Source organism: Cydia amplana, chromosome 10 (assembly GCF_948474715.1).
Source record: "Cydia amplana chromosome 10, ilCydAmpl1.1, whole genome shotgun sequence".
Lineage (NCBI taxonomy): Eukaryota > Metazoa > Arthropoda > Insecta > Lepidoptera > Tortricidae > Cydia > Cydia amplana.
Genome location: NC_086078.1, coordinates 6,396,477 through 6,540,655, shown reverse-complemented (window position 1 = coordinate 6,540,655; position 144,179 = coordinate 6,396,477). Strand labels below are relative to the sequence as shown.

Sequence of the window (144,179 nt, the reverse complement as noted above, 5' to 3'; positions counted from 1 at the left end):
TAACCTATATTTTATGTCAAATGATAAAATATTCACCCTTGCTGTAAAATGCTGTACAAATTAAACCGGTAATACGAAGAAGTAAAAATGGGAGGTTGAAAAGTAACTACATGATGCATAAATTACGTAATTGATTACATATTTTTGACTTGCTGTATTAAAACTTTTAGAGGTCGGCAAGGACTGTGAGGTGTATTTGTATAAATCCAAGGCGAGGCAAGGTGAGGTTTATCGTTAATGCAACATTTTTATGAGTTAAATATCGTATCGTATAATGGCTTTTGTTCAAATTTGATAAACTTTTACCTTCATTTTTATTAAGGCGACCCGCACCTGCAACTTCTAATAAGTCAAAATGTATTAGGCTAACATTGTCGGCAGGCGAGGATGTCTCGCGTCAAGCCTACTCACTTTACACCTTAATGGAGTTCGATTCCTCGCCAAAAGACAAGTTTCCGCGTCACTTAACTTCCGTCGTTATCGATATTTATTAGGGTTCCATTTTTTACATACGACTATTTCATTATGCGGCCGTTGCCGCGAGACCTCGTGAGAACGCAGAGCCGTTTAAGATAATGATAAGGACAAATTTACCTAATCCCGCTAACCTAAACACAATTAGCCTTATTTGTCCCAAAAATCGTGTATCAGTTCACGATAAGTACGTAAATGCTACCCCACTAAAGCGCACTAGCACCATCCCACTAACCTGGGATTGAGCGGTTAAACCGTTAACCCAATGTCAAATTGTACTGGTAACCATGGTAACTCCAGGTTTAACCGGTTAACCCGGGTTAATAGAATGGTACAAGTGGGCCTAAGCATAACAAAAATCATGATTTGTCCAAAGGCTGTTTGCACACGCACAGTCTGGGAGACTGAATGAACGCGCGCAGTAGCAGCGCTATAATATGGTCGTAGGCCGCTGTGGGAGGGTTTATTTTATTTTTGATTGAATATACTGTATTTTAAATGTGCCTACTGTGTTGCTGTTTGTTACTGTGAGAGTAGAAAAAATAAATTGTGATGAATGTATTAATCAACATTATGTAAAATAATCAACACATTTTTTTAAATAATTTATTTGGCATACCTACTATATGTACCTAGAGAGAAGTATTGAAATTCAATTTGGTAAAGTCTATTCACCGCGCTATGTTATACCGTCAATTTTTATACGCAATGAACCTTCGTAAAATTTTACAGCGCACTCTTGTCAGTTTTTTGCTTCTAAAATCGAGAGTGTCACTCTGTGATATACGAGAAGGGCTGTCAGTCTGTACGAAACCTTATGTAGGTTAGCGGCTATTTACCAATAAAAGCGTTAGGGTGTAATGTTTCGCCATTGACTATACGTTTATCTACTTATTTTATGTGTAGATACGGATATTAGATGCGATTTGAGAGGCTTCAGCACTTCGGCAGCCATTTTGAGTTTTGGTCATAAACGCTGTTGTGACTATAAAGTTACCGCTTAAACGAAACTGTTCTTCGTGGATTTTCGGGTCACCGCTTAAACGAAACTGTTCTTCGTTGGTTTTCGGGGTGATTCTCTAATAGAAGGCAATTTTATCAGTCACAAACACTAGAACCAACCTCATCGCCACAATAACTTGCGACGGACTGTCTCAGTAACGTGTCAGATCTTAATATCGTGTCCTGAATTTTAACTTCCTTAGTTTAAATATAATAAAATATTCTTGTTTATAACCATGTTTTTCTTTTAAATGCTTCCATTGTAAAGGGTGAATAATACTTATTTGTGGCTTCGCACTTGAGGAAGTGTACGCGATATATATGTAAAAAAAATATTGTAGACCTATGATCTGTCTGATCTCAGAATGTCTCAACATCAATAGAAACCAAATTATAACTGCACATGGACGGAAAATTTCAATGGCTGCAGCCTTATACTGTTTTCGGGAATTCCGATTTCTTATAAAATCTGGGGAACTATTTTGTACCCTAAATTATCCAAATATTAATCTATTTTCGACAACCTAGTTAACCGCAAATAGGAGCGTGACTGTCCCACTCGTACTCGTAATTTAAGGTGGAGTCCACACTACCACACCTTTTATATCTATTCTATTACATAAATAATGCAGAAGCGGAACGCAATGCGATGGGAAATGAGATACAAAATTATTCGAATTTTATGCGTTCTATTTTTTTTTTCAAAAGTATTAAAATTTATATGTAAATGGGGGAAATAGTTTGTCTGTAATGTTGAGTTTTTGTGTAACTATTTGTTACTGTGTAGATGTTAAACAGGTGATTCCTTTTTAACCCTTAACACGGCAAGACATGAAATAATGTATCCACCTATCTCATGGAATGTTTTTAGGGATAGTAATGAGTTAAAAAGTACTATAATTTACGAAAAAAAATTTAAAAAATTATGAAAGTAGGGTTTTTAGGACGTCCGTTAAAACGGACATTGCCATGAACCTTATAGATTGAGTGCTCCCAAGGTTGTCCTAAAAAACGGACAACGCTGTCATACAGTTTCAGAAAATTAAAATAAATAAAATATTATAGGGCAAGAAAATTGTAAATTATTTAAATAACACACTAGTAAATGTTTTGAAAAAACGTTTAATTACAATATAAAATAGAAAAAACTTATGTGAAACATAATAATAATATATTTACTTCCAGTGTTAATGTATAGAATGACCCACATACCGAAATATTAAACCAAAACTATAAATTTCAAGGCTACTTATACATGCAAAACAGGCTCATAAAGCTAGTTACACATTACAATTATTTTAAGTGACATTGCTATACTAAAATGACCACACCATTTAACACTATGATCTCACAGTTCTATGTCTTGCTTGTTTCCTTATCACACGAACTATCTGGAACCTAAGCTGGTGGTAGAGAAAAGCTGTCGTTCCTATTAAAGTTTAGATGTTTTTCAGTCTCATTGGCATCTCGAAACATTCTGGGATTAGATCGCTCCTCCTTGGCAAGAATCAGAGGCTTATGCATGTCATTCTCCCAGACTGCAGACTTTGGTTGGCGGTCCTTGACAATATGTTCCTGTACCCAAGTAGAAATACTTTCGTCTCCTTCCCATCCTTTACTACGTCTTCCCCACATATAACTCGATTCAAATTTAGGCATTTACTGTCCTGAATTTTGAAGGGATTCCATTTTACAGGCCTCAGGAATTGTAACATCTTCTTCGTCGACTTGAAATAGGTTTTAACCGTAGCACATTTCAAGACGTGCCAATAATTTGGATACTGAAGCGAATTATGAGTTTGCTGACATGGAATTAAGTTTTGTAGATGGAGCACTAGGGGACAGGTTGTGTTCAGGACGAGTCATTATATTATTAACAACGTTTTTCACACAAGGACCTTTGACTTCGAAACCATCTATAAGTACAGATTCACGTTGTGGTGCACTAAACTTGAATAGCATGGCAATAAGAATAATAGTACGCGTCTTCGTAAATGAACCGATCTATATTTGTTCATCATATCTGACATCTCCGGAGAAAGTGAGTTGGCTGAAAGAGAGTCGGATTGGGGCAAGGTACGTACAAGTTGTCTCTAGTAGTAAAATTTCGTCATCGTCGTTTTTTTATTATCTCACTCCTCTGAGTCAGATGGTGGAACCACCTGAAACTAAAATACAATAAAATGTATCCATATACTTATGTATCACACAATCCCAACGCAACGCCAGTCTATAAAATGACAATAAATGAAAAAAGTATATAACCTATGTATGGCAATGTCCGTTTTCTGTCACAATCGTGTCTGCGCACAAGACGGCACGGTCCGTTTTTTAGGACGTGCATGCATGGTACTTGGTTACCAGTACTATCGACAATGTCACAAAAATGGGACAAGATTTATTTCACAATTTTTGACTTATAATTTATCTATGATATGATGAACTTTATATGTAATAACAATGTTTAACTCACCTAGTAATAATATCAACACAAAGAAAGCACTTTAGCTTGTTACTTTATATTCTATGACGTCAGGAACACACTCCGTCGCAAATTCAGCAAATTTCATATTTCAATTGCCGCTTGCGCATAAACCGAATGTTGCCTGATATTGCCACAAGCTAGAAAAAAAAGTACAATTCTTGCACTTTCTTCAACGTACTTCCTTTTCTAGCCCGCATATAGTGTTTAAACTTGGGGCCGCATTTAGTACCTGTACTAAAAAAGGGACATAAACGTTTTAAGGGTTAATAAGTTTTGAAACTAACTTTATTCCTGCCTATAAAAAAGCGAAAATGCTATGGAATAAATGAAACGAAAATGTTAAAATTTTAAACTCTTCAGTCAGTACCTACTCGGAATCAAATTTTGTTGGTAAGACTATTCAAAATAAATTGCACACAGCAGAAAACCTTACAAAATGTCTGTGACGAAATTTTGACGAAACTTCCATCGTTGTTCCTATCAGTCCTATCATACAATTTTTGTGAAATAAAACCAGGCCTGCAAATAATTGCGTACAATTTTTCAGTATTTAATTGTACTGATACCTATGCCAATCACTTACGTACTTTTTTATTTCCAAGAATAAAACAGCAAATTTAATCCAGAACACTAAGGCAAAAACTGCCTTTAGGACCCTAAGGCAATCTGCAAGGCAGTAGTTACCTACACAATAACGATTATTAGCAGACATTAGCTAACTGCGAGTTTCTCCTCGCCAGCGTGAGGAGGGTTAACTTCTAAGAGCTTTCGTATTTGCAGTGTTTACGAATTTAGTTTTGTTTTAAAAGGAAGTCATGCTACTGTATACACAGCTGAAAAAGTGTATATCCACTTTATGAATAGAATTCATTCATAGAATGGGTAGGTATGCACTTCTGTAGCTCGCTGTCATCTCGCTGTACATTGGTATCAGCGATTTTATTATTGTTTATTTAGAAGTTATTCTATTTTGTTGCATTCCTTTACATTATGTTATGCGGTTCCCATCGTATAGGTACCTACAATTTCTGGGATTATAACTACAGCACTATTATATTCGAATGTCAGTGTGGGAGTAGGTACGTACTATTTACGGTTTAGACATTTCAGCTTTCGTCATTTTTGCAATTAACAGATTAATATTTTAGTCTCCAAAATCACAATGGAATTTTGTTTTTGCGATTATTATTTTTGGGTAAATGCCCTTTATGAAACCCACATGCAAACTTTAAATAGGCATTTAAATAATGAAAATAAATCCAAATATTTGGAGAGAAAACGAGTTATGACATGAGAAAGTATTAAAATCCATTTATACCCGTATATCATATTAAGATCTAAACGTGTTTGAGCTTCCGGAGTTACAAATGAATGTACGTGACAGTTATAAGTGATCGAGTCACACCATACTTTCTACGCGCGTAACAGACTGATCTGGTTGATATGGGACAGCTTCTGGCTATTTCTGGCCGCCTGGTAGCTTGGAGTACTTAATTAGCTGGGTCCCATTTTTATTTATTTAATTAATTAATTAGAGATAAGTTTTAAAACTGCACGCTCCTCCTCTCCGTAGCGCATATTATATCCATATATCTACAATAATGTCAATAATGTTATAGACGTAACGCACACAAACACAGAATGATGAAATATCATTTTACAAAGGACACTGATACTGTTATCATTATGAATACTTATAAGTTTATCTTCCGATCAACATTTATAACCAATTGGATTCAAACTCTTTTTAAATTGAAAAAAATCTGAGTACACATTCTAATAAGTCCAGACACTCAACATGATCAGTTCCACTCAGAACGCGTCTCATTACGTCCACCTCCTTGAGATCATGCTCACGTGACAGATTAACAAAAAACAATATTTACATCTCGCATTATAAACACAACAACTTGCTCCTCTTATAATAAGGTTCACATTTGAAATGTTAATATGTAAATGAATCGTTGTTAAGTTACTGGAATAATTTATGATTATTATAACCAAACACCAGCATTGATGCAGTAACAGTCATTTGTTTTCTTCGTCCACCTCGCTTGTTAAAAGAAAATCTTGACATGTGTGGCGCGTGGGGGTTCTTTGTAAGAAACCCACGTGGCAGTAATTCTTTTGTAATGCTTTCTAGTTTATTTGTTATTGCTTATGAATGAGCCAGCTGTGTTTGTATGCAAAAATCTTATTAGTTTCAAATTTCAATAGGGACTTATTTGAAGCCGTCGTTATTAGAAGTTATTTATTGTTTCATCATTTAAATATGCATACTGTGGCACAAAATCACTAACTTCAATTTATTTAACACTACAGAAATTATCCATCGTTCCAGAAATTCTTTTGAAATTTAAAAACGATATCACACAAATGGAAAAAAGAATTGGTTTTCATTTTCAGGATTCAATTTGATACGAGTGCCTGCATAAAAGCTAAGTAGTAGAAACGAAATGAGTCACCAGTGATTTAAAATGAAATAAGACTGTACGACTTCTACGATAACTTTTGCGGTCCTCGAACCTGAAAGCGTGCCCTAATAGCCTGAGTTAAAGATCAAAATAGAATGACAGTTTGTTTTTGAAGAATAAACGCGATGAGATATCATCGTGAGGGCCGAGCGACCTTTTTTCTTGATCGGTATCGGACGCACTCGATGCTTCCTCGCGACAATACCATCGAAATTCTTATACACATCGATATGGTAATGTCAATGCATTCCAAACCTTTGTGTACTTATGTTGATGAGGTGGGCGAAACTCCATTGATATACATTCGATCTTATTGTTAACGTTATTGGGAGGAACCGTTTTAAAAGGCAATTTATTCTGAGGGACATCCGATAATGCTTCGTAATTTTTTGTGGTCGATGTTTTTGACATGTTTCGTTGTCGTGTCGAGGTATGATATGTGTAATTTATCTGGAGTCATGCCTAATCCTTGTAGAGGCGAGGTCACGTCAGGGCACGATGACGTTAACAAAAGTTGGTTAATATTAATATCAATTTAGTTTCCATAAGCTCACACATGTAGGTGTTTCATATAGGTAGGTATACCAAGATTTTGAAGAAATGGTTTTTATTTCGAGATACCAGCATAAATACAGTATGGCAATTATCACGAAACAAGTGTTTTTAATTTGTGGTAACATGCACATGGAGTTGCAAGCATGCAAGGTATTTACCTAACACTGCGGGATTATAGGTAAAATGGACCTATGTTATGTCTGCGGTTTCAAAAATTTCATGTGCTCAAACATTTTTATATGATGCCTAATAAAGGGACCAAAGCAATAAATACTCATCAAATAATTTAAAAAAGCCGTACTCTCCTTTGTGTACACTATTAAATTAGAAACCTCTTTAGACCCGTTAGCTCCATCGTTGAAACCACAATCGTTCATGCCCATAAAATTGGTATTTACCCAAATTAAGCGTTGGCTGTAATTGATACAAATGGTTGTTTCCAGTTAAATATTAATTGATGAACCAAAGAACCAAGTCTAGCCCACTTGCGCGGCGACCCGATCGTTTCATCAATTTGATGCTTTGAGATGCAATTATTTTTTAAATGTTTAATGGGTTTAATATAAGTTCTAGATTCTAGAAGTCCTAAACTGTAATTTGACTTTTGAATTTTTTCTGCCCTTTTTAGACAGCACTGCAGCATCATGTACCTAAAAATAAATGAAGTTTTGTTATACGTATCAACACTATCAACTCTCGGAATAGCATTAAAAGTGTCTCAAACTAATTATGCATATCAAACTTTATTAAATCCATCAAAGTTGACTTACAATCCGAATATCAATTCAATAAAATGTTGTCAAGAAAAATATAATTTAGTGAGTTATCAGGAATGATACAAACAATAATATTTCTGTTGTCTTATTAGAATCCAATTATAATTAGATGTTATATTTAGTTTGGGAATAGAATACCAATAATCTAACTGTGCCTTATTTATAAAAAAGTATTTACAAAATAGTACAGTAACCCACAACAATGTTAATTAAGTGAACATCCACATATAAATGGCTATCGTTTCCGTCCGATACGTGTTTCTATTGCCATCGAATTGGTATTTGTTATAGTGAAATAAAAATCCAATAAAATCTCACGGCGTTCGGGTATGACCGTTTAACGTAAATGTCATTGTTTTCTATTGCCGGGAATGCTGTAAAATGTTATGAAATGATCGGTTTTAGGGTACTGCTAGTACGTGTAATAAAGTGAAGCATTTTGAGATTGTTCAAGTTCATTTACCCCTAAAAAAGCAAAGAGTAGATAGGCAGCTTTGCTTTACAGGAAAATAAGGATCAACACTGAACATTCCAGTATTGTTTATTGCTGGAAACAAAATTGGCATTAATATAACATGATAGTGAAGCCAATTGGCTTTATAGTTAATTCTCTACTTTCGGGTTCTGTTTCTTCTTAACTTACCTATCTTCAATAATGTATTATTCTAACAGAACCCAAAGAAAAAAGTTTCTTCAGCCAGTATATTATTATATTTCTTCCGATTATTTTAAATCTGTTTAGTACCCTGCTGCGTAATGACACTTAGGAAACCATTTCGAATAGTAATGTAAGCAAATCAACTGCAAGTTTTGTCGCTTTAAATAAAAATAAAGTTAATCTTATGTAACGGCTTACGTTATAAAAATCAATCGAACGTGATTTACTGACATCGTGTAATAAAATAAAATTCTTAAATAATGAAGATAACAAATGGTTAAAACGGACGTAGCTTTTATGTTTATACTCGAATCTATTAGGAAAACTCGTAACAACCCAAATGTTATTATGTAGATATAAATTTAGTTCAGTGATAAACCTCTTTTTCTAGTAACAAATCACAAAATATTCCGTAGCGGAGATTCCATTCACAGCCCAATGTTCATATTTAGTCCTCTACTGGACATGTTGCTGATTTACTGTTGCTCCCAGTTAGAAACTTTCCTAATAAATAAACCTTATTCGTGCCGATGTCAAACTCCATGCTTCCACGAGTATCTGCCGCTTTGGACACGACCGTTGGTTTTTGTGTCCAAGCAACATAAATTTGTCCCTTCCCCACATACAACACATCCCGGGACCTTTATGAGTAGGGTCACCCTATTTTGTGCTAAACCCGCCATTTTATCTGTTTTAATCGCTGCGTAATGAACTTTGTTAGACCACGCAAAACACGCGTACAAATAGTTTGTGACATTATCGTTATGCGGCACAGCTTTGCTAATCTAAACAAGTTATTTCCTTTTTTTGTTGAATTAGCTTAGGATTTATATTTCGGATCTCCATTTCACTATCAAGTAAAGTTTATTAATGCTTTATTAAGAGCATGAGCAGATCTAGATTGCCTTAGTATCTCGCTAACTGTTATTTACATTACATGTCCGTTTTTGGGTCAAAAACTTACACATGTGTACCAAATTTCAACTTAATTGTTCCAGTCTTCGATGCAAATAGTCTATAACAGCCAGACACACGCGTGATATTGATATCGTGGTATGGATCCTATATCCGTTTTTTTTATTCCTTTTGAGTTATGGAACCCTAAAAAAGACCCGAAATTATTTGAGTAACTAACTGAATATTTAATCGTGTAATAAATGTGTCGATAGCAGAGTTTCTAAACGAACTTCGTAGCTCTCTTTGTTTTCTTCGCAACTTTCGATACTTATTTCTATTTGAAGTATTATTAAGAGCAAACTAAGTAGTTCGCCTAGTTCTTGAGTTTCTTATACAATATTCAGGACTATTATTCTTTTCAAGCGAAGAGCTAAATGTTCAGTTCTTGCCAACTGTGTCGGGCATAACTCTTGTGCCAACCAGAACAAAGATGGAAAAAGAAACAGTGCATCTTGTTTCGAAAATTGCAGCCATTGTGGTGAGATTATGCAAATTCTTAATAAAAAAGTATAAATAGCAACAAACAAGCCAATTCGAACGTACACTGATATCCGAATGATATTTGAATTATGTCATTTAGTTACCTTGCCAATACATGTAAAGAAAAGTACGACCGAAATGCATGATAACTGAATGACATCACATCAGTTAGATGCTTTGTATTACGGCATTCGTTTTAATGTTATTCTTAATCTACATCAATATCACTTATTTTAATAAAATTTTAGAAACACATTGCACATAAGAAAAAAATTAAACTTAACATAATTATATTTACTTATCTAAAAGCTTAAATATCGTCTATTTAGTTTGCAATGCAGCGATAGAACATAATTCCAATCAATATTTAAATATGTTTTTATTTAAATTATTAAAACTATTACATATTATTATAATAAAATATTTTGAATAACCTACTGTATCATCTTTGTCTAGTTTAGCTAGCTAGCCTACTTTGGTCATCTGCAGAGACGTTCAATATTGCATTTAAATGGAAATTTTATATTAGTTATTTGCAATTTCAAACATAAGTTTTGCCAATGAAGTGTACTGGATCTGGTTTACGAGTCGTTTTAATATACCATTATTCTACGTGCCGTAGATTTCAGATATTAAAAGGATGTAATATTGTAATAAAATGTGTATCTATTTGTGATAATGCCACTACTCACGCAATATGTCGCCGATAGAAATGGTATTTACATTTACATAGATCTAGTGTAAGTAGCATTAGCGCCACTTGCGGGTTAGCCCCGGGTAATGAACCCGGGGCTAACCCGTTAAACCTGAAGTTATCATGGTTACCAGTACGATTTGACATTGGGTTAATGGTTTAACCAGTTAACCCCGAGTTATGGGATGGTGCAAGTAGCCCTTAGTGAAATAAAAAGACATTAAGATGTTCTACAGAAAACTACTACTACTTTCTAAGAAACGTAGATATAGATTTATAGATACCAATTAAAATCCAACGCGCGAAGCGTATCTACAAAAGAAAGTAAATTAAATATCACTTGAAAACAACAGGAAAACCATCATAGGCACCTTTTTACCTATTCAATAACTTATAATCATGAGAAACTAAAATAACATTATACTTTATAGTGGGTATCATTTGTTCTAAATCTATAATATTTCCTTTTTTCTACTCTCCAAGTCAATATTGCCCCGTTAAAAGTTCGCCCGCCCGTAGTCGATAAACACGAGTCCGCATTTTTTCTGAAAGGTGTGTAAATTTATGCATTACATTACAGAATCACCCTATATTGCAACTTAAAACGAAGCGACGTGTTTCTAAATCCACTTTCGTAGTGCCTGTAGGTGTCGCATCTAAAGCAGGTTACTCGTGAACAGATTATAATACTTCTTCAAAACAATTGTCTTATTCTGTAGATTTTAAAAATCACTATTTAGTTTGAACATCAACAACTAATATTTTGCGCCATTCTGGTCAAGTTTACGGGACGCAGCTATTCGTTTGAGGGATAAAAACGTCCCTAGGCTCGCTGAGGCTCAACATGTAAATCACGGTAGACGCGGTTAACGAAAGTTTTTCATGAATATTTATACATATCGGAAAGCCTGATTAAAATACGATATTGGGATAGTGACAAATAGCAACGTGACTACCAGAATCTTTATCAATACACCTTATTACAGACGCGGAGGTGTATTGTGTGTTTGTATATTCGCGATAAACTCAAAAACTACTGAACGGATTTTCATGCGGTGAGTATTCACCTGTCGATAGAGTGATTCTTGAGGAAGGTTTGTGTATAATTTGTTAACCAGTGCGAAGCCGGGGCCACACGCCTTCTATAATATTCTTAATTAATTTACTGAAAAATAAGTTCATATACATATGATAGACACGTATTTCTTATAAATTTTACGTGATTATGTAACATAGGTACTTGTAGTTAATATGTGGCTTTCCATCAGAAGGTCCTTAGGCGTCATCTGACCCCTTTCTGATAAAAAGCTCCTTATGCACATAACACATAAGGACTCTTCTCTGATAAAAAGCCACATAGGTACTATACAGCTTATAACCATTAATCATCCTTCAAATAATATAGTTTTAAACTTTAAAATTTGAAATCGCAATCGTTTAAGTGTAATCGCACAGTGCATAGTACGCTTCAGCAGAAAAGCCGCGAGCGTTTTCGCAAATCTTGCAAGTCGAAAGTTTGTATCGCGAGTTTTAGGCGAGGCAGTATTCAGTTAGTTAGGCTCACATGTGTGCGATATGCGAGTTGGGTGTCAGTGCTACATTTGGATTCGCAGTTCAACTTGGTGTTGGAACGAGTTAATGTGATTTTTGCTTGACTATTTAAGTTAGTTGCTGGGAAACTAAGTAGGCTAAGTCTTTCTCGAGACATTTCTTATCGAAAAAGTTCGATTTCGCATTTATCCCTGCAATGGAAAGTGTAAGAGATACCTTTACACAAATTACCTATATGTCATTAAACTATTATAATAATTTAGTTAGGGCTCGAATTTATCCTTAAATATTCCTTGTTATATCGCGATAATTATCAGATTTAACTATCGAATGGATATCACTTCCCAACCGATATTCGCTGGGAAAATCCTCATTGAGACTAAAAATAAATTGAATTATCTGAGAATTTGAATCTAAAACTTCCCTTGGCTCTGTAATTTATTTGAAACTTAAATGCCTCTTAATCGCAAGTCAAGCATATTCAAAGTCCCTGTGTAAATGGCCTCAGTAAAGGTTTTAACTCCAAGAGGATTTAATGAAAATCATAAGTTTGTATGGCGGAAAGTTGAGCTTTATATACGAACTTGTATCCACGGCGATACTCCTGACTTAGACAGTAATTTGCTGACGAGCCACTTGAGAACTTCTCTCTCTCTCACGCCATTTTGACAACCTTCCCCCCTTTTTCGCCTTTGAAATTATCACATTTTACTTGAGAAGTTTTCGCTTAAAAGTAAATAAGTTAGAGTTCGTCTCCTTTAGATGTTGAAATAGAATTGTTTTAATTTCGACCTTGACAGAAGTTATGAATATAAGAGAAGTGTCTAAGTAAAGTTACTCTCTGGTAATTAGGTGTCTATTTATTCGGTTTGAGTTGAATTGAACACGTTTGTAAGTAGCTGCTACTTAGTTTGAAGCGTTGTATATCTTATTTTTAAAGCTATTACTACTCTTTCATTTACAATAAGTATAACGTATTCGTTTTCATAACATTATTTTTATTATATTAAATCTAGCGCAAAAACCATTATTTTAAATGTTGGCTTAATAAAAGGGTCTACTGCCGATTTCTTCTAGGTTATAAGGCGATAAGTTTCGATAAAGGCTCCGAAGGCACGAGCTCTGATTTCCTTTCATTTCCTTTAAGGAAACTTAAATAGAACTGAGAGTTCTCTGCCGACGGGGCGGCGAATCAATTATTTGTGTAACGAAACTCTTAGTAGATTTCATCTGTTGACGCATTATGAAGTGTTGGTGTTATCTTCAGGTAGTAATTCGTTCTAGTCACTTAGAGTATTCGAACTAACTGTGTTTATTATCACGTAATAGTACTGTTTAGGGATTTCTAAAGACCGTATCCTGGTTTTAATTAATGTCATACATAATTCGATATTAGATATTAATCCAAAGTCTTGGAACGATATTATTCTTATTCTTATTCTTGTTGTTAGGGGCTATATGAGGCTCCATAGCCTATGTATCACTGCGACCATTACTGATCTGCAGGATCTTTTTGATCTCGAGAGACTTTAACTCCTCCGGGCTCATTATGTGTCCGCCCAGGATCCAGTCACGAGTGCGCATTAGGCAAGGGCACTCTGCGAGGATGTGCAAGGGCGTCTCCTCTGCCTCCATACAGAGTCTGCACCGCCCTATGTCCCGTTTCCCCATAGTGTGCATGTGCATGTGCATGGCAGCAGTGCCCAGTAAGCACCCTTACCAAGTTGCGCAGTTGGTTCCTAGACGTTCTAAGGCGTTCGAGGACGCCTTTTTGCTGATGGCCTTGGAACTGGAACGATATTTCTCAACAACCCTATTTTAGCAAATTTGTAAAATAATCCCATAACGTTCCAATAACAACATGATTGGTACGTGCCCCTCAAATCCAGAACTGAATGGATAACATTGCAATTGTACTTATAATCCCTCCCCATATTAGGTGGCATTCTTTCAACACTGCACGGGGCGCGTCGAGTGTATATGACAGTATAATAAGCTCACACCCTCACTATATCGAAATTGGTATTATCACAGGATCCACTTTCGGATTGTTACCATTTTGTGTTGGTCCATTGTGCTCGTATTATTTTTGTAGTAGAGGCGAACGACACATTGAAACTACCTATACACTTCTATGTTATTAAGATAGACAGAACTTAGACCAAAGATAATAAAAATAACACGACTTTGCAGACTTAAAATAAATGGGTTTTAGTTTTCTTTAAATTGCGGCAAGGTTTCACTTAAACTAGTTCATATCCCTGTAATTACATAATGCGCCTGCTGATACAGTTACAAATGGGTAATGAAGTGCTCCTACCATTAACTAACTATTTAATAGAAGGCTTCACGCACAAGTTATATATAAAAATATGTAAGTATAAAGGCATATATCTATCTTCGTTTTAATCTGAAATAGATGTCCTAATATACTAAAAAAAGTGACCAAGCTCGAATGCCACCTTGCCTTCTTTAATATATGACATATATTTCAGTTGAAAATTATATAAATTAGCATGACTAATACTTATGAATAAAAAATATCTGGGAGACCGAGCTTTGCTCGGAAAATATTTAAAAACTCAAAAATGCGCGTTTTCCTAAATCGATTTTTCGCCCCCGAAAACCCCCATATAGAAAATTTCATCGAAATCGTTAGAGCCGTTTTCGAGATCCCCGAAATATATATATAAATAAATATACATACAAGAATTGCTCGTTTAAAGGTATACAATAAGATAAAAAAAAATACTAAAAGTTATTTGTCTAGTTGTAGGTCTATTCGTTCTAAATATTATCCGACATAATGTTGAGTCTGTAATATTTAATGAGTAATAAGTCGTGTTAAACTAACAACCAGTGGTACTGTGAACTGCTGCAACAATAAAGTTTATCCTGGTTTCTGCAAGCGGAGTAAAATGTTAAAAGCTTTTCCAGCCCCAAATCCTAACCAACTTATTTTGTTCTCGTGGTATTTGTAGTAATGGAACGGATTATTTAATTACAAAGGTTGAATTAAAGTCCATTTATCTCGTGTAAGTAGATTTCGGGAGCACTTACCTAAATATTTGACTGCCCTTTAGGTTCTGTTTACCAGGTTGCTTTCATTTAATATGGCCTAAGTTAGATTACTTCTGCGGTTCTGTGGGTACTGGGAGTTACACAATAATAAACAACACCCTATTTAAGTCTTGAATACTTATATTGAATAATCGCTTATATGGGTTTTAATATAGTTAATGTACACTAGGTATATTAAAGTCACCCCAGTTTTAATGGCCCTGTAAAGTTTATTTAAAGTATCTTTCCTCAAAAAAATATGGGCCAGTGTCTGTGCTTTAACAATAAATCATTGTTATTTTACCTTAATTTCATTAGAAAACCTTTTGCTATATGATATTATAGAACAACTAATGTACAAATTCTGTTGCTCTCTAGTAAAAATAAATATGTGACCAAAAAGGTCTATTGAAAATGTATACCCATTATTAAATTATATTTAGAAAGGTATTCCTGAAAGTCTATTTGCCCCGTAAATTTATTTTATTAGTAGGTAGTCTCTCTTACCAAAAATATTTCACACCAAGCTGAGTGGGGACCTTTTAGCACAATGTTCTTTTATATTTCTGTCCGTCCTAATGAATTTTTGTTATAATATTTTATTAATTTTTATGCTAATTTGTTAATTTCTTGTGCTAATAAATATAACTTACTTACTTACTTATTATGTACCTACGAGTATATTATTTTATTTTATTCGTCTATTTATTGTTAGCGTAATTCAAAAGTAAGTTTGCTTGAATGATATAGGTATTTGTTAAACTAGGAAGCAAAACAAATCATTTTACTAAAATATAATTTTGTTTGTGACAAGATTCCATTGTGTTATAATTTATTGAATCATTACAGATATATTTTTGTAATATATATTATACCAATTATACATATGTATATGCTTATTCAATTTTCGTTCATATCTTGAATTTCTCGTCGCATGAATTCCTGGTTACTCAATTCATCATAAGAAATACCTACGCGAGCAAAAAAGTTTTTAATATTATATATCACGGATCTCTCGCCTGCGGATCCCTCGGGACACACTTGGCTTTTTGTTACCCAACTGATTTCTTGCGAGATTTTGTTTGATGCTTGATTCTGTCAAATGATGCGATATAAGTGTGACCTTAGCGAAACTAACTTTGGCCAACTTGATTAGTTTTCAATTGTTAATCAAATATAGATATTTAATAATTTGTTATAGTAATCAAATAGGTCCCATTGCTCCTGAATAGCAATCCATCATATAAACTTTACTAACTTATATTGAGTCTAATTTCATAACAAATATCTTAAGATACCTAAATAAATCATACCTGGAAAACTTCATTTGATTGATTACCTATCATTTAATCTAATGGGCTGTTTCGTCACAAATTGTATCAGTTAGGCTCTGCCTGCGGCTTGCTTTTATCCCCCATTTCAGCTTCTTAGGGAATTAATTCTGGAAAAAATATAATTTATCCGCCTTCCAACATCGCGAAGAGACCTGCTAGAAACCAGACTATTCAGACCTCTGTCCAACAACGGCCGATAAGAACGAGGAACTCATAGTCCTAAACAAAAATACAAAAGTAATTCAAACTAAATCATTCATCATTTTCATTTTCATAAGACATAACGACAAAATATTTAAATGACACAGGAAATTCATACCAAACAACACGATTACAAAATCGAAACAAGATATCTGCTCTGCGACAGCAAGTGACGTCGTGAAGCTCCACAGGAGACATAATTGCAGGCATCCCTAATTAATTAATCACCAGTCTGCGAAGACAGCACCGTCGACGACATAATTGATATTTGAAAGGACCTCCTGGACCGACTGAGGCGACCCTAATTTGAGAGATGACTGCCAGACGAGAGCCCGAAAAATTATGTTAAAGCGCTCCGGCGCTTGATATTTTGCCGTTTTTCGGGCTATTGTTCTGATTAATGTGTCACGGGATTGGCATAAATAAAGACGTTAAAAGCATTTAATATTCCAGAATACATTTAGGTTCCCAAAAAAGATACTCATTGACAGCGATTCTAAAAGCTTTTAAGAAACCGTTTGTAAGATAAACAGCATAATTGTATTTTGTATATAATTAATATAAATAATGTTCATTTTAGTAGGTATTTATTACAAAATAATCAAGAAAAACAAAGATATAACATTTTCCAACTTTTGATTAGATAAACAAGAAAATTTCGCTGAACTCATTTTTCCCTCATAACTCCATGAACATGTGTGAAGCTTACTTTTCACCTTATCTCCAAAAGTCTATGAATTTATTCATAGACTAATTTATTAATTTACTAATTTGTATATAAGTAATATTAAAAAATAATAAAGAAAAACAAAGATGTAATACTTTCCAACGTTTGATTACATAAACAAGAAGATTTCGCTGAACTCAGTTTTCCCTCGTAACTCCGTGTGTGAAGCTTACTTTTCACCTTATCTCCAAAAGCCTATGAATAAATTTTGGTCATTTCTTTGAACAAACAATGCGCCGCGAATATTGTTTATGGACCATAAAGTTACGTTCGGACTATGAATAAGCGTAAACAATCGAAAGAGACAATGTTTTCCGCAGCTTCATGCATTTTTCATGAGCCAGAAGTGCTTTCCGTTGCAAACGAATGTGTTCATTGCGATCGAAAGTCTGGAGAGCCGGGGTTGCATCTTTGGATTGCATGTTCAAACCTTAGTTCTCGTTAAATTGTTCTGGCCCGTGCCTCGCATAATTAGAAAGTTCCGCTTCACCACTACTTCAGTGTTCTGAGGAAACAAAGCATTCCTCTCGATCGCTATTTGGCAATTAGAAGTGAGGAAGTACTTTGTGATAATCGTCTGGATAACGGATCACGGTACACGGGCTTAGACACAGTAGCCCGGTATGTAAACTTAATGCTAAGATTGAGATAGGAAAAGAGAGAGAAAAGGATGAGTACCACCGATATATCTTCTGATCTTCTATGAACAACATTCTTCGCCATACTTTCATTACAATTTTTAGATTATACTTCTACGAAAGCAGTCTCCATTTAACCAAATCGGGATTAGTCATCCAGTAGGTGATGGATGTTGTCACCCATCGTTACGGCTGCCTCTGCCAGTAGAACAGGTTTTAGCAAATATTTCTTTAGTACGATTTGTCCAACACTATGAAACGTACACAAGGCTCTGCTCACAACCTCTAGCCATAATGACGGCTGGAAATTATCACCAGCCGACGGTCGCTGTTTGCCCAGACGAGCTCTGATTTATTAATTAGCGCTCGCCAATTTCACCCTTTGTCGACGCTTTCAATAACCCGATGGGTAGACTGGGGATATTGTTTTTAATTGTTATTACCCCTTAAAATTGCGGTGTAATGTTGTACGGTGTGCGGAGTGATTTGTGATTGAAATATTATGCGGTGAGCGCTGGGGATGTTTTGAAAATGGTAATAGTTGTTGGAAGTTAGTTTAACCCTTTAACTGCCAAATAATACAAAATAACGTATATTCTACTATAGGATGTTGCCTTGGAATGTTTGTAAATTACCGTATGCCGAATCAGGAGAACCCGAGTTCGAATCGCGGTAAGTGCATTTATTTATGTGTTTGTCACGAGTTTCCGAAGTTCCTAAGTTATGTTTGATATGTATGTATCTAAGTATGTATTTATCTATATGAGTATATTTACATCCTCGTATGTCATCGCCTACTACTCATAGTACAAGCTTTGCTTCGTTTGGAGCTAGGTCGATCTGTGTAAGGTGGACCCCAAATATTTATTATTATTAGGTATAAAATATAATTTAACAAGTTCTGGGAAACGTCATCAACAATATCGATGGAATTTACAACAGTAGGATATTCTACGAATATTTGACTAATTTAACTTAACCGCGTCCTTATGCCAAAAATTAAATAAATATAGCTGTAAAAAATATGAAACAGTTTAGTGCCATTGTACCTAAAGACAATTGATACGAAAATATTGATCGGGAGAGTAAACTGAAGTTATTTTAGTAACTGTATAAAATATAACGCTTTAAATCGGTCTAAATAAATTGGATATGTGCCTCAATGGAGTCGAATGGACGATAAATAGGTATTCGCCCGGTGTGTATGAAAGGCTTCAGCTTTTCATTGATAAAACCATTGCCGTTAATCTACAGAGTTAGTTTAAAAGTGCTATACCGCATCAGGATTTTAGTATGATATATGACATTTTTTAATTTCGCAGTTTGATGTTTCTGTTAAAACAGATCGCTCCATTTGCAAGCTTTTAGGTTTCATCTAAACATTGCTGCAGATGTAAAACTCATAAATGTTTGAAGAGTCATACCTATTACCCAGTTATCATGGTTTTGACAATTCTGTTTAGGTATTTATCTCTGCGGTTCTAGAAGAAAATGTCCTAAAAGTCTTACTTAACAATTTGGTATTAAATAAGTATTTGATTAAAACAATGATCTTTTTTCCTCACTTTATACTTAATTTTCGTGATGGCTGTATTTTATGAAACTGTAAATCACTAAAACAACTAATGTCGCTACCAGTCAACCATCATCGGGCTTTTAAAATTTCTTTATTCCTTGATGAGAGTTTTATATCATGTAAAATACCTATACGGAAGTCTCACAAAATTTTGTAGAAATGGACTTTTAAATGGTTAAAATTAACAGATATTGTAGTTAACCAGAAATAGTTATTTGTTTTTTACAAGGGGGCAAGCGAAAGATTCCAAAATTGAACCACTCGCTACGCTCGTGGTTCGTAAAATGGAATATTGAGCGTTGCGAGGGTTTCAAAGCACGAGGGTTAAACAAAATTTGCCCCCGAGTGAAACACAAAATTTTTCACGGTAAAATATCAAACTAAATCAAACCAAATGAAATCCAAATTAATGTTATTAAATATTTATCATTCAAAATCATCATTTAACAGTCAATTCTACCAGCAAACATAAGAAAGCAACTCAAAATTTGCATTTGATTACTTTGCCTCACATGTGAATAAAATGCAACTTTGCTATCAGTTTTTGAACAACAAAGAGAGCCTTTACCAATTGGTGTGGTGAAAAATATAATATGGCCTTGCTCTCATCAAATCACCGGCACTGGACTGTGGACCTAATGGATTAGCCATTTGTCTGATTAACTATATCAATAAATAACGAACGGGGGGTCAAATCAAATCATTGATTCATTAAACTTTTAGGGTGCAACTTAATTGCATACTGTTTGTAATGCAGCCCGAATGTGCTAATTAGACTGAGTAACTATTTGCTGTCCTGAATGTTTGTTTTGTTTAATTATGGCCAAAGTGTACGCAGGTTAAATCTATGTTGGACGTTTCTAAACAAAACAGGTCAGTAATAACATTTGCATGTAGCGGTTTGATAAAACGATGCAAATTCTAATGTTGACCGCCAGACAAAACGTAATAACTTGATGTCAGATATTATTTCAGAAATTTGCAAACGTTACATACTAAATGAACACAAGTGTTCGAGTAGCGTTCATCATTATATTATATATTATGAGTATGTATGAAATATGTAGTAGTATATTAATTATATACATTCTAGTATTTTTATTTGTGTATTCTACATCTATCTAATACCTTTAAACAAGCAATTCTTGTTTATTTATTTATTTATATATATATATATATATATATATTTCGGGGATCTCGGAAACGGCTCTAACGATTTCGATGAAATTTGGTATATAGATAGGGGTTTTCGGGGGCGAAAAATCGATCTAGCTAGGTCTTATCTCTGGGAAAACGCGCATTTCCGAGTTATTATATGTTTCACCCACCCACCCAGGTCACCCAGATATTGTAGTTTATTAGAATTATTAATTGTTTAGTTGTTTACTGAGTTCTAATAAGTAAATTCCTTTTTCTCCTTGCACCAATTTTACATGTCTCTGTTTGGCCCGATTGACTGGTAGAGAATGCCATTAGGCATTAAGTCCGCCATTTGTACATTATTTTTGTGTATTGTGCAATAAAGTTTAAATAAATTAATTAATTAATAAATACATACATACATACATAGTTTCAAATACAGACACACCTGTTTCATATTTATTTTTCTATGCTAATTAAATTAATTAAACATAATAAGCCTATTTTAGAATGACCCACGTTAGGCCGGGCCGTGTCCGGGCCGGAGCTTTCGGCGCTTCGTTTTCTATGGAAAGCATCACGTCATCGTCATAGAAAAGTAAGCACCGGAAGCTCCGGCCCGGACACGGCCCGGTCTAACGTGAGTCCTCCTACCTGTTATCCATAAGCATTTGACATTGTCTTATGTGTCCTTTGGGTAATCATACTGATCTATTTGATCGGCATTTGTTGACGAATAACGAAACAAATTGAAAGACGCCCTAAGCGACTCCTTCAATTTTTCTTATCTCGTGGGAAATTAGGTATGTGGAAAGAAACTCCACGTAATGGCCTGTACGATCCCCAAATACTAAATGTACGGAATATGATAAACAAACTGGAAAATGTTATTATGAAATTATACTGTGAAATGTAAATGATACAGTAGACGTAAGGTAAGAGACCATAAGCTTTTAAGGGGCACAGAATTTACTAAGTGTATTTTTTAAAAGGTTGCATCAACATTTCAGTCGCGTTTTCCAAGGGGCAATATTGCAATAGTTGTCCGGTTTGTATAGAACCAAATTATGCATCACGTTTTAGTGACGTGATTAACCCATTATGGAAATACAAACTTAAAACAGCTATAAAAATGCATGTTTGGTAAACGTAAAGCATAATCTCAATTATGCTTTATTGTTTGTTACACGCAAACCCTGATGGGTTTTGAAGAGTTGAGAGACAGAAAAAGAATAAGTTCCTTCACCCAACACCACGTGATGATATTTCAAGATTCTCGAAAACAATTTTTATTCGCTGTTTTATAGGATCTCCGCATAATTTAGTTTCATCTTAAAAGTAATTAAACATTTGATCCTCATCTCTAAATATTTTCTCAAGTTTAATTTCGCGACTGTGTTCAATTTTAGCTGAGTAACAAGTGAAAATCGTTTTACTTCGAGAGCCCTTAAGAGCTAGCGCTTGTACTTGTATTGGAATGAATATAAGTTGCCCTGAAAGTAGGTACCTAATCCGAGCTACGAGAAAAATGTTAGGTATTCCATCAAACCAAGCAGGATTCAATTTTGGCCAAACATATTTAATCGTCTATGTTTGTGTTAATAAACACAAACCGCAGGGTACAATAAAATATAGACTTATATGCCATGTAATATTTTCGGTATCTAATTTTACGGTTACTTAACTCTGGATATAGTTAGCCACTCGACCGAAATAAAAGAGAAGTCTAGGTACTTCACGTCAGGTACGTTTCTCAAATGCATAGGTTATTCATTTGACACAACCAATAGGCGAAATACCATGGTTGTACTTAATTAAGTACTTAGGTAACGCGCTAGACGTTATCAGATTTTTAGTTTTGAGCATTCCCTAGAAAACATGAATGACTGGCTAGTAGGTATGTAATTACATAGGCCGTTCATATTTCATATACATACATATGGAATTAGTCGACATGGCAAGGTGCTTGTGACACATCTAGAGTTGCAGTCTCTAGCAGTGATCACTCCACCACACAGATTGTATGCTTGTTTTCCGTCGTCATGTTAATGTTATTCAAAAACGTTATCAAAAGATTCTCCCTTACCTACTTACCTACCTGCATTGTACCAGTGTTCTTATTAAATCTCAATTTAGCTTGAGCCGTACTCCGTCCGTCTAGCATTTCCCGGGCTAGATCGATCACCCAAACTTTTGAACGTGTCACACACGATCGTATAAACTTTACACATTGCAACGCTGCGGTTTCTTTTTATCACATCGTTGGCAAATTGAAGCACGTTTTAACACTAAATTCTTACCGTGGGCCATTTAGCGGGCCCGCGTCGCATTCACCCAGTACGTTTTACGGCCAAGCTATGCATTATTGAAGTAGGTACTCCCGTGGTTCGTAAGTAGGAAGTGTGGAATTTTAATATTCACGAAATATTTATAAAGTGTGTGGATTAGAGTCGGTGCAATCAGATTTATTATGAATGAACAGGTAAATAAATAAATAAAAGAGACTTAATTGCACTTACAAGCTATCATTTTATTTACTCGTGTATTATTAAGGATTATACTCCGTCCTTGTCCGAGACGGATTTACAAGTAGTAACGCTGTCGTACAGCGCCTTAGTCACTATTTCAAAGCTAAAAAAAAAAACAAAACACCTTCGTTTTGACAGATCTGTGGTAAGTCATTACGTTTTGAGTGCTGCGCCTGTCACTATGTTTTTCGTAAAAACTTTGCGATTTATCAATTATTTGTGTGCTATGTTCTGTGTTTTCGATAAATATGATCCATCTTATGATAATTTGGTATTGTTTCTCATATTTTTGTATGTGTTAAAGTGATATTCAAGATTGGTTATTCAAGGTTTGTTTTCTTGGTTAAGACGACTTGGAGACAATAAAGGTATGTAAGAAAAGCTTATAATTGTGTTAAAAGTGTTACAATCAAGGAGTGTACTTTGCGGTAAAGTATTTTACGTATTTTTGGTTGTACACAAGTTCATTTATATGGAAGAACAAGTTGTTGTTGTCTAACCTAACCTAATTTCCTAGTATTGCTTTTGTTTGGGCACAGATAAGTAAAAATCACCGGCCAGAAACTTCTTCAGTATTTCCGTTATGTTGGTGTCGTTCTTTTTCTTTTACTTCGCGGCTAGCGCGCCAATCTATCCACTTTGCGACATTCCGGTTTAATCTGCTCTCGTGAAAACTTTCGCTGTGTTTGTGTTATTGTTACTCAAAATGCCGAAACGAGGGACCGAAGAAGGTGAAGAAGATTATTTAAAACGCAAATTTAAGTGTTATAAGAAGAAATTGAAGGAGCTCTCTATGAAAGACGCTGTTGATAAACACATGTTGCTGAAAAAGAAATACTTGCAGGTACGCAAGTGTAAATTTCATTCATCATACTTTGAACGTTTGGGTGTGTGACTCACACAAGCTCTTAAATGCCAGACAGCCAGCTTACACTGCAAGTTAACGCTGCCACATAGCGGGTAGACCTTGCAAAAACTTTTAAATTTAATATTAATATAATTATATAGCGCTATCACTTAGCGGATAGACCAACAGAAGTGTAATTATTAGGCATAATAAGACATTAAAGGCCAGACAGCTTACACTGCAAGTTAGCGCTGCCACTTTGTGGGTAGACGTTGCAATAATGTTAAATATTAGTATTATTTATATAGCACTATCACTTAGTGGATAAACCAACAGAAGTATATTTATTATATGAAGTGCTATCATTATATGGATAGATTCATACCTCAAATATATTAATTATACATTATCACTCAGCGGATAAACCTTATTCACAAGTTGAATGGTGTATTATGATTTTTTAAAGGATGACACCATGTTAATAGAGGACAACAAGTTACCAGAGGAACTGCTTCTTGTTCAGGGAGAAGAATGTAGACCAGAACTGAACCATTAGAAAAATTAATGAATATTGGAGTTGGAGCCATTTTCAAAAAAATACCCAAGTGCAGAAGACTGAAGATTATCCCAGAAAATGTGGTATCTCTTTCACAAATTACAGTCAAAAGAATGGTACATTGGTAGATTTTGAATACAAAAGTAATGTCTGCTTTAGGCGAAACCCTTACAAGCGTTCTTAATTATTAAGGCTATTATTAAAGGCTGCCGATCTTACACCTTCACAACAACAGCCTACTAGCAAAGGTCAGGAAAACGGACGCGGCCAGTCACAGCAAGCCACCAGCGGGCATCGTCCACCTCCAACACGAAAGTACCGTCAACACCAGTGGGATCCAAGGAGGGGTCACCGGTCTCGTCACACCTATCGCGTTATACCAACAAGTACATGCGAGTAGGCTGAAACAATGTTTTAATAATTGGCATGAGCTCACCAAAGACCATTTAATATTAGGTCTGGGGTTATGAAATCCCGTTTAGCCACACACCACCGAAATTCCAGTCAGCCCAAAAAGTTTGGTCTAAAAAGATATTTTGTTAATAAATAAAGAAATGATAAACTTAAAGTTCTTGGTGATATTCCAGTATGCTCTTGCTATTTCAGTATAATTTTAGTTTCAAAAAGTAATGGTACATACAGATTTATTATAAACTTGAACCACTTAAATCAGAATATAACTACAGAAGGGATGCTACATGTCAAATATAGATCTATGAGAAGTATATGTTTCTGAACTTATCTCAGAAAAAATTAAGAAATATTTGAGATTTCAATTTAATGGACAATTGTACCAATTAAATGCTACGCCTTATGGTATCTGTAGCGCCCCATGTGTTGACCAAATTATTGAGACCCTTAAGCACTTACCTCAGTGTAATACTAACCTGTTACTTGAATAACATTCTAGTTTTTGGTAAATCAGAGATATGGAAAAATAATGTATCACTGACTTGTATATTACTACTAGATTTGGGATTTGTGATCAACCTTAAAAAGAGCATACTATCAACACTCAAAGTGTGTGTATGTGTGTATGTACTAGAACTTAGTTTTTCAAATTAAATCCAACAATGTCAATTGCAGTGCCTAACCAGAAACAACTTTCAATGTTAGAAAAAATATATGAATTCTAAAAAAGAAACCATTGCAATATAAAGTATTCTCCCAACAGTTTGGGTCACTTAACTTGATTGCTCCAGCCATAACATCCGCCTGGGTTTACAACCAGTTATTGGAAAGGGAAAAATATCTAGAGCTGCTAGAAAACAATGAAGATTATGATGTAGTTGTGGTAAATCCTAGGACTATAATCCTAGAACTCAATTGGCGGTGCAGAAATGATAATAATAAAGACCATATGTATATTTTAATTTTTGTTTTAGAGTTAAAAACAGCCTTATTAGGTTAACAGCCTTAAATGTTTTGCAAGAATAAAACTAACTGTAAAATACTGTTAAGAATTTACAATACTACAGTTGTAAATTAGATTAACTAATTTGAAGGGATTCAATTTCCACATCTTAACAGTATAACCAGAGAAATCTGGCAATACTGTGAAGAGAGAACTCTTGGTCTATACATCTTACATCAATAAGTGCCAGTTGCATCAGCCGCACTTGACAGACTGATCAACGTCACCCGGCGCGCCGCGGCAGTTACTATAAAACATTCCATACAATAAAATTTAGCGAACTGTTTAACGATGACAAACAGTTTGGTGGTACCGACCGACCCCACGTACCAAAGATAATTCTGAATCAGAAAGAGAATCTAGAAGATTTAATATAGAATGGGAACTTTCTGATATAACATATTCCAATATCATAAGCAAATTTGGTAAACCAGAGATTGGTCTCTTTGCCTCTAGAATCAACTCTTAATTGTGAAATGTTTAATTTCATTCACAGTAAAGGTTTTTACCCTTAATTGGAAAAAATACTTATTCTACACCTATTCACCTTTTTTCACTTGCGGTCGCGTACGCGAGATGCGTAACCCCAGCGCTCCTAATAATGTAAAACTCCTTGCCATCTAATACAATTAGACAATATGATTCATGACAAAAACTCTGGTGATCGTACTGTACTAAATATAATTTAGTTACTAATAATGCATTCATTCCAATACATCCTTAAATTCGTGAGTGAATGATTTGATACAGGAGCATCTTATGAAACCTTAAAATTCAACCAAGTCGACCTTATACTTAATTATGGGACCAAAATAGGATAAGAAGATTTAGGAGAGGTGTATTTCGAGCATAACCTCCTAAACCTAAATATAATGGAACTTGGGACCCTGAAATAGTGTTAAATTAGCTTACTAGTTTACCTACATCAGATTTTTCTTTAGAAATACTAACTAAATAATTAGTTACTCCTTAGCTTTAACTACAGGACATAGGGTACAAACCCTGTTATTAATCTTGTTAAATAATATTTATTTATTTTATATTTTTACTGTTTATTATGAAACAAACAGTTGTATACTTTTACAGTTAAACAGAGATATATGATAATATAAAGTTAAGCCTACAGTTTCCTTAATTAAAGATACGATAGCTAATTGCATTTATAAATACTTCAACCTAGAAGATCTGAGCTGTAATATAAATTTATTTAGTAATTTATTACTTAAACCACTACAAGAGGTGGCACAACTATGGTTACAATTTAAAGCATATGAAATAATATAGAAGTTGCTCCGTTAGAGCTTATACGTTGATGCAACAAAAGCTTTAAGGAATATTCATAGTCAACGGACTTTAAAAAAACCACACCATACGGTGTATAAACAAGGCTCAAGTCGTTGGTTTTAAAATATTTTACATGAACATGATATTGACGTGAATATATTTATAGCTCATTCTACAAAACATGCTTCGACTTCAGCCGCTTTTAGATCAGACATATTCGTTGATGAAATCCAAAAAACTGCAGGATAGTCTAGATTAGAAGTTCAGAGACTCTTGCAAGACACTTTAAAAGACCAATCACGTTAGCGTCTTTTAGTCATGCAGTTTTAAACACCTCCTTTTTGTAGATGTCCTAGTTCTTATTTTAGAAATACTATTGTCCCATGTTATTTACTAGGTTATAATACCAAGATAATGAAACAGACTGGTTAAAAATATGAAGAAGTTAATGTTTTCATAAAAGTTATTTATTGTTGTTGTACTAATTGTACATCAAGGAGAATAAATGTTTATGTTACTCGATTTAATACCGTTTATTCATTCACAACTAAACTTTAAACATCTACTTGTAAATCCGTCTCGGACAAGGACGGAGTATAATTACATGATCAAACGAACTTACCTTAAGTGAAGTTCGATCATGATTATACGAAGCTCCTTGTCCGAGACGGCAGTCCCGTACCCTCCCATAAGCCTATCGACTTTATTCCCACATAGAATTAGTTGTTCATGAATAGCTTTAAACTAAATGACTTACCACAGATCTGTCAAAACGAAGGTGTTTTGTTTTTTTTTTAGCTTTGAAATAGTGACTAAGGCGCTGTACGACAGCGTTACTACTTGTAAATCCGTCTCGGACAAGGAGCTTCGTATAATCATGATCGAACTTCACTTAAGGTAAGTTCGTTTGATCATGTAATAATAACTACCTATAGTTATCCTTAATAATACAATAGTTAGTTCTTGGAATCTATTATATTCGTTATTATAGTATTCGTTGAACGCGCAGTTTTGTGTGTTTTTAGTAAGTAACAATATGTTAAGTTCCGTGACACACGCGAACTCGTGTGATTTTCCGTTGCGGCAATATTGCGCTTATAATTCGACGAAATGTAAGTTTTTCCGCTAAAACAATAATATTAAAAGAATTTCACCGAAAATCTGATAACGTTTTTTGCGCACGAACGTGAATATTTTTTTTATTTACGGAACTGATAAGAGCCTAAGTTTGGGTCTTATACAAAAGCGTTGAATGGCCAAGTTGGTCGAAGACGCAATTTTTCTGTTTAACTTTATTTACCTGAATAATAACTTGGAATAAGTTTTAGGCGGGCCCGGGAGAGTTATGAGAAGAGTTCGTAAGATCTATTTGGAAAAATGAAACTAAATCACATTAACGTAGGTTGCCGGTAACTGTTTCTTCAATTTGAATATTAAATCTGCACTCGTCTCGTTGGACTAAAAGCTTAAATCTAGATTGAAATTTTTCACATACATTTTAAATGAAATTTTCTGTAGCTGTGAAATATTTTTGCGATAAAGTTACTTTAGTATTTTTTACTTATTAAGGTAGTGATGAATTATATAGATACGTAGCAGAAAACAAGACATTTCAATACAGACTCAATTGTGAACAGATTTGGACAAAAAGCGGTTTGAGCGGAATTAAAATTGACGTGTACGCTGATTAGAGTTTCGATCGCTAAAGGTTTTGGATGCAAGTTAAAAGAATTTTACGATTTGCATATTTGTCCGAAAAAATCATACGTTTTATTTTTTCGATATCATATGAGAGGAATAAGGAAAAAGTTTTTCGCTCCTGGGCGTTTTCTAAAATAAATATCGAAAACCTGATTCTTTCAAATCTAGACATTCTTGGGCTCATTCTTCTCAGAATCGACAGCACTCACCATCCTTCCATTAGAAAAAGATGTCCCAAAATGTCCATTCCATTACGTCACGTATTATTATGAGAAAATTTTTCACTTGTATGGACGTGACGTAGTGGAAATGTACAATTTTCATACAAATTTTTGGGACAAGTTTTTTTATCATCAGGATTGAATATGCTAGTGATTCTGAGTTGAAAGAACCCAAAAACACCAGGACCTGTGAGAATCGGGTTTTCAATATTTATTTTAGAAAACGCCCTCCTAACTTTGTAACTTTAATAATAAGCAATAACTCGAAAAGAGTCAAAGATTGGGCTTAGCTATGGTTAGTATATATCAGGTTATGTAAAAATGTTAATATTTCGGGCGGAAAATCGGCACTACGTTTGTCATATTTGGTCATTTACTATCCTCTTAAGGTAAATGATAAGTATGGAAAGTTCAATATTGCCTGCTATGCCGTAGCGTAGGTAGTAAACCTCGACCGAAGGGAAAAAAATTGGTCTCATCATCCAGGAAGATGATTCTTCCTGGCATTGATAACGGGGTTTGCTCATGGCAGTCAGGAGCCCGCTTGGCAATTTATCCCAAGAATGGACGTTTATAAAAAAATGTCTATAAATCTTTTTTTATTGATTGCAGGACACAGTCCATATCTCACATAATGGGCAATTCTTTCGGATTCACAAAGACGTTATTTGTCGAACGGCATGCAAACTTTAAAAATCTAAACTAGATTGAATGTTACTCGCAGTGCGTCCATCTTCAGATTCATCTTGAATCAATATTATTACATTTTTTTTTTGTGACAATAATTTATTTACAAAGTACACACAAGATATATACAGTGTTACTAAAAGAAATTAAAAACTAGCTTAAATCTAAAATAGGCCCTTGAGGCATTGTACCAAGGATGCTGGCGACATTTCCTCGCTGTATCGCAATGTTGATACGTTTTGCGAGGTAGCCGCGCCAGCTCTTCGGTCACCAATATTAAATCAAAAAGCGATTTTCCCGGTCTCAGTCCGCTGTCGCCTGTCCTGAAAGGAAGTTGTTGCAGTGGACAGTTCGACAGGTTTAATGCTGAGTTATTTCTTGCACAACTGACTGGGTCACTACGTTCAGCTTCGGGATAATTGCGATATAATGAGATGGGAACTGTCGCTATTTCCGAAACAGAGCTAAGTTGTATATAGAATTTCTGTATTTGGTTGGATTTATAATTGCAAATGGAGATTGAATTTAACTCTATTTATTTAAGTTATTTGTCTCCTTTATGTTCTCCTTTATTGCAGGAAAAAACATTTTAAGAATAGATACTTTAATAATATTACACATAATAATAGGTAGGTAGTGAAACGTTATCGGTAAATCAAATTCTTAGAAGGTGTGTAATAAAAATTGGCAGTTGAATTTAAAATTAACAGTGTAGGGAATATGGGAATATTGCTTTTGTTTTGAAATTAAACGAACCTAAAGAAATGCAACTTTATTTCAATTGAAAATGGTTTAATCTAATGCATATTTTGTCAGGAGGCAACCAAAACTCACTAATTGCTAAAAAAAATAAACAAAAATCAACCTTACGGTTTATTATACATCTGAACTTGTGGCAGTAATTAGTGAATTTTGATTGTCACCAGACGATACACAATACGTATCATAAAACCACTACCTAATCCGTTTTTAATACAGTTCTAGAAAGGTCAAAAGGCTCGGGTGCAATCTGAAGTTTGCGATTATTTCCCCAGGGTGCCGACTCTGCGACTGCCGACACATGCGCCAGCTCAGCACCTAGATCCTATTTGTCGGCTGATGACGGTGAGTAAACAGTTTTCCTTTTTAAAATAGTTTTTAATCACTTGAACAACAGAGAGGCTATTTTGATAGTGGCTTCAGTGACTACTGTATATTAATAAAAAAGGAACTCGCATGGAAAAATTATAGGAACGTAACATTCGTTACGTAGGTAGTCTGAGGAGCTGAATTAGGCAATTTGTTATGAACAGAGATCGGACAAATTTGCGATATTGCTCGCAATATATGGACATGACCCCAAAATTGATTAAATAATTAATCATTTAATTAATTTCTTACCTGAGGTTTAATTTTGATTCCTAATCAATAAATGCACACAAACAATTCTTATAATGTAGATTTATTAAAAAAAAAATCATTACGTATTCCAAATTTTCTGTAGGTATACCTACCTACCTACTAATTTTTTTACATCAAAAATATATTTAAGTGCTATTTATTGACTAGGAAACAAAATTAAATCTCAGGTAAAAAAATAATTAAATGATTAATTATTTAATCAAATTTGGAGTCATGTCCACATTATTGCGAGCAATGACGCCAATCTGTCCGATCTCTGGTTATGAATTATTTAGTTTAAAATCTGTTTGGTTTGGATATGAATTCTTGATATGGTTTTAAATAGATATAAAGTAAACGTTAGTTTAGGCTAAGTTTTGTTTTCTTAGTGTCGAGCATGACATAAGATGGGTGAAAATGGTCACTTTCACGAATCATCATATAAATAATATTGATATCTTGTGTCATACTGAATTGACAAACAAGATTATTTTAAATAACAATCATAATATTTTGTGGGCTAAAATTATCTTTGAGCGAACTCGAAAATCTTGCATAACTTTAGTGGCCATCCATGTCGCGGTTGGTATTTTTGGCTCAAAAATAATAAACTGTAAAAGCCACTAAGGAACAAACGTCTTTGGAACTGTTCCAAGTAGGTTTTTAATGCATTTTATTTTGCGCTCATTCATTTCACTAAATTTACTTGGTGGTGCGTCTGACCCGATTTTATGTCTCCGGGGCTGAAATTTTATGGTCTTTACGTTAAAGTCTGGTTACTTTCCGGAACAAATAGTGCATCGCCGTTTCGCCTCGTTGAACTGTGGCTGAAACACAAATATCCGTTGTCCCTGTCGTAGGATTTATCACATAAACCAGACATTTTATAAAATAAAATATCACAGTCACTTTTATAAACTTTTCATAAATAAATACATAAGTTTCATAACTAATCTAACTAAATTTTGTCTCGTTTCTGGTTCTTAGGTAGTTAATATTTCCAGTAAGGACTCTAGGGTATTCCTTTGAAAGACCCGAAATTCAATTAGTACTTAAGCGTTTACAAACCTAAGTAAGGGTACACATAGGTATATGACGAAGATAACTCATGCCCATACTTAACATGTACAATAGGTACAATTTTATACAGGGTGCTTCCTGTAACAGGAGCAATAAATTAAACTGTAGGCTGTACTCCTCAAACTGACCAACATTTGAACAGCAACTTTTGAAAATAACTCATGTTTTGATTTTTATTACGCTTTAAAGTTTATTCTAAGACGCAATGTATTGCAAATTTTGTTATGTTTAAAGCGTGACAAGCAACGTCAAACACACTGATGTCAGCGTACATTGGAGGCAATATTTATTTTGTATGAAAAAGAGGAAGTCTAAAGGATTCATAATTTTTAAAAGTTGCTGAACAAATGTTGGTCAGTTTGAGGAGCACAGCATTTAGTTTAATTTATTGCTCCTGTTACAGGAAGCATCCTGTATAAAGCAAAACTTAGTCACGTAAGTTCCTTACTTACGCTATTACCAAAAAAATACCTACGTTAACGCCGGTCGCAACGACAAATCATATTTCGCTTTAAATTATTTCCATGCTCAATTTCAGTTTTGAATGACATATTATATTAGATACCTACTCTCGCTGATATTTCATAGCTCATATCGAGCCCATAGCCGCGTTGAGTCTGCAAAACGATTATTATTTAATCCGGCTCAAGGCTGTACCTGGTACCTGCTCTTCTTAAACTTGGTGCAAGACACTTTAATTTCCCTAGAGCCGCGGAGCTACGGAACTCATAATTCATGCCAAGTTAACATTTTGTCAGTTCGCATTTGTTGCTCAGCGAACGCATGCTTCCTTTTGAACTTTAATTTGCTGTTTAATTTTTGTTTCCTTAATTAATTGCTTAAGAGCCAACAGGAGCTAAGATTTAAATATTTTAGGTAAATATACCCGTCTCGCTAACGGAAGCGGCTCCTAAAACTAGTGCGATAAGGACAAGGCGAAAAACCCTGCGTAAAAATCTCAAAAATCGAGGTTTCGTACTCGACTGTTTCCTCCTCCAAAACTTAACCAATCGTAACCAAATTTGGAAATCTAAATGATTATGACATTATCTGTGTCGGACCGTTTTGCTTTTTTGACTAATTGATATCAGTTTTGAATAGCACGCCTCTCATTGCGGCGTAGTCAATTAGGCCATTTTGGCCATTTTTGAAGGGCTCTAGCGCCTTAAAAACAAAAATATCAAAAAAAGCAAAACGGTCCGACACAGATATTGACAATATTAATCTGTGTTGATAAAATCATTGCTCTAGCTTCAAAACCCACGGAGGAAACAGTCGAGTACGTTTGTATGGAGAAATGACCACTCCTGTTGGCTCTTAAGCGATTTACGGCAGAATCGGGACGTGTCTTCAAATTTGAAGTCTTCGGGCGCTTTAGTTACCTGCTCCAACTGGTAATGTAAATGGTGAGTTTGCTGAATTCTAATTGTTGCTTGCAAGTTATTTCAACTAAACTTTAGCGTACTGCTACGAATTCTGCGCACAGTATACTTGGCGCAATGTATTGTCTTTCGAAATGTTTTATTAGTAAAATTGTAATTGCTCCTGTTATATTCTACCTAATTGGTAAACTTGTTTTGCAAAACGCGTGCAACTCCATTTTTTTAACACTACTCGGAAAGGTTTTACGAAACAATATTTTGCCAGATGAACTAAAGTTGATCTCAATAGAAATAGTATAAAATGTTTTTCCATGTTTAACTTAATAATTCGTACCATTATATATTTATCAATTATCAGCATACATCGGGGTTTTCGGTGTAAAAAACGATACTAATTTAACATTTCTAAGCACATTTGGACCTTACTATCTACGTTTAATTCATAGTTTGGTAATTATTTTACAATAAACAAAGTTATAAATACACGAAATCATTCCCGCACCGAAAACCCCGATGTATGATTATCAGACACATTCAGAAAGCCAATTTTCTTAGGTACATATTTAAAGTACCTACTATGTTACATTACCTAGGTAGGTACTAATAGTCCAAGTACATAGGTACTTAACCTGCACAATTACAAAGTCACATTATCATGTCACATATGTACATATTTATATGTAGGTATATACCATATTTCATACTTCAGAGTACCATTACGTTTAAAATAGTGTACTTATTGTGATAATACAAACTTATAGTTCCCCAAATAGTCCAAACTGTAGACTGAAATTTTCTAATAACACAAATGGCCAATCCATTAAAGTTGATGTGTAGCATTAACTGCGATAGCCGAGATGCATCACCGAGCGGGCCATCGGTGCATGAACACTTTTGCGATGTGTGCATTTTGCTGTATTACCGTACTTGCTTTCTTTATGGGGGATTCATAAATAAATTGTATATTAGCTTAGTACTTGGATTCACTTAGTCATTGCCCACTTATGCCTCTCTACTTGTTCTTTATCACCATACATCATCTTCCTGGCGTTGTCCCGGCATTTTGCCACGGCTCATGGGAGCCTGGGGTCCGCTTGGCAACTAATCCCAGTAATTGGCGTGGGCACTAGTTTTTACGAAAGCGACTGCCATCTGACCTTCCAACCCAGAGGGTAAACTAGGCCCGTATTGGGATTAGTCCGGTTTCCTCACGATGTTTTCCTTCACCGAAAAGCGACTGGTAAATATCAAATGATATTTCGTACATAAGTTCCGAAAAACTAATTGGTACGAGCCGGGGTTTGAACCCGCGACCTCCGGATTGCAAGTCGCACGCTCTTACCGCTAGGCCACCAACGCTTTTTTCTTTATCACCATACATATCACCATAATATTGTTGCCGAATCATGTGTTTGCAAACAATTAGTAGATTACCTAGAAACGGTCAATTTGACAACAGATAGACAAGCGTACAGTCATGTACGTAAAAATATGGGTGCATATAACTTACTCAAAAATATGTCCCATATATGTAGTTCTTAATTCGCTGTCATAAGAGCTATTGGGACATATTTTTGAGTATGATGTGTGCACCCATATTTTTACACTTGACTGTACATAAATAGTAATTCAGTAACTGTGGTTTGGAGCCGGTAAATACGTGGGCCATACTGAAAGTTTCTGGATTCTGATATATGAGACGACTTATTTTTTCTAAGTGGCCAGTCCAGGAATTTTCAGTATGTGTATGTGTATGAAACGTCGGCACAGTAAGAAATTATGTCACAAGATTGCTTATTAAGGCAGCCTCAACGGGATCGTAAAAAACTTATTTTCCGTGAATAAGTTTAATTTAAAGTTTGTTGCCAACCCGTATTCCTAGGTCACAGACAAGACATCCTCTAGACTGAGCATAGTAACGCTATTACCCCCTCTGCCACAAATATACGGTAGTTTTACTCCATCTTCGAGTCAAAGTGTCAGAATCCCGTGCCGTGATTGGTCCGTGTCTTTGAACGGACCAATCACGGCACGGGATTCGCTCACTTCGTCCCCCGCACCCCAGTATTTTTGGCAGCATCGGTTTCATGAAATAATTGCTCTAAACTCCGTCTAAAGGATCCTTAGTCTATGTCCTAGGTAGTCGTGCGCGAACTACACTTCCCTTATAAGCTTATTTTCTTCACGGGGACTCGAAAATTTTCTTTAGATTAGTTTCTCTTGTTGGGGAAAATAGGTAGGAATAATAAGTTTGAGTCGCCTCTCAAATTGGCTATGCTTTGCACAAGTAATTTTCGGAATTGTTCTTTGGTTATGAAAGCGTAGTTTGTGTTAAGTATTTGTTTGTGTGGCGATGATTGTTTGTTGTAAACAACTTTTATTTAATGACAAGTAAAATGGAAAATAAAAATGTTGATTGGCACTAAAATACAATAAGCTAAAATAATTACAAAACAAATATTATTAAGGTTAAGTATGCTTAAAAGTCCTCACTCGTATTGATGTCACGAAATAAGCCAAGCCTTAAAAAGGAAAAAAAAAATCATATTCATAAAAGTCACAAGTGTGTGTTAATATTTTTTTCCCTTTCCCACTCCCTATTTCATTTGTAACTTAAAATAAGAAAAATTACTTAGCATTTTAATAATTCGTTTCGTCATGGCCGAAATTCTTAACAAATTATATTCCTTTTAGAAATAAGTCTATTTGGACTGTCAGAAAGCTTCACTTGCCTTCAAAAACAAATATGGACAAAGACCCCGCAAAGTAAAAAATAATTTTATAAAAAAATCAAATTACAATTCTCGTCTCAGGCCCAAGTATTGTTTTTATTTGGAAATGGTTTACAGTTTGCTTACAATATGGCGCTAACTCAATCCGGCCTTGTATTCGCCGCATTTCTCGGTTCATTGGATATAAAAAGAAAATAGCGCTTTAAAGGGATCACGGAGCCTTTTCAACGTTTTTGTACAGTTCCGAGACGCCCGTGTATGTTTCAGTAAACACTGATCTAATGATTCGTGAAACAGATCGGATTTTAATTTGATCTCTGCGCCGTTAGAAGTTTGCCTGTTTATATTTACAGTGATTTAATTAAGGATTCATAAAGCGTAAACTTTTTAGGATACCTAAGTCTTATTAATAATAAAACAGATTACGTAAATAGTTTGAGCACTAGAGTAAGCAGAAGAGATAAAAAATAAAAATATGGTTAATGGCCGAGCGTTAGCGACGGTATCCGTTTCAGCTTATGCAAAAATGCTTTCGTATGTCCGGATGTCTACATATCGCAATTCTCAACTGATTCTCGTTACATTTTGTGAACCGGTTCGATGATTAAATAGTTTTTAGCCGATTTATTTTATGTTTTTTTTTTCTCAAAATGGCGGAGCCTAGTGGTTCGCGAGATCCACAGCTCACAGAGCCACTAGTTATTTTATGTCAGGTCGCTTAATTGTAAAAAATATGGAAATAATGTCAGGTAGGTAGGAACCTACCTGACATTATTTCCATATTTTTTACAATTTACGAAAACGACATCAAAATAAATTTCCAATTTATTATATTATAATACGCTATATTCGATCAACGCCGTGACTTCGCAATTTTATTTGCTAACTCATTTCTGTAACGCTGTGATTTGATAGTTCGGGCGGGGTTACTTCGCCAGTCATCTGTCAACGCGCCAATCAATTTGCTACTCTAATGCCAAATAATAAAGAATAAAATCACATGCTATAGACTAGTAAAGGTATCCCTGGTGAGTGATGTAGCAAAAACAGTACAATCTTGTCTCCCTAACCGATTGATCCAAAACGTTAGCGCCTTATTGGGCGTGGTTCACAAATGCATTGCTGAATTTAAGCAGGCCTAATTTAATTTATTATTCAATGGATTTTTACTTGATTTCATGTAGGTATACCATTTTATCATTTATCTTATTGCAGACTACTGGCCAGCATCTATCAGATTACTTTTCCAAGCAGAAAAGTTCTTCGTTCTTTCCAACTCGATGGTTCGCGTTCAAAGATTTGTTCTAGATAGAGATATATTTATTTTTTATAAGCTATCAGAAAATGCTTAGACTTATGCATAGTCTAATACGTTTGTTTTGATGCTGACTGTACTAACATGGACCGATCAAGAAAGACGAGAGAATCTGCTCCAATAAACTAAACCATAAATATTAAGTACGTTGAGTAGGTAGAATTAAGTAATACTTAAATACTGAAGTTAATTGTATTATCTACCTAAAGAGCTTTTATTGTTCTTTGATATTTTCAACTAAATATGCATGTTTCTAAAATATCATACCTTACCTGTATAGCAGGGCTATTTGTAATAAGTTTTTGGCAATTTAATTTTTGGTACTAGCTTCTATCGTTGACTGTACTTTTCTTTCCACGGGCAACAATAAACACAATAAGTTTGCGTTGATTTATCACAGAATTCCCATGGCCACCTCCTGTCTCCATCATCAAATTAGCTCCATGTCAACATAATATTGCATTTTCATCCGAGTTACATACATATGCAAAATTTCAGCTCAATCGGAAATCGGGAAGTGACTAACACTAACTAGTTAACATAGGTGCTAAAGGGGCAGTTAAATAAAAGCTTGTAAAAAATGTTAGCATTTTTTTTATGCCTACTCAAAACAAGTTGTTCTATAAAACATTTGCAACATTCAGATAGATTGAAAATTCTATTTTATTTCACTAATAAAAAAGTTTAGGTATTTCCAACGAACGGAATTTAATTTAAGCATTGTTTCGATTTTGTTTTTATCCAATAGAACAGTTTCGATTGAGCGCAGCCCGAAACTGGGTGCTTGGCGTTTTTGTAAATTAAGATTGAAAAATACAATACAATACAATACAAAAATGTAAATGGAAATACAAATAATACATGAAGACAGAGGTAAACAACAGGTGGCCTTATCGCTAAAGAGCGATCTCTTCCAGACAACCTTTAGGTAGTGGAGAAATAAAAAAATGATATAATTAGGAGGTGCAAAAAAAACTAAATTTAAACTAGAAAGAATACCTTTAAATACCGTACATATATTTACTAATAATACTTACTTTACGTTACTTTTATAATAGTTATTGTACATACAGGGTGCTTCCTGTAACAGGAGCAATAAATTAAACTGTAGGCTGTACTCCTCAAACTGACCAACATTTGTTCAGCAACTTTTGAAAATAACTCATATTTTGATTTTTATTACACTTTAAAGTTTATTCTAAGACGCAATGTATTGCAAATTTTGTTATGTTTAAAGCGTGACAAGCAACGTCAAACACACTGATGTCAGCGTACATTGAAGGCAATATTTATTTTGATGAAAAAGAGGAAGTCTAAAGGATTCATAATTTTTAAAAGTCTCTGAACAAATGTTGGTCAGTTTGAGGAGTACAGTCTTTAGTTTAATTTATTGCTCCTGTTACAGGAAGCATCCTGTATATTTAAACAGGCAGAATCAATTTGCGATATATTAGGCAACTAGCGACCCGCCCCGGCGCCCTGGTTAGCAAATTATACATAAACCTTCCTCTTGAATCACTCTATCTATTAATAAAAACCGCATCAAAATCTGTTGCGTAGTTTTAAAGATCTAAGCATACATACAGACAGACAGACAGCGGGAAGCGACTTTGTTTTATATTATGCAGTGATTAGGTATATATTTAAGATAAAAAAATACGTTTATTACCAGAACACAAACAGTACAGTAATGGAAGGCACAGAAACAATCTATTATGGTAACTCAAACTAAATTATGTACATTTTTAGTGTTTGGTAAAAGGATACCAGTCTTAACATATGCTAGGTCATTTGTTGTTAACTGTACCCATTGATTTATTTACGTTTTTGTTGCTAAATCACAATTATTTTACATTGATGACAAACTTATAGGAAAAACATACAAATGACAAAGAGTTTTCGATTTGGCCTGTTAGGATATGTATATACTTACAAATCGTTGAAAAAATAATTATTAAATTTATCCAACACTTACAACATTTGAAACTCTTAATCTCAATCGCATTAAAAATTCATTTAATTCGATTGGGCCGTAAGAACTTAAAGACTTTGAAGGATCCCTTCAAAGAAAAGTGTCACGTAGACAATAGGTGCGATTTTCACAAATGAGCTGATCAATATTCAAGCGGCAAACGCCTTACCGTAACAACAGAACAAATTCGAAAGACGAAGTATCGAAGGAAGGCCCTTAATGTAATTATCATAATGGTGACCAATAAAAGAGGGGTTCGGAATTCGTGTCACAGCTTTAAAAGTACTATCAAAGGTGCCCGAGGCGGAAAATGTCGCATCTTATTTAGCGCCCTACCGAACGGGGCCACTCGAACCCCCGCTCGACTAATCACATTACTCCCATGAAAGAGCTCAAGATAAAAAAGGCCGAAACAGATTTACATGAAACGTCAAAGTTGATTACGGGCACTTGTCGGGATGGACTCCTCATAGACTAAGAATCCTCTAGACGGAGTTTAGAGCAATTATTTCATGAAACCGATGCTGCCATAAATACGGGGGTTCAAAGACACGGACCAATCACGACACGGGATTCTGACACTTTGACTCGAAGATGGAGTTTACTAAAACTATTTAGTAAAACTACCGTATATAGTGGCGAGGGGGTAGCGTTACTGTGCTCAATCTAGAGGATGTCTGGTCTGTGGGACTCCTTAAATATGTAGATTCGAATAAATCATTATTGACATTCAAAATGGTTGACGTCTTAGAATTTTGCTTGAAACGAGATTTAATTACTGGATTTTGTACACTTTATTCATTAATGTTGTTAAAGTGCTAGAATATTCTTGAAACGAAAAATTTATAAGTTTGTGATGAACGTTTTATCTGTTTTAATTTTGTTCACCCTCCAGCTCCAATTAATTTGTAAGTAAAAACAAAATGCCGGCGTAATAAGTTAAAATTTTCCTAAAAGTTGATATCAAAACAGAAACGAGAACTTTGTATTAAATTTAACTGGATTATTTAACGTATTTCTCATGATTGTACATACTATATACTTAATTTGATTTTAACTTTAAGTATGAGTCCCCTGCACTGCATCAAAGCATAATCTAGCAAGAGCAAACCATTCAACACTCGCAAATCAGCAATAAAATAAGAAAATAGGGATTTAAAATGAGTTTTAAGTTTAAAATTGTAGTATCTGTTAGGTTTGTTTTGGAATAAGCGACTCAAAATGTGTCGTTACTTCCCATAATACTTCCCAAAAATTATTAAAATTATAACACTGCAATAAAAAACCTAATAACATCCATAGTGCTCCCTCCTAAATGCTATTATACAATACGGGCAATTCTATTCACATTGTATTGCCCAGTCGATCAGGCGTGAAGCCTTTTATTTGGAGTCACGTGTCGACCACCGTCCAGGAAACCGACATGCAGCGTTCGAGCGAATCTAATGCACTCAAATCCATGTGACATCGGAGAGAAGGGTGCCAAGCACGAAACAATGCGACAGGACCTCTATCACATCCATATACGTATTCACCGACATTTATAGCGTCATATCCTCTGCGTCTCCTTCTCACACATTTAGATTTCCGTAAGTGAGAAGTTGAGAGCTTAGCTTACCATCGCTTGATAAGTTTTCGCGTCATAAAGGTGTAGAGTTTTAACTAAGTTTAGAAACGCCCTGCGAACAAAAGGCATGGGCGAATTGTTTGCCAAAAATGTTGACGTATGTTGATAAAGTAAATTTAGTAATGCCCTTAATGGAAGTTAGTAGTGTACGTCTGAATATAGCCTTAAAAATAAGACTATATTGAAAACATGGACAATATGACAATGAATTTCTCAGCTAGGCTCATAAGCAGTTTTATGTTCCCATGTCGGTAACAAAGAAGCACATAGCCCGCCTGATGATAAGCGGTATGTAAACTAAAGTATATAGGTATTCATGCAATTACAGGGAGCCTAGCCAAGATGACAATCGTACATCGACAAACGCCAAACAAAAAGAGAAAATGTATCGGAATGACAGATAATAGTTTACATTTGATTGGCGTTTTCTACCAACCATTGTCATCCTGGCTTGGTCTCTAGGAGTATTACATACACACACACATTGCCGACCTTATTGTAGCAACTACATATTTCAATGCCCACTTAATTAAAAAACTTGCCGACATGTTGCGTTCCAGCCGGCCATTGTCTCGATATTTTCGTCAATAAATGCACACAATGTTCAAATCCATACACCTGCCCCAGATTTAATAAACCTGCACATACCAGTATCATATCCTTCAGTTCTTGGCAGTATTAACAACAACAATGGATTTTAATTCAGCGTAGTTGCGTTTCATTCTGTATTGTTTTCGGAAAAATCAATGGCGAATCGCTTCCGATAGCAGTGGAAATGGCGACAGGAAGAATCGCTATTATTGTCCGATGAATGGAGAATACGGGGAATATGGAGAATATAAGGAACATGGGGAATACGGGCACGCGCCAACAGTGTAACATTTCCTTCCTCTGTGAATGATGGTTTTATAAAAGCTGTTATTTAGTTGTCAATATCACCCCTCTGTTAATTTGTCGGTTAGATGGAATTGCTTTCAATGGTAATAGCAGTCATTATTTTGATAAGTTAATCATATATTTACATTGAAATGGGGGTAAACGTTTTTAGAAATTGAATTTTCTATAATGTTTTGTGCCTACGTTCGTAATTCAATAATTTCCTTTTTAATGATAGTATTAAAATAGGTACTTAGGTACGCGCCTATATGAATTTCTAATACTTATATATCATAATATACCTAGAACTATAATAGTTCCTTAAACACTACTTTCAATAATACAGTTGTCTTAGTGGTATTTATTAATAATCCCAAGTTCCGTAATGATTTGTGATATAATAATTGCATTAACACAACATAGGTATTGTAGGAACTATATTTACATGTAGGTATTGTATGAACATTACCTGAAGATGACGTTCGGATGGCAACTGCAGCTGCGTTACTGTTGCGGCGTCGTTGATGCCGCCACTGTATCTGTCAATTTCCTTGATAAAAATCAGTGACGGAATGAACGTCATAAATGCGGCAGAAATGCGGCGACGAACGTCACTAATTTCATCAAGGAAATTGACAGATACAGTGACGGCAACAATGTCGCCTTAATACCCTTTAAATAATATAAACAAGCCATTTCAATACATATGCGCCGCGCTTTAAGATAAAAATAATTAAAGATGCCCCGAATAGTGGTTTTGGCCGAATATTCGGCATGAGACGCGAACATTGTGAGTCACAATTATTACGAAAACTGTTCGCCATCAAAGCATGTTTGCTTATTCGATATTCGGTCGAATAGTAGGCAACATTCGACTGAATATTCGGCAAAGTGGCCGAATAGGCCGAATACCGAATAGTTGTCGAATATTCGTGGCATCTCTAAAAATAATACGTAATTTTTCTAAATAGCGGCCAAACAAAGAAAACTTACCCCATCGCGTGTTTGTGTTAAAGTCAGTGTCTGACTAACTCCGCAAAGGGGAAGGATCAGGACATGTATTCCTATTACATACAGAGCACAGGAGAGACAAATTTTCAAGCAAACCAATGTAACTGTGACCTCAAAATCTGTAACAACTTACTAGGGTAACTCTGAAAGTTCTGGAATATCAAAAACAGACAAAACAGTGTTATTGTTCTAGAGTTGTCCGAACTACTGCCATGCCTTTTGTCTGTCTCTATCATGAAACAGATACATAGCTTTGATGTTAGCTAAGGACATCTTTTGAAACACTTCCATCCTGTTCATAATTTGTAACAGTAACACGGCCACGACTAAACTAATGACAGTTACAAACGGTAACTACTAACTACCAAATAATAATGACTAACCTGGGGTCACTGTGAAGTTGTATAGGTAGCCCTTAGCCCTACATTTTTTATACATCAAAATCGCAGCATCACAGGGCCTACAAAATTTCAAATTACATGTCCTAATTTTTAAAAAAAATTGACAAACAATAATATATCTTATATTTCCGTATTTCTTTTAATTGCACAAATTGCATTTAAGTTTTAAGTAATTTATTCCAAAACCTTTTAGTGCGACCTACGGGGGGAGGCTGAAATATCCGCGGCCTAATTAAGCTATAAAAAAAAAGAAAAATTTAAAAGAAAACTATGCAACTTTTTTCCCCGCCTTTTTGGCAGTTTAAATCATCATCATAGGCCTTATAGCGTCTATTGCAGACGATTTATGGTGTAAAACCGGAGATATATCCTATTACACCGCCTGAGACGGAATTAAGGAAACGCAGGGATGCCCAGCACCTGCATTACCCTCTCGGCTTCACTGTCTTATCCCACAGGAAAGGCGAGCCAATACGTGTGGAGACAAGTCGGCTGCAGCAATCTGCCGCTTATTTCAGGTTGGACCCTACTCGCGCCTTACGGAAACTCTATTCCGGGTTTTATTTTGGAGTATCCTTCTCCTAGATGAATTGCAAAACAATGCTAAGAGGGCCATCTCCCCTGTAACAAAATATCTTCTTGCTACGTTCGTAGACTTAGTCGCCTCGTACAGTCACCAGCATAAATAAATGACTATGGGCAGCCGTGCAAAAATATCTGATGCTCCATTGGAGGCATAAGTATATGACGACACTACCTCGGTAAAAATATGTGATCCTTTGTGACCAGCAAAAATATCGTTAGTCCGTATCCGCATAAATATCGGATCGGGTCGCTTAAAAATATTTGATTACTCATAAAATTCAAAATTATGTGATTACTCTCATCTGGCATAAATATCTCTCCACTGTAAAAGCAAATACATCGGATGGAACGACGGACCGCCTATTTATCTGACACGTTGGAAAATCACAAATATGTTATCGACCTTTAAAAACGAACCATACATGTTTGGTATAGAGCCGTAAATTGTATAAAGTGATTTGACAATTCACGAAAAGAGTGCCGACTTGTCATTGTATATGTCTGTCTCACATTATATTCTATCATCGATTTGACGGAATAAACTGGATATAATTTTGAATTGTAACGTATTGCAATCATGAATCTAGTATATAACTGGATCTGGCATGAGGGGTGGGGGAAATGACAAAACGGGATAGTCTTATGTATCTTTCAGTAGGAGTAGCAGCGAAAGCGCTATTATTGTTTGTCCTTGTCAGTCTCACAGGTTGACTTCTTCATCATTCTTTTTTATGTAAGAAGGAGGTTTATTATACATTGTCTATTAAAAGTCTACCTGAATTATGTCACAATTTAAAATTGCAAATGAAATATGTGAGACAGACATATGCAATGACAAGTCTGCACTCTTTTCGTGAATTGTCAAATCACTACAAACAATGTAAGGCTCTATGCTATCCAGGTATGGTTCGTTTTTGCAGATTGATGACATATTTCATAATTTCGTGTCAGATATATAGGCGGTCCGTTTGCCATCCGATGTATTTGCATTCACAGTGGAGAGATATTTATGCCAGATGAGAGTAATCACATAATTTTGATTTTTATGAGTAATCAAATATTTTTAAGCGATCCGATCCGATATTTATGCGGATACAGAGTAACGATGTTTTTGCCGGCCACAAAGCATCACATATTTTTACCGAGGTAGTGTCGTCATATACTTATGCCTCCAATGGAGCATCAGATATTTTTTCACGGCTGCCAACAGTCATATATTTTTGCTGGTGACTGTACGACACCCTTATCCTATGTTAGGGTGGGCGCTATTCTAAAGCCGGCCACCACACGGCCTCAGTTTAAATATTACCGCCATTACTGACGATTATTAACGATTAATAATTAAATTTACTTTAATACTCTCTTAATTTTTTTCTAAGGCCGCGAACTTTTCAGTCGCCCCTCGTATGTACACTGGTTTCCTACACGTTCAAGTCGACTACATTCGGTTACCGGCACTAATAACACCCCAGAACGCCCCTTCATATTTAGCGTTGGCAACTAAATTGGCACCCTCACTGGGGAGAAATAAGTTTTATTTGACATATATCGCGTTTTGCACGCTCCGATCGTATTCTTTGCGACAGGTTGATAGGTGAAATTTCATAATACATTTTTCGATACGCTTCAAATAAAATAGGTGAGTTTTCTTTATGAGCTTTTATATCATTTGTGAAATATCCGATGTTTGTATAACGTTTTACTGGAAAATGTTAATAACAATATAATATTGGTAGCTAGGAGTGGGTGGATTTATGACAATGACTTCTGACTGAATCGCGCGATCGCTTCATTTTCAAAATAGGTAATACGTGAGTTAAACGTCGATTAATAACTGTATTACAAGAAAGATCTTTATGGTTCTAAGTATGAATCAGTAAAACGCTTAACTGGTCAGACTGCCTAGGTACACCCTATAGTTTGTATCGTCACTACATAGTATAAAACAAAATCGCTTCCCGCTGTCTGTCTGTCCCTATGTATGCTTAGATCTTTAAAACTACGCAACGGATTTTGATGCAGTTTTTTAAATAGATAGAGTGATTCAAGAGAAAGGTTTATGTATAATTTGTTAACTTGTGTAAAGCCGGGGCGGGTCGCTAGTAAGTAATAACTGAAAGAGAATTCGAAACTAGCTATACCTAGTTTCGAATTCCCTTTCAGCCCTTAGTTAAAATCTTCATTTATTGAGCTTCCCATTATCGCCATCAGCCGTCAACTGCGCCTAGAATAATTAACGCGTTATTATCCGCGCCAGACTGGGCCTACCAGAATACGCGTAATTGCCGATCCTGCAAAATGTATGGACCTGAGATAAGGATACGTATTATAGCAGCAGACCAACAGACAGACTTATTACGTATAGAGACTTTATTGCTATTATAGAAATAACCATAGAAATTCATAAATTTATGGAAACTATCATGAGAAAATTCTCAGTTTTCACTGAGAAAGTTGCCGTTCTGACTAATGATTACCCATTACGCAATGTTTTTAACTGTTGACGACTATTTCATTTAACATTTACGCCACTCCCAGGCGGCTTTTTCAAGTATCATAGAAATCTTAACTAACTGTAATATAAATCCCATCAAAAACATTACATGTAAAAAGGTGCAAGTCTCGCAACGCTTTTACTACAAAAAAGTTTTGAGATGTAATGTGAAACCAAGTCGGTTATTTTAATCAGTGCCAGGGGGTGTTAAAACCGTATCAATAAGATATCTTTAATTTGTAATACGTATAATGACTTGGCCATCGCACGGCTGCATACTGACAAAAGGATCATCGTCACCTATTAAAAATAATTCTAATTGAACATAACGCTAGCGCTAATTGCAGTTTGAGCATTACACATATTTACGAGTACGTACGAGTAAAGCATTATGTGCGATTGCCAAGTCATTATATGTATTACAAATTAAAGATATCTTATTGATACGGTTTTAACACCCCCTGGCACTGATTAAAATAACCGACTTGGTTTCACATTAGATCTCAAAACTTTTTTGTAGTAAAAGCGTTGCGAGACTTGCACCTTTTTACATGTAATGTTTTTGATGGGATCTCATCTCTTTTTGTAGGCAGTCCTTCTTTTCGGGTACCTACTCATACCCATACTATGTATGTATACATGAAGTATACACATATCATAACTAAACATATCTTCATTCATACTCACATCGTACATCGTAGTGTACCTTTACTTTACCTACTATTTGTAGGAACTGCAACAGTAACTTTGTAATATCATATATTTATATGGAATTACAAACTTACTTATGCAGTTCTTAGATCTTTAAAATGTGACTGATATTGCAATATTTTTAGGTTTTCTATGGCTTGATAAGCTGAAAACTACTTATGTTTAAAATATGAAGCTTGTGAGTATACTAGAAGTACCTTAGAATTGTGATGATCGTAGGTGAGTGAGTGAGTGTGTCAGTGTCGAAAATAAGGAACTTTGACGTACAATAATTCTTAAACTACTAGTTCGAATTGAATGTTTTTGAGAATATATCTTAAGCATATTAAGCCCTATATATTACTGAAAATTCAGGGTTCTAGCTTCAGCCAGCACAAAATTACAGGACGTCGAAAATGGCCTGAATCGCTTCGAGAAAAGGATGGTACGGCCGTGCCTCTTTGTTTTGCTCGACTTGGCGGGGGCACTGCCGTGCCCCCAGATACTGAGAATATTTCCAACCGCTACTAAATTCGAAGGCAATATGCAAATCTGATAAAAATACTGCATATCGCAACAAGCACACGTAATGCATCAATCCGTCCCCTCTGAATGTTTGATAACGGCTGCAGATACGTTTGAGTGCACCCGCATGTCGTAAAACCGGTTAATTTTGTGTATTATCACGGCAAATAATAAATATTCTGATTAAGAGTTTTATTATGATGAATATTGACATATATTACTTTATTTGCTGCCTGATACAATGTCTTAAATGTTGATGAGCCAAATCAATGCGGAAAAATCAGGTTGGTGTTTATAGATCAGAATTTTAAACATTTTTGTTTGGCGCTTTATTAATAATTTCAGTCTCAATTAAAATCATCCAAGTTACTAGATAGGTATGTCTCTAAATTTGATGTTCGACTGACAAGAACATGAATGAGAAACTTTAAAGCTATTCGTTTTTGAAATTTCATAGTCTTAAAGTTACTCTTGATTATTAAATGAAAATGCCTATCATATTACATTCTTAATTATTTTTAACAATAGCGACGTAATAGCCTTCATTATTGCATTTTTTAAGAATACAAAAGTTATAAAAGTAATTTGTTGTTTTGAATTAATAGTATTTTATGCAACCGTTGTTTAAAAGGGGTCAAAAAAGGCGAGTGGCGTGAGTAACAATTTGAGGCGAAGGCGAAAATTATTAATAAAGACGCCACGAGTATTTTTTGACTCAGTTAAACAACGTTGCATACAATACTTTTTCTACGACCAAGCACTTTGAAATGCAATGAAATAATAATAAAAATGAATGATGATGATTGTTTCATGTCCTAATGTGATAGGTTGTTCAGTGCGTAGGATTCTTAAGGGGAACGAAAATTTTACTATTTTTGCGCTACGACGCACGGTATAGGTATAGGAGATACAACCCTATAAATATTTTTCTTACTTTTTTCTTTTTTTGTGTTTTTTAAATATTACTTAGGGGAACGAAAATTTGATTATTTTTGCGCTAAGACGTACGGTTTAGGAGCTACAGCATTATAAAGTTTTTTTTTGTTTTTTTTTTTTAATTCTTTTTTGTTTTTTTTTTTAATATTAATTAGGGGTTTCTTACAGAGGAATGAACATTTTATTATTTTTGCGCTACGACGCACGGTTTAGGAGATAGAACCCATAAACATTTTTCTTTCTATTTTTTTTTTTTTTTGTTTTTTAAATATTACTTACGGGTTCCAAAGGGAAACGAAAATTTGATTATTTTGCGCTACGACGCACGGTTTAGGAGATACAGCATTATAAAGTTTTTTTTAAATGTTTTTTTTTATTCTTTTTTGTTTTTTTTTTTAATATTAATTAGGGGTTTCTTACAGAGGAATGAACATTTTATTATTTTTGCGCTACGACGCACGGTTTAGGAGATACAACCCATAAACATTTTTCTTTCTTTTTTTTTCTTTTTTTTTTTCTTTTTCGTGTTTTTTAAATATTACTTACAGGTTCCAAAGGGAAACGAAAATTTGATTATTTTTGCGCTAGGACGCACGGTTTAGGAGATACAGCCCTATAAAGATGAAAATTGATGACGATGATGATCATTAACCAAAAATGTTTATGGTTCACTCATCTGTCAGAAATGACAATTAAAATTAGGTTGGCAACAATGTATTCCATACAATATTTTTTAAGTGGTGATTACACGAAGTATCGTAAAAGTGCCAAAAAGATACTGCGTGTATGCACAAATACTTTTTTGGGGAATAGACTCAAGACTTGTCTTGACAACTAGATAGGGGTTTAAAGGTGTGTGCACGACCCTTTAAATGACAAATAAAAGTACGGGAGTAGAAAAAAGAAGTTAGGGTAGGGAGAGACTCATTAGATGACTGCGTGTTGCGTTAAAAGACTCGGCTCTTACTTTCCAATTTTGAGACAATTCGCTGACAATTTGGATTCTATGCTCTTGAAACACGTTACCTACCCAGTTCACCTGTCTGGTTTCGAATGTTATTACGCTTCGCCACTACTACATTCAGAGAAGAACTGAATGCCTTTTAATTTGAGTTAAAACTTACGTAATTCAATTCTTTTCATACCATAAAAGTATCCATTAACAATTATGATCACACTCATTAATACTTGTGAATCACAAACAAATAATCATTGTGGCTAAGAGCAGGAGAGATATTGCAAAGGTGGTCGCCGACGTCCGTTGGGGCATGGCAAATAAAGAAGTGAATCACGTTTTATTGACGCATATAAAGATTACGAGTAGGTACCGTCACACAAAATTTACGAAAACGATATTACTGTCACGTAAACCGAATATAAATCCTGCTGTTTCCTTTAACATGCACGCTTAGCTTCAAACCACATCTTACCATGCGTTCGAACCAAAATAACCCAATATTGATTGTCACACCCCAGACCAACGATAAAAATATGTACATGCAATTTATTACAATTACCAATTTACATACACTCTGCAAAGACGACATGTTTCTGGAGTTAAACGTCGTTAGGGCGCTAAGAGGGTGCGGGATGGAGGTACGTTACAACTAGATGTGGCATTTTAATTTAGGGCTATAACCGCGAAAATAGAAGTTCGTCACTTGCGGGCATTTTTCTCTGTCACTCTAATTACGTCTTAATGAGAGTAAAGGAGAAAGGTCCCCGCAATTTGCGAATTTCAGTTTTCGCGGTAGACCCCTAGTATTGATTTAGTACAATTTTATTTATCGTTTTTAGGGTTCCGTACCCAAAGGGCAAAAACGGGACCCTATTTCTAAGACTCCGCTGTCCGTCCGTCCGTCTGTCACCAGGCTGTATCTCACGAGCCGTGATAGCTAGACAGTTGAAATTTTCACAGATGATGTATTTCTGTTGCCGCTATAACAACAAATACTAAAAACAGAATAAAATAAAGATTTAAGTGGGGCGCCCATACAACAAACGTGATTTTCTGATTTTTGACCGAAGTTAAGCAACGTCGGGCGGGGTCAGTACTTGGATGGGTGACCGTTTTTTTGCTTGTTTTTTTTTTGCTTGTTTTGCTCTATTTTTTGTTGATGGTGCGGAACCCTCCGTGCGCGAGATCGACTCGAACTTGGCCGGTTTTTTTTAATATATTCAACTTCAATAGCTGTGAATTGCATTAGCTAGGTACGTAAGTTTTTTTTATAATTAATCATTATTTTCTTTAAATGTCTAATCGATTTTTTTTCTTTTAAAAGACAAAAAAACGCCAGTTAGTAAGTAAAAGCTAAGTCACTAAAGCTAGCTTTTTTGTAACTACGGGAGTTTGTTTCAATTTAATCAATCTTGCAACTTAATGGCATATGGTTATGTAGACTTAGAGCAGCAAGGAGACCAAAAGCTGATAATAAGCATTATATATAATGTTTGCCCAAATATCTAACTGCATTAATTAAATACTACTGTAGAAGCACATACGTGTTGTGACAGTGATAGTTACGATGACAACTAGGTACTGTTTACAAGGAGATCAGCTATTAACTGCTGAAGCGTAAATTGCCCGACTTGCATGCCTTAGTACTTGTAACTCCAAGGTACCTAGGAGTTATATTTATGTAACAGTTATAGGTATGGAGTATGGAAAGGATACAAGTTACTATTCCTAAAGGATTCCAAATGGCAAGGCTGATCGTTTTTTCTTTAATAAGAATTCGTACATCCATGCCACATTAACTTAAAATTCTTTTTGCTTTTACCACCCCAAAATGTTAAATTAGTACCAGAGCTCTGGCGGGGGCTTACTTCGTAATTACATTATATAGTTAATTAGCTCTCTTATTGTTGCATACAATCTCACATGTTTTTTGACTTGTTTAGAAAGTATCCTATGGATATATTCATCCTTGAAACAATAGAAAATTGCTATCAGTCCTAACGATCTCCTAACACGTTTGTAGCCGTGAGCAGAAACTGTGTTTTTAAATTGAATTCCATTTAGTTGGGCCATTTTGCAAATGGCAAACGAAACTACCTAAATTTCGCACAATCGTATCTCACTCTGTAGTCGGTTATAAATGCGACTTTATTCCTTAGAAGCAAAGTTAAAAGTTGTGTAAAAGATAGTTTGGGATATGAGGGAGTGATTGTTATTGTACTAATGCATTAGGATATGTCGCCTACAGAATCGCCCGCGGCTGGGCACGCGCCACTCCGGCGCGGCGACAGTTTTTTCAAGGGTGCAAATCGATTAAATAGTGAATGGTGACAATTGATTAGTGACTTAATTGAGACGACAGTTTCTCACTAATGGACTGAGCAAAAGCAGTGTGATAATAGACTGATGGAAGCACTTTTTCTCATTTTATATTACCTACATTTCAGCGTTTTTCATAAACAAAGTTAGTTCTTCCAAGACTTTAAAAAAAAATCATTCTACAATTACGAAAATGTATTCCTATCATCCTGCAAAACAGAATATTAACTTAAATATAACAAGGTGATGAAAAGTGATCTGGAGACACATGTAATAAATATTTTCTATCTGACATTTAAATATTTCTCATGGCCTATTTCTAATGATTTTCACTAAGGTGAGGGTCAACTCGATGAGAAGCAATCGTGCATTGTTTTATCACTGCATCGCTTCCTGCCGACCGAGCGATGGCTAACTATTATATTAATCTCGATATTATTGCTTACTTAGAAATACATTATGTTCTTCATGCTTACGGCTATCTTTTGAACCTGATTGTAACATGTAGGTACTACTTCTTTACTCAAATGGATTATCGTTCTTATTAACGATATTACTTGATATTACTCAGGGATTTTTAAGATTACTGAGAGAAGTTCAAGATTTATATGTTACTCCATTTGCTCATTGACTCAAAGACGATTTTGGTCTCCGATACGCCTCTGCCCCAGAACATCTCATTTTGTGCTTGCAAGTTAACAAGCGTTACATAGGCTAACTAACCCAGTAATATAAAGAGAATGCTTATGTTCTCCTATCTGAAGAATTTTACATACCTAGCAGATTATAGATCATAAGAAGAAGATTATCAATGACTGTTATCACAACAAAAAAGTATTGAAGGTTTATTTATAAAGAGTCCACGACACGATCTCATAATTGATAAAACTAAACGAATCTTAAGGTATAAGGTATAAGTAGGCCTAACACTCGACCTCAAGCCATAATTCTGGAAAATTCCAAATGTCGAAAGAAATAATTTTCCACCAATCCTCCCGTACGTGCTGAATTTATTAAGGGTCATACTCACGCCCTGCAGTAAGTAACTGTTACGAAAACGGTACGTTTAAATCCTGCGGAAAGTGTCGCTATATATCATCCGAACATAATTTCTGGTCCCCTATAAAAAGTGAAGTTTCCCTTGCGGAGTGCACCGAACGTCTGTTTCTTATTTCCCGAGTCGGGCTAGAATTGGAACTGATTGTTTTTATCGGCACCCGGTGGGGAGTGTTAAAGTTTTGAATCTATCTCGAACACGTGTAGGAAATATCGGGGTTTGTAGTGAAAGTGTCCCGGTATTGGAAAATCTTGGAGGGAAATAGTAACTGAGTTGGGAACTGTTTAAAATGATGCTCGTTTTCCTTATTCTGGGATTAAGGGTAAGGGTGGGATAGGCTTTAGGCTGACTTTTTTATACAATATATAAACAAGCACTACAGAACCATAGTGTTAAATAGTTGGTATAACAGTATTATCATTTATAAAAATAAAACCTAAGTCACTGCCTAAAGCTCAATATCTACATGATCATAAAGCATTACAAAATATTGTGTTGAATGAAATAGCACTTAGTAAAAAGTATTGGATGCACTTGGTGTTTGAAATTTAAACTTATTGGTGCCATGTCGGTGGTTAGAAGGTTATCCATTAATTGCTGGGCCCTGTATATATATTTATTGTTATTTCATCTCTACAGTTAGTTTCATGAAAAAAGAGGATAAAATGAGTTATAATATTGCAGTTATTGCACATTACAAAGGCTTTTAGAAAGCATCGTAATTAAGTAGGTAACTTTTTTGTCCGCACATTTTTTTTTTAGGTAAATAAATATTGACCAAGAAAATATACACATTTATCCAACTTGCAACATCTTCATCAATAATTCTGTAATATCTACAAATTGCACTGCTGTAAGCGACATCGTGGGTCAACACCCCACAGATATTGATGAAACATGATACTGCTCAAATTCCAAGCAGTGGGTGCAATATAAATCCCTGTCCGGAATAATCTCGACCACAATTCGTCGCGCGCAACCCCTCTCATCTGTCCCTAAATCAAAGCATTCGTCGCGTCACAACCGAACAATAAAAAAGGGAATATTTATTCGTTATTTGTTGTCGGTTTGCATTAAAATACGAGTAAAGACCCCGCGGAAAAGGCAGTAACTACCTATGCGCTTCATGCAGAGTAAGGGCTCATTTAGACGACGCGCGAACTCGTATACGATTTTAGTTACATTGCGGACTATTGAGATGACATCAATTCGGCCGACCGATCAAAGAACGCAATGTAATGAAACTCGCATGCGAGTTCTCGCACCGTCTAAATGAGCCCTTCTTACAATGAAGCGGTTATCTAGGCCTCGGCACCCTCACCGTTTTATCTATGATCGGGATTGCATAAAATTGTCATCAGTTTCTTCAATGTGGCAAGCGTCGGGGAGCGCATATCATTGAGTGTTGCATGCGCGATTTAAAATTGCATTCAATTACCATTTATTTATTTCTAATATATTTGATAATATCTAAATAATATTCACGAACTAAATAATAAAAATTAATATATTATCAATTTAAGAGGCTTCATGATATTTTATTATTTAAAAGTTTATATCACAGATTAGATTAAATATACCTAGATGACGCAAATGCATCTACTTCTCGTGTCCGAACCCCGACGAATCGTCGAGGTTGACCGTCGCTACTGACAGTCCACGCGCGTCAGTTGTTGCAGCCGGTAGTTCGTAAAAAATTAAAAAATGCCTCGTTGCGTGATAAGTAACTGCAACAGCCCAAAAATTGCAAGCACCCAAGGGCAAGGACATATTTCCTAACACAGGTAAGTAATTTTAAAATGATATTATGCGTAAAATCATTTTAAAACAATTTTTTAAGTATTCCAAGTTGTGTTTCCAATAATATACCTAAGTAACTATAGATTAACGTTACAAAACTATATTTACATTACATTGCGTGTTTGCTTTGAGCGTTTGATCTGACGTTGTGTGTTAAAGAGTCGATGAATATCGGAACTAGCGATACTGTCGCGCATCGCTTCGACTTCGTGGTACAAGCCATTTCTCATTCGTCCGTCAAATTTAGCGACTAGTGTTGTTACAATATCAATAATCGATTCTAATCGATTACTCGATTTCGAACAGACTAATGATATTATCTAGTATTAAAAAAAAACAATTTAATCGTTATCATTAAAAAAGGAGGGTAATTTGAACATATACGAATATATGTTTATACGTTTAGTATGTTTATAAATTACTACCGTGTTTCAAAAAAACTTTCATTATTTTTGTTTTCCACATGATCCAGTCATAGATTTTGAAAATACCAGTTTCATTGAAGGGAAAAGTTGAGCAGAAGATCATTTGTCTGTCAAAAAATCGATGTCATTCATGACAATCGATTTGTGAGTTTTGGCGTGGTTCGCGGGGTAGCGGGGAGTGACCGAGCGAGACCGTAGATATAAAATCTATGAGTATGAGCAAGACAGTTGAATCGTAGCGGGGCAGAGGGTCATCGGCGTCTTTGAATCGGTTAGGGTTTCCCATCACTAAATTGCGGCTGTAACGTCACAGTAGGTGGTAAAAAGTCGGCACGCTTGGTTTCAATACAAATCGTGATATTTGCTTTATCTATGGTATATTTAAGTCTGTGGTTTATATGTTTGTCGACAGATCACTTAAAACGGCTGAATACACGCAGACTAAAGACGAAGGGCATACATAATTAATGGTGGTTGTAGCTGTATTTACTGTCTCTTCCATGTATAATTGTATACGTCAAAGTAAATAAAGACAGTAAATAAATAATGTCTGACCGACAAACAGCCGACAAAATGGTGGCTAAAGGGTACCTATTTATAAGGATGTGATACGAATAAATTAGCAGTTTTATAAACGACGAAATTAATCTAAATACTTATTCTAACCTGTACACAACACGTGAGTCCGTGATTTCAGTTTAAGTATACTCTTTTGCGGAGAACAGGTACGGAGGCGTATTCCGTAATTGACATTGTTCAACCAGAAACGTCACTCTGGCACTGGCAGATCATATACATAACAAATCCAGATCAAATTCATAACCAGTTATTACAATCAGAATACGCCATCTGGTTATATGTACGTAGGTCACCCTGGAAACAGATTTAACAGTACCTGACTAAAGGATATTGCGACAAATGGAGGCACAAAATAAAACAAATGAATGTATACGGATAGTAATTTTTTCATATTTTATTTATGTTATACCATACATGTAACTTTATGCGGACTAACTTTTCAAAACGTTATCTGAAATAGGTTTGTCCTGTTAGATTTATAGTCCGAAATATATGAATAACGCGTTCGTTATTCTATTACAAACCTCAACATTCTAACACAAGGTTTTATCTTTAACATTTTGTACCTAGCAACTATAATAGATCCAATTTATAAGGCACATTTTATATTAAGTATACGATAATGTTGAATTAATCAATAAATTAAAATGTACCATAATTATCGCAATCACTTTTTTGATGTGCGGTATTCATAAACTTAACAAGCCCTTGAAAATCGGTTGTGGCTATCCGTCGTTTAGACATTTATTGTGTGTTTGTTACAAAGAGACAAAATTTAAAAGATATTTGCTAAAATTTATGAAAAAGGGGATAAATCTTTTTTATGATATTCCTTCATTTAAGCAACTTCAAAAACGTGACGAAAAATGAATAAAGCGAAAGGTAACTCGTCAAAATGGGGTAGTACGTCACAGCACTCGATTCGGCACGTGCGGGCTTAGCCCCGAGGCCATGGGAACAGGCCACAGTCATTGAGGTATATACAAGAGACGACATCTCGAACAAAATGTTTCCGCACCTCAGAGAAGTGCATGCACTTCTTTGCTTTTAGTACGTCACCGACCACTGACGAGATGCCACACATGTACAGAAAATTAAAAATAAATTAAAAATAAAAAAATGCCTTCGTGCGTGTTAAAAAGTTGCAACAATAGCACAAGAAAATGTAATAAAAGGGATGGAATAACATTTCACCGGTAAGCAATGGAATAACTGTTGATTTTACTATTATTTAGTTTTCAAAGTAAATGTTTGGTCGTAGAAAAAGTATTGTATGCAACGTTGTTTAACTGAGTCAAAAAATACTCGTGGCGTCTTTATTAACAATGTTCTGCTTCGAATGCATGCATGCACTTCTCTGAGGTGCGGAAACATGTTGTTCGAGATGTCGTCTCTTGTATATACCTCAATGGCCACAGTAAACAGAATTCATCTGTTTGTTTGTCTGCTTTAAATCTCTTCGTTAGACAAACTCGCCCGTTTTGTTTTCCTGCTGGGCTTTAAAGTAGTTTTATTGATTTATTTGGCTTTTGAATTCCATCAATACTGGGCAGGTTAGGCTTATCCGAGCTTTTTTGAGTTAGTTGTATTCACACAAATGTGGAATGGGGGTTTTAAATCGGGATAATTCCTATGAAAATTCACTTTTTAAGTACATACTTAGAGTATCAAATAAATTATCTGGTAACTTACGCAAAAAATCATAAATCGGTCAAAGTCTCATAGAAGTATTTAATATTATTTATTTATATAACTCATATATAAGTATTTCAGCAAAATAAACGTTTGTTTGGTCATGGATATCCCATAATTTAAGTTTCCCCAAGAAAAATCTGCACGTTTAGTACTAAATATATAATTGTAACTTAATCTATGTCGTTAGTAGGAAGTTTCTAATTGACAATTAAACAGATCGCAATGTTTGTGACAGCTGTGACGTTTTCTAATGCTTGGACAATGTTAGTCCATTAACTGACAAGCTAATCTAAGCGGCGCTCAAAATTCAGGAACAGAATTAGGCTCAATATTCCCAAATACAAAGGTGAAACTCGGGGTAACCTGTATAAGTTTGCCTTTGGTATTGCATAGTTGTTACTGATGTCAAATGCAGCATTATTCTGGTTCAGAGGCATACACTCGCTTACGGTTGGTAAATAATGGGAATAACATTTCAGTAATAGCTCGAGTACTTATTTATTGACCACCACCTAAGTAGACCTGACATTAAAAATTTAATTGTGAATCGACCGGTTGTTGAACTTTTCGAATATAGATTAAGGATCAAACCCAAAGATGAGTCTAGTCAAGAGACCTGTATCAAAAGTGACTTAAGTGTTTCGCATTCGAGGGGGGTGGAAGGATAAAAGAAACATGCAACTGTTTAGTTACCTAGTAAATGTGTTCTTTTAAAACCACTATACAATAAACCCTAATCTAATACAAGGCCTACAAGCTTTCAATCAATTGAACATTCGAAATTGCATCAGCATTTTGCATGGTGCAGGTGTCTGTAATGGTATACTTAGTCCCCCGTTCAACCCTTGCTGCAGATGTAAGGACAGGACCATAAAATCCTCCCTAATTTAATCAAAAATAATATATTGATTTTCAATTGTCCGAAACGATCAGAAGCGCTTATTGCACAGCCGAGTCAGTATTTATACATTCTACCATATTTGCCCAAATACTTGTGTTGTATCTCCAACTTAAAAAAAACAAAAGAGATACAGAACCGTATCTATTTGCAAAAAAAACATTGAATATTGCCACTGCTGCTATGTTGCCACGCGTTGTTTGTCACGTTAGTTAGCCGCTCCAATTTGGACTTACAATTTTAAGGCGTAAACGTATTTGCAAGCCATAAAACTCAGAATATTATCAGCCAACAAATAACAATCATTTGCATCACAATTTCATCCAGTTCCAACACCAAAATCTGTATTGCAAATATATGTAAACTGTAGAATTATTTTTCCACGCTTCTAAAATTTGTGAAGTATTATATTTCAAGCAGATGAAGTTGAATGCAAAGCAGAGATGACGCTTGAGTGGCGACTATTTGTCAAATGTCTAAACCAATGCAGCCCTAGTAGCACGGTCGCATTTTTATCGTTTATCACCATGCCTGTCACGTTCTAACAAGTATGTAAGTGCAAAAGTGACGGGCATGGAACCGTGCTGAGCCCGCAGGAGGATTTAACGTCGGGGACGACATGCGAAATACAGCGTTTCTTTTTATCTCAAACTTTCAACTGAAGATGCAAATGCTATAAATTTGAATATTTAACAAATGTTCAACCTAGTATGACGATATACTTTGTTGTATTTTGGTTTAGTCCTAGTTAAGTACGAGATTTGCGATTTTATATCCAACTCATTTACTTTACTTATTTTAATACATATCGTATTGTTGAAATAGTTTAGGAGTAGTAAATGACGAGAATTGAGGAGCGTTTTTCTAGAGTAGAACAAAAACGTAATACGTGTCACTCCACGATAGTTATATAATGGTAGGGGTTAGATACCTATCCATAGCAGTTATTGTGTGGACAAATATGAGAATGGGTCAAACACAATTTTGTCCGAAATTCCAAACGCGAATTTTCTCATCAATTACATTTCAACCGATCATTACAGTCTAGCAGTCTAACTGCATGCCGGTGGAATTAAATCGCCATATTAATCGGCACATTGCTGTAAGTAATTGCCTACTGCAGGACTAGAGGCTATTACGTACTTAGTAGTTAAGAATACGATGCGACAACGACCTTTATATTGTTGCTCTAGGGCGTAATAAAACTATTTCTACAAAATACCACCTATCGCAACTTGTAGTGTGTGAACTACGCCATACCCACAAACGACCATAGCTTAGTATATAATGCCATGTAAGCGTTATTTAGGTCAGAATATACCTATACTCTCGAGCAAGTGTCTCATTCAAATTCAACATCACAAACTGATTATTTTATACCTACTTAATACATATCATGTACCTACTTCAATTGTTTTTATTAGGTACCTACGTGATTTTTACAAAGTAAATCAAAATACCTTTTTCACATATTTAATAACTAAGATTGGTTAAAATAAACGTATGGTGGTCGGCGGCATCAGCATTGAGCGGGCCTCTTGCATAAAGGAACCCTTATAGTTTTGCTATGTTCACCTATGTATGTCTGTCTGTCACCATTAGTTCATATATTGTTAACACAACTATATAATCGTCCACCAAAAATGTACCGTTATTATCTTTTATTTTGAATAAAAAACAATCACATCCGGTTTAAATATTTTCCCAGCGTAGTGTGTATATTTAATATTTTCTATTCCAGTATAGGAAAAATAACATTGAAATTTTGAACTGCTTTTAGTAAACAAACTGAACCAGAAACATATACAAACTCAAATCAACAACATTTCAATATTTTGTATACTGTATGTAGATGATAAATAATGCATTGGAAAAGGTATTGAGCACCACCAACGCATGTTCCCTTATAATTATAACGTTTAAATCAATTATAATTTCTCTTTCTCTCTAGTAATGCATAATGACGTCAGATGTACAGTCAGCAAAAGGAGTAACTTAGGACATATTTATATGTAAAAACTAATAGGGACATTGTGTTTTGAAATTTTTGCCAACCCTTATTTTTAATGAACTGCAACTTTGATCACGGGGTTTGCTGATAACTAATTTTTACAATCAGAATAAGCCCCCGTATAGATAGCTAGCAAGGTAGCTAGGTATAGGTACAGGACAATGCCAAGTGGGGACGGTTAAATTGAAGGGCGAGATTCATTAACTTTTCCAATGAATACAAGCATTTGCCTCCAATTTGCAACGCCTATTGCAAACCATTGGTTCAAAATATATCGGATTACTTGTAATAGGTACGTTTTTGCAGACAGCTTATAGGTAAAAATGGCTTCGTAAGATTATAATGGAACCAAATATATTATAAGTTGATGAAAAATTTATAAGTATTTTAATTTAAGTTCGGCTTACATAAAATATGCCACATGGCTTGCCTCTCATTTTTATAATGGCTTAATATTTTTTATATAATATACTTTCTCTTCTTGCTTAATTATGTAAAATCCCTCTTACAAATGATATGCCTACGAAATTCATATATTATTAATTTGTGAAAATGTTTACGAGCCCTGGATAAAAGACAATTCTTAATGGTAACAAGTCCGAACCGTTTACGCTCCGGTCTCATAATTACATTAACTACGCATTGCATGTGCTTCGGAACGGGTGCTATACAGGCTGATGTTTGCATTAGAAAATCAATAGGTACTTACGCGATTATCAATTTATCACACTGATGCAGATCACACAACGCTCCGGTGTGCGAACGAGACTGATAGGTACATAATTAGCATCTCTAATTAATCCAGTGCTTTTTTAGAACACCATAATTAAGTACATAATTAACACTTTCAAAACACATCACATCATCATCATTTATCATAATTGTGAGAATGTGTATTCGATTCTGAAAATAAAAACGAATATAGATCGGCGGCGGTAGCACGGTCACATTTTTTTCCATGCCTGTAACGTTCTAACAAGTATGTAAGTGCAAAAGTGACGGGCATAGTGACAGGCGATAAAAATGGAACCAAGCTGCGCCCGCAGTACAACATTATAATTTGACGAGTTTACTTACTTTCATAACCTCCTGTACCCCTAGCACATGATTGGCGCGACAGTATCTTGCGGCGAGATAGACTATCCGTCTTTTTCTAACTATGTTCGTGCCAATCATGCATGTGCTATAGCAAGGCTGAGTTTCAGAATCATTTCCTTTTTGAATATAGATTTTTGTTATTATACATAAAAGATCAACAAAAATGTTTTTTTTTACAATATAATGTAAAAGAAATACACAAAGCCTCTCGGCGATAACACACTGTATATTGTAGCTTCAGGGAGAAGTTACCCCAACGACCGGTCCAGACAAATTGTCGCACCCCATAGCAGCATTATTGCAGATATTTAATTGTTTGCGTAATTTATTTAGTTAGAGCGGGACACGATGCTTTGTTTATGTATCTACTTAGTTACAGTGAAAGACTTAGCTTAGGTTTAAGTACCTAGAAACAAGTTTCCTATAGTTTAGTTTCTTTTTAGGGTTCCGTACCCAAAGGGTAAAAACGGGACCCTATTACTAAGACTCCGCTGTCCGTCCGTCCGTCTGTCACCAGGCTGTATCTCACGAACCGTGATAGCTAGACAGTTGAAATTTTCACAGATGATGTATTTCTGTTGCCACTATAACAACAAATACTAAAAACAGAATAAAATAAAGATTTAAGTGGGGCTCCCATACAACAAACGTGATTTTTGACCGAAGTTAAGCAACGTCGGGCGGGGTCAGTACTTGGATGGGTGACCGTTTTTTGCTTGTTTTGCTCTATTTTTTGTTGATGGTGCGGAACCCTCCGTGCGCGAGTCCGACTCGCAAATGGCCGGTTTTTTCTTTATGATAAAATATATTTCATAGGTCATGCATTTTTAATCTAGATAGATTACATAGGTCACCTATTCTTTATACCTACTGCCTAAGCTTCGTACATGCATAATTGCATATAATATAACAGTCCCATTTATTTTATTCTGTTGCTACAATTACGAACTCATAAGAGTCATAAGCACCGATTTCCTAAACAAACATCTCCCTACCTGGCATTTTCTGAGGGGGCACGGGTGCCCCCGCCAAGACGAGACAAAGGGCAAAAGGCAGTGCATATTAAATATGCCATGAGACTTTTCTTTGCTGTTTTTGATAGTTAAGTAAATCGAACTGCCCAAACTTTTCGGCATACGACAACTATTTTAAATTTCCAGTTTTCCGGCGCATTTCAAGTTACTTTTTAAAAGCATTGCAAATGAAACACATAACAGTTCCCAACGAGCGGGACACGCTCGTTTAAAAACTACTCGTAAAAGCAACTTTTATGTCAAATTTCCCCGCGCGCTAATTTAACCAGACACTGATAAAAGCCATACTGCCATACGTTCCTGGTCCACCGATCAATGCAGTTGCACTACTGAGCGGAACTAGGGACGTCCTAAGATAATATTCCCGTCTCTATTTGGCATCTTTTACGGGTAAATTTACCTATTCCCGGGACTATTTCTTCAGAAAAAGTATCTGTAACTACTTTTAAGTTATTTCGCTTTTACTGAAGTGTGACGGGGTGGGCAAAGTTATGTTAAAGGGCAAAGTTTTATACTTTTATGGTACGCACTAATTTGAGAGTCAGAAACACCTAAGAAGTGGAGGTCCCCACGTCCCCAGCGACATGTGCCGCTGGCGCCGGCGCCCCTTGAACGGCAAAGTCGTCGTCCGTAACAAATTCCAAGAATTATAACGAAATCTTTATCAAAATCTAACAAATGGTGAACATCTGTAATTCGGAATCTGTAATTTCAGACTTCCAGATAAGCCTGTTGACACTGAATGCAGTTGGACTATGTGACGTGCTGCGGAAATATTGCGGAAGGAGATATTTTCGGGAGTATTCACCATTCCGAACGGCATTCTATTATTCATATACGTATATTATTCGAGTTATTATAAAATACATTGAAAATATTTCGGTCGGCATTAGGCATTATTTCCCAGATAATAAAAATCCTGGGAATGTCTTTAGGAATGGCCTGAGGCACATCACTATGCGTGACTAAACGTCACTTGCAATTTGTCCACGCTCTCCCTGACAGATGCATATTTCAATGTTAGCTACGCCAGTTTGCGTCACTGTTATGAACATTTTAATTTCTCACAGTGTTAAAACTGGTTTGGCATTCCAATTGAAATACAAAATACAAAATGTATACTATTTGTTTATGAAATAATTTTAATCGTCCCTCAAAAAAATACGGCTTTCAAAAAATCAGCTTCTGCCTTTGTCTGTGTGGAATGATGATGATGATGATTGATAAAAACTATCATTATGTCTTTCCCCGGGTCTCAAACTATGGGCATTCTACATGATGCCTCGTACTAACATTAACGTTCTAATTTATTTCTGCTTGTGATAACTTGAATGAAAGCCAATAACGGGCCGAAATAAGTCATGGACTTACGCGAAATAAAGCACGCTGAAACCAGTTTATAAGCTCATAAAAAACGCTAATTGGGCGTTTTCTAAAATAAATATTGAAAACCCGATTCTCACGGATCCTGGTGTTTTTGGGTTCTTTTTCTTTCAGAATCACTAGTATAATATATTCAACCCTGATGATAAAAAAATGTCCCAAAAATGTGTATGAAAATTGTACATTCCACTAGGTCACGTCCATACAAGTGAAAATTTTTCTCATAATAAAACGTGACGTAATGGAATGGACATTTTGGGACATCTTTTTTAATGGAAGGGTGGAGAGTGCTGTCGATTCTGAGTAGAATGAGCCCAAGAATGTCCAGATTTGAAAGAATCAGATTTTTGATATTTATTTTAGAAAACGCCGTATTAGGCCAAAAGCGTGCTGCGCTCCAAATAGATAAGTACTTACCTACCTATGTACGTAGGTACGTTTGTGTAATTTCACTTACGCTACCCACATTTCAGCCATCATAGCATTCGCTGTGGGAGGCGCCTCTATTAAATAAATTCCATTAAACAGATTGGACACCGACATGAATTGGTAATCACAAACACATCACTTAATATCCTTTCACAGGATTACCTCACAATCTAGGGTTGTCTATCACGTGTATCGCCTGTGGCGTTCCGATTGCTTGGCAAGGACGCGAGTCAAACGCTCAGGCGAACCAGTTTAAGGCTCAGCCACGGCCACGGCTACAACAGTGCGTGGCAGCGTCAAGCGGCAGCGTCGAGCAGCAGTGACGAGCGGCAGCGACGAGCGGCAGCGACGAGCGTCGAGTCGCAAGAAATGGGAGCGATCGAGCCATCCAGCACTTGCCAAGCAGCAACTGTCTCTATAAGCGTCATGTCATGTTCGTGAATTCTCATTCAGTCCTACTCCTCATACATTCGTTTACTCTGATGGAGCAAATCGAACGTTAAAAATTTTATTTAAATTTGGTATTGACTGATGCCCTTGTGGCATAAATACCAGCAAGCAGATTAAAAAAAACCGGCCAAGTGCGAGTCGGACTCGCGCACGGAGGGTTCCGCACCATCAACAAAAAATAGAGCAAAACAAGCAAAAAAACGGTCACCCATCCAAGTACTGACCCCACCCGACGTTGCTTAACTTCGGTCAAAAATCACGTTTGTTGTATGGGAGCCCCACTTAAATCTTTATTTTATTCTGTTTTTAGTATTTGTTGTTATAGCGGCAACAGAAAAAATACATCATCTGTGAAAATGTCAACTGTCTAGCTATCACGATTCGTGAGATACAGCCTGGTGACAGACGGACGGACGGACGGACGGACGGACAGCGGAGTCTTAGTAATAGAGTCCCATTTTTACCCTTTAGGTACGGAACCCTAAAAAGTATTAAATATCGCTCACATATTTCGCACCGCAAGATGCACTGCGAATTTTTAAATTCGTATTATGACAATAACAAAATGAGGTTGAGATTTTAAAATCTCAAAACCGTTTTTTTTTTCGGATATCATGGTTACAATTACGCTGGATCGCCAGAATTTCTACTCGCATGCACTGCATGACCAAGAGAAATACCGGGGCTGTGAAGTAATTTATCCATTTACCCAATAAGACAAATAGCCCTTATTCGTGACGGCTTATCTTAATAAGTTTCCGTAGATAACGCGCGAGTCGTTATTTCTATCTCGTACATACATATATTTAAGTAGATGTTGTGTTGCGTCCTTTGGGGTTAACGTTGCACGAAAATAAGGGTGAATGAACCCACGTGTAAAAACGATAGGAAAGTATGTTTGTAAAATTAGAATTAAGTTGTTTATCTTTCCTAGACATTTTTACGACGCATACTGCAACATTTCTTGCAATTTGAATTTATGCTTTTTGCAGACTGACCAACGACCTTTCTTTGCAATTATATTATTGGGCTGAAGGCCAAGTTTCTAATATCAACTGCAATAAAAGGAAGAAACACAAGCCATTACGTTTAAAATAATTATATTCAAATTATATCATGTGGGGTAAGAGAAATAGTATGAGGATTCCCTACAAGTATTTATCTAACCCCATCCAACCTTACTTTGTTACCGAGTTGTCTATCGATATAACACTAAATACATACAACGTGGCAGTCACTTTTAAACTCATCTAGGTGAGCTATTTACTTACACGTTTGGATGTAGGTATAAAAACTCATAAAATCCCTCGTACGTATTAAAGAATTTGCCAGCATTTATCCTATATCGGTACTATAAGTATAACCGATACCTATATCACAACACGCCAAGTCTATGTCACAATTTAAAAATATACTTAATATTTCCTGTGCCAAAACTTCAAACGGCGGTCATTAGAAGCATTAGGACAAACTTAATTAGGTATTTCAATTCAATTTACATCGTTAATGTTAATATCGAAAGCATAATTAAAAACAGGCTGCTTCCTCTAGACGCTTCAAAGTTGTCGTAATTTGGATCAGACGCTTTAGACTAATTTTGCAACATAGTAGATTTGATTGCTACAGACATTTTCCAGGCTTCCTCTTTTGCTTCAACAGTTCTCAGTATTTTAGTGTATTTTTACGGCCGTCTTAATTTGAAAGCAGTGGGATCTTGTCTAGCGTGTTGCGAAGCAATTCGTTAATTAAAAATTAGTGGATGTTAACTGGCTAATAGTATTTGTATAACTTTAGCGGGCAAATTAAACTCTGTATAATAATATCTGCATGAAAAAAAATATAGCAAAAAATAATGTTATTGGTGAAATATGTAATGGTTTGTTCTTACTAGATCCCGAAGGATTCCGGCACGGCATCGGCAGTAATATATGTCTAAATTTAAACTGTGTCCCTGGTCTTAGTAGAGGTAATGATATACTTGCACTAATAATTTAACCACTTTATATTTTTTACGTATAGGCCTTTATAAAGTTATAAAAGATAAGCACCGACAATTTTTTTATAGCCGTACTATTTTGTCGAATGCTTAGTTATGCCTTAGTTATATGCTTAGTTATTTAATGATAACACAACGAAATGTTCATATGCATATTATTCACACTCATGAAAAAGTACCCATTTACCCTACAAAAATAATTTAAGCACCGTTGTAGTAATTAGTAAAAGAACGCGACGAGAACTTTGCTATAAATCTGTAATTTCAGTAACAAAACTTAAATCCAATGTCACATTGAGCTATAAATAAATTAAATCAGTGAAAACCTATCGTATTCACCAGACCATAGATAATTTTGCAAGCACGCGTCAAGCGATTTTCCACAAACGGTTTCTGTGTGACACGAAGCTATAAAGGATTTCCAAATTTAAACACTCTTATCGCGAATCCTTTTATGGTCCCTATCGCATTGTATTAGGAAGTATTTTTGTCTCGTTTGAATGTGCGGTGAGGTTTCCAAATGCTGTGGCTTGGGCGCCGTAGCCATTTTAATTTGCGTTCTGGCTGTAAGCGAATTGTTCTTTCACGCAAAGCGGAATGTTGTCGCTCGGAGGACATCAGCGTACATTTTTCATGGTGGACCCTAAATGAAGGTGTAGCCGAGCGTATAAGTAGACGTTTATTTAGTGTCTTATTTCTTTTTATTCGGCTCTCACGGCTCGGACGAAATGAGATGTTTTATGAAATTGTTTTTCCGGGACATTAGCCTGTTCTAATTATGTCTCTGCTCGCTTGAACTGAGGTCAAATTTCCTGGACTTTTTCACGTTGACGGTGACAAAGTGGCGAGGGTGGGAAAAGTGTTTCGCGTTAATTTTGATGTCTTATTAGCCAACTGGAAAGTGCGCTTGAGAATTATAATTATAATTAAAATAAACGTTATCATATTTGATGTTCCAAGAAAACTTTTGCGCAACATTCTCGAAGAAGCAATCCAATCAATACCTATACCTACTTTATTATCTTATTAGGTACTCAATATAGTGTTAGAGATATCTACGGTTTTTTTAAAGATTTTAACAAGCTCTGTTATGTGTAAGCAGGTATCTGACGAACGTCGGGGGTTGACCATATTCTCTTCAAGACATATATTTGTCCCCTGCATTAGAGGCGTGATCAGGTGCCTGGGTTCCGTAGCAAACTTCGCTGTCCACTTGGTAAAACTTCGCAACAGATGGCAGTGTTAATCGATGAAAAACTGCTCGAGGCGCCTTTATATCAGACAGCTTTAAAGCTATGAAACGTAGGAAGTTTAGCTAAGCTATGTCATCCGACGATCCTAATTGATATCACATATATACATTTTTCGCCAAGCAGCTAAGCTGGTCGCTAATTTAAAAGCGGCCTGAGTTGGCGTTTGGTTGTAAAACTTAATAATTAGTAATTTTGTTTTAAAATACCTATTACGTTTTACTGATTCTACGACTAGCTAAATAGGTGCTCGTACACACTTAATCACACATGACAGAATGTTTCTGCCATTAATAAAAGGTTTACTTTGACATGGCCTGTAGCAAAAGCATTTTTACCACAGCAGGATAAACAATTCGTTTATCGGCACCCACACTGTGCCCCACGTTCCTTCAAGCGTAGGATAGAACGTGCTAATATGTAGTGTAATTGGTGGAGGGTACCGACCGACAGTTCCATTATTTTATCTACATTATTGCATTTTATTTCGAATAACTACGATTCGTATCAGATGGCTAGTAATAGGTACAATAGATATAATGATATATATATGTAGTCTTATTCTCTAAATTTGTATTATTATGCTTAAGGTTTATTTAAACGTGTATTAACATTATTAAAATCACGCGATTAAGTCCCGTTGTATAATTTAATAATGTGTAAAAATCGTGAAAGTTTAAATCAGTGTTGTGTATTAACATGTTTCAATATATCTACAATCAGCTTTAGGTATTATGTTTACACTTTGCACTTTATCCTTTTGAAATGTGGTGAATAACGTTGGGCTTTATCACTCGTATTTTTCTGCTCAAAGAGTGGTAAATGTCTCAATATTTAAGATTTTACTCAAAATGCCTCGCTGGAAAATCCCAATCAGCAACCCTCTGTCAGCCTTATTCCCTAAAGACTTTCATGTCGCTTTAGTAGCTGACAATCTGATAATATAATTTTGAACTAACTTTGCTAGTTTGTTACATTTATTTATTGTTGAAGTAAAAGAGAGGGTAACACAGAAATATCTCACTAGAAATTCATTGGCCTACAGTTTTCCATGAAAGATCAAGATCTCTGCGTTACCTTATTTAAAATAATGTATGTCATGTAAACACTTTATTGTACATAAAACAGGTTAAGATACAATTAAAAGTATACAATATACAAAGGCGAACTTATCCCTATAAGGGATCTCTTCGAGTCTACCTTTGAGCAATTGAGAGTAGACAAATGAAAATGACAGATAAACGAACACTATGTACAGAAAAGTAAATTATGGTTAAAAATAATATAAATAATAGTAAGGTAAAATAATTGTGGGTATTCTGAATTTTAGACCTTTCAGACCAGAATAGATATCTATTACCCCTCAAACACCACTTTAGTAGAAATACGGCTAATTTACGACGATTTTCTTTGACCTAATAACTGCTCTCGCTCCCACTTAAAACGACTATACTAATCATCACCCATCGTTACAATAAATTGCAGCATTACATCACTAGATACCCGTACAGATGATGGTTGCAGTCACGTAGTCCTTAGGGTGGGGAAATGAAATAATTTGTCTTGGAGAGGGTGCATTTCATATTCGGGGTGAACGAACTTTGCTTATTTGACGTGTGTAGGTTGTTTGTTTGCATAATTAGTGTTAATCTCGGGGAGGTTAAATGTGTAAATAATTTATATTGTAGTCGAGACTTAATTGGAATTAAAATTAGGTAGGTATAAATAGCGGTCGGGCCCGCTGTAATTAACATAAATTAATTGCTTCAATCCTACTTTTTCATAGAGCCTGATTCTTGGAAACGTCTTTTCGGTTTCAATTTTTAGGGTTCCGTAGCCAAATAGCAAGAAACGGAACCCTTATGGATTCGTCATGTCTGTCTGTCTGTCTGTCTGTCTGTCCGTCTGTCCGTCCGTATGTCACAGCCACTTTTTTCCGAAACTATAAGAACTATACTGTTGAAACTTGGTAAGTAGGTGTATTCTGTGAACCGCATTAAGATTTTCACACATAAATAGAAAAAAAAACAATAAATTTTGGGGGTTCCCCATACTTAGAACTGAAACTCAAAAAACATTTTTTCATCAAACCCATATCTATGGATAGGTCTTCAAAAATGATATTGAGGTTTCTAATATCATTTTTAGGGTTCCGTAGCCAAATGGCAAAAAACGGAACCCTTATAGATTCGTCATGTCTGTCTGTCTGTCCGTCTGTCTGTCCGTCTGTCTGTCCGTCCGTATGTCACAGCCACTTTTCTCCGAAACTATAAGAACTATACTGTTTAAACTTGGTAAGTAGATGTATTCTGTGAACCGCATTAAGATTTTCACACAAAAATAGAAAAAAAACAATAAATTTTTGGGGTTCCCCATACTTCGAACTGAAACTCAAAAAATTTTTTTTCATCAAACCCATACGTGTGGGGTATCTATGGATAGGTCTTCTAATATCATTTTTTTCTAAACTGAATAGTTTGCGCGAGAGACACTTCTAAAGTGGTAAAATGTGTGTCCCCCCCCCCCTGTAACTTCTAAAATAACAGAATGATAAAACTAAAAAAAATATATGATGTACATTACCGTGTAAACTTCCACCGAAAATTGGTTTGAACGAGATCTAGTAAGTAGTTTTTTTTTTAATACGTCATAAATCGCCTAAATACGGAACCCTTCATGGGCGAGTCCGACTCGCACTTGGCCGCTTTTTTTCTAAACTGAATAGTTTGCGCGAGAGACACTTCCAAAGTGGTAAAATGCGTGTGTCCCCCCCTGTAACTTCTAAAATAAGAGAATGATAAAACTAAAAAAAATATATGATGTACATTACCATGCAAACTTCCACCGAAAATTGGTTTGAACGAGATCTAGTAAGTAGTTTTTTTTAATACGTCATAAATCCCCTAAATACGGGACCCTTCATGGGCGAGTCCGACTCGCACTTGGCCGCTTTAGTTTAATTTTTCCACCGCCGACAATTCATAGAAAGCGAGTAGTGACGAGCTCGTTTTTGCAACAGCTACTCTAACTGTGATTTGACGGAGTTAAAATTTACCATACATGATTTTTTGTAACACATACCTTCTTTTTATATGAGTTGAATTATCTAAGAAACGGTGGCTTATAATTTATAGAGAAGAAAATGTGGATTGATCCTAAAAAAGATTAAGAGATCTGAAATCACATATGATGTGAATCTATGGATCTTATTTCTATTTTTATTAAACATATATGTTTAATAAAAATCGGTACGAGATATTTCCATACGAGATTTCAGTCTTGCGACTGTATAAATCAAAGAATTTAATTTCCGACTCATTTCGTACCTTGTCATAGTGACGATCTGAAAGTCGCTAGAGACCTCATACTATTGTCACTGTGACAAAGAACAAAATGGGTAGAAAATTAAATTTGTTAACCATACAGGCTTAAAATGTCGGTCTGCCAGAAGACTTCATCTCAGAAACCTTTAGATTAGCCAACAGGGTCACTTCAGTGCGCATCCCTATAATAAGATCCTATCAAAATACCTACCTACTTAAAAAAATATATTATCTATGAATCAAAATACATTTTAAACCAACATAGCAAATTGTGATACCTAATTCAAATATACCGTAATTTGTTTTTCTTTAAAAATACGTCGCCATTTTCCGCGTAGATGATGCAAATGAAATGTATTTCGTGAATTATGACTCAATCTTATGGCGACATAAAATGAGACACACGTGAAAATTGGCAATTCCTCATAATGAAGGCGGGAGTAATGTGCCGCCGTTATGAGCGCAAATTATTTGACTGCTTTCGGAGACGAGTTTCAATGTTTGACTCTTGTACAGTCTACATTATTAGTTAGCGGAGGAGATTACGCGCGCTTTACAAAATCACTATATGTAGAACAATTTGAGTATGGCAGATACTTCAAATAATAAGGTTGACTTTTATTTACGGAATAAGACATAAACACAATAACAAAACTTAAGTAGGTACCTATACACTAAACACATTAAAACTAATAAAATAAATAAAATACTGGGATGACTGTAAGACTTACTCTGCTGAAAGTAATAATATGTATACCACAAAATATTCAAAACAAATTCATGGTAATCTTAGAAAAACACAATCAGAGAAATACAATGCCGTCTTTTTTTCACAAAACTGAAATATTGAGTACATTTTTTTTCATTGCATACAAATTATTTCAAATATGAGTAAGTGTAAGTACAACTAGTAAGTACGTACTTATTTATCTATAAATACATTTACTGTAGTCGGATTGCAGTAATCACATAAAATCTTGGGTAAAATTAATACAATTTAGCAATATTATTGGTGTTTCCCGTACATTAGTTTCAGCAAATAACCCATAAGTACAATTTATTTGGCTGTATGCACCCGAATCGCATAAATCGTCATATCAGGGGTCTGTCAGTGACCCGTGCATACTGCATCACTTTATTGAATTAAATTTATTTATTGGGGGATATTGATTTTTACTATTGAAACGACTTTTATTTATAAACGGGACAAGACAAAAGTTGTCACTGGTCTATCCCTATGGGTAACAGTTAAAGCCTATGTGTATAAATATAAATAAATAAAATATAAAATAATTCAGTCTATATTCGTCTCACTGTTGATCATAGGCCTCCTCTCAGCGGGAGAAGATTTGGGGTATAGTCCCCACGCTCGCCCAAAGTGGGTTGGAAACTTCATATACACCTTTGAAATAAATATGTAAATAAAAACAATCCTTACCGTATGTATACTTAGCCGTTTTTCGTTTCTCTATCTGTCTGTCTCTATGCTACCTCTTCACGCTTAAACTGATGAATCAATTAAGATTCATTCCACGCAGACTAAGTCGCAGGCATAAGCTAGTACAGTTAAAATATTGTAGTAAAATGACCCAAGTTCAGTGCCCGCTGGTGAATGCCAACCCCCACCCCACTAATACATTAGGACGCAACAAAGCCTACTCCTCCAAATCCCCAGAAGATTGAATCCGGTCAAAGTTTCTTCGCAACTGTGTCAAAAAACTTGTAATTCCGCTCCCATTGAATTCCTCTCTTTATTTATTGTACGCGATCAAATAATATTAATCTCAGGGGGATTACAGTTGGATTTTATTCGTCTGCAAGTCGGAACTTGGAAAATAACCTTCAAACATTGTTGGTGTATGGAATAATGTGGATAGGCAATCCGCTAATGAAAGTATTATGACTTTTTTATGGTGTCTTTGCTTTTAATGGGACGTAATGAGTAGAAGTTTGGGTAAAAACGGAAGTTTAGCCTTTAACTTACTGTGCCATGCTCGTGCCATGTGTTGTTAATTGAAGATTTTATACTGTTTTAGGAACTAAAACTTTTATCATCATCTTCCTTTTTCCTTTCATTTGATGTTTTTTTAGCATTCGTAGTCAGGTACCTATTTTATTTGACTTAAAGGTAGAAAAAATAAGATAAATGAAAAGAAGCTTGACATAAGAAAATACCTGTATTAATAAGTAATTATAGGAATCTTTGGCCTGCCTAGTTGCAGACTTCATTATAAGATTTTTGTAAATTTCAGCCAATCCTCACTAATATCGTCTTGTCTTATCACATCCAAGTAGTAATCAGCAGTAGAAGTTTTTGTGCGTAAGAGGGATTATATTTTCGATAACTTAGCTTAGGGTTGAGAGCAATAAATAGAGCAATAGAGAGAGACGGAAGACCCCAGGCGGCCTAGCCAAGGTGACGATCGCTATCGCTTCGCCATCGAATCGCTTTGCGTCTCTCTATCACTCTTCCATATTAGTGCGACAGTGACAGTTGCGTTTCGATCGCTACGGAGCGTAAGCGATTGGCACGTTGGCTACGCGGCCTGCACGTGTAATCCGAAAATTTGTTATGGTTTTAAGAGAAAAATGTAAGTGTTCGGAGAATCCCGTGGGAGTCATTCCTATATATGTTTTCATTTCATATTTGTCATAGGGCGAATAAAGTAGGTATGCTAGTCGCGTGCGGCGTTTTAATGGAAAAGCTTTTATGTTTTTTCTTATTTATTTAATAGCAAATGCACTAAAAGCGAAGCAAAGTACTCTTAAAACGTTAAGAGAGGTTTAAATCGTTTTAATTTTCGCTCGTTTATTATCAAGATTAAAAACAAAACAGCATCAAATTTCAACGATCAACGCGCGTTTTTATTGCACGGAATACAAATTCGTCCTGTGAAAAATTTGTTAAAATTTCCATCAAAAACAGCCCACATACTTTCATGACTACAAAGCTTCGTTGCGGTTAGGAAAAACGCAATATCGCATGGGTTTGAAAAGCTGTGGATTTACAGTGTTAGCGGTAAATTGCCGAGCAGGGTTGTCAAGACGCGGGAAGTTCTTAAGTCTCGCGTGACTGTCACGGCGCGAGTTACGTCCAACTTGGAGGTTAAGTTGGTTTTAAAACTAGTGGGGATTTGCTGAGCAAATGAAGAATTAAATTTGAGCATGTGTGCTAAATAACGGCAAGAAAACGAACGTCAGGGTAGCGTCAGATTTAGGGGTAACATTACAACAGTACCTACTTATTAAAATTCTAAAGTATCTGTAAATTATGTTTAATCAAAGTTATATTTTTTGAAATCCATAAGAACATTTGGTCTGTTTTGTACACACAGCTGGATGGGAAATAAATAATTTTATGAAAAACAGAAGATTACGGAAAAATATTTTATATGTAGGTATTATTTTATTTGTACTTGTATATAAACACTGAATCTGACTTAACTGTAAAAATATCTTAAATAACACTGGGACTAAAAAATTTAACACAAAAGGCGGTTTGTTTCATTCCTAATACCTCTTCTTATAAAACCACACAACCCAATTAAAACCAACACTTTAGTAAAACTGTATTACTAAACATCTCAGCCTCACATTTTTAGTGATCACTTCTAGAAGATATGGTGATGAAAAATACTCTCCGTGTTCATTGTCCTAATAACCGTCCCGTCTATGGCTGTGACTTTGTTGTTGATTTTCTCCAACTTTGTTGGTTTGGTTGCGGCTTGGATGACTTTGCAAATTATGGCAAACCAAGATTACTGTTACCTATTCTAGTTGGTAGAATATACTGCTGCTATTATTTTGCACACAACTATACATAAATTGGTCCGCTCGAGTGTTTATTGGAAAAGAAAATCGTTTCAGAATGAAATGAAACTTGTTAGGTTTTATTTAGCTTCTATATTTTTGTGTATTTTTATGTTAAAAAACATACAAAACTAACGTTTGTGAAATTTGCGTAGGTATTTTCATTCACACAACAATACGGAAGCAAACATAACAAATCCCTGTCACGCACCAAAATCTAGCATGACTGTCATAGTCGTAAAAATATTCGACGCAGCCCTACGGGTCTTCATTGGCCACTAGAGACCCTTTGTTCTGACGGCACCGGCGAGTTTATAGTGACTTTTATTGGTTATTGCGTTCGGCTATTGCAGTGCACACGATGACGGACCCTTGGTTACGCATTTGATGCAGGACGTTTAATAGTTAGGGGGTAATCATGGGGAGAATCTTAGCTTTATTTATAGATAAAACTAGCAAACTTGGTTATCTTGCGAGCGCAACATTCGCCAACAGCGTTTCTGAGAATATTAAACGTAGTCTAACCTGGCAAATGTATTTATTATATTAAAGAATAAAAGCGACTATTCTACTGTAAATATATGTGGTGTTCCATGCCTAAAGGGTCTTTATGCACAAGGGGCATTTAAGAACTCTATGGCATGGAACTTCACATATTTATTTATATTTATTTCAAAATTGTATTTATTTCTAAACTTCGCTTGCCTTTCATGGTATAACAGTTCTACTCTACTAATTACTGCATTTTTCAATGTATTTCAATTCCGTTTCACCAGTTTACATATAATCTCCCTGCTCCTTTTCCTTGATTTGAGGAGTAGTGTCCTTTCTATTGGTATATTGCTGCTTAAGAGAAAATTTTGAAGATTATCATAATTTTGTTTGTTTCATAACGGCCACTGATTATGTTAACTAGCCAGACTACAATAAACAGTCGCAAATACTGCGTCTGTGGTTATAATTAACAGCATCATAACACCACAGCTAACCTATTCCGGGTAATGAAATATGCAAATCGTTGGGGATTGACATCAATTATCTATGTAAGTAATATTGCATTGTATAATTACAAACTATAGCTATGTGTTGCGGTAGAGAATATCCCCAAAGGACCTGACGAATTTGCCCAGAGATTACGGAACGGACCCCGCTTCACTGTGTTTGGATACCTACCCCGTTTATTTGCACTAGGATTAACTGTTGTATCGTTAATTTTGTTTGCACACTCAAGTGGGTCAATTTCTGAACACGATTTTTTTTCTGTCCGTGATGAAAATCGCGGGTTAGCATCAGATAATACTTACCATTTTTTTTTTACATAAAGAAGTCACACTTTCACACCGAGTTCCATATGAATTCACTGATTAGTTGGTTATTAGAGTACACATAAAAATACCTAAAGGCTCAAATTACTACTCCCGTGCCCTGTCCGGAATCTACTTTTGAGCATAATGAAAAATCCTACGAAAAATTCTACATTAGTATCACTAATTTAGTGTCAAATACTTAAACTAGATGATATTTACTATCACTGAGCACATATACTATTAACTTCATTGTGGTAAATAACTTGTGATCGATGTTTAAATTTTGTCCGAGCGCGCGAGTAAAATTTCGTCGGCAAAACTCAAAGGGCTCTGACAGCCGACGTTTGTATTTGAACCGCCTCGTGTCCCGCCTCACCTGTACTGGCAGTATTCGGCTGTCTCTCAAAGCAAGCGGATGTAAGTCAAGCCGCGGCGTGTTCGAGCAAATCGCGTAAGTATTTCGGAATCCGGGTGGGCGACAATATTTTTCTAATTTCGATGCCCCTTATAAATTTTATTTTCGACATAGCTTTTCAATGACAATTGTCATATTTAGGAGCCCTTTATGTATCTTTATGTAAGCGATAACATAACAGTTTGGTCAAACACGATTTAAATTTATGGCGAATTTTTTTATTACGAATTCTAATTTCCGTGCCCTAATTCCCATAGCAAATTTACCTAAAACAGCTGATTAAGTGGCACGGGAATTAGAAAGTATTACATATATTGTCAACAAATCTTTTATTCCGGCACTGTAAGTTAATTGGCAATGTTTACGTCATATTATTATTACATATATATATTGGCATTGAATATATATTATATGTAATAATAATACGACGTATATCTGTCTATTTTACATTTAAGGAAATCTTAAAGAATGCACAAAAATCTGTGAATAGTTTTTTAGTATAAGTACTATAGTACATACAGGATGGACCCGAATAACCCGGGCAATTTTAATACGTAAGGTAAGGTGGGGTAAGACGACACCGGGGTAAGACTATCACTTGTATGGAATCCTTGTACTGTTAGTCTTACCCCACCTTACCTTATTCATTGATCATATTATAACATTAAAATATTATATAAACATAAAACTATTTCTGGAATTATTACATATTATAATACCTGTACCTAAGGTTACATGAAACAAAATGAATCACATTTGCAATGTTTTGTTTTTGTAAATTTGACAGCTGACAGCGTATGCCGTATAAAGTTTAAATATCTGGGAGACCGAGCTTTGCTTGGAAAACATATACCTACCTACCTAAAAACTCAAAAATGCGCGTTTTCCCAGAGATAACACCTACCTAGATCGATTTTTCACTCCAGAAAACCCTCATATATGATCAAATTTCATCGAAATCGTTAGAGCCGTTTCCGAGATCCCCGAAATATATACAAGAATTGCTCGTTTAATAGATTAGTTGTTATAAATTAAACCGTAATACTATTAGATACCTTATTAGGGTTCCGTAGCCAAATGGCAAAAAACGGAACCCTTATGGATTCGTCATGTCTGTCTGTCTGTGATAGTCTTACCCCGGTGATAGTCTTACCCCACCTTACCTCATATGTGGTTAAACAATTTTTTGTGTTATGAATTTATGAAGGCAGCATATTCGATTTCTTCAGATTAACTTACACAATAACTTCTTCTCTCTGTGCCCCTATTTATATCTTAGTATCATTTCCTATACGGCCATATACCAGATCATACACCTTGTACCTATCTACATGCAGATACATAATGACACTTTTTAATGAATAGTTTTGTATGTAAGGCGGACATGTTTACGCTACTACTCAAAGTATTGTTTTGAAATATGTATATTTTACTAAGAAAGAGAGATTAGTTGCCATTAAAATCAAGGAAACGATTAGTCAAATACGTAGTTTTTAGTGTATCATACTTTCGTAGATTTGTCGTCCGAAACTAAAATTAAAGAAGATATTATGTTCGATGCCGCTTCAGTATGGTTGAAGTATATTATTGTAGATTAAAATATACATAAATAATAGTTTTAACTACCAAAATAAGCTAAGAAAACAATTCCTGTGCCATGTTCTAATTTCCGTGCTAGTAAAATCTAATTCCCATGGACACACTAATTCCCGTGCCCTGACCAAAATTTTAAATTGAAATAACTTTTATAGTTTTATGAATTTTTTTACCCCATAAGAAAATTAATGTTTATTATATTTTTTATCAAATTATCAGCATAATTTTTTTTGTGTAATGTTGGTATTTCAAAATTCCATGGGAATTAGACAAAAATGCTCGTTTGGTGAAATTGACCCAAGTCCATAAAGCGAAACACGCAGAAACAGCCCACAACACACTTCATGAGGCGATAACTTTATTACTTCCAAATATTTACAGCACTCCAGCTAGAGTTGCCCTTTTGAGAAACTTGCCCGAGATATGTTCCTAATTTGCCTTTCAAATACTTGGAAACACTTACGGAAGTATTCAAGAGAGCCGCTTTGACTGCGAAAATACGCAAAGAGCCTAGTGTTACGTGCAAACTATCTCGCAAGAAGGCGAGTCGGCGATGCTAAATTCCGTCCGCGTAATCGCCGAAACACCGTCCCTCGGGACTCGGCGGTGTGCCCTCCCTATCTCCGACATTCTTACAGTTTAATGTATGCAAACGCATTTTGTTTCAAAGCCTGGCTCCCTCAAGGACGGTGTTACTCGAGAGGCCTCAGGCGGTCTTCACCTCAGCCTACAGAAGTTTTTCCTCCCGTGTGTCACAACATACTCTTTGATCTTCTCAAATGCGAATATAATGTCGGAACCAGTTAAGACCGTTCCTTTTTCCCTTTATCTAAATGTACACTATTCCGACGAAAGTTTTTTGCGATGTCGTGTTACATTTACAAGGTTTTTTCGAGTAACATCTTTTGCGGAAGTAAGATAACAAAATAAGTTAGTTTTTTCTTTTCCTATTGTTTCTATTGGTTATATTTATTTAAAGATTAGAATACAGTACATTTTTCATTGTAATAACTCAATATTTTCATGGTTGTACAAAGAAGTTAGTCACGTCATCACGTGCAGTGTGATTGTGATTCTGTGATTAAGCAGCAAAATAATACTTCATAGAGGGAAAGCATTTCAATACGTCTGCTTAGTAACGACGTTCCATACATCACAGGCATATTAACGTCAAGTAGGGCTCTTAAACTACTCCTCAATTCGTCCTGAGCCAAAAATAGGTATTTGTATTGATGAAGGATATTTGACGACAAAGTAACCAGGAGCGGACCATGTGGCGTCCTCAAATAGAATTTGAGGCGAACTTCTCACCGTCACACGTGGCGCGCCGAAAACAGATCGTTTCCTTTAAAAAAGTTAATTTGGCATTTTTTGTGACTGAAGTGTTACAAAAAGTGTCACTTTTTAAACCGAAAAGGGCATGTGCTCGATAATGAGACGTTAGTGTGTTGTCTTGAAATGTGACTCTCATAACGATTAATAGGGTGCTTTTTGTTGTGAAATACTATCACTTGTCACCTAAGTGGCGTTACAGTATCGGATACTAGGTTTTTTATAGTAATTTTCCAGGCAGCTGACTTGTATTTTGAACTAAAGTTTCATGGGAAATCTAAAAAACTTACCTAAACTACAGGTATTTCAAATCTAGATTGTGTTTGTCAAATAGTTGTTATTCATTTGATTTTCTACTTTAAGACGATAAAATGTAAAGTAAATCTTCAAAACACCCAATCGTATGATTCTTAATGTTAACTTTATTATCATTAAAATAAGGTAGAAAGTCCAATATATACCGGGTGCTTCCTGTAACAGGAGCAATAAATTAAACTGTAGGCTGGACTCCTTAAACTGACCAACATTTGTTCAGCAACTGTTAAAAATAACCCATGTTTTGATTTTTATTACACTTTTAAGTAATTTAAAAAATAAATAATAAATAATAAGTAATTTAGTAAATTTTGTTATGTTTAAAGCGTGACAAGCAGCGTACATTGAAGACAATATTTATTTTGTATGAATAAGAGGAAGTCGAAAGGATTCATAATTTTTAAAAGTTGCTGAACATTTGTTGGTCAGTTTGAGGAGTACAGCCTTTACTTTAATTTATTGCTCCTGTTACAGGAAGCACCCTGTATAAAAACAAATATAAACGCATAGTATAAAATTGCGTGTTCGTTAAATACTTTGATAAAAATGCAGACCTTTCAAAGATTCCATCGCTATTTTGTACACTTGGCCGTTAATTTTAAAATACGACAATTAACAAAAAGAAATATTTCCGCTAGCTATGCGTGCTAAAAAAACAAAAGGTATGGTTACTGTACCGAAATTCCAAAACATTTACCTAATTAAATTTATTATGGTGGGCCAGATTAACGGTTATAGCTATATGGATAGCGTGCTTACTTCCATAATGGCCGCTTGGTACATTTCACAGTTTTGGTTTTATCAATCTCTTATCTCACTATAAAGTAATTAAAAAAGCAACATTGTTTTAAGGCGAATAAAGTCTATATTGAAAAAGCAGGATAATGAGCATCGTCGATACCGAACTTCCCTAATTAGAAAGGTTTTTTAATCAAATTCTGCTAAAACTTCTAATTAGGTCAATGGAGTGAAATGGACTTGATGGAAGCTCAATATATCGTTTACGAGGTACTTAATAGGTATCTATATACCTACCTAACGCATACCTACGCGTAAACGAATAAATTGAATAAAACGTCTGTCAGAATTCTATTAAAATCAGAGCTCAATCTGAATCCCTTCCGTACCATTCCACAGCGTTCTCTTATTTTTTTACTTGCATTTTAATATTTATTTCATTTGCTAATGCCAAAGTAAACAACTAGGTATTCTCTGCAATTCCGAGGATATACCTCATGTGCAGAATTAAGAACTAGGTAAGTGTGACATAGAGGTAAAAATGTGCCTACTTGGCTTAGCTAGCCTTCACAATGGGGCCTGCTCACACATTGATTAGTGTTTACTGCGAGTTTGCTACTTGCTACTCGCTTTTATATTTAGCAAATCTATAACCTCGCAATAAACACTAATTGTGAAATTGGGACGGGTTCCACCGTGGCGGGGTGGCCAAGGGGTTCAAGGCGTTAGCCCAGATTGCTGCCGCTCGCTTCTCCTGTCTGTCTGTCTGTCTGTCTGTCTGTCTGTCTGTCTGTCTGTATGTATGCTTAGATTTTTAAAACTACGCAACGGATTTTGATGCGGTTTTTTTTAATAGATAGAGTAATTCAAGGGGAAGGTATATGTATATGTAATTTGTTAACCCGTGCGAAGCCGGGGCGGGTCGCTAGTATTTAATAAAATAATTTGATTTGTGCCCAACGTTGTGTACTAAGTAATTAATGTGTAAGCAGGTTGAGTGTGAAGGCCAGCCACACTTATCCATATGCGATACTTAGGTACCTACCCGTATTGACTAAGATGAGATGAGACCTTCTGAATGGGCTACGATCTAATTCTTTCGGCCTATAACTCCAGTTAAAAGCATCTACGCCCTAATACCCTCTTGATGGATGAGCCTTCACCACGACAGTAATAAATGTAAACAAAATGCTCGCTTTTGCCCTAAAAACATTATTAATGAATAGCCCTGCTGATAACTTTAATTGTGTTGGATGCCTCGACTTGTCCTTATGATCTCCACAAAAGATAGTGTTCCGGGAGGCAGTTTTTTCGCTCCTAAATGTCACATTCTTGACACAAAGGATCCTATTACGTCACTCAATTCATTATACACCTTTCCTACCACAGTTTCTCGTTTTTTAACCGCTTGACATTTAAATTTGTATTATTAAGGTCTAAAATCGAACACAAGGAGTAGTCATAGGGATTTTTTATGTGCATAACTGTGTCAGGGCAAAAAGTGCGACCTAGAATTCTTCGTAATAGAGAAAATATTTTAATGAGCATTTTTTAAGGACATGAATGTGTAAAACAGTGGGATTTCTTTACGGAGACTGTCCCCTTGCGGTGTCGACGACGGAAATTTGTTAAAATTCCAGAGAAAACATGCGACGCGTTAGTCATTGGAATCGAATTAAATTCCCGACAACCGATGAATGCAATAAAACCGTTGTGTGTGACAGAAACTTAGATTTACTGCGAAAGATAGAGCTAAATGGCACTAAGCGGTCTAATTTGCTTAAGTAGCTCCCAAAGCATTCAAAAAATTATAGTATAAAATAGAGGAAATAAACAAAATTTGGTTGTAGAGTCTGTGCGGAAAGAGTACGACGATTTGTGACGATTGCTAAAGAGCCGTTAATAGCTCACAGATACCTAAATGAAAAGTCTTTTTATATGTACCTACCTACCTACTTTTTCTTGTTACCAAGATATGCCTACTTAATGCCTAACTACTTACTCACAACAGTTTCTACGAATAAAACAACCCTAAAAACCATGTCACTAAAGATTTCCTCTGTTTATAGATGATTAAAGCTCCATAATTGCTGATTCAACCGCAGCATTATAAGAAGGAACCGGATTGATCCGCTAATTGGCTTAAATGCCCCAAAAGGAGTTCATCGTATTGCGAATTGTAGTGAAGAAGGAACGAGTCACAAAATATGTGGTTTTATTAAAGTAAACTGCTAGGACTAAGTGTTTGGGAATGTTGGGAAGAATTCTGGGACTAACATGTGAGTTTGAGTCATACATAAAATTCTTAGTTAAAAATAGTTAGTTATAATTCCATAGTAAGTTTATTTAACATTATGTAACATTATCTAAGTTTGACTTGTAGCACACATTATCTTAGACATTTCGTGGGTCGTAAAATTTGTCTTAGGTACCTACTAATATTTTAATTAGAATATTAGAATATCATTTTGTTTATGATATTATGTTATGACACTGAGACTGTTAATTCTTATTTTGGAATGCAGGTAGGTATATTTTATTTATTTACTTCGTATCTGCCGAAAAACTTCCAATTGCTAAAGAGAGGCCCCTCCAAATAACCACTGCTGTAATAAAATTGGTCCCTTGCTGCATTTGCCGCCCTTATCTCTATAACTCAAATAATCTCCATTCCTGCAAGTCCATTTGTGCATGCACTGGTGACATGGCGTGCCTACTATATATGTATTTATATATATTATTAAAAAAAATATTTAATTGTGCCTGTCCTACTAGACTAGACCACAGAATAAATAATAGTACTAAGTACAGAAGACTCACTCTCTAACAAAACGATCAACACAGATATGGCCGCTAGGTGGCGACAGCGCCACGCGCGGCTTATGGCTTTCCCCAAAATTGGGGCCGAACGGATGTTCTTTTAGCTACCTGTAGCAAAGCGACGAAATCGCGGAGTGAGACACGCCTGACTAGACCACGTAGGTTCAAATTACGACCGTGATTTACACTATTTAGATAACACAAGACTTATTTACGATATATTTATATATTTCACTATCTGCTGCCCGCGACTTTTTCTGCTGGGATGGAATAGTGGGATACTTAATGATAATTGATAAAAAATATTGTCTCTAACTATCTCCATAGCAAATTTTATCTAAGTCGGTATAGCATGATAGACAGACACAGTTATTTTCACCTCAGCAGCTCGAACAAGGGTACTTTGATTCTTAAAAACAGTGAGCAAAATGCGATTTTGCTCACTGAGTGAGACAAAATGACATTCAAGTGACCTTTATAGTCAAATGTCATTTCAACATGCGGGGTCTAATAAAAGTTCGAAATACTTGGGTTCTATTATCTCTGTCCCTTTCACACTGTTAGCAAAAAGAAACAGACAAAAAGAAGTTAAAACGACATTCAACAGTATATTCACGGTTTATAATAGACCCCCGAAAAACTTCAGACCGCATCGTTCCAAACCACGTACGAGTATGAATTCTTAATAATTAATAAATAAAAATAAAGTTTAAGATTTAATAAAAACTGATAAAATACTATATTTTAGGTATTTTATTGTACAATTAAAATATCGAACTCAAAAAATACACAGATCATCACGCAAAATTAATTATTTTACTTTTAAGAATTTCTACCATAGTTGACAAATAGTACGTATCCGCAATTCGGACCGTATCTTACAAAGATTTTTTTTTCAAAAATGTTGTCGATTGAAGTGTCAGTTAATGTTTGTTATTTCTATATTATTTTAATGGAATTTATTATTACGTTTTGTTTTTGTGTTCCATTGCGGTAATTAAACTTAATTGTTTGTATATCTTAAGAAAACATGAGTGCAGGTATTAAGTGATGAACAAGGATTACATTTTTCAAGTTGTCTAATAGGTATGTTCTCACTGCGCTGAGGTGAAAAATGTTGTGTACCACACGAGATCAAAGTTATTTACATCTCGTGCGCTTTTGAGTCCCTTACTACGCTCAAGATTCTAAATTAGATTCACTCGCTACGCTCGTGAATCTATTATAGAATCTTTCGCTTGCACGGGACTCAAAATAAGCACTCGAAGAAATATCAAACTTTGATCACTTGTTGTACAAATAACTATTTTACATTTACATATACCTAATATTAGTAGGGATTTATCATAGATTTTATTCCTCTGATAAAAATTCCTAGAAAAGCCTGATGGAATATAATGAGCAATTTTTTTACAAATTGCTAAATCATAGGCGTTAAATTTTCATAGGATAAGAAAAATCGTTAAATAGACACTTCTAAGAAATTGTTTCCTAATCCGCAAGAGAAAAAGTGTTCCATTAATGCTCTTATTATTTTGTTTTCGGAGCAATAAACGTCCCAATCGTTGATAAGAAAGGCACAAACAAAGTTTACGGTTGATCTATTCTGTTTTATGAGATCCTTTGTTATTTGTTACGCATATTTGGATACGAAAAGATCAAAGATGCTAACATTTATAGCAAGCATTTTCTTTATATTACGATGATTATGAGGACTCTTATTATGAATGTATACGTTTTAAAAACAATTGTTTATAAGTAACTAGCGACCCGCCCCGGCTTTGCACGGGTTAACAAATTATAAATAAACCTCTTGAATCACTCGATCTATTAAAAAAAACCGCATCAAAATCCGCTGCGTATTTTTAAAGATCTAAGCATACATAGGGACAGACAGACAGCGGGAAGCGACTTTGTTTTATATTATGTAGTGATAAGGACGTAATGATTGAGACATAATTAAAAAGTAAAAGTGTTTTAGTCTTACAATTTTCTAGGTTAAATTTACGACTTAAGTAGGTTAAGTAGGTAAGTACCTACACAGTTATTTTAAATAATGTAGGTAGTCGCACTCAAAATTTTCTGGCAAAGTTGAGATTAAGACGCTGTTAGTTAGCTCAGTAAAATTTACATATCATAAATGTAATATTTAGCTCCAACTTGCTAATTAGAGTAGACTTCTACGTAGCGTCAGTAACGACATATGGATCTCTGAAGAAATATTTAATTAAACTGTTAAACAATTTAGTTTTCCAGCTCATTTAAATCGAACAGACAGGTAAGTAGGATACAGGTTGGGAGAACATAATAGATAGAAAATGATTACTTAAAATGATTGACTTAATTAAAGTGTGTGAAAGTAGCAGCTGAAGGCGGAACCGGTATATAATATAAATATATGTCGGAACCGATATATAATATAATGATATATCGGAACCGGTATATAATTTATATAATTATATATCGTTATATATCATGGGGCCAATGATGATGATGATGACCCTAACAACTTACAATTATAAAAGAAAAGTAAAAACACGACACACGAAACATTGGCAAAGATCAATCAGTTATTTCTAAGAATCGGATCCTTTCGAATTACTGTAACAATGTCTCATTACATAAAATTCTCGAAAATACCCAAACACAATCTCACGTAAAGTGCACAAACTGGATCCATTCTCGATGTTGCCAGGATTCAGCCATGTGTGTCCTAAATATCCCTCTAGTCCTTATAAAGTTCGGTGTCCTTTCGAACCTTTTCAACTTTTCTCCTATAGGATCTCAGTTAAACTTTTTCGACACTCAAATTATTCTGCACCATCAATCTTTATCAGCAACTTCGGATATCTTTACCTAGAACCCGATTCAAATGTCTTATTGTGATACGACCTTGAAGATAGCTCACGCTGATTGGTGCATGCGAGATGAAGTCGATGTCATCAAAACGATCTTCAAAGTCGTTTCGAAATCAGTTAAAATCCATAACAAGTTGTTAAATTTGAATCGGGTTCCTAGACATAGCCTAGGCTAAAAAAACTTTATAAATACTTTTGTAACAAAGGCAATCATTACTATTGCTATTGGATTTGTCTGCTTTCATAAATTCAAATTACTTATAAGACTACATTAGTCTATGCTTCGCTCAAACTAAGAGAGAAAAGTTTAATTAGTGTTTTTTCTTAACTTTAGTTAAGTCAAGTGTTATTAATACCGACAACGAAACGTATATTAACGTTTTGTTTTGAACTCTTGCTAATAGCCGATTAGCTACTTTAGCGAGGTTTGGTCCATTATTTAATTAGGCATTGGGCAATTTTAATATTACATAACCCCCTGAGATAAATTACAGTTGCGATCCAAAATCCATCACCAAAAACTCTCCGGACAATAGCAACTTGTCAATCCGTTTTTGCAATAAGATCATGATCAATGTTGGTTAAGGATATGCCACTTAAACACGGTTTGTAAAGCACAACGCAGTGTTTCGTTCTATTAGAGTGACAACCTAATATAGACAACCTTGCCGCAGGAACAAAAATGGTTTGTCACGAACAACCGCTCAGCTCAACCTAAACGCAATAGGTAGGTACCATCATTCGGTAATGAGTAACAAAAATATGCTAGTAAGCTATAAGAATACGTTATTCAGTATAGTACAGGAAATTTTTTCGTGTAATACCTACCCTACACTTTCCCTGCCGGTCAAAAGATCAAAAGGCGCAAACGGGGACTTTAATAGCTACCTACTGATTATCATTTCATCCGGATCAAGGAAACCCTATAATTTTCTGTTAACTATACCTAGTTGAATTCGACTGTCTGAATGACATAGACTACGGTGGCTATAAATCTATAATAAATGTGAATAATGGGGGACTGTCAAATTTCACGACAACCACATACACACATAAAGGGTTGTTATATCTATCCAGTCGCCGGACACTTTGTCCTATCTTGCTGCTAAGAGAGACAGCGAAATTACACTTAAGTACCTTTCTCTGTCCCTTTTAGTAGGTACCTATAGTGTCCAGCGACCGGACCGGACGGAGATGTAATGAGCCCACAATGTAGATATTCTGGTAAAAATTAACGTGGTGACCTGACATGTTGAATATCCAGTTTTGCCAACCCTACCTGTAGGTGAGCTCTTTCCCTCCGTGAGTTCGCGTTTCGCTTTTAATTAGTTGCGAGTTGCTATTATTGTTACGGCGATTATACCCATAAAAATTACCAGGCACCTTATCACTGGCTTTTACGCTCCTCTGTGCCGCGTGGAGAATTGGAATAATACCAGTTTACTTGAGCATCTCATTAGGAAAACAATGTGAGACATAATTTTTATCTTTTGTTGTTTGCATAATTCCGCTTTTTGCATTTTTTAATAAACGTGGGAACATTAATTGAGGCCTACATAGTCTTATTCCTTTCTAGCGTTTTCTGACAAAGTAGGCAAGCGGTAACTTGGAACTATTTTTTATATTTATGTACCGTAAAAATAGACACGTATTTTACAGTACCTACAGTGATGATTTCAGTATTTGCTACACTTTTTATTAAAATTAGGTAGGTCTATAAATAGAGGCGGGAAATACTGCCTACGCTCTCTCTCTTTGATATACAGCCTATCTCTCTTTGAGAAACAGTAGACGGACAAGAAGCGGGATTGTTTTGTATTTATTTTACTTTTTGTTTATATTAATAAGATTTTTAATTATATACACACAAAACAGATTTTAAAAACCGGCCAAATACGAGTCGATTTTAAGGAAAATGAAATCAAATTAAATTGAGCCGAATCGGAACCTTCGGAGAACCTACTTACGAGTCCGTCCCACAATTATAATTAATAAACCCTTTTCAAACTTTCACGTAAAAAACTTATTTTCATTACACATTTGAATTGACGAATGAACTACAGTTTAGTGGTATGACTGGTATGAAATGAAACTTAATTAATTAATATGATTATATTTGCATTTAACCTAATACCCCGTATAGTAGGTAGGTAGGTACCTAGCCTACCCTTTGCGTTGGACGAAAAGATGTAATACCTAAGCCATAAATAACCATAAATAGGTAAGTAGTCATCCTATTCCCAGGGCATAAAGGCATCCTAAATCCAAAGACAACTTGACCTAATCCTCATTGTGGAACTATTAATTAATCAAGAGTCCGTTCTCGAGCGGCCACGTCCCGATGGACCAAGTTGCGCTTTTGTGGCTGTCCTAATGTTGTTTACATTGTTGTTAATTAAATGGGGACCGGAGGTGTAATTAGCTCCATTTTAGAGGATACCGAGAGGACAAAGGAAGGCGTATGCCGGATATTATTTATGTAGGCGCACTTGAAGGAACTTTAGGTTGTGACGTAGGAAAATGGTTGAATATGCGAGGGTTCGTGTGACTTGTGTTAATAGGTTTGGACATCTTGAAATACACTCGGGTGCAAAGAAATTGGACCACCCAGCATTTTTATCATTTTTTGTAAATGCATGAGGATGAACTCATCGCCGATATAACTCGCAAATGGGACCACGAACATGATCATCTAGGATTTCCTCACGTCTCGATGAGTAGTCAAACCGCCCGAATTCGGACTGGTACCTGGCCCTGTGATGAACACAATGTCCGTCTTCGCTTCTAGAGAAATTATAGCCCAAACTATGATCGACCCACCATCCTGCCACAATCATGTTCCTCGATGCATCATTGAGAGAACCGCTCTGTGGCGGATTTGTCCCAAGGTCCAGTAGGCCCGGGCCTAGACGGGAAGATAATAGGGGTGGCAGTAGAGCGGCATCGGCAGTTACTACAGGGCCTGGGGCCTAGGGCCGCTGGAACCCCCAGGCCTTCTGTAGACTTGTGCTCATCCGTCATTACCGAACATAGTAGGTATTGGGGTGAGTTTCGGGGCATTTGCAGCTCTATTGAGTCAACTCCTTCTCACTCAGTCGTCTTGTAACAGTCCATCGGCTGATAGAAACGTTCCAGGTCTCTAGGAGCTTTCGTGAAGCTGAACAGCATTCAGTCGACGATTTTGTAGCGTGAGAACAGCGATGAACAAATTGATTATTTTTGAGATCCGCGCCATCTGTACACGATGATTTAAACTATTTTCGAGACTTGGGAACTACAATCAAACAAATTAGCGCCCTCTAATGGCATAATACTGTATTAACGAAGCGCGATACTAGATGGCGCCATATAAACAAATGTAATTAAAAATCACGACAGCCAAGAAAGATGTTTGATTATGTATAAATAAAATAAACATAATATTATTATTTGTTTAAAGTTGGTTTGATTGCGTCTTTTATTTTATGAAAAATATTAAATAAAATTATTTGATCATTCTCATCAAGCTTTTGAACGGACTGTCGTTGATTTTTTGACAGTTGACATATATTTGACAGCATTTTGACAGATAGTACAAAGGCAATTTTGAGATTTGTTTGTGTGTAATAAATATTGTAAATTATGGAGAATATACAAGTAATTACCCAAGATTTTGTGAACGTGCATATCACGAAATCTGACGCCGAAACCGGAGTCCCAGTCGAGAGGCGTTTCAAAAAAGGAATAACAGTCTCAGAGTTTAAGGTTATAATGAGTCACCTACCGCTTAGATTCTTATAAGTTGCATTATAATGCTTAAAAAACACACATTCATTTAGAAATGGTTTATTTTTTTCATTAGAAATCTTTATATGAGACTCAAAATAATTGATTTTGAAAGACAGCCCTAAAGCAGAATCAAATTATAACAGGCTGCATAATCGGAAAAATGCAGTTCTTTTTTAGGCTCCTATGCTTGGCAAAAGCTTTCCTGCTTGATTAAATGATCCCTCAATTTCTAGATCAATAGATATTATGAGTAATTATGTCCCTATCCAGTTAATTTGAACAGTATAGTCTAACTAAACAAAGTAAAATTTAAAAAATAAAAAAATCATATGTAGTAATTTTATTAATTTCAGCTTACCATTAACAGACCCCCTCTTTTTTTAGACGAAGCTAGAACTCCTTACCGGAGGCAATCCTACCACAATGAAACTGAAGTTGTTTGACAGTAAAAACAATTATGTGTGCGACATAGACAACGACAATGCGCTGCTTGGGTCCTACCCGGTAGATGATGGAATGAGGATACATGTGGAGGACAAATTTGTTTTGCTCAGTGATGTTAGTTCATCGGATAGTGCTGAAAGGTATATTAATATTGATTTCTTAGCTTGTTGTGTCCTACTGCTTGGGAAATGCCTCTCTCTCTTCCAGGCATCTCTGTCTAAGCCAAAATTTGCTCTATGTATGTATGTATGTTGTGCTGTATGTAGAATGACAACCTAAAATTAAAATCTCAAGGTAGTATTTTGCCTGGAAAATTCAGAAATGAATGAATGAAAAACTTTATTTTCAGTCAACTATTGACCCATATATAAATTCCTTAAATCTACCATACATATTGTATTAGAACAAATTAAATTATTTTCAGAAAATATTAGAAAGGTTCCAGTTAGAAAGTTAACCATACTGTTCTACCTTATAGGTGGCCAGGGGGCGCCATAAGCCTTCAGTAAGAAGTGCATATAGTTGGAAAAATTCGACCTATGCCACTGTGGCCCAGTGGCCGAATGGCACAGGCACCTGCCGTGATAGCAGAGGACGCTGGTTCGATTCCAGCCTGGGGCACTGGAGGCCTGGGTCACTTTTTCTTAGTATATGACATTTATTTAAAGTTTACCATACATATTATTATAAAATACATCATAAAACTCGCAACCCCGCTGTGTCAGGGAGCCGGCCGCGGAACTGCCGGAACTTGACACTCTTCGGCCAAAACTCCTCCTTGGTGAAGATCGCTAGGTGTTCAGTCGGATCGCTCACCACAAGCAAATAAAATTCAGTGTTGAGATTCCATCTTTTATAGGGTACAATAAAATATTAGGTATAAGGAAAAAACTACTACCTACCTGCTCCTATGTTTTCTTTAAGCAATATTTTTATAACTAACTATGAGGCACACATTTTATAAATAAAGCCTATATTTCTTGTTATCATTTTAGATTTCGTTTGTCAGAAGAGGAGTATGAGAAGAAAGGAGACACGGTGCGCTCGTTCCTGCAGCGGAACAGGCTCGGCAAGTACAATGAGGAGGAGATGGCTAAAATGAAGGAGCAGCAGCAGCAGGAACTGGAGGAGGAAGCCAGGTATGCTGTCATTTTTTTACTGTTTCTGTATCCAAACACCAAATAGACCAAACATCAGGAAGAATGGAACAGTCTGACGGGTCTAAAGCATGCAAAGCTCTTCATGCAAGGAGTAGACTCCGGCTGGAGCAAAAAGCTTTGGAAACTTAGCAAAAGACAACTCCAAATCATAACGGGGGTGTTCACTGGTCATTACGGGGTCAAGGGAATTCTGACCAAGATGGGACATTCTGACAACACCGATTGTCGTATGTGTGGCGAAGAGGAAGAGACAGTGAAACACTTAATGTGTGAATGTCACGCCCTCGCCAGACAAAGAATGAAGGACTTTGGAGCAGGATATCTGGAACCAAAGGACTTTAAAACGCTACCCATGAGCTCCATCATCCGACACATGGATATGGTGGGAAAAGCTCTTGAGTAGCTGACGGATCTTCTCCAGGGGGTAATTGCACAAAAGATCCCTATGGGTCGAAGTGTATCCGTAAGGGCCCCCGAAAATAATAAGATAAGAGATAAGATACTGTTTCTGTATTTGTTTTTAGGGTTCCGTAGCCAAATGGCAAAAAACGGAACCCTTATAGATTCGTCATGTCTGTCTGTCTGTCCGTCTGTCTGTCCGTCCGTATATCACAGCCACTTTTCTCCGAAACTATAAGAACTATACTGTTGAAACTTGGTAAGTAGATGTATTCTGTGAACCGCATTAAGATTTTCACACAAAAATAGAAAAAAAACAATAAATTTTTGGGGTTCCCCATACTTCGAACTGAAACTCAAAAATTTTTTTTTTCATTAAACCCATACGTGTGGGGTATCTATGGATAGGTCTTCAAAAATGATATTGAGGTTTCTAATATCATTTTTTTCTAAACTGAATAGTTTGCGCGAGAGACACTTCCAAAGTGGTAAAATGTGTGTCCCCCCCCCCTGTAACTTCTAAAATAAGAGAATGATAAAACTAAAAAAAATATATGATGTACATTACCATGTAAACTTCCACCGAAAATTGGTTTGAACGAGATCTAGTAAGTAGTTTTTTTTTATACGTCATAAATCGCCTAAATACGGAACCCTTCATGGGCGAGTCCGACTCGCACTTGGCCGCTTTTTTTATATTCTGTCCTTTCAGCCAGGGGACAAAATTTGCAGTTGTTAGAGGAACTGTTGTACCATGTTCTACTAATTTTTCAAAGATGTCAACTGCCCAATATCAACCTTTGTGCATTCCAACAAGGTTTATGATTATGCGTCGCGTCACATTAATTTTAGTGCCATAACATTTAGCATTTTGGCAAACATGCATCACAGACGGAGCTTGGAAAGAATCAAATCATTGGAGTATGTCTGTCAAGTAAAACCAGTTTGACAGCACTGGCTTCCCTCAAATGCGGCTGACCCATTGGTAGTCCGTTTTGATATTGGGCAGCATATCACATGACACAATATTGTGGAAAGGACGAAAATGATGTTGTGATAGCTGTCTATCTGGTGATGTGTTTGGGGGTGAATAATAGAGCCTGCTGAAAAAATATATTCTTAGTGTCAAAAAGCCCTTACGCAATAGTAAATGCGAATTCATCTATCCTGACTAGAAGTGTCTAGAGAATATAAAATAGCACTATTTTGAATGTGATATCTAATATATTTCCAGGCTGGCAGCAGCGGTACTTGTAGGCGCGCGTTGCGAAGTGCGCGTGCCATCGCAGGGCGTACGGCGGGCGACAGTACGGTACAACGGGCCGCTAGAGGGCGCTAAAGGATTCTGGATCGGCGTGCAGTATGACGAGCCGAGAGGCAAGAATGACGGCGAGTGAGTACTTACAAAAAAACAAGCAACAACGGTTGCACTCCGGGAGTGCCGATAGAAGTGAAAACTCACCTCACTATGTTACCGATGCCCGGTAACACGATACATACGTTTAGAGGAGGTATTCTATTTATTTATTTATTATTATATTATTATCATTCTCAAATAAGATCACACTTTTTCATTGACATGTTTATTTACATACTGCCATGACAACGTCAAATTATTTGAACATAGGTACAGTCTTGAAAAGGAGTCCGCAACATAAATGTCAAATAACATTGAGTTTTTCTTTATTGATTTAAATGCCATTTAAATTATGAGTGGCCACCTTACGGGGCTTACGGTCACGTATCGCCTTACGCCCCTTATGGTCACGTGATCGCCTTACGCTGTCTCGAGTTTATCATTTTTTCCCCACCTCAAAAAGTGCCCAGCGCTGCTAAAGAAGTTTTCACTTCAAAAACATTTATTGATCAGAAATAATTTTACAACCAAAAACAATATCGGGTGGACACCAACTAGGCAAAGCCACTAGGCATATGACACAAAGTAGGTATACTACATATCTACTGGTTTCCACTGCCAATTTACTAATGCTAATTTTTATTATAAAAGTCCCATTTAAAGTCTATTTTTTTATTCGGTAGACTGAAATGACAGTTAATAGTATGAACATGAAATGCCATTTGATACTATTAACTGTCATTTCAGTCTACCGAATAAAAAAATAGACTTTAGTTGTAATAAATGTATTATTCATGTATTTATTTTATCATTCCAGGGTGAATGGCAAGCGGTACTTCACTTGCCCTCCTAAATACGGCGGTTTCGTCAAACCAGCATACGTCACAGTCGGCGACTTTCCCGAAGAGGCGTTTGATCTTGACGATGAGATATGAATATATGATCGCGATCACTCAAAACGCTCATTCATTTTATAAATTATACGTCAACCTCTGCATTCGTCAAAATTATCTTCACGATGTACAGTCTCGCCGTCTCGCCATCTGATATATCGGAGCTGTCGAGGCGCTCAAAAATATCTTAACACACTTAACGCCTTGACAGTAAAGGCGTGTTCAGATATTTGTGAGCACCTTGGCCGCTCCAATATATCTGATGGCAACTGTAGTAAGCTGCAAAAGTGCATAGGCACATTAGAAATTAATTTGTTCATAATGCAATTTTGCAGCTAGCTGTACAGTCAACAGCAAAAGTTGCTAATCATATTAGGCACTGAATAATTGCTCTCTTAACTTTAAAGTTCTGTGCGAAAAGTGCTTAGTTATTTATACTGCGAACTGTCCACTTATGTGATAGATTTGATGTTTTATTTCATGGTTGCATTTATTTTTCTTATACTTACAGCTTGCGGGCAAGTTAACTCACCACTCATAAGTTTGCAAGACGCAAATAGACTAATGGAGTGAGATTATTATTACATAGGGTACTAAAATTATAATTTTATAATATGTCTGAAGTGAAGTTGAGCGGACTTCGTGCATTTTTAGAATGTTTTACTCTATCCAACAAAATTAGATAGAACCCTCTCTATTTTATGTATAGAGGAAAGGACCATAGCTTGGTTGGATTACCTATATCATATCCAAGGCATGGTTAGTTTTTTAATAACTTAAACAAAAAAAAATAGTAGGTATTTTTACGTAGGTACCTTATAATTCTTTGGTTTACTTATAAAGAATTTTTACTTCGTTGTTAACAATCATGTTAAAAATCCATTCCACAAGGTCTACATATCTTTTAAATTAAAGTTGCTTAACATTAATTGTAAATTCGCTTTGTAATGTTTAATTTATGAAGCACTATTTTTAAAAATAAAAAGTACTAAAACAATGTTTTTAATTTCAATATCCCTTGATTCATTTACTTTTTACAAATGGCATTATAATGAAATTGATATTATATTTAGGCCATAATGAAAGTTTCTGGATCCTTAAAAACTACATAATTTTTAATATTACCGCTTTTCTAAAACTCTTTCTGACATCACGTACAAATAACGTACTTTACGACGGAATCAACCTGGCAAGTATTGGAGGTTGTATATGTGTATGAGCTGTCGAAGGTCATCGCGAAGATGATCTTGGGATAAAAAATGATCACACTAAGATATTAAAAATAAAAGAAAGTACTCGAAAAATCAATTTATTAAAACTTCCTCCTCTTAAGAATCTCCGGACGCCAGTTGATAGGATGTCTCCTCGGAGGCCGTGTCGTCCTCGCGGTATATCTTGATGCTCTTGTCGGCCTCGGCCGTGATGAGACGCGAGCCCGAGCGGTCGGAAGGCCATCGCGAAGATGGTCATGGGATACAAAAGTGATCACACTAAGATAGTAAAAATAAAACAAAGTACTTTAAAAATCAATTTATTAAAACTTCCTCCTCTTAAGAATCTCCGGACGCCAGTTGATAGGATGAGTCTCCTCCGAGGCCGTGTCATCCTCGCGGCCTCGCGATTTCTCTTGATGCTCTTGTCGGCCCCGGCCGTAATGAGACGCGAGCCCGAGCGGTCGAAGGCCATCGCGAAGATGGTCTTGGGATAAAAAATGATCACACTAAGATGTTAAAAATAAAAGAAAGTACTTTAAAAATCAATTTATTAAAACTTCCTCCTCTTAAGAATCTCCGGACGCCAGTTGATAGGATGAGTCTCCTCGGAGGCCGTGTCGTCCTCGCGGTATATCTTGATGCTCTTGTCGGCCTCGGCCGTGATGAGACGCGAGGCCGAGCGGTCGAAGGTCATCGCGAATATGCCCGCCTCGGAGTCCATGGAGCCGGGCTGGACTGCCGACTGGAGATGGTAAAAGGGTATTTTATTTCGGTCATAACATATACAGAATGGATTTTCTTTTTGGGTCAGTGAGGGCAGCTACCAGATCCCGTGCTGCTACGAGAAAACGGTCTTAGAAGACCTTCCCTCGATTTCAAATTAATGAAGATTGGCTTTTACAGATTTTGGAAAAAACATACAGGGTGCGAGAAAAAGGTAATTTTTGACAAACTTTTTTTTTGATGCCAATCAATAGGAATGGGCTATTGAGGATCAAAAGCTTGTATGGAATGGAACCAAAAAAAATTCCGGCTAGAGAAGCCACAAATCGAGGAAAACTTTTCCCATACAATTTGTATGAAAATGAAAACTTTTATTTTTCACATGCTATTTTTGTATGCCAATCGATTCCATTCCTATCCAGTATCAATAGTTTCTTTGGGGTCAACTTACGGTAATGTACTAAAAAGCCACAACTTAAAGAAAACTTTTTCCATACATTTACTATGGAGAAAACGTGAAATTTAATTCACATTTTACTATCTGGCCAATCCCCAATATCTGGCTAGTCCCGTAATTACACCCTTCCTATTTCCCTGACAAGCGGTCTCCAAGACATGACGTAGAGGTTATTTTAGGCGCGTTCAGGTACGTGCGAGATAGACTACCCGTCCCTCTTTTATTAAGATAGTTAGAAAAAGACGGGTAGACAGGGAGGACATGAGTAAGTGCAAGTTATCCGAGGACGATGTCATGGACAGGGCGAAGTGGAGAAGGTTAAGCAGGAAAGCTGATCCTACCACCATGTGGGATGAATAGCTAGGAAGAGAGAGAAAATAATAAAAGCGGCCAAGTGCGAGTCGGACTCGCCCATGAAGGGTTCCGTATTTAGGCGATTTATGACGAAAAAAAAAACTACTTACTAGATCTCGTTCAAACCAATTTTCGGTGGAAGTTTACATGGTAATGTACATCATATATTTTTTTTAGTATTATCATTCTTTTATTTTAGAAGTTACAGGGGGGGGGACACACATTTTACCACTTTGGAAGTGTCTCGCGCAAACTATTCAGTTTAGAAAAAAATGATATTAGAAACCTCAATATCAGTTTTGAAGACCTATCCATAGATACCCCACACGTATGGGTTTGATGAAAAAAAAATTTTTGAGTTTCAGTTCGAAGTATGGGGAACCCCAAAAATTTATTGTTTTTTTTTCTATTTTTGTGTGAAAATCTTAATGCAGTTCACAGAATACATCTACTTACCAAGTTTCAACAGTATAGTTCTTATAGTTTCGGAGAAAAGTGGCTGTGACATACGGACGGACAGACAGACGGACAGACGGACAGACAGACAGACATACAGACATGACGAATCTATAAGGGTTCCGTTTTTTGCCATTTGGCTACGGAACCCTAAAAACCGTCCAAGTGCGAGTCGGACTCGCGCACGGAGGGTTCCGCACCATCAACAAAAAATAGAGCAAAACAAGCAATAAAACGGTCACCCATCCAAGTACTGACCCCGCCCGACGTTGCTTAACTTCGGTCAAAAATCACGTTTGTTGTATGGGAGCCCCACTTAAATCTTTATTTTATTCTGTTTTTAGTGTTTGTTGTTATAGCGGCAACAGAAATACATCATCTGTGAAAATTTCAACTGCCTATCTATCACGGTTCGTGAGATACAGCCTGGTGACGGACGGACGGACGGACGGAGCCTTAGTAATAGGGTCCCGTTTTTACCCTTTGGGTACGGAACCCTAAAAAGACGGGTAGTCTATCTCGCCGCGAGATACTGTCGTGTCGTGTCGTGCGTGCGTGTGTCGTGTCGTGTCGTGTCGTGCTGGTCGCGATCCTAAGCAATGAGGGAACGAGAAAGAAGCAGTAAACAGACCTGCAACCGCTGGAAGTTGTACCCGGTGCGCCAGTCCCAGCAGTACATGGTGCCGTTGTCGCCGCCGCTGACTAGCACGCCCTCTGGGTTCACAGCCATGCAGTTCACGATGGCGTTGTGGCCGGATAGGTTCTGGATGAATTTTCCTGAAAAAAAAAGCGGCCAAGTGCGAGTCGGACTCGCCCATGAAGGGTTCCGTATTTAGGCGATTTATGACGTATAAAAAAAACTACTTACTAGATCTCGTTCAAACCAATTTTCGGTGGAAGTTTACATGGTAATGTACATCATATATTTTTTTTAGTTTTATCATTCTCTTATTTTAGAAGTTACAGGGGGGGGGGACACACATTCTACCACTTTGGAAGTGTCTCTTGCGCAAACTATTCAGTTTAGAAAAAAATGATATTAGAAACCTCAATATCATTTTTGAAGACCGAAGAGACAGACAGACAGACGGACAGACAGACAGACAGACAGACATGACGAATCTATAAGGGTTCCGTTTTTTGCCATTTGGCTACGGAACCCTAATTATTGAATAGGTTATTGAATTCTCATATTGCTATTTGTCCATATTAAACCGTCTTTCACCTGTTAGTGTTTTGATCCTTTCGCATTTTCTCAAAGGTTAGCTGGAAGAGATCCCTTTTAGGGATAAGTTCGCCTTTGTACATAACGTTTTATTTTTGTTTTGTTTTTGTTCGTTTCATGTAAACCTGTTTATGCGCAATAAAGTGACATACATACATACAATAGGTAATTAGTATCAGATAATTTGGTGAATGGAAGTATAATGTAAACGCTTTTAAAAGTCGACTATAATACATTTTTCTTTGCCCTTATTAGATACCTAACAGTTATTGAAATAAGCGTCTCAGTACATTTTCTTTCAGAGAAATGCTGGCCGAATAAGTCCTTAGTAATCGCTGGTCTTCAACAGAAGGACATGATGTCACGATCCTCAGTATTGACTTGAGGGACCGTTAACCTAGTGTCAAATTGTACTGGTAACCATGGTAACTCCAGGTTTAACCGGGTAACCCCGGGTTAGTGGAATGGTGCAAGTGGGCCAAATAGTTTTTGATCTTCCCACACTGCTGCATTTAAATTTATGATGATGTAAGTATAATTGTTTGTAAGGTTGTTTATATGTTTTAAAACTAAGCTTAAGTTGACTTTTTATTATTATTATTTAACAGGACCTTTATACGTTTGTATAATACAGTGAAACCTGGATAATTGCAATCTCAAGGGACCGGCAATTTTTTGTCAATTAACCAGGTTTTTCATTTAAGCAGGTCGTGCCAATTAACGAGGTTCAAAAAATCGCGTCAATTATAGAGGTTCTCATTAATAGAGGTTGCGTTCTGAGAAATTGCTTTTATGGAGGTTCAAATAACCATAACATACAAACAAATAACATATCGGTCCTATGGTCCGCTTAAGTTGACTTGTTTACAATTACCTTCTGGACACTTCCACTGTTTAATATTGTCTGGCGAAGCCGAAGCGAAGGTGTATAGAGTAGGGTGGATCACGATGGACCGCACAGATTTCTTGTGGTTGGTAAGTGTGCACAGAGATTTGCCTGCAGCCAAGTCCCAGAGACGGATCGTGGAGTCGTGCGAGCCTGTGATGATCTGAGACACAAGTTATACAAAGTTAAGTTAAGTTAGTTACAGTGCAGACAAATGACACAATATTAAAAATTCTAATAGGGAGTATTACTGCAATGTTTTGCCGCCAGAGTGCAGCACTAGTGACTTAAGTATACCATAGAGTAACTTATACATACTGTACCTTAAACTGTTTTTTGACAACTTTTCACAGACAATCAAATATGACATTGATACATCAAGGCGGTTTGATTACAAAGGGCCTACCGGGGAACGCGAAATCGAAACTCAGCTATAATGCCTCTTTATCGCTCGAATATGCAAGAGTGATAGAGAGGTTAGATAACAAAATGTCGACTCTCTCGTTTGCGGTAGACCCTTTGATTATTTACTTGTTGTTGATGTGGCGCCCCCTACGCAGACTTTCGCGTAATATTCCCTATTGACCGAAGCGTAGCGAAGGTCTACGTTTTGACTCGGGCATTTTGCTTTTGTATGTCCGGATGTTCTCCTCTACAGGTCGCAATTCTTAACCGATTTTCGTGAAATTTTGTGACCGAATTCTATGACTAACTAAAAATTTTTTGTCGATCCGGTTTTTGGAAATTTTTCAAAATGGCGGAGTTGTGATAGCTCCCGCCTAAACAAATAGTCGTATCGGTATCATAAGAGTTTTTTTCTTTTTGAGATATGTTTACAGATTAAATGGCCAAAAATTCAGAAAATTTGTATTTAGTTTTTACTTGAGAATGAGTAGCTAAATTTCGTCAGCTTTAGTAAGAACTATAATGGCGTATTTTGCAAACTTTCGCTTTTTTTGTTTGCATCGGCAGGTCCCTGATCCCATTCCCAGTAATTGTATACTGCTACATAACTTTTAGTATTTTTTTTTTATACTTAAATCTCGTATAGTTGTTTTTTATTTTATTTTTTATTTTGAAAAAATGAAAAATTTCGTATTTTTTATTTATCAAGCGCGGGTTAAGCGTATTCGTTTAATTTTTGTTTGTAGCTTTATGTAGTTTGTAATTTTTTGTTTATATTACATGAGTTAAGTGTCTTGAGAGAACGGAGGTCTTCTTATAAAACACCGATGAGGAGGTATTTACTTTATTTGATTTTACAATTACGAGTTTAATTCAATATAGTTTAGAAGCGCGAGGGTGTACCGGTACACCGAGCGATTCGGAGCTCACGTGTAGCCTGGTCGCTGGATGCGAACTAGATGAGGACTCGATGAGAACTCGATCAGAACTCGATGAGAACTCGATCAGAACTCGATGAGAACTGTCTTCCGCTGGTCGGGATGGCCGCTTATATTCATCCCGAAACCGTGGGGATGCGTTGTCTGGAGTCACGTAGGCCATGAGAAGTTTCTGGAGCGTTTATGCTGTCGCTGCCATTAAGATAATGAAGAGTCGATCCCGTGGGACCGGCATTAATTGACAACCGCCATAAAATAGGTGATGCATTACATGCGCCTGTACTTGTATCAAAGGGTGCGTTTGTTTATCCCATTAGGTGCGTCTGCATTCCTTCTATCGACGCTGAAGATAATCTTTAATGTCTTGCCGTCGGTGTGTTGCTGGAGGTCGGGGATACGTGGGAAGCGTTCCTTAACTCCTCCCCCCTTAAGAGAGAACTAAGGGTGTAACTTGTTACGCCCGTGTTCTCGATGCTGCTGCGGCGTTGGGTGCACTTGAGGTATATGGCGCACCCGATGAGGCACATAAATATGCTTATGCTCCACACGCTGGGTATCCAAATATGTTGATGTATGTTTGATTTGATTGTTGATTCTAATGGCTTCAGGTGTATTTGTAAATCTTCATCCGTATATTGGATCTTATCTGTTTTTTGTTCTAAGTGCATCTGTATCTGCTGGACTTCTTCTTTGAATAGATTGTTGGTTTTCGAGATCACTTTAGTATATAGGTTCGCCATCTGTAGTTCACAGCCGGGATTAAGGTGTAGTTTATATGGCCCTTGGATGACTTCGTAAAACGTTTCATTGCAATTGATGGTTACTCGTTGTGGTCCTCTTGAGTATAACAGGAAATTGCCGTCGTTTATTGTTGTGATAGCTTCCTCTTCTTCTAGTTTCGTCGTAAGGCACGTGTGATTGTTTTTGAGAAGCAGAGCTTGATGGATGCAGTCAGGTGTTTTATTGGAGTCCTTCCACCAAACGTGTTTGCAGACCATCATGGTTTTCTTAGCTTTGCATTGTTCAGCACTTGGGTAGGCGTACCATGAGTTTTTAATGAGGATTGAAGGTTTTTGGATTTCGAGGATTAGACCATCATGAGTCGGGAAAGGGATGAGGTTGTATGCATTACCACTTTTGGCTTTAATTTCCGCTATTTTTGCAACAAAGTGTATGACATTACTAACAGTGTAAACCATAATACGATCGACTTCTACATTGTTTGCCTCCTCAAAAATGTCTTTACAAGGTATTCCTGGCTTAGCTAATGTTATGCCTAACTCTAAGATATTAATTATATCTTCCATTAATATAAAAGTAGTTAAAATATCAATATTTGCCTTATTAGTAAAACTTACTTCGTACATAGTGTTTAAACGTTTTGTAATGCTTTTAAGCCTTAAGTCAACTTTGTTAATAGTTTCGTTTAAGTTGTTAAGTAATGTTTCTTGGTTATTTGTAAGGGTTTGAATATTGTTATTAATTTCTTTTAAATCATTCGCATCAAGGTTTCCAGCTATAAATTTAACAATTGTTCCAAGACCATCAATAAGGCCGCGTTTGGATCGACCAACGTTTTGGTTCATTAATCCTTTTAATCTTCCTAATAAATGGGTATAAAGACTGTTAATGTGGTAATTATCAGTTTGAACTCTATTAGACATTAATTTGTTAAGGATGTTAAGGATTTCGGTTAGATTACATCTTTTGGTTAGATATCTGTAGCCTTCTATTTCTGCAATTGGTCCTATTTTTTTGAGGTATATGCCATTGGGATTTTCTAACTTCTTGATTTGGTAGGGTTGACTACCCTGGACTTGGAGGAACCTGTAACAACAACAGGCCTCAATTTATTTGCTGCTCGTCGTTTACCTCGACTATCCAAATATATTTTTGGGGCTTTTGTGTCGCGAATGTAGGTTTTTCGGCGAGTACAAAATACGTTAGCTTGTTTATTAGTGGTTGGGAGTTTTTCGTGAGTTTCGACTATTGGGGCTGGTAATTCGGTATTCTTATTATATTCGTCTGTTCTTTTTATTTGAGCATCCCGTTTTATTTTGTATATATAATCGTAAACCGTTTTTAAATGTTCTCTATGTTTTTCCAATAGAGTATTTAACAACTGTGAATCATGGAGAAAGTTAAACAAAGGTTCCGTTTCGATATGTCCAAATAAGATTTCATGTGGAGTTAATTTTGTGTCTGATTGTATCGAGCTGTTGTATGCTATTAATGCGAGTTTCATTTTGTCATCGTGCGGTAGTTTATTTTTATATTGTTCACTAAGCAATCGACAATGTTCTCTCAACGTTGAGTGGAATCTTTCGACGATCCCGTGTGATGCTGGATTATAAGGCGTAGTGAAATTAATCTTAATGTGATATAAATTAACTAATTCCTTAAGTAGTGCGAATTCTTTTCCTGCGTCAGTCGTTATTTCTGCAGGGACACCATAGTGTGCAAAGTAAGAAAGAAGTTTTGACATAACTGTTGAGCTATTTTTATCTTTTAATCTTTTAACTACTGCGAAACGAGAGAATCCGTCTACTATAGATAAGTAAAGCTTGCCTTCAATATCAACAACATCGCAAAAAATATGATTAAGTGGTCGCAAAGCTATTGGTGGCAATAACATTGGTGGACGCATTGGATGCCGTTCGTATTTGCCTGCCTTACAAATAGAGCAGTTATTAATATATTCGCGGATATCGGACATAATATTTTTCCACCAATATTTCCTACTAATATGCATTAAAGTTTCGGTAATACCGCGATGATTCGTTTTTCCTTCGTGATAACTTTTTATGATATCGATTTGCTTTTCCTTTTCAACTACGGTTTCCACTATTTCAGTACAACGAGTTATACGAATTTGAGGATTAGGTTCTTTAGTGAGGATCTTTACCATTTCTTGATATAATTCATCTACGTAAAAGAAAGCGTAATAGTGAATACCTGGTTTTAAATACTCGCGTGCAAGTTTCCTGAGTGCTTCTCCTGGTCGTTTAGATGTATACAGGCTAACTTCTATGATTTCGTTACCGTCTTCCTTTCGCACGTTTATATTATCTAATTTATTGTGTAGTTTAAAATAAATTTGATGTGGCTTTTTATTTATGACATCATTCATAATAGGAATTCCCTGGTGTATGTTGTCATCTTGTGAGTGCTGTGTTTGGATTTCTTCGCGGTTATCATTGTAGTTAATTTGTTCATCCATGTCGCTACCGTTCTGAGCTAATATTGATTCATTATCGTTAAAATTAATTTTTACCCGTGACAAAGCATCTGCGTTCGAGTTAATAGAGCCTTGTTTGTATTTTATTTCGAAGTCGAATTCAGCTAGTCGAAGTCTCCACCTAGTTAACCTAGAATTGGGGTCTTTTAAAGACATTAACCAAGTTAAAGGTTTATGATCGGTGTAAATGATGAACTTACGACCATATAAGTACGGTCTAAAGTGTTTGCAAGCCCAAACTATCGCAAGTAGCTCTTTTTCAGTTGTAGAATATTTAGATTCTGTATCAGATAAAGTTCTAGATGCATAAGCGATTGGTTTTTCGACATTGTCTTCTTTCTGAGACAAAACCGCTCCTAACGCTATGTCACTAGCGTCTGTGGTAACAATAAATTGTTGATCAAAATCTGGATACTTTAAAATAGGTTCGTTGGTAATTAATTCTTTTAGCTTCTGTACTGACTTTAAAAACTCATCATCTATTATAATCTTGGCGCGTTTTTTTAAGCATTTAGTCAATGGTTTTGTTATTTGAGCATAGTTATTAATGAATCTCCTATAATAGCCTGTCAATCCCAAAAAGGATCGTATTTCTTTTTCGGTTTTTGGTACTGGGAAATTAACTATGTCTTGTACTTTGCGTTGGTTAGGTGTTAGACCGTTAGGTGTTAACTCGTGTCCTAAGTACTCTACATGTTTTTGAAGAAACTCAGATTTATCTGGTTGTATTTTTAAATTATGTTGTCGCAAGCGTTCAAATACTTTTCGTAATTTTTGTATGTGCTCGTCCAACGAAGTTGAGTAAATGATTATATCGTCTAGATATACGAGGCATGTATTATATAAGAGGTCGCGTAATATTAAGTCCATTAATCGTTGAAATGTAGCCGGAGCGTTTTTTAAACCAAAAGGCATGCGTAAAAATTCCCAATGTCCGTGATTAGTTGAAAACGCAGTTTTTTCGATATCTTCCTCGTGCATTTCTATCTGATGGTACCCACTCGCGAGGTCTAGCGTAGTGAAGTACTGAGCTCTACCTAATTTATCCAATATTTCCTCTATATTTGGCAGAGGATATTTATCTTCGATTGTCTTTGCATTTAATTGCCTATAGTCTATGACCATGCGCCATTTAACCTTACCGGATGCGTCAGGTTTTTTAGGTACAATGTGAACAGGACAACTCCAAGGGGAATTAGACTCACGAATAATGCCATTTTTAAGTAACTCGTTAACTTGTTTGTCTATTTCCTCTTGTTGTTTTGGTGGTTTCCTGTAATTGCGCACATAAATGGGTGTATCATCTGTCAAACGTAATTTATGTTTAACTGTATGGGTAAAGGTAAGTGGCTCTTGACCCGTATGAAACACGTCTTTAAATTCGTGTACTAACTTGGTAATTTTAGCTTTTTCTTCCATATTCATGTGATCCGTTCGAATCGTTAATTTGCTAGCTTCCGTTTTGTTTATTTTAACATTGTCTAATACTTCCGATACAGATTTTAATCCATTCGGTATTGGTTGTAAGAAATTATCAAAATTATTTTTGAATTTTTGGGGCCTAGGACTTAGGTTTGTGACACCTAATCTATATTTGCCATCTATCACTGACACTAATGCACAATTAATGAGGACGGTGTTTGTCCCGATTTCAGGGATAAAGTATTCGCCGTCCGGTTTGTTAGATACACATGTAATTAGATTATCCGAGAGCGGATCGATTTTTGAGATTTTCTCCGGATAGTCTATGCTAATTGGAATTATTTTGTTTGGCATGATAAGTTCACACTTTTTTGGATGAATTATTGCGTTAAGCTTTAAAATCAGGTCCCATCCTATCATTCCCGCATATTTGGGGTCAAAGTCATAGATCAAAAATTCATGTTCTATGTCTTCGCCTAACGGGTATAATTTTAAATTAATAGCTCCTCGATGTTTTGTTTTACTATGAGCAGTCGTAATTGTAAACTCTTTATCGATAACTTTATTATTAAAATTCCTATTAGACTTCAATATTGATGATCCAATAAGGCACCTATTACTACCAGAATCTATTAAGATTTTTCCTCCCCATTCATCTATAGTGATATATGGGAGATGATCTTTATCTAAATAATTTAATTTTACGTCAATTCGTTTTGTGGTCCTGTTTCTTGAAAAAAATCATCGCCATCATACGTGTTGGGGTCATAATTATGTTCGTAATTACCATTATGTTCATTGGTATTTATTTGTGTATTAAAAACTTCTACCGGTCGCGGTCTTGGCGGACGATTTACAGGTCGCCTACTAGTCGCGGTTCTCATTGAAATATCACTATCTAAATGGTCAGTTAATCTTTGAGGTTGGTGTTTTGGCGGGTATGTTTGTCGCCATTGTTCCGGAGTTGGTCGCGGTTGGTTGGCCCAATGCATTTGATTGTTGTTGTTATTTAACTGCAGATTAGGATAAGATATTTGTGCGAATTGGTTAGATTGGTGTTGATTTACGCGGTTTTGATTGAAATTCGGTTTTAGTATAGTATGTTGATTATAGTTTTTATTATTATAGTTAAATCTTGGATTAGATTTAAATGATTTTTCTTGTTTTCTCTGGAAGTACTCGGGGTGGACTTCTAACTCGTGTTTTAATTGATTATACGCGTCATCAAAAGTGGTGTGTTGCGCGGAACGGATTAATCGATCAGTCGCGATATCCAAGTGTTTACATAATTGGTCGATGCAAACGTTCTCCAAAATGGCTGTTGCTTGCGGTGAATCCGCTTTATTTTTCGCTGCGTACAAAAGTTCTTTTATTTTATCAGCAAATCCTAGAGCACTTTCGTTAGGGAACCGTTTAATGCGAGTGATTTCAGAAAGAATTTGTTCTATACTTCTAGTGTCACCAAATTTAGACCTTAAGGAATTTACAATTTCTTCTACCGTGTTGTTTGGCATGTGAGCAATTGCTTTAATTGCTTCCCCGCGTAACTTGCTTTTTAATATAATTGGAAACAGGGCCCTTGCGTCAGCGTCTGCTGCTCTAGCTAACATAGTAACTTGATTTAAAAAGAAATCTAAAGTTTGTCTATCACCTTCATATTTGGGCAAATATTTTTCGATCGTAGTATGATTCAGAGCCATTTTGATATAAAATTAATTAAATCCTATCAAATATGAAATACAGAATGGAACTCTTCTTTTTTTTTTTTTTTTAAGAAAAAAAAATGGTGGAAATGCGTACAAAATAATTAGGAAAATGAAAGGAAAATATAGGAAAACTCACAGGGTAGCCGCCAGTGCGATGAGTACTGTGGTCTTCATAAGGCAGTGGTCGAATCTCTTCAGGTTGAAACCTTCCAGTTCGCGCCGACGATGTGTAGCCGCTGCTCGCTGGGAGACTCGCCCGTCGCTGTCACCAGTTAAGTGTCTTGAGAGAACGGAGGTCTTCTTATAAAACACCGATGAGGAGGTATTTACTTTATTTGATTTTACAATTACGAGTTTAATTCAATATAGTTTAGAAGCGCGAGGGTGTACCGGTACACCGAGCGATTCGGAGCTCACGTGTAGCCTGGTCGCTGGATGCGAACTAGATGAGGACTCGATGAGAACTCGATCAGAACTCGATGAGAACTCGATCAGAACTCGATGAGAACTGTCTTCCGCTGGTCGGGATGGCCGCTTATATTCATCCCGAAACCGTGGGGATGCGTTGTCTGGAGTCACGTAGGCCATGAGAAGTTTCTGGAGCGTTTATGCTGTCGCTGCCATTAAGATAATGAAGAGTCGATCCCGTGGGACCGGCATTAATTGACAACCGCCATAAAATAGGTGATGCATTACATGCGCCTGTACTTGTATCAAAGGGTGCGTTTGTTTATCCCATTAGGTGCGTCTGCATTCCTTCTATCGACGCTGAAGATAATCTTTAATGTCTTGCCGTCGGTGTGTTGCTGGAGGTCGGGGATACGTGGGAAGCGTTCCTTAACTCATGTACTATACCTATATTTTAATAAATATTTTTGCCATACATTTATTCAGTTTTAAGCTCTGCTCGCGAGGTCTACAGCTCACAGAGCCACTAGTGAATACCATTTCAAAATAAATCAGGCAGAATTAATTCTGCTCCCTTTATTTTTGTACTGGTTTTCGCACCGTTGATATCATTGAATAACTTAAAATCGACTGTTGTATTCCTAATATTGATAGATTTTAAACAGGTATTTGAATTTATTTACAGCCATAGCCAATCTAAATAGGTACATATTAAAAAAGAAAGTATGATGAAAACAGTTTAATGTCACTAACCTGTGGTTCACCTGCCTGGCACTGTAGTGACGCAATGGTGTCTGTGTGTCCTGTGAGGGTGTGGACATTAGCCTGTCAACACAGAAATAGGATTCAATTAAGGTTTAGAATTGCTACTTTCTGCTAGGAATGATGTTGGCATTTTTTGGCGTTGACACGGGATGGTTCCAAGCAATTATCTATTAACAGTGAGTCTCCAACATGTAAAGTTAGAACTGTTTAGATGACAACGGTTTCACTCACATGAATTTTTAGTCGCTATTGGCGACATGTTTCGGGCCCTTCGGTGGTCCTTCCTCAGGCTCGAGTGCTCATGGCGACTGGAACTCATGCACATGTCGCCAATAGCGACTAAAAATATGTCTCACGAAAGTTTAATATCGATGTTCGTTACAACAATTACCGAATTACGTAGGTTCATAGGTTATTATGGCATGTTGTCGTCAGCCATTAAAATCCCTCAACTCCCACCAAGGCGCCTTTCCTCTAGTCTCTGCCACCGACGTCCCCACATTAATATGAAGCACCTAGAGTTGCCTAGAGTTTTTACACATTTTCGTTATTGATGAACCACAAAAAAAAAGGATAATGACCTTAGTGCGCATGTCCCACACTCGGGCGGTTGCGTCGCGTCCCGCCGTCACCAGCACGTCGATACTGGGGTGCAGGGCCAGTGTGTACACCGCCGACAGGTGCCCGTGGTAGTGCCGGATCACCTGCAAATTCGTCAAGTTACTCGTAATGCAGTCGAGACTAGAGTATGGCTAATGAAAGTTGAGCCTGAGATTTATTTAAAACTTTATATGGCAACTTTTTTTCCTATCAAATAAGCTGTCAGTTTCAAGCTGTCATTTAATTTCATAGTAATTTTATTGCCAGGTGCGGTTTTTATTGAAATTCCCGCGTTATCTCAGGCTCAACTTTCATTAGCCAGACCCTATAGTATCTGGGGGCAGCATAGACTAGGAATCCTCTAGACGGAGTTTAGACCAATTATTTCATAAAACCGATGCTGCCAAAAATACTGGGGTGCGGGGGACGAGGTGAGCGAGTCCCGTGCCGTGATTGGTCCGTTCAAAGACACGGACGTCACACAAAGACACTTTGACTCGAAAATGGAGTAAAACTAACGTATATTTGTGGCAGAGGGGGGAGCGCTACTATGCTCAAGGATGTCTTGTCTGTGGGGGGCAGTAAGATGACAATCGTACATAAACGCCCAACAGATGCTACCAAAAAGTCACGTACCTATTTCCATAGACGTTTTCTATGAACGATTGTCATTTTGGCTAGGCCATTTTAAATGCTTCCAAATCTGGAGAATAGTTCGCTACCGGGAAATTATGGCGAAAAAAATATTAGTTGAAAGTATAGTAAACCTAGCCAAATTCAATCAGAGGCTTATTAATCAAAAATCATTATTAGTATTGTACTGGTTTATAAAGTACAGTCAGCCAGAATAATTTCAGGAAGGATATATCCAACGAATTTGATGAAATTTTCGGTAATGAGGATTACGAATATGTAATACTCGGCCTAGTTACCAGTAAAACACAGAAAACACTGCAGTAAATTAAATAACGTGTATACATAATTTGTTACCTTATTATATTCTAAGTCCCAACATTTAACTTGTCTGTCTTCACCACAGCTGAACAAATATGGATGTCTTGACGAAACTTCCATACCTGAAATTTAAAAATTAACATTATTAAGTCATTCCTTTGTTGACGTCTATAGTTTTTGAAGTGAAAACTTCTTTAGCGGCGCTGTGCACGTTTTGTGATGGGGAATAAATGTTAAACTCGCGAGAGGTGTCACGTGACCGTAAGACGTAAGACAGACACGTGACCTGATCAAAAAACTGTTACTTCAATGTCATTGAGTTTTTCTTTATTGATTTAAATGCCATCTAGTGAGTTTCGCTCTAACTGGTATTAATATAACTCGAGTACTAACACTGATGTGCTCAGGGGTTTCAAATAATGCGACTAAATAACGCTAGATGGCGTTAACCTCAATTATACATAGTGCTGCAGACATTTTGCAATAGTGATTGAGTTTTCACTTCTGCCAGCACTCCCAGAGTGCAACCCGTTGTTTTTTTCTGAACATGAATTGAATTAAATGAATACATACACTTTTTTTGTTTATATCTTAACAACACTGGGCCCCGTACATTATACCAAATTATACGGTATGGTAACATAGGTAACTAAATTGTCAAGTGTTTGACCATCCAGTGGCCAGAAAACATATGGCGCTGTACAGTTCCATCTACTTCAATCAATCAATGTAAAAACTGCTACTTTTTGCCACTTGACACTTTACTGGCGTCGCATTCATCTGTCTAAACTGTTCTTACCTCTAACTGTACTGACGTGTCCAGTGAGTGACACCTTAAGTTTACCACTGGCTAGATCCCAAATCTTGATAACACGATCTGCGGCACCTGAAACATGGAATGGAATTTGCAAATCCAGAAATACTCCCTAAGCAAAACACAATAAACTAAATTAGTCAGACAACCCTGACAAAAGGTAGGTAATTTAATGTTGTGCCTGGTCTTGGGATAAATGTTTTAATCACTATTATAAATAGCTACTTAACTTAATTGTTAGTCCCTAGTTTGTGAAGGTGGTGGTCCTGGGATTGATTCTCAGGAAGAAAATTAAATTGTGTAATCAATAAGAGCATTATATTATTTGTTCCTGAACTTCCTGAAATATTGGATGTTTTTAAGATAAAGATAAGAATAAAAGATAGTTTATTCAAGTAGGCATATTACAATGCGCTTATGAATAAAGCTACACTGGCTCCATTTGGCGGCTTTTGACATTCTTAAGAATTTATTCTTAATACAAGATTATAATTTAAGTAAATACTTAAAGTAAAATAGACATTTGCTTATGACAAAGCCATCAGAATACCTGAAAGTTAAATTACCTGTAGCAAACCACTCGTTCCCCGGCTCCACAGCAACACACCGCACCCAGCCAAGATGGCCCGATATGACTCTGAACAGTTTCCACGGAGCGTGCCACTTGGGCTTGGGCATGGTGGGTGGTTTCCGGGGCGCGATAGCAGTGGATGTGGGCGCGGGGGAGGGTGCAGGCCCAGTGAACGGTAGCATGGCGCCGTCGGAGCCTAGAGCCGCTGATTCTGCCATTTCTGTTGGAAACAATAACATATGGTTAAGAAATAAGACTGGATACTTTTTAATTATCAAGAATGGCCAAGTCAATATTCTACATACATGTTTAATGGTCAATTTTATCATTATGATCTTACCACAAAGTAAAGGCAATGTGCAACAGTTTTGCTCAAGGTTTTCATGCCATCTACTTAAAAATTATTTTTGTCATGCAAATGGACAATCCCTCCCTCTCGCGCATGAGAGGAGGCCTGTGCCCAGCAGTGGGACGTTATATAGGCTCAAATTATTAGTATTATTAAATGGATAAGGGTGGTTCAACTTTTTTTTCTCAAGACAGAACAAAATCGAACGCTTGACATGTGAATGATACCTACCTAATGAATACTGACCTTAATAGCAATGTAAATTATAATAATATTTAATTGACTCTTAGTTTATTTGAATTTTGTATTTTTGCTATTTATTTAAGTTTTAGTGTATTTTGAATTGTACTGTATGTATTTTAGGTATAAGGAAATTGTATACCGTAAACCGGTCGATTGTGACACTCACCAATCTAATAATATTGTAATATCTGTAAACTGACATGCACAATCTGACAATAAATGATTACTTACTTACTTACTAACTATTTCTTGTTGTTATTCTGTCCGGTCAGCCAAGAGATATTAGTAACATAGTTTGTTAGAAGACATTGTACACCACCTTCTTCTGACACGCTTGGTAGACGACCCTCAATGGAAAGGGTTTATAAGTATCACAAAAAAGCGTGTTTGGTGATTTTGAATGCCTAAAAATCAGGTTTTAAAGAGTGACCCAGGAGAACGTAACTATGGCAACGAGTGACAAGAAAAAGTTGATTCACCCATAATCATCAGCTCACAAAATAATAATTATTGCAGAAGATAAAAAATATTGTAAACTTAAATAGTATCTACAATCTATACCAGCCTTTATTTCATAATCTAACAGTGTCATTATACCTACTACCCATGCTGCTCTGTAATGTTGTCATACCTGTATCATGTGGTGTCTCCGGCCGGCTCATCACTTCCTGCTGCTTGACTGCTTGAGCCTTCTGCACGGCCGCCATTACTTGCCCGTAGCTGTCTCTGGCCTTCACTGACTTTAGGATCTTCTCACTGCAACATTTAGAACAGTTAACATTGTCAATAAAACAACATCACGCGTTGGACACACGTCTGTAAGTGATATCTATGATTGTAAATTAATAAATAAAAAATAAAACATTTTACCAAATTACAATAGTGCAAATGTTGTCATATTGTTATTGTATTGTTTTTAACAATTCAACTAATGATGATAAGGTTCTCTAAAGTCATTTTTTTTATTTGGTAGACTAAAATGACATTCTTAGTATGAACATCATGTGTCATTTCATACTATGAAATGTCATTTTAGTCTACCGAATAAAAAAATAGACTTTAGTCATCAAGAATATCGATTCAAGGAACTTTACTAATGCAAGGAAAGAACCATAACATAGTCAACAGTATAAATATGATGTAAATTTATAGAAATTGGTAATTCAATAGAAATCCAATCTACGAGTAAAAATTTATAAGAACGTTATTTTATTACCAGCATTTAGTTCTCCGCCAAGTCTGTACTTCAGCTAGTAAATCCTTCAAACTTTACAGTATAAATTGTTCACACCTAATTAATGAAATGTATACTATAGTTACAAAAATATTACAGCAGGAGTTGAAACTTGAGAACATACAGTTAAAGGAAAACGTTCGCATGTTCTTTTTTACTAAAACTTTCTCGTAGGATTATCGAAGTTTGCGCTCAAACATATTCCAAAATATAACCTACAATGGTTTAACCATCGTCAAAAATCTTTGATACGCGAACTAATACAGTACTTTCTGAATATAATTATGAGTTCTATACTCACGCTTTCTCATCAATCGGCGGCAACATTCCCTGGTTAGCCAGGAACATATCGTGAGACCTCTTTAACGATCTGAACACCAAAGTGTGAACAGAGTGCTTTATCACGTCGTCAGCCATTTTATTACGTTAAACTTTTAAACCACTTAAACTGTAATGTTTCAATATTTACTAGTTTCTTATTAAGCTACAGACCTAGTCATAATAATTTATTATTAAAATAATAATTCCGTATATGCCCTAGCAGGCATACGGCGTCGCGTCGCGTCAATTTTGAGCTGTCAGTTTGACTTGACTGACAGCTGACAGCTAATAGCTAAACATGACAGCAACTTTTCGTTCAGGAATGTATACTTGGTCAACCAGATCTTGACAGTAGAAAAAGGCGGCAAATTTGAAAAATGTAGGTGCAAAGGGATATAGAAATATCGTCTCATAGAAAATTTGAATTTAACGCCTTTTTTTACTGACAAGATTTGGTTGACCAGCTATATTTGTTTGTGGTTGCAGTTGGGTCGGAGTCCCATGGAGTTGGCACCAAAGAGTAGTATAATATATACTTACTTTACTCTTTGAATATATATATGACTAAAGTCCGTCAACCAAATCTTGTCAGTAGTAAAAGGCGGCAAATTTGAAAAATCGCGGGTTAGCAACACTGTGTTCGAATAATTCCAAAATGCGTGTCATCTGTGTTTTATCTGTGGAATGTGGATCGTGAACGACAGCCGTCACCTTATTTGTTTTCATTTGGTTTTCATTCTGAATCGTTTCTGTTTCAAGAGATATTTCTGCTGTCACCATTAAATACCAATACATTAAATAAGAATAAGCAAAGCTAAGGGGCCTACAATGTACAATCATGCTCGTTGATGGTAAACATTACTAAAAATTGAGGTTATGACAAGTACATACTGGAAGAACTCTTTCGAACTTTTAAGATTATGTTCAGTTTTTTTGTTTTAGGGTTAAAAGGCATAAATAAAATTAAAACGTTTGCCTAAATCTATCCAACAAGACCATAAATTGTGTCCTGGAAACCGTCTATAGGCCCACATGTCTAATATTTTCAGCAATCAGTTGTGACTATTTACAAAGATGCAATAATACTACAGAGTATTATGCTTGGTTGAAGTGACCCGGTAACATTGGTAACTTCATTATATTTTTTCAATTAATGACCTGAATTATAGTGTAAGCTAAAGTGACCCTTATCTTATTTACCTTTAAATTAAATAAACACCCAAATATCAGTTGTTTTATTTTTAATATGTAATCCTATTGTACAATATATACCAATCAAAAAAATTACACAGGTATGTCATATTCATCCAGAAGAGTACACTAATTTACATTAACAAGTGGCATATTATATTGTAAATAACAAATATATGCACTATACATTTTGATATGATTTTATTTTAGTAAACATAGAAGACATAGATAGGGAACAAAGAGAATATAAGCACTACGATAGGCAGTTGTTTTTGATATCTTCAAATTTGTTCATCATTTTGATTAACATTGTTTTAACATCGCTTTTAAATTGTCCGTCCATGTTTCAAATTTTTTCAATAAACCGCGAGTGACAATTTGAATTAACGTACGCAGGGCGCGCTCAGCGGAAAAAAAAATCTTTTGGTTCGATGTACATTGCTGCTATTCTTAGCGCAATACTGCTCTTTGAGTGTTGCCCTACTTTAGTTTGCTTTACATTGCTACTGACAAGATTTGGTTGACGGACTATATAACCCACAGCAAAAAAATATGACAGTATTTCAGTACGTAAAAATACATAAAGTGGAGTCCAGACGAAAAAATTTTTCGCCAATCTGATGAAATTGTCCGATCGAATCAGGCCGTGCGGATGCAAACGCCAATTTTAGAAGTTAGTATCTATGAAATGCAAATTGGTGATTAAATTTGTGTACGTGTGGACGCCAGATGAGATTGGCGCCAATTATTTTCCTGATCAAATCGGTCGATTTGCCCAGCTTGTCTGGACTCTACTTAAAGTGTAACATGAGTTGGTCAAGCAGATCTTGTCAGTAGAAAAAGGCGGCAAATTTGAAAAATGTACGCGCGAAGGGATATCGTCTCATAGAAAATTTGAATTTCGCGCCTTTTTCTACTGACAAGATTTGCTTGATCATATTCTATACCATGAATCTAGTATTTTAACTGGATAGGGCATGAGTGATAAAATAAGATAAAAGATAGTTTATTCAAGTAGGCATAATTACAATGCGCTTATGAACGTCAAATAAAGCTACATGCACCCGGCTCCAACCCTACACCTCTGCCCCGAGAAGATTTAAATCCCCCCTCAATTGGAGGAGGGTATCCCAATATGGGACCGGCAACAAACTCGGCGGGACACATCTTTTCAAAAAAAAAATTACATCTCATAATTAACATGCATTACAAGAAAATAAGGAAAAAAATACAATTTAAATTACTATAGAATTAATGCAATTATACACATAAGGTGTAAGTAATATAAATTTGATTTAAAAAATATACATATGTACAATGGAAACATACAAATTCGTAGCTCTTTCAGAAAACATATGAAATTCTTACAAAAGGAAAAGAAAATAAAGTTATTTAAAGAAATTGGAATAAAATAAATATACTTGGTCAACCAGATCTTGACAGTAGAAAAAGGCGGCAAATTTGAAAAATGTAGGCGCGAAGGGATATCGTCCCATAGCAAATTTGAATTTCGCGCCTTTTTTTACTGACAAGATTTGGTTGACCAGCTATATTATATAAATCTGATTGATTATTATGAATTACCAACATAAAATATTTAAAAGTGGTGGTGATAACTGACAGAACGGGATAGTCTTATGTATCTTTCAGTAGGAGTAGAAGCGAAAGCGCTATTATTGATTGTCCTTGTCACAGTCTCACATTTTTTTTTAAACCACACCGTAAATTAGTATGGATTATGGTAGGCAACAAATAAATGCGACCAATCATAGTGTCGCATTGTCCATGTTTTGTCCCTCACGGGTGCACGCGTATACCACTTCTATAGGATCCTACCTTCTAGAGTCTATTTTTTTTATTCGGTAGACTAAAATGACATTTTATAATATGAACATCAGCTGTCATTTCATACTATGAAATGTCATTTTAGTCTACTGAATAAAAAAATAAATCCGGGATGTTTAGCAGCCCAAATGTCATTGTCAGTCAGGTCAGCCGGTACTTGTCCTGTCAAAAAGTCATAATAACAATTAAAATTATTAAATATCTTTCAATATTTTGCTTGTGATCGAAAATAATTGAAGCCAAATGTGAATAATTACGTAGCGAATATGCCAGTGTGTAGTTTATTAGGGTGCGGCATAAGAAAAACACCAAATCAGCGATCTTTAACCTTACACAGGTAGTTACAGTAGTAAAAATATTGCTTATTGTTAATGTTCCTGGGCAATTTCAGGATGTTTAACATTGTAATTAGCAGGGTTGATATGTGTAGTTATAAGTCATGAGGGGATTTGACTTATTTAACTATATTTTTACGCTTAAATAATGCAAACATTATAGCTGGGGTTGTACATTATTTATCGACTTTGATATCGATTTATTATGATTGCTCGTTTCTATTTTCTTATTTTATCATGCTATCCCGCTTAAAACTAACGAAATTATCTTAATTAAAACATATTTTATTTTATAGGTTACCAAGAAATGAATGTAAAAAGAAAAAGTGGCTGGAAGCTATAGGAGTGGAAAATATAAGGCCAAATGTAAAGGATATTTTCATTTGTTCGGTACATTTTGATGAAAAATGTTTCAACAAAACTTTGGATGTGACTCGACTACGAGATGATGCTGTGCCCTTCAAATTTGTAAGAGAAAATCATGTAAGCTCACATCGCAATTTTATGTACAGGTCTCTCTAAAGATTGCATAGCACATACTGCTCATGCTCTTGCCGGTATTTCAGGAATTGCAACTTTTAAAGTAAGTTTTTTTACATATTCATCCATTTCCGCACCACCTTTTATAAATTTCCCATTGGGAGGGATTAAAGTAGTAACACACACATAGTTTACTTTGTATTTTGTTGGCCTTTATAATCTAAACAACGGCCCTATAATATTATCATTTTACATTTTTGTGAATACTTCGGGTAGGTAAGTTTACATTATTTATTGATTTATGCGACTATGGACTGTAAGGAGATATGGCGGTGTATAAAATGTACAGTTTTAATAAATAAATTTGTCTCAATATTAGAAAGCCAATACATTAGAGTTTATTTAAGTCGAAATATAAAAATGACAACTATCAAATCGACGTCACCGTCGTTTTATCGACTTTGACTTATAAAATATGTGCACTATTGAGACATCAGCACATAATTTCTCCAGTCAAACTGGGCTTTGTTGATGACCCAAAGAAGAATGTGTAGTGAATGAATGCATCAATACCATATTCACCCATATCTGAGACGACATGAACGAAAAGTAACCTAAAGCCTGTTCGGCCGGCCTTCTAATATTCAATGTATAATTCCTCGCCTCGTAAGAGCAAGTGTGGCTCTGCAGAGCTAGATATTGCTTCTGGCCTGAGAGTTGCCACGCCGAATACGGCGCTATATGTATCGCGCCCGCACGTTTCCGCCACGGCTGATGATGTGGTGGAATATGTTCGCAAGAAGATCCGGTACGAGCTGAAAGTGTTCCAGCTGCGATCGCGCCATTACGTGCACTTCACCTCGTTCGTGGTGCGCGTGCCGCGGCCGCTGCTGGAAACCATCGCGAGCGCGGACTTCTGGCCGAAGGGCGTGGTGTTTCGGCGGTTCCGTGGGAATCTGCCTAATCCTACACTGGAACATGCGACACACCAGAAAACCACCGTGTTGCCGAAATATTTTTTAGCTTATAAGATTTTTATTATTGTATGTATGTTAGTTTGTAAGGTATGTATCTATGGGCCTTAGTTGCCTGACAATAAATGATATTTGATTTTGATTTTTTTTGATAATTATATATCTAATTTAAAAAAAAACTTTTACTCTGAAACTGTGGGGTGAATGCAGAGAATTGTTTTTTACCTATACATTACAGGAAAAAGAAGTCTGTATTTAAATTAACATAGGAAATGTTTAAGAATTGTGTAATGTATCGAACCCTTACCGCGCGAGTCTGACACGCACTTGGCAGCTTATTTATTTTAATTTTAACCCTTAGGGAGCGAATCTGACTCGCACTTGGCAGCTTATTAGTTTTAATTTTACCTTCTTTACAGCCTTGCAAGAAAGCCGCCACTACAGTGACTACTCAAACTCATGCTCCTGGTACTTTAGATGTTGGAATTCCAGTAGTAAGATTTTTTTACACAATTATTACTATTAGCCAATATGTAATTGAATTCTTTAATTTGTTATATTTTGATTAATGAAATGATTAGGATTAATCTATCAGCTACAGTTAGCGTTTCAAGTGGTTTGGTTTTTAGACTGAGTGAAATAACCACATTTGCTACATTGTTAGCAAACTTTAAAAAAAAACATATAGGTATTTGCTACATTATTATATATTTTGCTGGGTTCTAAATATGTTTCTTGTTTTAATTGTAGGTTCCTCTAAAGACTGGCCCTGCATTGGATCCTGCTTCTGCTCCTGTTTCTGGAACTTCAGGAGTTGCAACATCAGCAGTAAGTAACTTCTTTATCATATACAGTGATAGTTGCATAGTTTAAGGACTGGCAATTTATGGACAATTATTTCAGTACCAGTTTTGCTCACGACTTTATCTGCGTAGAATTAATAGGTGAGGATGATATCAGCCTGTCAGTTGATCGGAACTGTCAAATTTTGCGTTTAACTGACAGGCCGATATCGTCCGGCGAACTGGTCCTCTTTAGTGATAGTCTGGTTTTTATTTAAACACAACTTTTTTAATACACAGCTCCCCCTGACGACGGCTACCGTTTATACTGCCATTACTGCCCCTTATTTTGTTTCTGTTCCTGGTACCTCAGGAGTGGATAATCTACCGGTACGTATCCTACACCATGGCCTGCCTTAGGGCGTCCTCTATAGTTCGTTTTATTGAGCATTAGAAAAAGACTAGGTACGTGATCTTGACGTGTCTTTTTATTGAAAAACACTTTTGAAAAATAAGTCACGCCAAATATGTAACAATTATGAATCATATACGATTATTTTGCTTTCACAAGTAATAGCTACTAATTTTTAAAAAGCGTTTTTCTAAACATTCGAATGCTTACAGCACCCCAGAACTAGCACTTATTGGCAAATTATTCAAAATTACCTCTAACTTTGTGATCGCCTACGAATACAAAACATAGTATAATTAAATTATAATCATACATATATTTTTATTCCAGGACCAAGCACAAAAAATAAAAAAACTGGAAGATAAATGTGATTTCTACAGGAAGAAAGTAAAATACTTAAATGAAATAGTGCGGCGGCAAAGGAAAAAAATTGCAGAGTTCCAGAATATTATAAAAGACCTACAGGAAAGGAATCTAGCCGACAACGAGAACTCTATAGTTTTAGAAGCCTGCGCGGGTCCCAAAGTAATTTTAAAGAGGCAAATTTTGAAAAGTGTTAGTGGAGTACATAGTCGCAGGAAGGTTTTCGTAGTGACGCACACAAATTAAACAATCATCTCATGCACACTGACTGTATTCGAATTAAGTAGGTAAGGTATTCATTCATACTAATATAAATTAACGACTGAACTGACTTCAGGCATGAGAATATTAACTTTCACATTAAATTAGGACACAGTATGACTTAAATATAGGCGGAAGAGCAATTATATTAAAGAAGGGGCTGCTCTATGGTCACCTAGCTTTTTATAGGAAGGGAGCATAGACAATAATGAAAAAGTGTATTTTTCTAACAAAAAGTTAAGGCTTGTCTTTTGAAGAAAACTAGAACCCTCCACTTCTTTTCGACGAAGGCCTACAATTTTGTGTGACGAACGTGTACAATACAGGCTTGCCTCACCCAAGGACTTTAACTACTTAGGTGGTATCAAAAAATTAATGCGGAACCCGGTGTTTGTGAGGAAGCGTTTGCGACTCTCCAAAACAAAGTTCGGGCTAGCAACACACCAATTGTGTGCTCGCTAATCTTTGATGAAATTTCCATAAGAAAATAATTATGCTAGGATCCCCAAAAAATGTATTACGGGTATTACGGGCGAGTTACTATAGGGTCAGAATGTGGTAATGACTCGTTGGAGGCGCCGAATCAATGCCTCGTATTCTTAGTAAATAGTTATGTTGCTCGCTTGCTCGGAATTAAAACAAAGCATTTGAAAGCGCCGATTCTTTTTAAGACGAGGTGGACTGACATACCCATCGAATGATGATGAACATTACCTACTAAACAAACTGAAAAGATTATTAAACATAACTTGGAAAAGTCAATGCTCCAAAACGATTACCTCTATATATTTAAATTCATTATGAAGCACTACTCGGTGTTTCGGTAGGAATCAATAGATCATGTCACTAAGTAATCATAAGTATAGGTAAGTATATTAATAAAATGTGTCATTAAAACATATTTAGACATTCGATTTAGATACTTCGGGAAAAGGTTACCGACAAAATCTCTCTTCGGAACTATTTAAATAAAATAGTTTTATTCCGTAACGTAAATTCGTTAAATTTGTAAAAATGAAGTGATTTTAGAGCGGAAGTAATTCCTTATTTTGGTAATTAAATAAATGTTTTGAAGGTATATTGTTTTTTTTTCACCCATCGCTTGATAGGTTTGAATTTGTATCGCTCTCACTTATAGGTGCGCGGCGCACCAAGGTCGAGGTGCGGTGCGGTAAAGTGTGTTACGGACTAAGGGTCAGCAAGACAATAAAATTATTGATTGTAATAGAGAGGTTTCTTGGCTCCAATGAGTTTTTCGGGACATATTGCTTAAATTACACTGTAAAGCCTGTGCCGAAAGAGAAGAGTCGTGGAATGATCTATGGAGCCAAATACATTCCACGACTCTTCTCCTTCCGAACAGACTAACCATCTAACAGTTCGCGTCTTTTGACGTCTTTGCAGGATATTGGAAATGAATAACACAAAAATAAGAGTAAAACAATAATTTATTGATACGTATAAAAGGCAGTCATTACAAAATGTAAAACACAGACATTACCTACGCAGTTTCGCCTATATGAATACGTTGCGTTTTTCTAGTGCAGTAATTGCAGTATTAATAAATGTAGAGTAGAAATAGACATCGAGTAGGTATAGGGTACTATCGTGAAAAATACATAGTGACATTTATACGCATTGACTAGAAATGTCGATGTTAATTAGCCCTTTAACCGACATCGGAATAAAAAGTAATGGAACTCAATTTGAAGCTAGGCGTTTTTAACATTGAACTTAAAGTGCACTTATAAGTAAAAGTTTATTGTTTTAGTAAGTACCTAAAAACAATAATCACAGTCTGATAGACGGCTAAAGGGTTGCACATCAATTTCACTACAGGGTAGCATGTAAGACGTACCTACTAAGACTAGAATCGAATTGCATTGCATTTTACATTGCACAGCTGATAAACAAAAAGTATATAAAATATGTGTATAAATCTTTTATTTACAGTATGATATTAAGTTAAATAATTTTAAAACAACGAATAGACTACAGGCATGTTGCTAAAACAGCACCAATTTTCGAACACTGGTGTGAGTGGTGTGTCATACCATCCGTCCTTTCCTGCTAGATTAATTATAAAAGATTGATGTGTGGCGTAGTATGGAAACAGGCTATATAGATGCTTGGTTTTAACTCAATATAATCTAATTGGGGTTATTCCCACTAGTTACCACCAAGTTGTTACCAGTGGTAACTACTGGGAATTTTTTTCCCACCTTTTACCACTGGTAACTACTGGGAAAAATTATTCCCAGTAGTTACCACCAACTCGGTTTGGTGGTAACTACTGGGAATTTTTATTCCCAGTAGTTACCACTAAAAATTTTGTTAGAGTTAAATACTAATAAAAACAGTATAAAATAGTATAGTATAAATACAGAGTGATTTTGAATTACCGAATAAAATCACTTAAAAATAATCTAAATGGATTGTTAAATTTATCCTTGCATATATTATAGTTTTTGTACTAGTACCGGTTAAACTGTTTCAATATTTTTCGTCACTTTTAAGGCAGTTTACTAAAACACTAATCGACTTAATAATGATTTATTAAATCACTCTATATTTATTTTTAATTTTTTTGTACTGTTTTTATTAGTATTTAACCCTATCAAAATTTTGGTGGTAACTACTGGGAATAAAAATTCCCACTAGTTACCACCAAACCAAGTTGGTGGTAACTACTGGGAATTATTTTTCCCAGTAGTTACCAGTGGTAAAAGGTGGGAAAAAAATTCCCAGTAGTTACCACTGGTAAGAACTTGGTGGTAACTAGTGGGAATAACTCTCTAATTGTGAGAGCAATACATTCCTCAATAACATGTTGTTCACTATAAACTAGCACTTCAATCTTTGCATTCACTGAAAACTAAAACTAATAGAATTAAGTGGTCCATCGGCCGCAAAAGCGGCTCATAACGTTATATTTCACACAAATGATGAGTGAGATAGATGAAAATACAGGCAACGGCAACCTTAGAAGGGTGAAAGTAGACAGGCAGATGTTTATAGAATTCCATTTCAAAAGAAAAATTATATTCACCAAAGGTAAACACACAATTCTTGCACTAGAGTCGGGGTATTCGTCATCAGGATCATCTTTAGTATGTCGCTGCCTATACGTCCTGGAAGTTTACACGAGTCGATCGACGTTGGCGCTGTCAGGTTGCCAATCGTAGTCGATATCGGTAGAGTCGGCGACGGAGAAGACCGCGCCACCCTCGGTTCAGATGGCCGCTTTCTCCGGGTTGTTGGCGTCGCTCACTCGTCGAGAATGCGGTGCCCTGCGGAGGGTTCTCGGCTGAAGATTAAGAGGTGGCAAGTTGGGTCGTTCGATTCTGGTAGGAGAGGAAACCAGCGGTCTGCCCCTGCGGAGGGTTTCCATACCGTTTCTGAAGTATTCTTCAGTGCGGTCAGCGTAGCTTTCAATCAGTGGAGCTGGATCCTCGTATTCGACGTTGAAATGTCGGGTAATAGCAAGATCTTCTGGTGGACCCAACTTGTATAGCGGAGGTTCGACGCACTCGTAGTGATGGTCTTCAGTTTCATCATGGGGGTATGTGTCGGCAACAAAGTGGCGGGTGCCCCTGGGGGTGAGAGCGGCCCACAGGACGCGGGAGTCGAGGGCTGCACCCCCGTAGAGGGCGTTGGAGCCTCCTGCCTTGCCTGAGCTGCTCTTGCAACCGCCTCGGGACCTGTACAAGGATAACCTTGTAGGTAATGGAAAATAATGAGTATAAGATGATGGAATTTGGAGTCTACAAGAAGGCCGGCATGAATGTCATGCGCTAGTGAGTATTACCAAATATTACCTATTGTTTAATTATAAGTCTTGAAGAGGTATTGAACAGTTAATAAAGCATTTTCAATCAGCGTAATAGGAAACTATTGTTAATCATATCAGAGACCAATCTAGATGAAGTGGCAGATACTTTAACAGGATATATAGATGGTTGGTACGTACTCTCGACACCTAAACAGGAACAGCGCCAGCAGAGCCGCAATGCAGAGGACAGCCACGCAGCACGTGATGAGGACGAGCAGCCACGTGTCATCGCCGCCGCCTGGTTCTGCAACACCTGTCACTACCAACACCGGATCCATCAAGAGACATGTAAATCATTAAAAGTTGCACGTATATTGTGCAGTATTCCAGGTTAATATCCTTGCCTTGCTTCAAGATTACTGTTCTCTTTGCAAGATCCAGTGTTATTATAACTTTCTTTCTCCTCGATCACAAAGTTACCTAACACGATTGTTTTTCTGTCCACATATATACCTAGTACCTACCTATTCTTAAGAGTTCCCAGCAAGCTCGGCCAAATTTCACCTTTCCCTACAAACGGAGTTTCGTTCTCATTTTAAAACTACGTGTTGGAATGTAATGAAATTTTGCACATACAAAGAAATGAGGTAGGTATATGTAGTAGTTAGTTCCCTGTAATTAGTTTATAAAACAAATGATATAGAGCAAAATCAAATAGTGTATGAAAAACGAATATTCGCTGAATTTTTTTAACTATGGTATCTGAAGCTGCATTAACTATGTAATTACAGCGGGCTCAGCACGGTTCCATTTTTATTTACTATCACTATGCCCGTCACTTTCGCACTTACATACTTGTTAGAACGTGACAGGCATGGTGATAAACGATAAAAATGCGACCGTGCTACTAGGGCTGGATTAGATATACCTTATCCTATTGTAAGTACCTACCAAGTATCAGAACAATCAAGCGAGTCGTTTTAAAATGAGAGCGTAACTACGTTTGTATGGAGAACCGAGCTTGCTGGGGACTCTTAAGTAGGTGTAGGATTTTCATGGTTGCTTTCTTTCCACACATTAGGTACTAGGTAGGCATCGGTATCCATAAACTGTTAACACCTTATTTTCTCAACAAGTCATGTCTCGAACTCACCGTGCCTTGGCAGCTCATGATATTCCACGCCCGGAAACAAGGAGTTCTCCTCGTTGTTCGGTGGCGGGCATTTAGCAGCGCGGCAGGGTGGAGTCAGGTTCGCAGCATTAGCGAGGAACGCCGGTAGCGGTGGTGGTGGCAAGTACAAGATGGAGTCCGGCGGCGGGCCAAGGGACATGCATTCCGATCCGCACGACATGGCTGGAAGGGATAGAAGATATAAAATGGGGCATTATCTATGAAAAGGGACCTTATTGTCGATGGCGCTTACGCCGCACAGCGTCACGGGATATTGCGTATTACTATCGGAGCATCGTTAATAATGGCGTAAGCGCCATCTACAATAAGGTCCCTTTTCATAGATAACGTCACAAACATCTGCTTTAGGTCTTTGCTGCTAATAAAATATTGTGTAGCGGGACTTCAGGACGGAAATAATATGACCAGAACCGTGGAAAGCGGCGCACATTTTTCGTGCCAGGATCTTAAATTATGAGCAATATTATGCAAGGAAAAGTCTTGTTGAATTGAATACTTGATTGGATTGTCGACGTCACTTAATTATATTAAGAGTAGGATTTTACTGCGAGTTTTGTACTTCGCTAGAATGTGCATGATCCCACAATTTAAATATGTAGATGGAACCATTTTTAATCGAACCGTAAGGCCAATTCTGTTATAACAATTTGTCATTGATGTTGATGGAGGTAAATAGGCATATCACGAGCACCACACCAGTAAGTGCAAGCGGAATGACTAACGACACGGCTTCAAGGTAGTATCAAAACACACCCAATTGTTATTCTAGTTCGTTGGTTATATTATACCTACATATCAAGATCGACTTTTGTGTTCCAAGCAAAAAAAGTTATAAATTACCTATAGCAATCTATTGCATACTTTGAACTAACTGGCTAGTATTTTTTTAAGGGATTGTGACACCATCTGTCACGAGAGTCGTGCGCGGGGCCGAAGCTAACACGTAGAGGCGATCAACAGTCTACGAGTTTCATGAATCTAATGTCTGTAGGGGCACACCAAGCGATTATACTGCCGCCATTTATGTAATTTAGATTTTTTTATTGAACACTTCTAAATAAATTATTTTATTTACACAATAGGTAGGTATGTAGAATCGATGAAAGACAGAGACAAAGACAAAGACAGTACCTAGATACACTTATATTTAAGCGAATATTGAAATACCTAATGCTAATAAAATTAATGACTTTGTTCATTATGGATATATTACGATCGTAATTAAATTGATTAACTTTGTACATTGGAAATAATTTAAACAAAGAGATTTTCATTTCAATCATTAGAAAAATATTACAACACAAACTCAACTTCAATAGGTACCTACACAAAGTTCAATACACGAGTGACTACAAATTCAATTCACAAAATTACTCACTTTTTGTATTAAAACTCGCTAATCCTCGGAAAATGGACGCACTTTACGACACGGCTTACACTTGTCCCAAAATTTTGGTCCACGGATGCAGAGCGCAAGCGCGAAACTCTTCCGTGACATCCCCAAACACGCGATACTAGAACATCACACTTTTTAACTTCAAACCCATTGCACTTTTTGCAGTACCCGCATCATAATTTGTCTTAGTAAGCGCGCAATGTATATAAGCGCGAGCGATATCTACAGCATGAAGAAGAGAATTAGTGGAGGGTGAGGTATTGATTTGCGACTGCGCGTTGAGATTTCGCGCCATGGATTAGGGCGCATCACTTAAGGGATGTTTTGTATGGTTGTCCCTTTTACGCTTGGAGATTTTTTAGTCGGATAGAAAAAGAGAAACTATAAAATTAAGAACGGTTGCTTATTTTAAAATATCGTCATATTTTTACTTGATTATCGCGGTAATTGAGTTTGAAATTGGTTTAATATTTTATATGAACCGTTTCAAATTATAATTTAAATTGTACTTTTTGTTAATTCATTCAATTGCATTGCATGCAATTGTAAATAAATAAAGAATGTAGTCTAATAGTAATTAATTGATCAGATTAGTGATTGAAGTCGGGAGTCCGTAAAAAGGTATAGGAGTAATCTAATTATACCTAAGTACTTTAATGTGAGGCTAACACCACACCTAATCCTATGAATTATTGAGAATAATAATACGACTAACCATCAGATCCGTTTCAGAAAGACATTGAAAGGGAACTAAACAAACTAATCTAGGTTTTGACATGACCGACAAAGTGCCTGGCCTGCGGCCTACAATAACATGTACTTGTACAGTCGCCATCAGATATATCGGAGCGGCCGAGGTGCTCAAAATTATCTGAACACGACTCTATTGTCAAGACGTTACAGTGCTTGTTCAGATATTATGAACACCTTGGCCGCTCTGATATATCTGATGGCGACTGTACAACGCGATATGATACCAATACTTATATCCGCTTTTCATTCAGAGACGATTTCAATATGGCAGTTTGTTTACATACATAGTTAGCAAGTTCTATAGAATGACACTTTACATTCCGATGCTGATGTTTTTGATGTTATGGCGTTATTTTGACTAAGCTAAGAAACACGTGTAATGAAGTATTTTGTTCAGGCAAAGGTATCCAAAGTTTGCGTAATTAGACTCCCCGGAAAGAGAATAGACGGGAAATTAGAATACTTCCCTTTTATATTAGAGCAGAGTCAATTTATTTTAAGATTGTCTATGAAATATGCAATTGATATGCATCATCATCATAATCTGGGACCATGTACCCTATGACATAGAATCGCACTGGACGCAGTTTGCAATGGTTTATGAGTCACAAGAACCTAGCCGCCAACATTCGATTTCAAACTAATTCCTATATCCATCATCTGGGACCATGTAACCTATGTCATAGTTGCCAAGCGGACCCCAGGCTCATGGGAAACCGTGGCACAGAATAAATAATAGTACTAAGTACAGAAGACTCACTCTAACAAAACGCGTCTGTTACGATCAGCACAGATATGGCCGCTAGGTGGCGACAGCGCCACGCGCGGCTTATGGCTTTCCCCAAAATTGGGGCCGGAACGGATGTACTTTTAGCTACCTGTAGCAAAGCGACGAAATCGCAAAGTAGCCACGCCTGACCGTGGCAAAAATACCGGGACAACGCGAGGAAGATGATGATGTAACCTAATATGTCATAGGTCATAGACTCGGTATAGTTGTTGTTAAAATGTTGAAAAGTTCACTGAAATTTAAGGAAAATTTCACAGAAAATAAAGAAATATTTTATTTTGGAAATAGAAAATGTTGATCGCCTCACAAAAATATGAGAAGTTTCAGATTTTTTTCCATGTCGAAATTTCGCGTTTTTGGAAACGTTCCGACGACACATCAATCTATATATTTAGAAGAAGTATGTCTCTGGCTATATACTCAACTAACCTACTGTTCCTATTGCTAAGATTAACCTAGATATAGATCGACAGTACTGAGAACCGGCTCTGATCCGAAGATGAAACACTTTCCATGATAGGATCAACCCTAAGCCGCATATAAAGTGCGGCCCATACTTGTTATTCCGCACACGGCTATGAACATGCATCGTTATTAAATGCTATGAAGCGACGCCTTAGGGGAAACTGGGGAGGGTTGATCACCCCTTTTGTTTTTAGCATACATTTTCTTAACTATTTGTAGTATTGCAAAACTTTATAGACCATACGACTCAGAATTTATCTCTTCATTAATAGTTTGAATTAGAACAGATTTATGCAATAAATTAGATCATTATTTAATGAAAACCCATACTGTTGACTTTTACCATGTGTCCCCTATGTAAGGGAGACTTGTTTACCCCTGGTCGGGAGCCTTGATCCTAGGGGGATCAAGTGACCCTGGTTCTTGGGACACATGGTAAACATATTTTTACCATGTCTCCCCATACCAGATTCTCATTGATTATATAACTCGGATCGCTATTAGCAATGCATCTATAATTTGTAAAATACACAGCAAACATATATATATTGCATCTTCCATGCTTTGAAGTTGTATTTCCGGTAATCAGATGTCTAAGCCGAAGCGATCAAGTCTTCCAGATTTGGGGACACTTGGTAAAAAGATTTTAAGTGGCAATGTCATATTTCGAGGGTAGTATCTACATTAATTTATTCACTTTATCTACAGAAAATTAATATATGAAGATATCAAACACATATTCATCCATAATCTTATACTTTTAAAAAACAATGTAATCGTATTATCCATAAAACAACATAAAATAGGGAATCAATTTTTGTACCAAAAAAATAAAAAATCTAAGTTATTAACATAAAATTTCTTGTAACAAGCTAATTTTTTTAAAGTTCTTATGAAGGTATTTTTAGCGTCAGATACCTACAGCAATTTTAATTTTTTTACCCATCATCGTCGTTATTGTTTGTTATAATAAATAAGTTTAGAAATTTACTGCTCACGTTTCGAGGACGGTGTTTGAGCTGCATAATCCTAAAATCCTTTCTATGGACCGTCGGTTCTATAGTACATAAGGTCGGAAAGCCATTGAAATAGCATTTCATCCATAAAAAAAAATATCGCCGGTTGAAAACCAAATATCGTTATAAGTGTTTTTTGTCGACCGAGTAACATCCCCTGTGTGTAAAACGTTTAACTTGATAAAAAAAACCAAGTACGGGTAGTTCGTAAAATGTTGATGTCAACTTTAGTCAGTCTTTTCAAAGGCCACGGGGATAATTCCGTTTTCGGAGTCGGTTGTATAATTAAAAACTGAATTATACGCCATTAAATTCCGTTTTAATAAACAATAATGAGTCAAAAACCTTGAAAGTTTAATTTAAATCAGTGTTTCTCTGGTCGTACTTTCGCGGCATGATTTACTAAAGAAAAGAAAATATTTATGATAGCTCTATGAATCATTTTGTAAGTAAATTTATTACAATGTATACTTGATCGCTTTGGGGGTGACATGATCCCGGAATCATATCTCCCCTGAAGAAAAAGACAAAGTCTCCCCATACATAGTAAGATTATAAAACGTGCCGTACTCGAAACATGTGTTCGCGTATATCAATGTAATCCAAGTTAATCATCACTTCAATAAACAACAAATAAAATAAGCACACTCACTAACATAATTTTCATCTCATATTATAAAATAAATCCAGTTAAAGCTTACCGAAAATTGAATATAGTACGCAGAAAATCTTTCACCGTCCGCCATTTTTGAACCACTGACTTTCCCGATACAGTGCCATGACAGAACGTGAAGTTAGGAACGAATGAATGAGTGTTACCAGCGCAAAAAATTGTATCTCGTTTGGTTTGATTAAAAATGAAGTTTACCAAGTGTCCCCTAGGGATCGACCCTCCCCACCCTCACCTATTTATTACATTTTTAATATTCTCGAAGCAAAGGTCTAGTTCAAACAGTTCAATAAACGGTGAACTTTAACATTTCAGCCTGATCAAACTATCGTCAGCAACGTCACGTCAGATGCCATCATACCTACTCGTATTGTCGACTGCAAAACTCTCTTAAAAAAGTTGAAGATCGATTTATCAAATTATTTACGATTTGACGAAGCCAATTCGTCAATTCACAATTCTTTATCAGCAACGCATTGTGAGCGAATTGTCAATTGACGACTTTTTTCTACTTATTGTTTATTCATACCTTATTGTCTTAAATATGGTTTTATTTAAGTAAAAAAATATATTTAAAACTTTTAAAAACCCTAGTTTTCTTGCTTCATACAGTATATGGGGTCTACGCTAATCACGCTTTGCCGCTACGACGTATTTTCGCTAGGTACATAGCTACGACCGACTGACCGTAGCTTAGCAGTAATTGAAACATGGGTTGTGGCATTTTTAAAGACGGTTGGCAATGTGTCTAAACTCACACAAATCCCGCTGCCAGGTACCTACTGAATGATATCATTCGGGTACCTAATTGGTTAGCATCGTTTCCAAATCATCGTCAAATTCTAGACTTATGCCTAAATATATTCGTTACATCTACCCGCGCTAGCTACGATGGCGGCTGCGGTGCAGGCATACTTTAGTATACGTTGTAGAATACGACCAAAATAAATTAAAATAATTATGATGATGTACCTACATTGCCACGTGACAACACACCCGTCCTTAATATATAGTAGCATTTTAGGTAAATTTACCTAACTTAAAGCCTACCTATATTGAATTTGCTATTAGCATTCATGCGTGACAGCCAATATATTTACCCTCTCCACTACTTTTAACCATATTAAATTTGAAGTTTAATATTGCGCGGGCTATGCTCCCATTACCCCAAAAGAAAACAAACATTACACAATCGTATGGTTATTATGCAATTTTATTCCATGCAGTCGGGAAAACTAAGAACTAACGTTACTTTGTACTAAATGTGACTTTAAAGTTTGACAGTGGCGCCGCGGTTGAATTGCAAAACTAAGTTTGCACAGCGTATGACGTCAACAAGATGGCGGTTCCATTGATAAAGTGTCATGGCGGCGGCGTTGGCGCGAAGGCGCAGGCCCGTGGGTTATACAGCCATTGATAGAGTGTAAGAATCGTCATTTAGTACGACACGAAAACGACACATTTTTTTTGCGTTTTGGTAAATTATCTGCTTAGGTTCTTAGGATTATACTTTCCAACGATTTTGGAGGTCTGGAAGTCAGAGGATGGTGCTCTCTACGATCGTATAAGAAAATTCCCAAATTCCCGCAAGAAAAGGCGCGAAATTAAAATTTTCTATGGGACGATAATATATCCTTTCGCGCCTAAATTTTTTATATTTGCCGCCTTTTTCTACTGACAAGTACTGCTTGACCAGCTATAGTATGACAATCCACGCAAGATGAAAAAATTAGTTAAACAATCTGCTTTTTCAGAGTAAACGCTCACGATACTGCCAAGTAACCCGTGCGACTAGTAAATCGTTACCTATAAAGGCACTTTTGCAAGAGCAGCCTATTTTCAAACAGTGCCATAAAAGCTATAGGCTCGCCTCAGATGCCGCCCCTGTCGCCGCCGGGTCGCACGCCTGCCAGTAACAAAACGCCGCGAAACAATTTCTAATTTGAATTTCTAACTAACAATTTCGAATCCGGTTTAAACTTCGAAGTAACCGGTTGAAGATTTTGAACGAGTTTTTCGAATTGGTAAGTTTATTGTTTTGGATTTTTTATAAATTTTATTTTTGTTCAACGTTTTTAATTAAAATGCATTTATTACAACTGTCTATAGATACGTACAATATAATTATGTCAGTAATAAGTTTTTTTTTTAAATTATGTCACGATAATATGGTAAATGGATGTGTACTGTATCTAAAAATAATACAAATATTGAAGTATCATATTATTTGTAAAAAACTTTTTAATACTAACAATAGCTATTATATTGTGCTGATGTTTCATTCAATCTTGAATAAGTGTCAGGCTGTCAGTTAAATTGAAAGTTTGAGACACTTTGAAGAGCGGGTAGATAATAGGGTATTATGATTCCATCATCCTTATGTCTCGCACTACAATTTCCGTGACGACTGACGCATAAGTGAGGATCGTTCAAACTTACAAGTGTTCAAAGCGTGGGTTAGATAGCACTTAAATTTATTAGAACTCTAAGATCTATCATTGTTGTTTTGCTACGCAAAAGCTAATTTCGTAGTCGTCAATTTGATCTAATGTTAATATTAAAATCCTAATTTAGAATGTTATAGGTTGCCAGTTTTGTTAGGTATTGGCATGTTGTATTATTTTCTGCAGTAATGTAGTGTTTTCAGGGTTCCATTTCGGTTTTTAAAATTTGAGCACAAGATGTCGGAATTTACAAGCGCAGTGACGATTTTATGTCATGAGCGTAGCGTGCTACGTAGCGTAAACTGCTACGGGTAGGCGTTGTAGCATTCACGTGTTTCATCAGTAAGCGGTTACACGGTTCCAAACTGAAACTTTTCAAATAATTATATCAAATCTTAGAAATATTTATATTTGAATACTTACGAAATTAGTTTGGTTACAATTTTACGACAAATGATCAAATAAAACTCGTTCAGTTCATTGAAAATAAGGGATTGCGTAAATAAGTACATTGCATAAGTTCGCAACATTAATAATTAACTCACGTTTATAGACGGGTTTACGGACAGCGGTTTTAAATATTATATTAATAATTAATCCACAACAAATTGTATCGTGGAATTCATGGGCGTATTCAACATTTAGGATTTAGAATAATTTTGAATATAATTTTCATAAAAATAAAATTATAAGGCGAAGTTGGGGACGGGTGGCAAAGATGGGTTATTTTAGATATTTTTTTTATATTTTCACTTTTAAACTATTATTACGCAGATCTTTTGTGAATTCAATGGATGTCTATTTCTTAATAAAAATATTATTTCAATATGAAACTTGGGTTAAGTTGGGCACCAATGGTGAAGTTAGAATTCCCTACGGTAGAGACTTTTGCCAACCCTGATTTTTAATCGAATTGTCTTATTGATCGTTGTCAAGGTTGCAATTCATTGTAACAGCATTGGGTTTGCTTAAAACTTGTGTAATATTTTGCTTTTCTATTATCCTCCACTCTCTTAACTTAATTAAAACTCCTTCGTTTGTGAAAAAATGAACACGGGGCGAGATTCATTTCCGTCTAAATAATAATAATAACCAGCTTAAAAGGTCAGCACGAACTAAGCGCTTTTGTAGAATAAGCCGTCTTTATCTGGTATATTATATCTAACCAATTACTTCTAAGAATTAGGCATAGGAAAATTAGGTCGGGCTAACTAAGCTACAGTGCCACTATTACATTAGGTAAAGCTAATGGAACGTTTTTGTCCTTTTTGTACCCTTACTGACAGACGGGGTTATGAATTGCAGACGTTCTTTTTTTTTAATATGTATTTGGATTTTGATAATGTATTTGGATTACGTGAGCTCCATTGTATAAATTATACAATGGAGCTCACGTAATCCAAATACATTATCGTAAGCGTGCAGTTTTCATCAGGCTCTTTAATTGTTAATAATAATGGAATTATGTAATGTAGCACGGTCAATAATTATAACTTACTTAATAATTTCACCGCAATAAGTGCCCGATTTGGAACCACAGGCTTACTTCTGCAAAGTTCTTTCTAATGCTAAAAAAAACGTAGTATAGAACGGGCCGTTCGCGTTTTTAAGTAGATAATTCCTTGGGATCGATTCCAGTGTTGAATGTGGGCATGATGTGAAAGGTCTACGCCAACTCTAAAATTCCGGCAACGTCCCACTTACCTTTTATTTTAAAACCTTTCTGGAAAATGTAAAAAGGATACTCACATTTTTCCGGACGGTTTTAATACATAATGGAATTTTCCGTCTGGGGCGTGTGTGTTCATTGAAAATGTAGAAACCGGTTTAGTAAGGTTACCTAATATTTGTTAGCGTGGGCTGAATGTTGATGTTTAACAGGTCGCTCAAGTTATATTCGTACACGCCCCCATCACTTCAAATCCGTTTTAGTTCTCTGAAAAAGATGTCGTGCATTTATATTAGATTGGAAAAGAAACTGTACCGCCAATTCTGTGTTTTTATTTAATATCCGTTAGTATGTATAACGTGAGATTCCAATTACAAGTAAATAGCTGTTACATATTAAGTATAATTATAGACTATTGATATAAAAAAATACCTTTGTAAAATTTAATTCCATAAGGGTAATTTTATAATTTAACACTAGCTGATACTAACAATTATTTCCTTTATCTAAATAATATTTTATAATGAAATTAAATCATAATCATAATGATTTTTACATACTTATTTTAACCGGTTATCGCCTACCTATTACCTACTCAATAAACCGGTTATGATCCTGTATTGGACGCTTCCGATAGATAACCAACATAACTGCAAGTGTTACAATTTTCAGTAACTTACTGAAAATTTGATTACCTACCTACTTACCTGTAAGTAGAAATTCGATTATTTTTGACGGGTTATTCCCACTAGTTACCACCAAGTTGTTACCAGTGGTAACTACTGGGAATTTTTTTCCCACCTTTTACCACTTTTACTACTGGGAAAAATAATTCCACCACCACCACCAACTCGGTTTGGTGGTAACTACTGGGAATCTTTATTCCCAGTAGTTACCAGTGGTAAAAGGTGGGAAAAAAATTCCCAGTAGTTACCACTGGTAACAACTTGGTGGTAACTAGTGGGAATAACCTTTTTAACACGTGACTTATATCACATTAAGAGGCACAGAATTCAGGCCCAAGTTTGTTGCGGATAATATTTCGCGTGGGCCGAATGTTGATGTTAACTTCAGAGTAGGTACACGTCCATATTGCAAAGTGGCACCGTCCGGAAATATAAATAGAAGTTCAATATCAGTAAGGATTAAGAGCAAATAAACAAGTCAATTTAACTGACTGAAATTAGATATTATAAAACACGAGCGAATAATTTTGTATAAGTGTAAAACGAATTTTGTATTCAGAGCTAAATACGAGTAGATGTTGGGAAATTAGTGTTCTCACAAAAAAATCCTACAAAAATATACACACACTACACTAGGATATTTTCTTCGAAATGAGTATGGAATTAGGTCCATTCGACCCGGCACTTGTATTAAAAGGGACTTCGGTACACATGATCACGAGATCCAGTAAAAGTAGGTACTTAATTGGTCGAGCACTATTGTACTGGCTTTGTGCAAACGATCAACAAGCAAGCGATTTGAATGACACTCATGTCCAAATCCACTCGTGCAGATGTGAGTGGGAGCCGTTATGCCAAAATCGGCCTACGAGTATGTGCTCTATATCATTCTACGACCTTTTAGTTTAACACGGCTTAACAACTACTACGCACCAGAGAACAGCAATTAGCATTTTAACTTTACAGTCAGTTAGCTTGATTTGTTAGTTGCTTTGTTGTTTAATACGATTAGGTACGTTAGATTTATATGTCCACGGCTTTAAGCATGAGTCCAGTCCAAAATACTTTTGGCGTGCAACTCATATTTTAGATATCAATATTTCAGTAGGTACCTACAAATAAAATTGTATTTTCTATAAACCATCAGTTAACATCGTTTGTCACGCATTAATGCTGCTGAGCTTGCAATTCATATCACAGATAAAATAATCATTCCGTTTGAATGAAGACTTTTTGTGTATTTCTTATCAGGCGCGCGTGTGACAAATTGGTTTTACCTTCGTCGGTTGAGGCAAAAATCTTTTTGTTCTCTGCCTCGTATAAAATAGCAGTCTGCATTACAAATTTAAACTTAGATCAAAGAGCTAAGGTTCAAATTTGTCTGTAAAGAGGCGACGATTAATTCCTAAATTTGGACCACGGCCTACGTCAGAGCTAGGGGTTTCGCTCATCAGTCTCGAGAAGGGTTGTTTGCTCGCCGTGTTTGCACTCAAGCTTGACCTTGGCCATGACTGGTGACAACCCTATAGTTACGTAAAGCATTCAACCCATTTATTATTGAAGAGCGGGCCATTAAAATAGTAGGTGTATTAGTAATAAGTAATAACCTGGTATGATTTATTGGTAAATACTACCTACTGTGTTATCAAATTAAGGTATCTACCTAATAATAAATATTTACAACGAATATAGGTGTATAAAATATTCATTATTATTTATAAAATATTCATATTCATTGATCCCATCGGCTATGTATAGTGAGATGCGACTCCTTATACGTCCTAATTTATTATTTCGTTTTTTTTTGGAAAGATAGTATCGTACGAGTACCTATAGCTCCGGAATCTAGACCCGACAAAGAGAGCATGAACATATTTATCCCGAAGCTGCGCTGTGATATCCCGAGGCGTCGCGACGCACGGTTCAGGATCCCCTCGTTTATACAATTCTCTCCTCCCTTACACCGCAAGGTTCGACACACACCTTTGATCCTTTGTACCTAGTCACTCGAACTCGCTAAAAGCTCCTCAAGGCCAATGGGAGAGAGGGAAGTGAGGATATTTGTCAAGGTAAAACGTCAATCAAGCTTATTGCGTTACTCGGTGTGATAAATGCCTCAAAATTTCCTCAAGGATTTTTTTTTCACTACGTAACGTCTTAGGTTATTTTACACAGTTTTTAAGTATAAACAAAAGCAAAAGTTGCCACTCCTGTAGATAATTTTTAACGGTTTGTGTGCATGAATAATGATTTTATCACACCAGTTAATAGAAGAAGAGTAGGTAGGTATATCAATTATGCGGGTAAAGAGACCAGAATTAGGCTTTATAGCCCCTAATCTAATTGCTGTGTACCCACGTACCAGAAAACGTTTAAAAATACGCGACGCGTACACCTATTATGCTTTGATTTAGTTCTCATAGATTAAGTACATAAGCCAACATTTCAGATTACAATGAAATGTGGTATTATCTACACCTAATCCTCAAAAGACAACCCCCAATGAACGAGTCGGCATATTTTATGAACGGAGGTAGGACTTGAATAAATCACATTAATGTATTCAGATCGATATCCGTCGAGCCCGAGCCGGATTAGACTAAAAATATCCTCACGAAGAATATAATTATTTTGACAAAGGAATTGGTGGAATACGGATATTTGTAATGATGGATATCGGTCACCAAATAGGCAACAGCTTTCGGTTAAATATAAGCGCTTACATACTCTGAAAAATTTGAGCCATACAAGTAAATTTAAATCCAACAGTTTATTAAACGCCCACTGCACATCCCTACGTTACATATGAACTGTGCGTATAATTATGACTATGTAAATAACAAATCCGGATAATATTACTATTTGCCTACGTATTAATATAAACACTGACACGGTTGCTTCAAAACGTTAAGTTATGTTGCAAATAATCCTAGAGATCTGCTATTGCTATATTCAGATTTGATCACCTAAAAGACTGAGAAAGTCAAAAGTAGAATCACAACTTTTTATTCTTCAATTTGTATAAATTACAATGTATCTGTGAAAGTCAAAAAGTCAACGCCTGAGTATTATTTAAAGCACATATTTTACTTTTTTAATACCTCATTGTTTTCTGAAAATGTTTACATGCTTTACTAAAAGTCCCTAAACAAAACCAAACTACGGCAACCCTTCTCACGCTTAACATTGGCACTTGAAATGTAAAAAGTGAACAGATTTGCAATTAAAACTTGAAGCTTCGTTGGAGGTAATGAAACCCTGGGGACCCTGAAATATCTCTCCGTTTGAGTTAAACATTGTGCAATAAATAATTAGAAACTGGTCATTGGACAAATTATCGCGCAAATTACATTGCACACTGTATTAAGAGGATAGTGGGTGGCCGCTTCTCCATACATATATAGTCCCCATTATCCTCTCTGGATATTGACATTGTGGAATATATTTTATCACAATCTAATGTAGGTAATGTTACGGTATTAAATGAACGTAGAAATATTATGCAGCGTTTAAAACATGCAAAATGTGAAAACTGTCGAAATGATATAGAGCAAAATTTATTGCAACTGTAATATCTGCACCGGTCTGCTTCTTTTGCGTATCGAAGAAAGCATAAAACAAGAAATTGAAATAGTTCAGCTGGGGCCTTGGTAGAATTCGGATACGAAGAACCCGTGAATCAATTGAAATCGCATGTACACAGAAGCACGTAAAGATGTGGAACATTTATGCAAGTGGGGAGAGTAAACAGCTTCATATCTGAACCCGACATATGAAACTTACTTGATCTTCAGATCTCAAATGGCTGATTTCAAATATACCTATCATAATATTACCGCTAAAATATTTTCTCGCAAATATACAGCTGGGAAGCTCGCAATTTGCTCGCAAATATACAGCAGAAAATGAATGTTGGTTTCTATGATAGAGAGTGTATAATCAAATGACTGTAGGAGTTGTTAGAGTTGGTATAGAAAAGGAAAACATCCTAGTATTCGGTAGAATAAACGCGTGAGCGGCTGAAACAAGCGTCCCCCGGGTAGTGCGTGACCTTAGACACGCCAGTTTTTGTTTGTTGTTGCTTGTTGCGTATCAAATTTTGTGTAACCTTGCGGTCTATTCGACATGCTCGTAAAGGCATCTTTATTTTATATCCAATAGAGTAAGTGTAGAAAGGATTTAAGTAGAAAAACATGAAAAAGCTTTTTGCAAATCATCTGAGAGTAAATGTTTAGATAGGTACTCTTTCCTAGGTGTTTGAGTTTTTGCACTTTTCATTGTTCAGTTTTGCAGTTTTATCCAGTGCATTAGAAACTTAATAAATCTTACATGGACACGTTTACGTCAGAAAACATGAATCTAAATAGATACCCCACAACCGCCATGCAAGACCCAAATTTTCATACGAAAAGTGCCCGAGGAAAATTGAGCCGTATATTTTTTCAGGATGATCGATTCCATAGTAAAGAAAAATTTGCATGCATTGTCCATAGTATGGAAATTCTCATAATCTACCTATTCATTGATTGTCTTATTCTGTAATTTTGACTTATGTACCTATTTGTTAGAAAGATTTATGGAAAAGCGGATAATTAATTATTAATCTTAGCTAAAATATGCACCTGGCAGGTAAGTGATCCCTTATTATTAATGAGCAAATCAGTAAAGCAGATTACTCAGAAAACCGATATCAGAAGGAGTCAATCGCATATTCATCAGGTTTCCCGTAGCTTCTAATTTCTTCTGTGTGCAGAACCAGGCTTATATTTTCTAAAAACTATTACGGCAGTTGTTATACAACATAATATCATACGTGAGGCAACTAATGTAATGTACTTAAGTATGCTCAACATGGGAGATGCCGATGTTGAGCCTTATGTGTTCTATTTTAAGCCTTAAGCCTTAGGTCTAATAATATCGTATAATGCTTCAGTGTTCGTATTGTTAACGGTGCAATGGACTAAATTAGGTCCTCGTGACCCAAATCCCTAGTTGGTAGGATGTTCGTAATAGTCGTACTACTTCAAAATAGGTATCTGGATGGATCAACTCTCTCGTGCTGTTATTCTATCCCGTTGTCCAACGGACAGTAGTGGTTCAGTTTCTTAAAATAAATGTTGTATCTTAACCACGTTCCACTAACATCACCTACTCAGTATACCATTGTATAAATGTCTTATAAATTATATCACAATAATGCATGTTTGGTAAGTTTTAATACCATAAAACAGGATTTTGAAAGTGCTTCAGGGGACCATGGGAGCATCTGATCTGACACTAAAAATTAGTTTTACCCATAATTTCAAGAGATTTTTATAGAAAACTGAAATATGTGGATACACACACCAAAAAACCGCATTTAAATCGGTCCATCCGTTGGAGATATATATACGATGCCGCCGACAAACAGACGTTGTGGCGTCAAACATATAACACCCCTCTTATTGCGTCGGGGGTCACAAAACAGCAACTGGGTTATAATATCATTATTAAATACCCAGCTCTAAGAGAAAATATCCATTCATTACATTTAAAAAAGTATTTTCTACTTACTCATTCTGTTCTTGTCTGAACTTAAACCGCTCATTATTCGCAACTTCACCGGCAAAACTTTTGAACTTTTTCAAAAGTTTTTTATTCCATTAAAATCAGTTATCTGGTATCGTGATTACCCTGATTACATATAAAGCTTGCTGCATCATATACCTACATAAACTTATGTCTTATGTCATTAGCAATAAAGGTGAAAATAAGGTGTTATTGACTGTTATTTATTGGGCATTTGCCTTAATATATCTACCTAGTAAGTAATTTTAAACGAAGAACGAAGCACAAAAAAGCCCTGATTTAAGATCTAGCTTTTATAACCATTACCCACTACTTAAAATTGTTTTAATAATTACCTAAAACATTTTTGCAGAAATATTCAAGTTACCTAAGTCTATCATTAATCGCAAGTCTAAAAGAAAGGATCCAAAAGAAAGGGTCCTTTTATTTGAATGAAAAATATGTTCTCCTCATTCAGTTTTGCCGGACTTAAATTGCTCGTAATTCACAACTTTGCTCCGTCGGCACAGTGGCGACACCTTTACAGCTTTACTTTTGCAATAGGAAGTGGATCACAAAAAAATATGGCATTGTTATAATGTTCTCATTTCTTAGTAAGTAATGTTTTCATACGTCTGAGCACAACTTTCTAATAAAACTAATTTGAAATACGAATACTTATATCTGCACTAGACCTAAAAGCTTTTGCTTTAATAATTCACATCTGATAGGTACTTGTTAAAATGTTCTGCTGAAAAGTATAAAAATCTCTTACTAAGAATTTTATATTAAATTCATAAGTACCTACCCAATTTATTTAACACCTGAAAACGTAATTTCTTTAGGTACTTTTAGCCCAAACATCATTTATCTTACTTCGTATAAGCACGTAAATACAAAATTAAAATGTACAACCTAACTAGAAATCTAACTCTAACCTAAATAATAATTTTAGAGAATTAAGACGAGATTTCAAAGGTCATTTAACATTTCAAATAGAAGTTTGATATTTGCATTAATGAAAAAGTTTACAGAGCCTTAAATTGGTCTACAAATGACGCTCTCGTACAGTCAGCAGCAGAAGTTGCTAACCGGGCGAGGTGTTCAAAATTACCTGGACATGCTCTTATTCTCTTAACAATAAGGTCGCGTCAAGATCATTTTGAACACGTAGCCCGCTTAGCAACCTCTGCTGCTGACTGTACCAGCTCTCAAAAGTACCAAAATAAAATTCATACTTATTTGTTTTTATTATTAAAACGCCAAATAGAAGTTATATAAAACTTAACAATTCTTGTTACACCTTGTTGCTTCTAAGCGCGACAATGGTGACCTCCGATCGATTCTTGACCTATGATTGCTCTGCCATATCTATTATTCATATCGTAGGAGTCGAAAAGTTTAGGTGTGCGACTTTCAAACTGAATCGTGTTTAAGTTTTTAAAAGTTTGTTTACTTACGACATATATTTTTCAGTTGACATGTTCGTGGTCGCCTTTATACCTGAGTGTATTGTAAAAACAATGTTCTATTTAGAAAAAACTTCACAGTAGGTATCTCCGAAATCATACTCATGGTTGTAATGATCGGCATGATCCTCAAAACAAATAAAAAGCAATTAGTTTAAGAGTAATAAGTATTCGATGTGAAATTTTGGCTATTAGGCCATACTTCAAACTCGAAACGTTTTACAAACAAACTTCAAGTGGTTGAGTAATCTCCAAATTGATCATGAATAAAAAAATACATTTAGGGCTTTCATCGTCAAGGATCGTCCGATAAAAGGATACCGGAACGGGAGATTTTCTATAAAATCTCGTCTCAAGATAAGGCGACCCGCGAGTCTCGCAAGCCCTTCCAGTTATCATGACATGTTTAATCCTTGATTCATTCAGGTACCTACCTTGTACCTTGTACCTACTGTACTTATTAATTCTTAACGACGTTCCAAATTAATGTCTGAATTTGGAAAGTTGTTAGAAAGTAATTTGACTAGAAACATGATAAAATGTAGATAATTAGATAATTTAATGATATACTTATTCACTATATTCCGGATTATTATAATTTATTTAAGGACTTAGCTCTTTCGATTTAGTAATTAGTGTATATATGTATATTCTTTATGCTGTTACCGACGAGCAGCCTTTAATTTTTGTGTCTACACATACTAAAATAAGAAAACTTTGAAATATAGCTTTAGAAATGGGTAAAAGTAATTTGCAAGTATTAATAAACTCCAGTCAACTATATAAAAGTCTGAGTGAAAACACTGTAGGACTTGTTTTTTTTTGTGAAATTACAAATGCCTCGGTATTGCTCCACCCCGTCGCGGTCGATATGTCTGACATCACAGTATATTAAGGGCTGGGATGCAAATAGCGCTCTCTCAATTTCATCAACGTGCATCTAATGGGGTCAGGCAGCACAATATACTCATTTCTAAAACTAGACATAACGGCTTACAATTTATATCTTACCTACATCTTTTGGTGATTGGGTCACTAAAGTCTTAAAAACAAACTCAATAGGTTTCTAATAACAATCCCATTTCTAGCTTGTGTGACTCATGACGTACCACTTTTACCGATAAATAACCTAATTTTAAATTTTGAGGCAAGTACCAAGTCATGCGTTAAACCCAGGATCAGTGGCACAATTCATGGGCAAAACGTGCTTTTAACCCTTCATAGGACACAATTAAATTACTGTACTAGTAAGGTAACGAAAAACATAACTCTCCTTCTGGCGTAGTCGGGTAAAAATAACCACCTTATAACAATAGTTTCAGGACTATGAAATGGCAATTAGGCTTGGTTGTGGAATTTTGAAAAACCTAATCCTTTAAAAGTTTTAAGAAGTCCTTTAAAGGGTTAAACCCAAAAGCCAAAATAAACGAAATATACGAGT

At 36.0% G+C, this 144,179-nt stretch overlaps 4 protein-coding genes across 7 annotated transcripts; 2 read left to right on the top strand and 2 right to left on the bottom strand.

Moving 5' to 3' along the window:
* The first annotated feature begins 90,479 nt into the window (after positions 1-90,479).
* LOC134651421 (tubulin-folding cofactor B) lies at positions 90,480-95,063 on the top strand. The gene is made up of 5 exons (XM_063506525.1): positions 90,480-90,666; positions 91,075-91,274; positions 92,130-92,273; positions 93,928-94,086; positions 94,868-95,063. The coding sequence occupies exons 1-5, from the start codon at positions 90,544-90,546 to the stop codon at positions 94,983-94,985; spliced, it is 744 nt and encodes a 247-aa protein (XP_063362595.1). The 5' UTR covers positions 90,480-90,543; the 3' UTR covers positions 94,986-95,063.
* Positions 95,064-96,679: 1,616 nt separating this feature from the next.
* LOC134651372 (pleiotropic regulator 1) lies at positions 96,680-114,460 on the bottom strand. Its single transcript, XM_063506460.1, has 10 exons — positions 114,207-114,460; positions 113,303-113,427; positions 112,075-112,299; positions 111,494-111,580; positions 110,731-110,816; positions 109,722-109,844; positions 109,129-109,200; positions 100,247-100,421; positions 98,779-98,924; positions 96,680-96,899 (listed from the first exon to the last, which is right to left on the bottom strand). The coding sequence occupies exons 1-10, from the start codon at positions 114,320-114,322 to the stop codon at positions 96,708-96,710; spliced, it is 1,347 nt and encodes a 448-aa protein (XP_063362530.1). The 5' UTR covers positions 114,323-114,460; the 3' UTR covers positions 96,680-96,707.
* Positions 114,461-117,371: 2,911 nt separating this feature from the next.
* LOC134651620 (THAP domain-containing protein 1-like) lies at positions 117,372-120,854 on the top strand. Its single transcript, XM_063506720.1, has 5 exons — positions 117,372-117,599; positions 117,894-118,065; positions 119,814-119,879; positions 120,134-120,223; positions 120,576-120,854. The coding sequence occupies exons 1-5, from the start codon at positions 117,529-117,531 to the stop codon at positions 120,852-120,854; spliced, it is 678 nt and encodes a 225-aa protein (XP_063362790.1). The 5' UTR covers positions 117,372-117,528.
* Positions 120,855-123,699: 2,845 nt separating this feature from the next.
* LOC134651793 (uncharacterized) lies at positions 123,700-127,352 on the bottom strand. Of its 4 annotated transcripts, none has more exons than XM_063506900.1 (4): positions 127,212-127,352; positions 125,795-125,995; positions 124,840-124,960; positions 123,700-124,585 (listed from the first exon to the last, which is right to left on the bottom strand). In XM_063506900.1, exons 2-4 carry the CDS (start codon positions 125,991-125,993, stop codon positions 124,102-124,104), a joined length of 804 nt encoding a protein of 267 aa, XP_063362970.1. In that variant the 5' UTR covers positions 125,994-125,995; positions 127,212-127,352; the 3' UTR covers positions 123,700-124,101. The 4 variants fall into 4 exon arrangements, with proteins under 4 accessions (XP_063362970.1, XP_063362971.1, XP_063362972.1 ...); XM_063506901.1 differs by having other exon boundaries at positions 123,700-124,570; XM_063506902.1 differs by having other exon boundaries at positions 124,840-124,945.
* Positions 127,353-144,179: the final 16,827 nt, after the last annotated feature.

Coding starts and splice junctions, on each gene's coding strand:
- LOC134651421 (XM_063506525.1), top strand. CDS start 90,544: ATGGAGAATATACAAGTAATTACCCAAGATTTTGTGAACGTGCATATC. Junction 91,275..92,129: donor TCATCGGATAGTGCTGAAAG/GTATATTAATAT, acceptor TTATCATTTTAG/ATTTCGTTTGTCAGAAGAGG. Junction 92,274..93,927: donor GAACTGGAGGAGGAAGCCAG/GTATGCTGTCAT, acceptor ATATATTTCCAG/GCTGGCAGCAGCGGTACTTG.
- LOC134651793 (XM_063506900.1), bottom strand. CDS start 125,993: ATGTCGTGCGGATCGGAATGCATGTCCCTTGGCCCGCCGCCGGACTCC. Junction 124,961..125,794: donor TCATGAGCTGCCAAGGCACG/GTGAGTTCGAGA, acceptor CGGTGTTGGTAG/TGACAGGTGTTGCAGAACCA. Junction 124,586..124,839: donor TTCCTGTTTAGGTGTCGAGA/GTACGTACCAAC, acceptor ATTACCTACAAG/GTTATCCTTGTACAGGTCCC.
- LOC134651372 (XM_063506460.1), bottom strand. CDS start 114,322: ATGGCTGACGACGTGATAAAGCACTCTGTTCACACTTTGGTGTTCAGA. Junction 111,581..112,074: donor GAACGAGTGGTTTGCTACAG/GTAATTTAACTT, acceptor TCCATGTTTCAG/GTGCCGCAGATCGTGTTATC. Junction 109,845..110,730: donor GGGACTTAGAATATAATAAG/GTAACAAATTAT, acceptor ACGAATTTGCAG/GTGATCCGGCACTACCACGG.
- LOC134651620 (XM_063506720.1), top strand. CDS start 117,529: ATGCCAGTGTGTAGTTTATTAGGGTGCGGCATAAGAAAAACACCAAAT. Junction 119,880..120,133: donor CAGGAGTTGCAACATCAGCA/GTAAGTAACTTC, acceptor TTTAATACACAG/CTCCCCCTGACGACGGCTAC. Junction 120,224..120,575: donor CAGGAGTGGATAATCTACCG/GTACGTATCCTA, acceptor TTTTTATTCCAG/GACCAAGCACAAAAAATAAA.